Raw genomic sequence first — 144,179 nt, 5'->3', positions numbered from 1 at the left:
CTTGAATTTATACACATCCTCATTGTGCAGTTTTCTGTCTGACTTACTTTGGGCAAATTTGTACTTCACACTTTTTGTTTTTCCTATTATTCTTGCCTCACCGGAAAAAACTAAACAAAAAAATGACCTTGTTACTTACTATTAGTCATTTCATATCCAAAGTAAAGCAATCGGACACTGCTGAAGTAAAAATACAAAATCCTTTATTCGTTAGCGCTTTCGGGATAAACCCTTCCTCAGACAAGGTACATAATGATGAAACTCACATTTAAAATACTAACAACCAATCATTTACTTAGAAAAACCCGCCTTTTTTCCAAGGTGGGTTTTATTGGTAATACATCATTTAGTCCAGGTTCTCTGTGTGCCATTAGATTAACTATCCATTTGGATTCTGCTAAAGCTATCTGATGTCTGATATCACCCCCCCTGCTGTTATGTTTTATATTGACAATGCATCTGAATGTAAAAGTGTGTGTGGGGTTTATATTAATATGTCTATACAATGCATTGCTTAAATCTTTATTCCTGATATTACCCAAATGCTGCAGAATCCTTACTTTGAACATATTGCTGGTCATTCCAACATAAAAAGATGGACAGCAGACACATTCTGCCAAATAGACCAAGTTCTGCATCCTGCATGTTGCTCTACCTTGGAAATGGAATATTTTCTGTGTGTTAGGATGCCTAAAAGATATCTCAGTGTTAATAAATGCACATGCCTTACATTTACCACATGCATGTGTACCTAAGCCCATGTTTGGTGCCCTTTCACTAGCCTGATATGTTTCTTTGCAAAAAAGATCTTTCAAATTTTTGTTCCTTCTGTATGTAAAAAAAGAGCGTGTTCCTACAATATCTTTTAAATTCAAATCACTTGTCAATATGTTCCAATTATTATGTATTATTCCACTTATATCATTCACATTGCTGCCATAGGTTAATAACAGTCTCGGTTTATCCCCCAAATTTCTATCATCCTTATGGTTGCACCCCTGATTATATGTGGTTCTTAACCATGGTTGATATTTGTTCCTATGGTTAATGTTGTTACCTGTAATATTCTTAACCAGGGCCTTATCATAACCTCTTTCCATAAAGCAGTGATCTAACTTATGCATCTCAATAGCATATTGTGTATCCTCTGAACAAATTCTAGAAACTCTGCTCATCTGTCCTTTTATAATGTTGGGAAAGATATGCCGCGGGTGCATACTGTCAAAGGACAGTAATGTGTTCTGCCAGCAATCCTTTTTGTATAAACTGGAAGTGTAACCTATACTGGTTTGTTCTATATATACGTCAAGGAATTCCAGCTTGGTATAAGAGGTCTTGGCACTAAATTCTAAAAAATTGGTAGTAGAATGTAAATATTCCACAAAATGATTAAAAGAGGCCTCATCTCCGTTCCACAAAATAAAAATGTCATCTACAAATCTGACATACATTAAAACAAATTCCTTCCATCTATTATTATTCAAAATCTCCTTGGTCTCCCACTGTGATAAAACCAGATTTGCATAGGTGTTTGCACAGGGGGTGCCCATGGCTACCCCCCGTGCTTGCCTATACAACGAAGTACCTCCCATAAAGACATTGTTATCTAAAATCAGAAACAACATCTCTTCTACTAACTGTTTCATATGTAGTGTAGCTCCTAAGCTCTCAATGAGTGCACCAACAACTGTTATCCCATAATCATTCTCTATAACAGTAAATAGACTTTTTATGTCCAAAGTGGCCATCAATACATTTTGTCCTTCAATAGGCTTGTTCACGTCAGCTAATAACCCCAAAAAATGTCCTGTATCTATCAATATATTTTTAATCTTATCCATATATGGTTTAAGTGTCACCTGTAACCATATTGAGATGTTTTCCGTAACCCATTTTCTGCCAGAAACAATGGGTCTTACCGGTGGATCTATTAGAGATTTGTGAATTTTGGGTAGTGCTTTGAAAATGGGAATCACTGGTTTATTGATCCACAAAAATTCAAAAGTTTCATGTGTTATTTGCATTTCTTCTAGCATCATCTGTAATTTTTTGTGCACTTTATCAATAATCATTTTCACTTTCAGGGGATTAATTTCTTCATATGCACTGTCAGTTGTTAGCATGTTGTTCACTTTATCATTATACCATGCTTTATTCAAAACTACAACTGCTCCCCCTTTATCTGCACTCTTAATCAAAATGTCTTTATTATCTATCAAACCCTGTAATGCTTGCTTCTGTATAGTGGTTAGGTTATAGTATTTACTAAAATTACCTTCATTAAAATACCTATATAAATCATTCTCACATGCATTCAAAAAAAGGTTAATGGTTGGAGTAAAGCATGGTGTAAAACTGCTTGGTTTTCTGGGTTCTGGGCAAACTGCCTCTGTGTTATCAAACACTAACTTTAACATAATATTCCTACAAAATAACATTAAATCAAAAATTACTTCACTGTATGCACAGGTCCGACTTGGTACAAAGGTGAAACCTTTGTTAAGGACTTGCAGTTCCACATTATTCAGCACATATTCAGATAAATTATATACAATACCATAACAACTGGAAACAGTCACTGAAATGTCCTCCTTCTCTTGTCTACCAGTCTGTCTTCGCTGGAAGATCTCTTCCATGCCCCTTTCTTTGCCGGAGCTGGAAGTTTCAATGAACAAGCCTATTGAAGGACAAAATGTATTGATGGCCACTTTGGACATAAAAAGTCTATTTACTGTTATAGAGAATGATTATGGGATAACAGCTGTTGGTGCACTCATTGAGAGCTTAGGAGCTACACTACATATGAAACAGTTAGTAGAAGAGATGTTGTTTCTGGTTTTAGATAACAATGTCTTTATGGGAGGTACTTCGTTGTATAGGCAAGCACGGGGGGTAGCCATGGGCACCCCCTGTGAAAACACCTATGCAAATCTGGTTTTATCACAGTGGGAGACCAAGGAGATTTTGAATAATAATAGATGGAAGGAATTTGTTTTAATGTATGTCAGATTTGTAGATGACATTTTTATTCTGTGGAACGGAGATGAGGCCTCTTTTAATCATTTTGTGGAATATTTACATTCTACTACCAATTTTTTAGAATTTAGTGCCAAGACCTCTTATACCAAGCTGGAATTCCTTGACGTATATATAGAACAAACCAGTATAGGTTACACTTCCAGTTTATACAAAAAGGATTGCTGGCAGAACACATTACTGCCCTTTGACAGTATGCACCCGCGGCATATCTTTCCCAACATTATAAAAGGGCAGATGAGCAGAGTTTCTAGAATTTGTTCAGAGGATACACAATATGCTATTGAGATGCATAAGTTAGAGAGATGAGGCCTCTTTTAATCATTTTGTGGAATATTTACATTCTACTACCAATTTTTTAGAATTTAGTGCCAAGACCTCTTATACCAAGCTGGAATTCCTTGACGTATATATAGAACAAACCAGTATAGGTTACACTTCCAGTTTATACAAAAAGGATTGCTGGCAGAACACATTACTGTCCTTTGACAGTATGCACCCGCGGCATATCTTTCCCAACATTATAAAAGGGCAGATGAGCAGAGTTTCTAGAATTTGTTCAGAGGATACACAATATGCTATTGAGATGCATAAGTTAGATCACTGCTTTATGGAAAGAGGTTATGATAAGGCCCTGGTTAAGAATATTACAGGTAACAACATTAACCATAGGAACAAATATCAACCATGGTTAAGAACCACATATAATCAGGGGTGCAACCATAAGGATGATAGAAATTTGGGGGATAAACCGAGACTGTTATTAACCTATGGCAGCAATGTGAATGATATAAGTGGAATAATACATAATAATTGGAACATATTGACAAGTGATTTGAATTTAAAAGATATTGTAGGAACACGCCCTTTTTTTACATACAGAAGGAACAAAAATTTGAAAGATCTTTTTTGCAAAGAAACATATCAGGCTAGTGAAAGGGCACCAAACATGGGCTTAGGTACACATGCATGTGGTAAATGTAAGGCATGTGCATTTATTAACACTGGGATATCTTTTAGGCATCCTAACACACAGAAAATATTCCATTTCCAAGGTAGAGCAACATGCAGGACGCAGAACTTGGTCTATTTGGCAGAATGTGTCTGCTGTCCATCTTTTTATGTTGGAATGACCAGCAATATGTTCAAAGTAAGGATTCTGCAGCATTTGGGTAATATCAGGAATAAAGATTTAAGCAATGCATTGTATAGACATATTAATATAAACCCCACGCACACTTTTACATTCAGATGCATTGTCAATATAAAACATAACAGCAGGGGGGGTGATATCAGACATCAGATAGCTTTAGCAGAATCCAAATGGATAGTTAATCTAATGGCACACAGAGAACCTGGACTAAATGATGTATTACCAATAAAACCCACCTTGGAAAAAAGGCGGGTTTTTCTAAGTAAATGATTGGTTGTTAGTATTTTAAATGTGAGTTTCATCATTATATACCTTGTCTGAGGAAGGGTTTATCCCGAAAGCGCTAACGAATAAAGGATTTTGTATTTTTACTTCAGCAGTGTCCGATTGCTTTACTTTGGATTTGCCTTTTATTTGAGCACATTTGGACTTTGGCATAGCTTACTTTTTGTTTTTGGTTTATTAGTCATTTCATGTTAGTTCTTTTAATATTATTTTGCTTGTAAGCATTAGCTATCTTATGGATTGTTTCTCCTCTAAGCATTGACTATGTTATTCACTGTTATTTTTTTAATGTTGGAGCTTTTCTCCTCAGGCCTTCAGTTAACAAATGTTAAATACATAAATAAATAAATGAATAAAATAAAGTAATGCCTGCTTTTTCATGGCCAGTTTTAAAGAGATGCTAACATTTATCCCTGGTGGTTTATCAACTTGTAGGCAAGCAGTCCATTTCATTTCTGCAGCTTCAGTCCTGTTAACCAAATTGCCAGCTTTTATATCATCAAAAACAAGCTGCATAATCATAAAAACAAACAAATCATCTCTATTGAGAGAAATATGTTTAGACAATGCATTAAGCATATTACCTTTCCTTATATCCCCAAGATGTTGCAAAACACTCTGTTTTAATATTTATTTATTTATTTTACATTTGTTTACCGGGTAGGTCCGCCTGGACAGAACTGTTTGTTTTCAGTGGAGGCCCAGGGAGAAAAGCATGAGAACAATTGCTAGCATACTATACATAACATATCTACATGAGCACTGTGGTTTACACATTCAGTTATAAAAATATAGCCGATAATAACATGTTATTGCATAAGATATTTAGATAAGCATAGTGGTTTCGACATACAATTAAAAGTATAGCAGGTATAAAATATTTGATTGTTGTTCCTACAGTATGTTTAGTAGAGATAATCTTGAAGATGTACTGAAGATAAGACAAAAGGAAAAACTAAAAAAGGAGAACATAGACAAGTTCATATGAAGTGCGTTGACATTTTAAGGGAAAGCTTTTCAACTTAGTCTAGGGGAAGAGTTAGTGTGTATAGATGGGTCAGTGGGGAGTAGGCAACAGTGAGTTGATAAGTAATGTGTAAAAATATATAGTGCATCTGTGGGAGTTTTAAAGAGGAGATTGGATAGTGGGTGGGGGAAAGGAGTTAGAATATGTCAGCCAGGTGCTAGGCAGTTACAAGTAACGTGTGATAATATATAGTGCATCTGTGGGAGTTTTAAAGAGGAGGTTGGATAGTGGGTAGGGGAAAGGAGTTAGAATATGTCAGCCATTTGCTAGGCTGTTACAAGTAATGTGTGGTAATATATAGTGCATCTGTGGGAGTTTTAAAGAGGAGGTTGGATAGTGGGTAGGGGAAAGGAGTTAAAATATGTCAGCCAGGTGCTAGGCAGTTACAAGTAACGTGTGATAATATATAGTGCATCTGTGGGAGTTTTAAGGAGGAGGTTGGATAGTGGGTAGGGGAAAGGAGTTAGAATATGTCAGCCAGGTGCTAGGCTATTACAAATAATGTGTGGTAATATATAGTGCATCTGTGGGAGTTTTAAAGAGGAGGTTGGATAGTGGGTAGGGGAAAGGAGTTAGAAAATGTCAGCCAGGTGCTAGGCAGTTACAAGTAACGTGTGATAATATATAGTGCATCTGTGGGAGTTTTAAAGAGGAGGTTGGATAGTGGGTAGGGGAAAGGAGTTAAAATATGTCAGCCAGGTGCTAGGCAGTTACACGTAATGTGTGATAATATATAGTGCATCTGTGGGAGTTTAAAGAGGAGGTTGGATAGTGGGTAGTTGAAAGGAGTTAGAATATGTCAGCCAGGTGCTAGGCAGTTACAAGTAATGTGTGATAATATATAGTACATCTCTGGGAGTTTAAAGAGGATGGATAGTGGGTAGGGGAAAGGAGTTAGAATATGTCAGTCAGGTGCTTGGCAGTTACAAGTAACGTGTGGTAATATATAGTGCATCTGTGGGAGTTTTAAAGAGGTTGGATAGTGGGTAGGGGAAAGGAGTTAGAATATGTCAGCCAGGTGCTGGGCAGTTACAAGTAACATGTGATAATATATAGTGCATCTGTGGGAGTTTTAAAGAGGTTGGATAGTGGGTAGGGGAAAGGAGTTAGAATATGTCAGCCAGGTGTTAGGCAGTTACAAGTAACATGTGATAATATATAGTGCATCTGTGGAAGTTTTAAAGAGGAGGTTGGATAGTGGGTAGGGGAAAGGAGTTAGAACATGTCAGCTAGTGCTAGGCAGTTACAAGTAACGTGATAATATATAGTGCATCTGTGGAAGTTTTAAAGAGGAGGTTGGATAGTGGTTAGGGGAAAGGAGTTAGAATATGTCAGCCAGGTGCTAGGCAGTTACAAGTAATGTGTGATAATATATAGTGCATCTGTGGAAGTTTTAAATAGGAGGTTGGATACTGGGTAAGGGAAAGGAGTTAGAATATGTCAGCCAGGTGCTAGGCAGCTGCATGTCCAGGAGTTGTTTAGGTGGGAAATAAGCTGATTTTTGAAGATGGTTTTATTAGGTTGCACCCTGATTTGTAGTAGTAGGGAGTTCCAAGTCTTGGCAATGTTGCTAGAATACAGGGAGTCACCAGAGCTGTAATGACTTTTGGCGATTGTGATTAGTGCCTTGTTAGTGGATCTAAGATCTCAGTTATTGGAGTAAAATGAAATATTTTATTTGTTTTACCTACATAAAATGTACTGCAGAGTTTATAATGTGCCAGCTATACTAAACTTTTTGTCTTACAGTCCACATAAAAATTAAAATTAAATATGCAACCTGTCACAGGATGTATGAATGTATTACTGCAGGACATTACATAACCAACTTTGCATGTCCTGCATGGATAAGTACCAAGTCTAGAAAATTTATTTTCCAATTTTTTTATGGGGATCATAACAAAGCTGTCTCTTAAGTGAAAGGTTGTTCTTGAAATCAAATTTCGGTTTTTCACCTATAATACCTCTTATTTTGTCATCAGAAAGGAGGATTGGCCAGTTCCTACTGATAATCCTACAAACTTTACTAATATCAAGGCTGTATGTGAGGGGTATCCGACACGTATTGGTAATGCATGCCATAATGATATCTTCAGTAGCTATACCTCTACAAAAATAGGGTTTAATTTTAGCAGATTGCAAATTATGCACCTCTAATGTTTGCAACTTAATTTCATGTTGTCTATACCCCTTTTTAAAAAATCTTCAGTTAGCTTCCCATTTGCCTTGAAATAGGCATAATCATAGGCATAATCGTTAGTATGCAGCCTGTAGCCATGGTGGTATGGCAGTAGCGTTGTTACCTCAGCAAGAAGTTCTCCTGTTCGATTCTTGGCGTGGCTTGGGAGTGCATTCTGTGTGGTTTCTGCATGTCCTCCCCGCAGTTGGGTAGCATTCGAAAGACATGCGTGTGTAAATGGGTGTGCCTTCTTTAAAGGTTGGGTGTCGAGCTGGCACCTCGGCGTTTCATAAAAAAATCTACTGTCAATCATTAGCATACCGGAGTTCCGCTATGGCGACCCCTTACTGGGAAAAAGCCGAAAAGAAAAGTAGATTAGTATGCAGCCGAGGCATCCTCAAGAACTGGCTTTTAATTTACAAAGTTATTATTTTCTAGAGTAAATAAAGATCATACTCAGTTTTTAAATATACCATTTAGGTGCCTTCGGTATGGCAAAACTAATCATTAATCTGAAAGGGTGCATTTTAATGCAAAACAACTTCCCTAAATTCTTAATGCCTATTGTTAACTGAAAGATGTCATGAGTGTTACCTTTACTACTTATGTGGCCCATATAAGTTTTCAAGGAATATATCCCTGGCTATAGTTCTATAGGCTCCACTTTGCCATTGAAAAATTGTTGTTAGCCTGCATAATTTTTTTTTTTTATTCTACCTTTGCTTTCTGTTCAATAACAACGGCATTCCTGTAAGTCAATATCCTGTGTTGTACAGCTTTCTTTTAGCTAACCTATTACAGTACTGAATGTACATTGCATTATGATTTTACAACAATGAACATATATGTCCACTGATTAGCCTTCAGTGGACTAATTATTATTTCTATATACCTGACATTACAGCTCTTGACATTCTTTCTTATAGTATAAATGTTAACATCTACTAGCTAAGGTGGATGTGGCACATTCTGATTCACAGAGTTGTCGGCTGTATCATCACATTGACTAACAATCCCAGGAAACGCTTAGCATCCAGTACAGGTGGAAGTTACACTGATATAGCTTATGTGACAGGTTTAAATTCAGCAAGTTTGTTTTCAAATTAAAAATATCCATTACAGTCATACCTACCTTTCAGCATAAACCAGGTACCATACCTTTTATTACAATTGGAGGTCAGCATTACCTTTACTTTTCAAAGTACACTGTGTCCTTTTCCTTATTAAACAAAAATATTCTCACCGAGAGACTTAGGAAAACTAAACACTGACAGATGGAGTAAAATCTATCAGTATTTATTTAAAGAGTCAAAAGTAGACTTTGCTATGAAATTTCCACCTTAGATAATAAGACCTGCTTAACATTAATTACCTTAACTGGTTATCATTGCTATTCCTTGGTTGTGAATTGTTTAAATTACAATGTCTGTATTCCTTTCTCTTTCTTGCTTTAATCATTGCATACTGACTTTGTATTAGGCTTACAATATCTGAAAAACAAAACAAAAAGAAGATCCTCAGGCATACAGTACCTTAAAAAAGTAGGTTCCTAGTTTTTGGTCGTCTCGATCACCTAAGCTGTAACTTCCTCTCATCATAGTTCATAGCTATTTCATCTGGTGTAGTCTTCTCTTCGGCGTTACTGGATCCATTTTTCACTGTCTATTCCTGTTTTCTTTAATGTTGAATCATTCAGGTTGCCGTATCCACTCCAGTTGAGCTTAAATCACGTGTTACAGAAGATCAAGACAGTGATGCAAGGTTATATGTTAAAGTTCTTGGGTCAAAGCACAATTTCCTGGTTCGAGTGGCTTAGAACATTATAATGCAGTGGGGTCTGTGTGGAGGCCCTCTCAAAGGTAAATACTAGTTATTATAGCTTCATTTTGCTAATTTAGTAGATTTTAAATAAAATATTGCATATTTGGAAGGGATTACTGAATGGCGACTTGTATGTACTTACTTTAGTTTATTTTTTGGTTTCTTTTGCTGGAATCTCATTGAATGCCTTCCAAAAAACAGATTTAGCTTCTTCCACACTAGACGCATAATATGTAACCCCCTTGCATTGGACGTTTAGAGAAGCAGGATATTTCTGTTGGAACTTGATTTTTATTTGATTAGGTATGCATAAAAGGGGGATTGTCTGATAGGGAGGGGCAGGTCTTGTGCTATTGTTATTTTATTTCCTTTCCATGTTATTTGTTTCTTGTTTTTTTGCAGCTTGCAGGATTGAGTTAGCATGTGAGGCATTTGTAACTCTTACATAAACCTGTCTTGCAGCATCTAGGATTTAGGATTTTCTTAATGCTTGATGGAACCTTTCAATTGTGATAGGTTGGGCCAGAGCATTGTTGTCTAGGAGTATTTCAAATATTTCCTTGATTATAGTGCTTAGTTGTGCTTGATCATATCTTTCTGGAATACCTCTAATTAGTACATTATTTCTTCTGGATCTTGATTCTAAGTCAATCAGTTTCTATTGGATTTCGATCATTGTTTTTTCTGCACAGGTAGCTTTTTTCTGGATCTCTTCTATTTTGAATTTGTTTCCCTCAGCCTCACCTTCATTTCTTTCCAGTCTGGTTAATATTTGCTCAAGATTGTTGCCAAAGGTCATTAGTTTTGAAGATAAAGTCTGAATCTCAGCTTGCAGGGGGGATAAGGCTGCCTTGAGTTCTTCCATAAGGAGGGGTTGTTTCACTTTCGGTTTCAAGGTTTGTTTTTGTGGGTCTGCTTGCTGTTTTAAAGTTTTCTGTCTTTTAGTGTAGACTTATTTCTCCAGTGTAGTTACTTGAGAAAGTCTTGCTTTTTGTCGTTTGAGCTTCCATTTGAACCATTTGTTGGAAATTCATGAAGCTTGCACCAGGTGCAGAAAAAGAGTCGGCGATCTAACACAAATATGGCCACTGAGCGATTCAGGTACGAGCTGTTTCCACGTGCAATACCTGCATACGCTACGCCCGCACAGCTCCCGGCATCTGTATGCTAATCACCCCATGTGCAGCAGTGTAACATGCAAATGAAGGTATACAGTGATTCAGGAAGTGGTGCAGGCGTAGTGTAAGCATGCAGAAATGTAAACCGAAAAAGATGGTTTACATTTTGCAAACATAAAATCGAATCCATGACAGTGGACCAAACACATGTATTATACTGTTAATATATGCCAATGGCTAAATATATACCTATGGCATAAAACAACATGCACAAAATATGAAAAAGAAAATTTAATATTATGCCCACACTAACGCGAAGTTAAAGCGCAGGGCATTGGTGCAAAAAGGGGATCACAATGCAAATAAAATTATATGGAATAAAACTACAATGCAACACTTTTCATGATTTCCCCATAATAGTCAGTGGCACGCATGCTACACCACAACATGGCGCAAGGGTTGCTAAAGGGCTGTGACAATGTTCTGCACAGTAACTAGCAATTAGTAGGCAATGCCATGCAAATGAGAGGAGTAACAGTCAATCACAAATTCCCCGCCGGTGTAAGGATGTGCTTCACAGCATAGCGTTACAACACCGAGGTGCCCCGGAGATAAAGATGACATCAAGAGAGGGGTGTGCCACCTTTGCTGTAAGCACATTGGAGCATTGCTAACCCGGTTTGCCTGTTGCTAAGCAAAGCTGCAGGATAGGGGTGTGTTGAAGTAGCCATAGCTTTGCTTAGCTGAAAGCACACAAGGTAATCTAATGTGCATTTGAACGTGGATGAAAATGCACTGTAAACCCGGTAAATGTCTGTGCACAGTACACACCAGAGCGGAAAAAGAAAGGATACGGGAAAAAGATAAGCAAACACTGCAGCATGGAAATTGGAGTACAAATGAATAATTAACACCTAGGAACCCACAGTGGGCCATTGACAACAGCTAACAAGGCTGCTAGCAACTACCTGCAGAACAGGAAAGGGGAGGTGCTGTACTGCAAAGTAAACAGCACTGTCACAGCAGCACAAAGCAAAATTGCAGTAGATCAGCTACATAACACATTTCGCAACACATTCCTGGGTAGGGAAAGTACAAAACAAAAAAGCCAGCAGCTGGATGCATGCCTGTCAATGGGAGGGGATTCGGGTTGAAAAGTGAATTAAAGGGCAACAGATAAATCATGGCAGGCAAGCATAATTCAACACCAAGGGCCCCACAATTGCAATACTCACTGTAAAACCCATAGTTAAGATACCCTGCAGCTGGAATTGCACATACACACCCAATGACATCAGCAGCATCCATAGCACAATAGTATAAAGTGTGAAAGCACCTCACACACACTTTTGTATTCCCATACACTCTGCACCATCAATGTATACAGACAGGGAACTTTTAATATGTACATGTTAGGGGCTGCCATAGCTTTGATTCACCAGCATGTGTTGGAGACTGAAGGTGGTGTGGAGGATGATGCTAACAACCACCTCAGGCACCGGGAGGAGGAGAAGAGTGTTCAGACCCAGGGTAACCTACCAGGGGCTAAATGATCTGGAGATAGTAGAGCATTACAGGGTGGACAGGGATACCATACAACAACTTGTTGAGTTGTACTGGCCATGCCTCAGAGCCAGAAATAGCAGAGGGGAACCCATCCCAGTGGACATGAAGATAGGTGTAAGCTTGAGAATACTAGCCGCAGGTACCTTTCAAAGGCCAACTGGGGATATCCTGGGGGGTTTCACAGGTATCAGCATCCAAGGTACTCCACCAGTTCCTGGATGCCATGTTACCACATGTCAATGAGCACATATACTTCCCAGGAACGCAGGAGGAGTTGGCCAGTAATATGCATCTCTTCCACCATGTGGCAGAATACACAGAGGTACTGGGTGCAATAGACTGCACTCACATACACATCAAGTCACCACCCGGTGAGCAGGGTTGGCAATACATAAACCGCAAGGGATACCCCTCCATCAACTACCACGTCATGTGCAATGCCCAGGGCAATATCATGGATGTGTGTGCTGGCAACCCTGGAAGGTATCACGACTCCCACATCTGGCATGCCTCACAACTGTATCAGGTATTTGCCAAGGGGGACATCCCATATGGCCACCTGGTGGGGGATTCTGGCTATACACTGGAACCGTGGATGATGACTCCCATCAGAAATGCACACACACCCATGCAAGACCGCCATAATGAGGCACACGCACAAACCAGCATCATCATATTGCATGTGTTTGGGATGCTGAAATCATGGTTCCATTGCTTGGACATATCTGCTGGAGTCTTGCCGTACTCTCCAGGCACGTGTGCCCACATCTTCATAGCATGTGCCATGCTACACAATATGATCCTGCGGAAATAGCTGCAGCAGGAACAGAATGGTAAAGCCGTCACAGCCCACCACCATTGTCAAGGGTCCCACAGGCACAGAGGGACCATGAACACCCTGAGCCAGCCCCAGTAGGCAGACAGAGGCATGCCCAGTATGTCCATGCCTTGGCAAAGAGGGAACGTATAGCACACACACTGACAGTGTAGGCACCTATGGACTGACACCCTTCTCCACCTGCACACACAGTAAACATGGATGGCACACACACAAGACCACCTGTAAATTGTCATGTAAAGGCGGTCTACTGTGTGCATCCTACATAGGCAGCCCTCAACTATTGCACACACAACCGCTATTGGCACAAGGTAAGTCAACACCTGAACAGTAAATTAAGCTATCAGCGTGTGCTGATACTGTATGTATAGGTTCATAGGTACATAGGTAGGTACTTTGCTAACTGCCCAAGGCCATTCATAAGCCTAGCCAAAATGTGTCAGCTCTCGCCACCACATTGATTAACTAATTGTCCCTCTGTTGAACAGAGCCAGTTGTGGGATCCCTGGGGTGTATCCACTGTTCTCCATCCACTCTGCAAGGTTTCCCTGGAGTGTTAGTGAGGGGTTCTGTATAATGTAATCAGGGATGTAGTTCCAAAGCATGGGGAGTACCTGTGACTGGAATCTGTCACTCCAGCATCTTCCAGTTATGGTTGTGGCAAGGTGTAGCTCATTACAGTGTGTGGCTCACTGTGACATGGATTCCCATAGGTGGAGCATATCCATTAAGCCTGACTTGGACATGACTTTGTTGGCCAGCAAAGATCATCTCTGAGTAAACAAGATGCCACTGAGTAATGCAAGAGTTCATTCAGTCTGGCAGCATAGGACACATGTCTGAGGCCAGTAATCCTCCTGGCGAGGTATGTTCGCAGACCCTCCAGCTGTTGGATGTGTCTTCTGAGGTACATCCCAAATGGGTTATCATACTCGATGATGGGATTGATGAGTGATGAGTAAAGGGGTACAATAACTTCAGTTTGTCTAGATGCGAACCCTTAAGTAATCAGATGGCCTACATAGAAGGATGTCATAATTACTTTGGAGATATGATTGTCAAAGGAGAGCTCACTATCTAATGTAGTCCCCACATACCCATTACCTTGTCTGTATTAAAGTGGCTGCCACTCATGTGTTAATATGTGGGTGTTTAGTTTTCCCAACATGGAATGACCATGCAGTTTGTGGCCTTTAGCTGGAGGTCATGACTTTGACACCCTGTGTTGGTCTATGTGAGGCCCCTTGAAGGATGTCTGTGACAGCTGGACTGTCAATTATGGCTCCCAGTTTGTAGTAATCACCAAACACGGTCTGCTGTAGTTCACCTGTGTTTACCTGTACCTCTGAGAAGTATATGGCAAACAGTAGGGGTCCCAAGACTGAGTCCTGTGGGACACCAGTTGTGACTGGTTTAGAGTTGGACCTGGAGGCTGCTAGGCTTACCATGTGGGTTCTGTGTGTAAGCCTGTTGGCAACCCAACCTGTGATGTATGGGTGTATGTACTGGCTGGTGAGTTTATAAATATTACCTGAGTGGGGAATGGTGTCCTAATCCTTGGCGAAGTCCAGGTAGTATGTGTGAACTACCACACCCCACACCTAATGTCTAGGTGACTGTAAGACGTCAAACAGGTTCAGTAGGCATGATCTGCACTCAGTCAAACTGACCTGGATTGGGTCTAGTGTCTGGAGGTTCCCAATGTCTCTGTTAATGAGTTCCATGATGATGCGCTCCATAGTCTTGCAGACCAGGCTAGTCAGGCTTATAGGGCAATAGTACCTGGAGTCTGTTGTGGCGCCACCTTTGTGGAGTGGGATAACTGTTGCTGTGTGCCACTCTGTGGGTATGTAGCCTGTAGAGATGCTGGGTTTGAACAGTGTGTTTAGGTGAGGGGTTAGTTCATTTGGAGCTCTTGTAAGACCCAGCCTGGGACACTGTCTGATCCCATTGAGGCTGTGTTTGTGGTTTTGGATAGGGCTGCTTTAACCTGTGTGTCGGTGATTGCCGGAGCTGTACATTCTTCTGGTACGGTTATGGGCTATTTAGGGGTTGAGAGGGGTGTGAAGTTTGCACTGAACCTGTCTGCCAAAATGTTGGCAATATCAGTTGGTTCAGTGTATTTTGTGCCAGTCTGCACCATCTCAGAGCAGATCTGAGAGTTCCCACTTAGGTTCTTGACATAGCTATGGAATGCTTTGTGGTTATCTGTAGGGTCCTTGGGAAATTGTCTTTTGAAGCTAGCCTTGGATGATTTCATGGGGGATCGTGGTTTCTTGCTGATACTGATCAGGGATGTCTGTCCTTCTAGGGATTTCACTCTTATTTGTACTAGTTTTCTCCTTCTATTGTAGAGCCTGTTTATGGCAGGGGTCCACCAGACCGGTTTCCTTTTCTTGGAGGAGTGAGTCTAGGTTTGACTTGGGATAGCACGATCCATGCACTCCTGCAGATAATCATAGATTGCCTTTGTATGGGTTTCAGCATCTTGGACAGCATTGTCCATTGGCATGGGGGCTGTGAATCTTTCCACCTCGGGCATAAGCAATGTGAAGTCTGCTTTGGAAAAGATTTTCACAGTGGTTTCCTTGTTTGGGGTTGTGGGCGGAATGTGAATATCCAGAGTGATTAGTCTATGGTCTGGTCTAACAAGCGAGGGGTTGACATCGAGTGTGGAACTCTGGTCGCCCATGTTGTTGATGACCAGGTCCAATATGTTGCTCCCTCTGGTGGGGGTATAGACCAGTTGTTCCAGGGTATTCGAGTTTAGAAATTCTAGGAAGCGCTGGGCAAGGGAGTTAGTACTTGAGTAGTTCTCCCAATTAATGTTTGGGTAGTTGAAATCACCCAATATTAGTGTGTTTGGTAGGACCTGCATATTTTTCATTGTCTCCAGAAATGCAGAATGTCGGTCCTAGGTCATGGTGGGTGATATGTAGCAAGCTACAATTTGGATTGCAGTTTTGCCCAATGTCAGTTGAACTTGGATGATCTCTGATGCATCGTGCTACACCACTAACCTGAAAGTGTGAGTATCCTTGATGAATATGGCTACACCCCTGCCTTTTGTGTTCCGGTCTGGGTTCTGTGGCTGAAAGGTGTGGTATGAGTTATAGCCTGGTAGTGCTGGGGTGCTCTCTGAAGCCTTAAACCATGTGTCTGTTACTGCACAGATATCAATGTTCTCCATACTGAGGAGTGCCTCGAGTATGTGCATTTTGAGGTTTAGACTTCTGGCATTGAGTAGCAATACCCTCAGTTTCTGGTTACTTGTGCTATTTACGGTGGTGGGTTTGTCTTATGAGCCCTGCCTAAAAGTCCACCTTGCCTAATATCCACCTCTCTACTATTGTTTGCAAGTAATGACAGCTATGCATGTGTACATGTTCTGCAAATGTGTACTGACCCTTGTTACAGGGTTGTGCCAAATGGCTATGTGCACACCTACATAGAGTAGATATTGACAGTAGAGACACCCTGATTGAACATTTAGATTTGTGTATCCTCACCTCTCATTGCCAGACTAACAGCTGCTTGGAAATATGTTGACAGTACTGGTAATGAAACAGGGTGCCTATCATCTTTAACTCCAGTGTGACATCTGCAGTAGGAGTGTAAGATGTAGGAAACCACCGCCCATGTGTAATAGCTGCTTCATAGGTGATGGCGTACACTATCTGATTATATCCTGATCATGTTGATAGTGGCAGCAGAGTCTATTGATATTTGACTTTGTGTGGGTAGTGGATGTCTGTGCCCAACAGAGCTCATGTTTCTGCTGGGTATGTGAGCATATACCCAGACAAGGATACAACCCTGTTCACACTTGCATCATCTGTAATCAACTATCAGGATGTGATGTGGCCCTCAGAGGGGGATTGCTACTAAAGGTGGCTACCATGTTCCTGTAATAGCTAGTGTTGCCATGCCCATAATACAAATATTTACATGTGAGCATCATTGTCTAAAACATCTTCATAAGCAGTACATATACTAACTACAGTACATGGTACTTGTAGTACTGAATGCTCATACAGTCATTCCCACTAATCAGCTACTGTTGTTTACTAATGTCAGCTTTGTGTATGTGGCCATCCTGGGGGAATGCAATCTCTATGCCATGTATACTGCCAAACCTGCCTAACACCACACCCCACACATTGTCTGAGATGCAGCTACAGGGGTGAGCTTGGAGGCAGTCCATTCTACACCCATGACTGGACTAGACAGTCAAGAGGTGTAGGTTAACACATGCATCTCATCACCACAACCAACACATACTCTTACCAGAATGCAGTAAGGACACACACACACACACACACACACACACACACACACACACACACACACACACACACACACACACACATTCCACTAGATATGACACACAGAGGCCTCTAAGTAGCTGGCCAAGCAAGAGGCCTCCCAAGTTGGAATAGACAGACAACAGAATGCAAAGACTGTACAACATAGTTTGCATAATTGTGTCACACCTCAGAACATGTGGCTGGAAACATGACCAACAGTACTCATTTGTAAATGCAAACCCTAGCACTATGTTACACACCAAGCAATATGAGGGCAAACATACTGACAACTGGCTGTCTGCCATGATTAGCCACATACCCATACACTCAGACCACCTTTAGAACTATACACATATCTCTGGCATATTCTATGTTGTTGTGCAGGACCTGTGATGCAGTAGCCTGGACTGCATGGAAACACATGTAGGAACTGTCAGGTCTTGTAGCCCATGCAGGTATGTCCCAAGTCCTGGGTAGCATTCTGCCATTGGCCAGAATGATGCAGCAGTACAGGGACACGGATTGTATTACACAATCGTGAAATGTACTGGTGTAATTCAAAGAGTATCCAGCATCTCTCTGCCTGGGATAACATGGTTGACAGACCATGATGCTTTGCCAGACAGGGCCTGCATCTGTCACCCATGAGAATCTGGATACTAGCAATGGCCCATGCTTCTCCTATAGTGCCCTCATAATGCCAGGTTCAAGTGAAAGTCCACTGGTGCAACAGGGACAGCCAAGTAATAAACTGTGGGTCTTGCTACTCAATGATACAAATCAGGTACTCAATATGGACTCACTCATGGCTATCTGAAACATGGAGAACATATCTGTGCAGTGATTGAGATATGGTTCAACACTTTGGAGAGCATCCCTGCATGACCATGTTATAACCCATAACTCACCTCTTGGCCAACATCCTTTATTGGAACACATTGGCCACAGGTGTGTCCAACTTTCTGAGGGATATGTACAACCCCACGCAAGTTGCACTTGCACAACGTATGATGCGTTATGCTGAGCAACTACCTTTGTGCCAATGTGTAATCCAAATTGCACCTTGTGACAGATCATCCACCATGCCTCAGAATTCCCAACTGTCATTGTGCTGTAATGGGGAATACCAGTTTTGAGACAAGAAACCATAATCATGGCCACTTATCTATCCTATTATGAACTGGGAAGACTCATCATGTACCAACACATGTGCTCAATGCATGTTGGATTTCATCAACACCAATGACCTGGATCACCATAGTCACACCAACAGGTCTAACAGTATACCACAAATGCTGAGTCTTCAAAGCCAATGTTATAATCCTTAAGAGCAAAGTGGTGACTGTCATGGCACCCATGCAGATGTACAATGCATGTGCAAATGCAGGGTCCTACACAAATGCACTTTAGGCACTCACATATGTGCAGTGATCATGCCATTAAAACAGAAACAGGATAAAAAAAAAACACAAACATGAAGGCAAACCGGTGGTACCCTGCCTCAAACTGTACCACAGAAGGTAGTAACTGTTGCAAGAGTCAACACACATGAGTGGAAGTTGATCCATGGTCAGCCTCAGTAAGATGCAGATACACCATATAATGCCACGCAAAGCTACTGTGAAACTAATCATCCACATATTGTGAGGCCAAACACAGAGGTTTCCATAGCTGTGTCATGAAACATAATGGCAACAACAAGACCTGCTGTGCTTCATAGCACTATGGCATGAGAAGTACTACACCTACGGAAATAGCACCTGTTCAATCAGATAGGGTCTTGGATACCATAAACACACTGTTCCCCCAACAGGTACACATTCATATATCTATGTACACTACAGAGCCCCTGTAATAACAACTATGCAGATAGAAGCTGCACTCTCTAATGCCATACATACAGGTTGCATGGGACCTGTCCACATCCCAGGTTGTATCCTACACAAATGTCAAAACAATCTTCTCCCCACATAAACATCTTGCACAATCATAGCTTCATGTCAGGTTGTCTGCACACTGAATGGTGAACAGCATCAGTCATCTGTTAATGCTGTCAATATACAAGGGACCCTGGTATGTGTACAGCTGACCTGGTTACAAACAGTGGTATCATTGCATTGCATAACACATAATGCAACTGTGTCAGTACATGGGTACTCTGCACAGTTGTTGTAGGGCTAGGTACAGTCCACCAGTCAAAGGTTACTTGGTGTTGTACCATTACATGTCATACCATATGTATGGATGTGTGTTGGTGGTCTGAGGGCATGGTGGTGTCTGAGGATTACATCTTAGAATGAAGATTTTGACACTGTGACCTGCACCTGGCTCATCTGTGATGACTTATATTGAAGTACTAGTCTGTACATGTGAGTAGCCATTATGAATGTTGGACACCACCACCAAGAAAGGTCAGTACCATTGTTATGGCCCACGTCTGGTTCAGAGTTATATGGTGGTAGTGCTATTGTGCATTACAGAGCCTTCAGCCAGGTGTTTCTCACTGCACAGATGTCAGTATTCCCCATTGTAGGTTCAACAGTGAGCAGCTGTGATTATGACAGCAACACATCTAGCACTGGTTAGCATAAGCATACAATGCAATTATCTTCTAGGTATCAGGGTGTCATACTGTGTTTAGGACATTTGCCTTGGAATGGCACTATATGGGCGAATGCAACCTAGGTATTATCACCACTCCCTTGAATCATGGATGCATGTGATCTGTGACAAAGGCTTGTATTCTGTCAGTCCTGTCATCCCAGAATGACAGACACTGGACAACCTCATAATTACAGCAGGACATTGGCTTATTGTGTTGGTCAAGCAGCTGTCATTCCTAGCATGACATCACTGCGAGTGGTAGTATTGTGCTTGGTATAGACTGATACATCTAAGGTGACAGACAGCAGCAGATGTTGTGTAAATGACCAATGTCAGATATATCTAGTGCAGCGTTCCTGCTAACAATGACAACTACTAACACCGGAATCCATTACAACATGTCGTGTACGTCTAACTGTATGAGCATGGCCACTGTGGCCTTCCTTGTTTAGAATCAGAGTGCATCCCAAACAGCCCTGTGCTACTAAGTGTATGAGCATGCCCAGTATAACCTTGTGTAGTCGGAATCATAGTGCATTCCAAACAGCCCTGTGCTACTGTGTGAGCATGCCCACTGACACCTTGTGTAAGTTATGTGCTTCTATGTGTATGACCATGGCTATTGTAACCCTGTATAGTGATAGTAGTCATCCATTCCACAGATGGGCATACTCCTGTTCAGGTTGGACTCCTACGTTAAACACACAGGTTCACAGCTATGTACATCTGAACTGGCAGCATCCCTGTTGATGTCCGCAATCCTAGAAAGTCATGATGACTGCCTGGGAATGTGTAATCTCTGTGGCGCAATTTGTAACTGTGTAATATTATGATAGTGCTCTGCAGATAGGCAGGTGTTCGAATTTCACCACTGGCGTGTGTGTCCATCTGCCTGAGGACAAAGCAATGCTTTTTAGAGTACTCACACCCCGTACAATTCATATACTCAACTTTGGCAAGGCTGATGATGTCGCTCGCCTAGGAATACATCTCTGGGAATACGATGATCTAGTAATCTCGGTAGTGTGTTCTGTAACTGTGTAATGCTGTAGTGTAATAAAGTAGTTAGGTCGGTGTTCTAATCCCAGACATGCCAAGTGTGTGTACATCTGCCTGAGAACAGAACAATGCTCTTGAGAGTACTCACACCCCATACAATTCCTATACTTAACTTTGGCAAGGCTGATGATGTCACCCACATAGGAATACACCTCTGGGATTGCTATGACCTAGTAATCTCAGTAATGCATTCTGTAACTGCATAATGCGGTAGTGTGATAAAGTAGTTAGGTAGGTATTCTAATCCCAGACATGCCAATTGTGTGTGTGTCCATCTGCCTGAGGACAGAACAATGCTTTTTAGAGTATTTTTGGCAAAACCGATGATGTCACTAACCTGGGAATACACCTCTGGAATTGCTGTAACCCAGTAATCTCGGTAGCACATTCTGTAACTGCGTAATGCTGTAATATGATAATGTAGTTAGGTTGGTGTTCTAATCCCAGACATGCCAAGTGTGTGTGTATCTATCTGCCTGAGGACAGAGCAATGCTTTTTAGAGTACTCACACCCCGTACAATTCCTATACTCAAATTTGGCAAGGCTGATGATGTCACCCATCTAGGAGTACACCTCTGGGAGTGCTGTGATCTAGTAATCTCAGTAGTGCATTCTGTAACTGCATAATACTGTAGTATAATAAAGTAGTTAGATCGGTGTTCTAATCCTAGACATGCCAAGTGTGTGTGTGTGTTTGTGTGTGTGTGTGTGTGTGTGTGTGTGTGTCCATCTGCCTGAGGACAATTCCTGTACTCAACTTTGGCAATGCTGATGATGTCACTAACTTAAGAATACACCTCTGGGATTGCTATGACCCAGTAATCTTGATAGAACATTCTGTAACTGTGTAATGCTGTAGTGTGTTAAAGTAGTTAGGTCAGTGTTCTCATCCCAGACATAGCAAGTGTGTGTGTGTCCATCTGCCTGAGAACAAAACAATGCTTTTTTAGAGTACTCACACCCCATACAATTCCTGTACTCAACTTTGGCAAGGCTGATGCATTTACCCACCTAAGAATACACCTCTGGGAGTGCTGTGACCTAGTAATCTCAGTAGCGTGTTCTGTAACTGCGTAATGCTGTAGTGTGATAAAGTAGTTAGATCAGTGTTATAATCCCAGACATGCCAAGTGTGTGTCCATCTGCCTAAGGGCAGAACATTGCTTTTTAGAGTACTCACACTCCGTACAATTCCAATGCTCAACATTGGCAAGTCTGATGATTTCACCAACCTAGGAATACACCTCTGGGATTGCTCTGACCCAGGAATTTCAGCAGTGCATTCTGTAACTGCGTAATGCTGTAGTGTGATAAAGTAGTTAGATTAGTGTTCTAATCCCAGACATGCGAAGTGTATGTGTGTCCATCTGCCTGAGGACAGAACAATTCTTTTTAGAGTACTCACACTCCATACAATACCTATACTCAACTTTGGTAAGGCTGATAATGTCACCCATCTAGGAGTATACCTCTGGGATTGCTGTGACCCAGTAATCTCAGTAGTGCATTCTGTAACTGCGTAAAGCTGTAGTGTGTTAAAGTAATCAGGTAGGTGTTCTATTCCAAGGCATAGTAGGTGTGTGTTTGTCAGTCATACTCTATGTGTTGGAGGCTGTGAGTGTCTAACCACTGGATGTGTTGAGGAGCATGTTTTATAGTGTCTCTACATAGTGGCCATATATGTCACAATCAGCCAAGAAACTCGGTTGGCAAGACATACCCATACATTTGGCAATAAGCCTGGTGAGTAAAGTCAGCAACCCTAATATTACCCAGAATACAGTCTGAGCCCATGTGTTGGACAGAAACACACTTGCCTTGGGATTTACACCAATAAATAATACAGGAGTTGCAGGTGTTTTCCTTTTCATTCTTTTCTAATGCTTTGGTGTCACGAGGTTTGTTCTTGGGATATATAATCTATGTCTATGTATGTATGTATCTGTATATATATATATATATATATATATATATATCTATATATATATATATATATATATATATATATATATATATATATATATATATGTATATCTATATATATATATATATATATATATATATATATATATATATATATATATATATATATATATATATATATATATATGTGTATATATATATATATAGAGAGAGAGAGGCATTAACACACATACATCTATGTAATGGAATACATGTATTATACTGTTGAATGACTGTGCTGGATGATATGTTCATGGTAGCATCCAATGTCTCTATATCTGCCATGGCTTAGTGGTAAAGCACATTGGCTGTTGTGTGCAAGGTCCTGGTTTCAAGCCTTGCAAAGGCCAGTTATCTTGTTGCTGGGCAGAACAAGGGCCGTTGGATACGGAGTGAGTAAGGCAATTTTAAGCAGTTGTGAGCGGGTGTGTGCAGATTTGCACGACGGTAAGCAGTGGTTAGTTTAGGGGAGGCTCAGTATGGAACATGTAACTATGCATTAGCAGGCAATCCTATGCAAAAGAGGTGAAGGATAGTGAATCCCAGTTTTCCCTAGGGTATGAGGCAGGTCCCAAGAGTGTAAGAGCATAGATAGCCGGGTGCAAGACATGGATATAGGTGACATCATGGGGTGTGTGTCAGGCTTACTGTAAGTGGATTGGAGCCCTGTGGCTTGGGATTGGTCCCAGCTTAGCACGGCTAAGCTAGGGGTGTGTCTAAACCTGCCTAGGGCAATTGCAAGGGTAAACAGCAGTAGGAAAGTAATCAAGGAGAACTAGCTGAGCTGACAGGTGAAATGTATCAGGATCAGCCAATTACAGAGGCAGCAGAGCAGCCCAGCCCAGAACACTACTGTAAACTAAGATAACACCTTAATGAGGCACACGCACAGGCCAGACATATAATAGAGTGTGTGTTTGGGATGCTCAGGACACAGTTCTGGTGTCTGGACACATCCGATGGAGTCTTGCAGTATTCACCAGCTACATGCACTCAAATTGTTATGGTATGTGCTATGCTACACAATATGATCCTGTGGAAACAGCTGAAGCAGGAACAGCATGGGGCAGGGCCACACAGCCCCCCACCAATGCCAAGGCCTGTACAGGCACAGAGTGACTCAGATGGGGAACAGCCTGAGCCTGACCCAGTAGGCAGAAGAGGGCATGCCCAGTATGACCTGGCCTTGGCAAAGAGGCGGCGCATAGCATATGCACTGACACAGTAAGGACCCAGGGAATGACACCCTCTCTGACTCGCACAGACAGGAAAAGGGATGCCAGACATGACACTATCTGTGCTCAACCATGTATAGGGAGTGTACTATGTGCATCCAACATAGGCAGCCCTCCAGCACCATCCTCAAGTCTGGCACACCCTCAAGGTAAGTCAGTCAACCTACCAATTGCCAAATGGAGTAGAATGTGATGTTACCTGTAGCTATGGTATGGATGTGAGCATGCAAGGGAATTGGGTGGCCGAATGTTAAGGCAGCAAACAGTAGACACCCATAGTGGCACCATGACATCTGTAACACATACTGGAGTCACCATTGTAGTCAGTACAACACAGGGTGACAAAATTCAGTACAGGTAATGGGCTGAGCGACGTGTGCCCTTAAGACCCACACAAGTCTCAGCCAGCAGGACAGGTGTAGACAGACACAAACAAATACTGTACTATGGCCTCTGACTGTGCCCTATGGGTTACCCTCCCCCAGACCCACACAGACAGACTACAGCAGGGCATGCAGTTGGATGTATGTTGTGAAGGCTAGGAAGTCAGAACTAATATGTTGGTAATTAAAGCTAAGATCTGTAGTACACTGGTATGCCTTTAGCCAGCTCAGTAGGTAAGACTACACACTGAAATGGAATACCTGACATACCAGTACAGTCCTAGCAAATGTGCACAGGTGTCAGGTGTGCCCCCCCCATCCAATGTACACTTATAGCAACAGTCAGTTGTGCCCCCCCCCCGCTCCTGTGTAGGAATGTAGATACATATATGGAGATTAACACACATACATCTACGTAATTGAATACATGTGCTATAATGTTGAATGGGTACATTTCCGTTATCAGGGCAACACTATGAATGCAATAATTCAGGTGTAATGCAGCTCATTAACATGCCTGTTGAGCACATGTCGGTATAAAATGCTTGTGTTAATAATTAAATGTTTAACCAAGTAACTAGTCTAATTTTACACACGTCTGCCTGACAGACGTGTTAAGGTACTGCATTACAGGGGAGCGATCGCTTTAAAGTGTTCTCCCGGTAAGTCACACAGACAGGAAATCAGTAATAAGGAAGTACTTGCAAACAACATGACATTCCTTTCTTCTGTTAATTAGCCATGACATGGTGATATGTAAGCCTAACATGAAGTAACTGCCTGTGCTTACAGTTTACAAAGATGTAGTCATGCTGACCATTTGTAATCACACAGTTTTCAGTCCCCTGTGAGGCATGTGAAATGATGATTAAAAGACAGTGAAATTGCTATGTATATTTTTGCCATGAACGGCTTACAAGACACAAGTTGTTCGGATTAGGCTTCAACTTGGAATAATTATGTAAAAGCCTTGTACAATAGTGCACATAGTACACTCCCTATACATGATTGAGCACAGATAGTGTCATGTCTGGCATCCCTTTTACTGTCTGTGCGAGTCAGAGAGGGTGTCATTCCTTGGGTCCCTACTGTGTCAGTGCATATGCTATGCATCGCCTCTTTGCCATAGCGCCTTTTTCAGGCAAGGCTCAAATTCTAAACCTACCACCCTAGAAAACAAAAATGGGAAGAAACTAAGGGTAATGCTGCTCAATGCCAGAAGTCTAAATCTCAAAATGCACGCACTCGAGGCCCTTTTCAGTATGGAGAACATTGATGTCTGTGCTGTGACTGAAATCTGGTTCAAGGCTCCTGAGAGCACCCCGGCACTATCAGGTTTTACCTTATATCATGCGTTCCGGCCCCGAAACCTGGACCACACCACAAAAGGAGGGGGTGTATCCATATTCATCAAGGATACCCACACCTCCAGGTTGGTGGCAACGCACGAAGCATCGGAAACCATCCAGGTGCAATTAACCATAGGCAAAACTGCTCTACAATTTGTAGCATGCTACAGGCCACCCTCTCAAACTCAGGAACCCCACACAGCCTTCCTGAAGACACTGGAGGGTATAAAAGTATCTCCAAACACCATTATATTGGGTGACTTCAACTACCCGAATATAGACTGGGAACATTACTCAAGCCCAAACTTTCTAGCCCAAACGTTCCTGGAGTTCATAAATTCAAATGCCATGGAACAACTAGTCACCGTTCCCACAAGAGGAGAAAATATACTAGATCTCATCATCACAAACATGGGGACAAAATGCTCCACACCGGAAGTATATTCCTCATTGGTGAGATCAGATCATAAACTAATCTCAATGGATATCCACATCCTGCCCCCATCCCAAACAAAAAAGACCACAGTGAAGAATTTCTCTAAAGCAAACTTCACACTACTCAAGACTGGTGTGGTATCCTTCAAGGCCCCCGAGCCAGTGGAAACCACAACCCAAGCTGTGGAAGCCCTTACAAATGCCTTCTACGAACACCTCCAGGACTGCATGGATCAGGCAATCCCTAATAAAACCAAGACTCTTTCCACGAAGGGCAAACGTCCAGTCTGGTGGACCCCAGCCATAAACAAACTTTACAATAAGAGGAGAAAGCTGTTACATGATAGAGCAAAATCCATAAAAGAGAAGACACCTTTGATCATTATTAGTAAAAAAATATGAGCACTCATAAAATCATCAAAGGCCAACTTTGAGAGAAACATTGCCATAGATTCAAAAGACAATCATAAGGCCTTCTTCAGCTATGTTAGAAACCTGGGTGGAAACTCCCAGATATGCTCAGAATTGGTCCAAAATGATGCAAAAATCACTACACCCACAGACATTGCCAACATACTGGCAGACAGGTTCAGTGCAAACTTCACCCCCTCCCCCCCAAAAGGAGAGATAACTATCCCAGCGGAGTGCAGCCTCCCAGACATCTCCAATGTGCAGGGGAAAGCTGCTCTCTCTAAAGCTAAAAACACAGCATCAATGGGACTGGATGGTGTCCCAGGCTGTGTGCTACACGAACTCAACCTCAACTCGAACTAAACCCGCACATAAGGCAGCTGTTTAATCTTAGCCTTACCACAGGATACGTGCCCAAGGAGTGGCGTACGGCAACTGTGGTCCCACTCCACAAAGGTGGTGCCTCTATGGACCCTGGTAATTGCCGCCCCATAAGCTTAACAAGCCTGGTCTGCAAAGCTATGGAGAGGATCATAATGGAACTCATAAACAAAGACATAGGGGACTTACAGACATTGGACCCGACCCAGTTTGGCTTTGTCAAGGGCAGATCACGCCTTTTGAACTTGGTCGACTTCTTCAAAACAGTCACCAAGGCCATTGATGAGGGAAAGGCAGTCCATACAGCCTACCTTGACCTTGCAAAGCTTTACACAATACCCCACTCGGGTATTATAGAGAAACTTACCAGCTTAAATGTAAACCCATATGTCACAAGATGGGTTGCAAGCTGGCTAAAGGACAGAACCCACAGGGTTAGAGTAGCTGGCGCCATGTCAGACTCCAAGCCGGTCACAAGTGGTGTCTCACAGGGCTCAGTCCTTGGCCCCCTGTTGTTCGGCATCTACTTCTCAGAAGTACAGGCTAACATAGGAGGACTATGGCTGAAAAAGTTTGCAGATGACTGCAAACTGGGAGCCATAGTGGAAAGTACATCGGACACAGATATCCTTCAGAGGGGTCTCACGGAAACTGATAGCTGGTGCCAGAGCCATGGCCTGAAGTTAAATGCCAAAAATGTATAGTCATACCCTTCGGGAAAACAAGGTAACCCCAAGCTACCATATAGGTGGCAATCCACTAAGCACAGAAGAGGTTATCAGGGACCTGGGGACCCAGGTTGACAGTGGGCTGTCTGTTGACACTCACATTGCTAAAGTGGTTAGAAAAACCTTCTACATTGCCCACCTGATCATGAAGGGATTCACATCCAGATCAAGTGAGGTCATTGTTCCCCTGTACTCTTCACTTATCAGACCAATGATCGAGTACAATGCCCCATTCGGGATGTATCTCACCCGACACCTGCAGCAATTGGAGAGACCCCAAACGTTCCTCACCAAAAGGATAAAGGGACTCCAAAATCTGTCATATGCTGCCAGACTGAAGAAACTCCAGCTCTATTCAGTCACATACCATCTGCTCAGAGGTGACCTGTGCCTGACATACAAGGCCATGTCCAACCTGGAATTAATGGACATGCTCCACCTCAAAAAATCCAAATCTACCAGATCCACTAGAGCAAGCGACTTACACCTTAGCACGGATATAAATAGGACATGCTGGAGGGATGTGAGGCAGAGCACCTCGCTGGCTCTGTTCAAGAGAAATCTTGACCGGTGGATGGGAGATCGTAGGTTTACCCCGGGAATCATCTCTGTGTCACTGCTGGACATAGGCACAACAAACTAATGGGCACAGTATTTTTTAACATAAGGGGTGGCGTAAGCCACAAAAACTCTTGGCTAGGCTTATAAATGCCTTAGGGCAGATAGCCTAGTATAAACCTATGAACCTATGAATAGCAACAGATGTATACATCGTAAACACAGTTATTTCTGGGCTCAGTGATGCCTTCCTAAATCCATGCCTGACACTCTTAACAAACAAACGATCACTGTTTACTGATTGTAATCGCATCCTCGCAGCTTAAAGATGGCGAGTTAGTATAATTAGAGATGCTGAGGACGGGTATTTGACAATGAAAACATTTTCTACAATGCCTGCTTTCCCTATAATGGATAGACTGCTGTAATAGTAGGCCTTTGTCTTTGTTTTTGCACTATTTTGCTTTCGGGCAAACACTTTAATGCGGGTGCTCAGCTCTGACTCCAACCTCAAGCCATGTTGTTTGGATGTTAATGTTAACAGTTGTGTGTAAATCAGTTAAATGGATAAAATGTAAAAACAAAATGAGAACAACTGTAACTTCTACATTCTACACATACATGTTAAGACTAACACAAATACACAGTTGACACTGGATTTGGAGATCAGCAACTGCATTAAAAGTGTTGCCCCATTAATGGAAGATGCAAACGCACTTAAACATGCTTACTGGTGTTTAGATATGTTTACTACTGCATATTTGTGCTTACACCTGCTTAATAGTAACTTATTCATTATGTCACTAACACTGAGATTGAATGACATTAATTAAGCATTTCATGCAGTACTCCAGTTTACATGTACATGTTCTTATGTAGGTTGTACAGCAATACGATATATAAATATGTTTATATACACATTCCACATGGAAAATGATATTGGCTAGTGTGGGATTCGGACTGTGAATGCCAGTTTGTTAGGCAAATGCTCTGACCAATACACTATTGCTGTGCTGCTTCAGTTGCATATATACCCATATACCCATGTCTCCTAGTTCCCCAAACACCCACCCCAACACTTCACTAACACTGCAGTCATCCATTCTCCAGTTGGATTCATGGTGTATCCTCACCAGTACACATTGGCCACTTCCTAACCCTGTAGATCCATCCCATCGGTTGACTCACTACACGCATCCTCAGGAATCCCTAACGTTTAGTCCACAAACATTGGTGACATGAGTGACCAATAGGACACTAATCGCAATTTTTGCATTATCCCACATGGGACACACTTGTCTTTATGTCAAGATTAGACTCTTACTTCCTTACATACTTACTCTTGTTAACATGATACTACAATGAATTAATTAATCTGACTATATGGTAATGTACACATTGCACATGAGAACTAATTATGTACGTGTTCGGAGTGAATCTTTTACAAATAGACCGGTTTAGTATTTGGCGTTGCCATTGCAGGCAGATCACAGTGAAAATTCCCTGTGTGAGACAGTCCTCATATTTCATTTATTCAGCACAGCACTGACTTCGGACATTGTACACACTTCTGAGTTTTAGCAATTTCGACCCCTTCCCTCTTATGCACTACCTATTATTCTATCTGCTGTTGAGGTTTGTAAGGGCACATTCATGTGTTTATGTCTGCAAATGGAATGGATATGTTACATATAGATGTATGCATGTGTGTATGCATACATACTTATAACTAACTTGTTTGCCTCCACGAGGCGGTCCAATTAGAACTAGGCCATCCAACCATGACACGCTTGGATCCATAATCCCATACCCATGGTTCCTCGACCCCACCCAAGTTTAACATACACGCAATCCAGCCATTATCCAGTTTCTTTCATGGCCATGACACACCTCCACAGATGGACCTCCCCCCAGCATTAGGGGCCTTACACCATGCTCTCCCACCATTTAGTCCTTGAACATACCTGCCCTTGCTTGTGTAATGGATGGAGATCCAAATATGCTGTCAATTTTTGGTAGTCCCACTGGGGACTACCCTCTGATTGTTTGTAAAGTAGACTTAGCAGATCAACAATGTTACTCCCACTGGTAAAACCCTGCCTGTGGCGTAAGTAGAAATGCTTTGCTTACTCCTGGCCAGCTGGATATGACATACACTGACAGCACTAAATAATACTATAGCTGCTGTTGATTCCCTTCTCATTCCTTTTCTATGCTTTATTGTTATGACGTTCATTCTTCATATATATGCAGTCAAACCGGCAATGTCTGCTCACTAGGTGGATGCTCTAACCACTACATTATTGCTGTGCTGCTTAATTTGCATCTATACCCATCATTCATAGTTACCCGAACAAACGCTGCAACACTTCACTAACACAGCAGTCATCCATTCTCCAGCTGGAAAAACACCAAACCACTACACATGCACCACACCCTACTGCTCTAGACACATCCAGTATGCTGGATCACTCCAAGTATATTCAGATGTCCCACGTTTATAGTCCTGGAACATACATTTATATAATGGTCAGGGTGTTCAAATAGTCTGACAGGAGACTGGGACTGTCCTGTACCTGTTTGAAAGTCAGACTTAGCACGTGGGCAAAGATAGTCCCACTGTTAGCATCCTACCTGTGGTTGGAGACGCAGGAGGTTTGCTCAACTTTGGCCTGCTTGATATGACAGCCCTAAATAATATGGGGGCTCCACTGCTGTTTTCCTTCTCATTTGTTATGGATGCTTTATTGTGACCATGTTCATTTTTCATGGATATAATATAAATATATATATATATATATATATATATATATATATATATATATATATATATATATGTCTGTACATACACATGCATCTGTACCTACATGCTTATTTACATTTCCCATACTGTTGAATGACCACCACTTACCGCCACACATACCCACTTACATCTGCTTGAAAGTGCCTTAATCACCCTATATCCGACAGCCATTATTCTGGGCATCATATAAAATTAGCAGCCCTTGCATGGTTTGGACCCAGGAACAGAAACACCACAGTCACTGGTTTGACCACTTAACCATCCGTGATACAGTGTGCATGGATGGTAGTTAGGATATATGAATTTACTACAGGCATTCCACACTACTGGCAACAAATGTGACAGTCGGTTGGTGTACATATGTATAGTACATGTTAATGTTCATATGTTTGTGAGAGACATATCTATACATTGGCAAGTATACATATTTATGAATAGGACATATACTTGACAACTACTTATATGCATGTATGTGTGATGTGTAGCTATGCGAATATAAGTATGTACATTTATAGATATATGACTACATATCTGGGATTATACATGGCCATGTATATGAACACCCGCATCTGGGAGGGACCTTTACCATTTGTATACAGGGGTTGTATGCATCATTACGATGTGGAACCTGGACAGGGTATGCAATTTGTGGACGTGTACTATTTGGAAGATGGCTATGGGGAAGCTTCTTGGGAACATGTGAAAGGAATATATTCCTGATAATGCACATGGGGAGACGTGCATCACAGTCAGGTGTTTAATCCTGGTTTGTAGGTTCTGCAGGACCAGGTGGAGGCTGAGCAGGGTTGTGGACAAGTACTGCTAATCCGACTTGTGCCCGGATGTCAACGGGGGTGGAAATCATGTTGTGCCACCAAGTCTAATCTTGAGAACAGACACATCCCATGAGAGATGTCCAAAAATTGTGGATGCTGATGAACCCCATTTGTTTGGCTATATGAAAATGAGGGAGGGTTATACATGCCTGGGATACCTAGTTTGCAGGCCTGAGACTGCTTAGGGTAAGACTGCCTACTAGATGTGAGTAGGGGACACTATACACAGATATGGCTGGCCCAAGCTAGCAGCCTGAGTATGGGTGGTTTTGGTGGACATTCAGCAAGAAGGGGGGGTGTGCTGTGGAGGGGATGATGGGTATTCAATTATGTATCCAGGTGTGTATGGGTTGGATGGCTCATTTCAGGCCAAACCATTATGTGGTGTGAGCTGGTACCGTGTCTGTACATGTGTATCTTACATTTTAATGTTCATATGTTTGTGGGATTGTGTTCTGCAATATGACCTGACAGGGTGTATTGGGGATGTGAATGTATGTTCTTTAGTTTCCTTTTGGATTCTCATGGCACAGACAGCAGTACACATTGCCTACTCTACATATCTCTGGTACCATTATGGTTTTGAGGCCAACCCTAGCATGTTTGGTCTTCCACATGCTGTACTTCACGCACATAGGTACACGCAAATACTTATTTTTCCTGACATGGTAGGTTGACCAATCTTATACCCGTTCATTTTTGGGCCATCCAGACAAAGATGACTCAGACCGCAAATGGGCAGATATTAAGCAAATGCTCTAACCATTGGGCTAGGTTTAGCAAAGGGCAGTGGCGCGCAAATGCGCTGCGTTTCGCTTCCACTTGGTATAAAAATCAACACTACAATGAAATACGGACATGGGGTTTTAAATGTAATACTTCTAGGGATGGGGGCACAAAACTCAGCTATGTGCTTGTGTGTTTACTCCTGTGATTTTATTTTGGTGTTCGCGGAACTCTCTTGTATGCTTTGCATACATTTCAGTATCCACGGACACTGACAGGAGTGATTACTATTAGATGCAGGCTGTACTAGTCAGCATATTAGGTTGCACAACTGTAGCAGACATGTTCACACCTCCGTGCAGCACTTAAACATGCCCCCTGCACCTGGGCATGTTTCCTGTGCATGTGGACGGTGCGGAAGTGCACCTTCATTAATATGCATATGGTGCTGCTGCACCATCTCTATGCCACATGCTTGGTGCAAGACTAACACCGTCCTTGCGCCGAGCTCCATGAATCCTGGGGACCGAAAATTCTTAATTGCCTTTGTAGTTTTCTGTGTACTCCCTGGCAATCCCTGCAGCTTCTGTCTGAACCACAAATCAGCACACCGGTTGAAGAACTAAGTAATCAATCTTTTTTTTAATATATATACTTCTAGAAAAGTTTAGTAGTTGTTTACTGAATTAGATTTTAGTTATTTGATGGTTTTGATGGAGTGTTGACCCTCTGTTTAAGATTATAGATTTTGTCAGGAGCTGACTGGGGGATGTGCTCTCTAGCTGGTGACCATCTTGGATCTCTAGACAACTTCTGAAATAATCTAACAATTTTGGGAGTTTTTGGACCCATCAAGCTCCCTTAGGATTTTACCACTCTTAGAATACTTCACTCAGCCACATAAAATAATGTAGAAATATCCTATCTCATGACCTAATTGGTTTGAATTATTCCCTTTTTACCCAAACTAAAGGTAGTTGACCAGGTAGAGTGTACTCTTGCCTTTAGGATGATTCTTGGAATTTAAAAAAAATAGTTGTAATATAGTTGTGTTTGTGGAGTTTTTAAACCCACTAGCATCATCGACATAACTATGTTAAATGCTTTATTGCTCTTTGTGTCTCTTTCAGAGGGGCATAATAAGTGGTTAGGCACAGTGGGATTTCTGGTAGAGCATGATGTCACCTTAACACATCAGATACTGTATTATAGCCAGTATGAAATACCAAACAACCTATTATGGCACACAAAAGTAACTTACACATACAGCATATTCACCAAGTTAATATATAAACATGCTTAGTGTAGACTCATGGAATATAAATGGCCTGCAAAACACAGGAAAGAACAATCTAATTATTCACCTAATCTATAAGTCAAAGTCAGAAGTAGCATTTCTCCAGGAATGCACATGATTAAAGAACAATGGGATAATGATAAAGATAAAAATAAAAATATGGATACTCCAAATTATAGCAGCAGGGGGGAGCACAGCATCTCAAGGGACTGCCATAATAATTTAAAAAAATTGTTTAAAGGGAATATACTAAATTATAACACAGACTCTAATGGCAGACGGTGTCTCTTTTTATGTAATTATTCACCATACAAGAAACCGCTATTATTTTGTAATATATATGGCCCTTGCAATTATCAGCACAACTTTCTGATTGAGGTATATAACTTACTTTTGAAGTACCGGGACCATTTATATATAATCAGAGGGGACTGGAATATGATAATAAATCCCACAAGAGACAGAACAAATATTAACAACAGACAATCACCTGAAGTCACTACCCTGTTATCTGAATTAATAGAAGATTTTAACCTGGTAGATCCCTATGAACTAAGCAATCCTGACAACTCAGGAAGCACATTTACATATTACTCTCCATATCATAAGTCATGTTCCAGAATAGACCTATTCTTAATCTCTTGTACCATAACTTTTAATGAAGTCTATTATAACTCGGAACCTAGATCAATATCAGATCATTCAAAAATCACCATAAAAATAATGCAAGGAAAATCTAAAAATTTCAACCAAATATGAGAAACTAGACCCTTAACCCAAACCTAATTACAGACAAAGAAGTACAACTAGAAATCTCTAATTCCCCTCTCTCAGCTAAATAGGAACTTTTTTACTATAAATATCCCCTTAGACATTCAATGGGCTGCCTATAAAGCTACTATTACAGATATTTTAATTCAAAAAGTGTCATTGTATAAAAAATTCAACAAAGAAAAAATAAATAACCTAGATGACAAACTAATAGTAACTGAGCTAAAACTACAAAAAAAACACTCTCCTGATCTTGAGAAACAAATGCCAAATCTGCAAAAACAACTATACGAAACTTAGTCACAACATAATACGATCATGGAACTAAAACTAGTATATAGATATGAAGAGTGGGCTCAAACTCCTTTTAAAATGTTAGTGAGAATCATAAATGTTAAAAACATCCCAAGAAACATAAAGGTAATAAAGTATAATGATAAAATTCTAGACTCTAATAATGGAATCATTTAAGGCTTTGAATAATTATTCTAGACCATATACAGCACACATGATCAAATTCAAGAATGTCTGTTTCATGAATGTGTTGGTGATCTAAAATTCCCACTTATTAATGACATACAATCCAGCAATCTCAAGGCCCCACTAACAGAAGAAGAAATTAAAGTAGCTATTGAGTAGTTAAAACAAAACTGGCAATGCTCCTGGGCCTGATGGATATGTGGCAGAATTCTATAGGAACTTCAAAAAACAAATTTTGCCTATACTTCTAAAAATTTATAATTATATATTTGAATTTTGGATAACTGACCTTTATATAAATAACTCTAACACCATATTAATTCTGAAACTAAACACTGATAACACCAACCCAAACAATTATAGACCTTGATATCAAAATTCTTTCAATAATTTTAGCCACTAGAATTAAAAAAAATTCTACCATACATAATATCACCATAGCAACTAGATTTTATGAGCCAGAGGCAGGTTTGGGATAACACGCTTACAATTGATTCCCTAACCAACCTATGTGCTAAAGATAAATCTCCTAAATATGCCATATCGGTAGATGCAGCAAAAACCTTTGATAGACTTAATTTAAACTTTCTTTCCAATTACTTCTTCAATTTAAAATACCACAGGAATACATAAAAAATTATTAAAACTCTATATAATAATGCAACCACAACACTTTATATTAACAAAAAATTATCAAAACCAATCCAAATTGTAAACGGAACAAGACAAGGCTGTCCACTCTCTCCATACCTGTTTAATATATAAATTGAAGCACTCCTATTACTAATCAGTCAAAGAACATATCATCACTTTATCCAAGTATCAAAAACCCAACTAAAATATATGGCATTTGCTGACAACCTAAATATTAATTTGAATTTCCCAACAATGATCTGGCAAAAATCCAAGACTCAGTGGAAACATTTTCCAAAATATCTAAGAATGCAATAAACCCAAATAAGTCAATCATTTACCCACTCAATCCCTTAGGTGACAAAGAGTTCTACTTTCTGGAGACTATAATTAAAGTAGAATACACCTTAAAGTATTTAGGAATTCATTTCAGCCACTTACAGTCAGACATGATTAACAACAACCTACATAAAACATGATCTAATATAACATATGATATAGAAAGATGGGTGAAACTTAAGCTCTCTCCCCTTTCCAAAGCTGCAATTGAAAAATGAATATACTCCCAAAAATCTTATATCAACTGAATGCTACATTTACTAAAATTCCATTAAGTTTTTTCAACGGATTAAAATACGCCTTGCAAAATTCATATAGTGTCCAAAAAGCATTAGAATTAGTTAACACAAACTAATGCTTCCTAAAGAAAAAGAGGCATTGGGCCTCCCTGACTTCAACTATACTATGAAATCATTAGTGCTAGCCATATTATTCAAATCGTAAATTATGACCCAATGGAAAAGGAGTGGCAGCCACTGTGGATAAAACTATTGTATTGAAACACAAGCATGACTAAAGTAAATCCCAAAAACATATCCTTCTTAGACTAGAAAACTCTCAAGTTACTTAAAATCCACCCAATTATTATTGATAAGAGTGGAATTTTTAGGAAGTTACTAATAGAACTACAACTCAAAGATACAATCACACTCTTACAGCCAATACATTGTAATCCCAACATAAAACTAGCTAACTCCATGATAAATTTAGAAAACTATCCTAAAATAAAAGTGCACAGTGTGGGACTTTTACCAACTAAAAGATCTCTCGATGGATAGCTTCAGGAACATGTTAAAGGTGAACAAAAAATACAACATAATAATTAAGCAAATTCTATACTTGGTAAATTTTCTAACCACAAAACTTAAAACAAATGAGCAAGGTTTAAAACCATTACAACAGATTCAAAAATGTTAATTTATAAGAAAAAAATGCTATCCAACGTGTACAAATTAATAACACAATTAAATTCCAAAACACATTTCTATTCTCCAAATTCTGGGACAAAAAGAACAATAATATAACACCAAATCAAAAAACAACAGCTATAGGAAACACCATGAAATTAACTAATATACACTCAAATAATGATCTGTAACAATGCTTATCATACACCTGCTCTGTGAAACAAAATCAACCCATCAAATTCTTCAAATTGCCCCTTCTGTCCCACCATAGTGGCTGATACCCAACATATCTTCTGGAGCTGTAAAAAGGTCTATAAATTGTGGTGCTCTCTAAGATACTTATTAGAAAAAATAGGTTATTCAAAGACAACACTGTCATGGGAAATAGTTGTACTTCATATTATCACTGACAACAGTAATCAACTTGAAAAACATAATATAATAACACTTTGTGCACTACTGAAATTTTACATAGCAAAAAAGTGGCTAGATAGATCCAAAATTACATGGGATTAATTTAAAAAGCTAGCCAAGAAACATATATTAGCTAAAAAAATCTATACAAAAAGTCAAAAGAGACTACCTTACTATCGGAATTACTGTAAAAATTCTAATTGACACCCTATCATAAAAGGTAAAGTAAAATAAACAATTAAGCAAGGCCACTGACTCTACTTATGTGAGCACTTCACAAAAAAAAAAAAAAAAAAAAAAAAAAGAGGAGGAAAAGGTGATACTTATACATTGATCCCTGGTGACATCACTTTTATATAGTATATTATACTAGGTTAGTTTAGAGGATTTAGTTGTGCAGAGTTTTTTTTTTTTTTTTTTTTTTTTTTGTGGGTCATAATCCATGAATACAAATTCACGAGTATATAACATGTTTGCTGTTTATAGCTTAGAATACTAGATTTAAGAAAGTTTCCATATGGAATCAGTCCAATTGTATAACCTTTGGAATTGTATAAATATTCTAATATTAGCAATTGGTTTTAAAATGTTTATAAACTATACCAACTACTCTATGACCTGTTAATTGCTAGCATATATATGTAAAAACAATAAAACGTTACTTGGAAAAAAAGAATTGGCTTTTAAGTATATTCTTGTATACGTAATTAGGGTGCATACTTCAATTGTGCAAGAGACTGTTCCTCCTGCTATCCTTTCTATAAAGTGGTGTTTCAATAGAGCCATTCCTAATAATTAGATTAACATCAAGAAAGTCTAATGTTTGATCAGAAAAACATAAAGAAAACTTAAAATATGTACTATGACTCTCTAAAAAGTTGACAGTTTTTTCAAAGATTCACTAGCCCCATTCCATAAAATAAAAATATCATCAACGAAGCACTTGTAATATAATAAATGATAACTAAAATTACTGAACCGAATGATATTGCCAACATCCTGGCAGATAGGTTCAGTGTTAACTTTACACCCCTCTCACCCCCTAAAGGGCCCATATCTATACAGGAATAATGCAGAGTCCCTGTAATCACAACTATGCAGGTAAAAGCTGCACTCTCTAAAGCCAAAAACACAGTATCCATGGGGCCGGACAACATCCCAGGATGCATTTTACATGAACTTCAGAACAAACTGGCTCCCCACCTAAGCACCATGTTCAATAATAGCCTCGCATCAGGCTTTGTGCCACTGAATGATGCACAGCAACAGTTATCCCACTGTACAAAGGGGGAGCCACCACTGATCCCGGATCTATCACCCTATTAGCCTGATGAGCCTGGTCTACAAGGCCATGGAATGTATCATCATGGAACTCATAAACAAAGACATTGGTAAACTTCAAACTCTGGATCCCACCCAGTTTGGTTTGTGAAAGGCAGATCATTCCTCCTGAACCTGATCAACTTCTTTGTGGCAGTCACCAAAGCTGTGGGTGAGGGTAAGGTGGTTCACACAGCCTATCTTGACCTCGCTAAGTCTTTCAACATCATCCCCCATTCTGGAATTATAGCAAAACTCACTAAAGTTGGTATAAATCCCTACGTCACAAGATGGGTTGCCAACTGGCTCACTGACAGAGCCCACACTGTAAAAGTTGCAGACTCCAAATCTGACCTCAAACCAGTGACAAGTGGAGTACCACAGGGTTCAGTCCTAGGACCTCTCCTGTTTGGTATCTACTTCTCTATAGTACAGGCTAACACAGAAGGCCTCTGGCTAATGAAGTTCACAGATGACTGCAAACTAGGAGCCATAGTCAAGTCCCCAAATGATGTGGACATCGTACAGAAAGGCCTCGCTGAGACAGATGTCTGGTGTCAGAACCATGGCCTCAAGCTCAATGCCAAAAAGTGCAGTGTTGTCCCCTTTGGTAAAAACTCTGTACCCATGACCTACCACATAGGCAGAAATCTACTTAACACCAAATGTGTGATAAGAGACCTTGGGACCCAGGTGGACATTAGTCTCTCCTTTGATAGTCACATTGCCACAGTAGTCAGGAAGTCCTTCTACATGGCACATCTCATCATAAAAGGGTTCTCATCCAGGAAAAAACAGGTCATTGTTCCACTCTACTCAGCACTCATTAGACCCATTATAGAGTATAATGCCCCTTTTGGAATGTACCTCACAAGACATCTTCAGCAACTGGGAAAGGCCACAGAAGTACCTCATAAAGAGGATTACTGGCCTCAAACAAATGCCCTACACTGACTGTCTCAAAAAACTCCAGCTTTAATCCATAGCATATCACTTACTCAGAGGTGATCTCTGCCTTACACATAAAGCTATGTTAAACCCAGAGCTGTTGGACATGCTACATCTAAAGAAATCCCAATCCCTCCGAGCTACACGCTCTAGGGACCTAAACCTTGTCACCACAATAAACAAGATATGCTGGAGGGATAGATTCCTGTCCTAGAGACTTCCCATATGTGAATGCATAATGAATAACAGCCTTGGCTGTGTACTGCATTGCATATAACTGGATGATAATAGGTCAGTATACTTACACAACTGTGGGGTGTCAGCAGTTTTGAACTCATGCTGCCATCAGCTTAGGATGTCATTCTTGTGCCATTTCAGATCACTATAGTGGTAATGACAATTCTCCCCAGTGTGAGATGCCAGCTCTACTGGAGCAACTTTGGCTATGCTGTTCCAAGCCTTTATCTTATACTGAGACCCAGTATAATGCCCATGCAGTAGCCTATGGCTGTAGCACTTCACCAGAAGTGCCACAAAAATTTTGGACTCCTTAACACCCCACCTTTGAGCCAAACTCCAATCTTGCACTTAACAGCCAGTGCGCTAAGATGCACAACCATGCCAACTGCATTTGAACGATGAAAAACGAAGAGATCCATTGCCAGACAATAAGTCAGGGATTTTAACAAACAGCAATAAGGGTGTGAAATATGGCATTTAGACTTGCCATGTGTGATGCTCACCCTATTCATATTTTTCCAGTGGTCAACATTGACATGCTTAATGCCTTGGCTTCTAAGCATTGGTATTTAAAAGGTTAAATATAATGACCTGGGACATAATTAGCTGGGACTTGAACACAGTGTAACGTTAGCTGTACAAGGTGGAAATCAAACCTGTGGAATAAGGAATGCATGCATTTCAAGCCAAGTGAATATTTTTCATTGCTACTGGAGAACTACTTTTCAGCCATTTTCATTACAGGTATAATGCATCCAGTATAAATAAAGATGCATTTCAGATAGGCCTGCATGTGTGTGACTTTAAGAAGTCCTGGGAACTCCATTCCCATGTAAGAATCAGTATTACTGTTTGTAAATATAGTTAAAATGGATAGACTTTCATGAGCTGCGTAATTCAGGTTGGGGTATGGTACATACATACTTCACAACACATACCATCATATCCAAGGTTCCAGTGCATAACCTGCATCACCCAGTAGATGGCTTTGTGGAACATCATCCCTAGCAAACCTTGTGTAAACTTGAGAGACATGGTTGTGATCTAAACCTGTATTTCGATTTTTTTTTTAATGAATATGCTTATTGCTTCAAAGCTTGTTCAAATATAATTGCTGTTCCATTTTCTGATTATACCTATAAATATTGTATATAGCTGTTTCCTCTATATATGTGATACTTAATACTATTTAAATATGCAGGTTATTTTGCCTTTTGTAATTCCTCATTCAAACCACCCTTCTCCTCACACAAACATCCTAGTTACTTGAAGTTGTTAACCCCTTCCACTATTTTTTCCTTCTGTTCCAATTTTCAGCTTCTTCTTATTTCCCACATTTCCTGTCATGAAGACTATCCTGACTGGACTTAGCTTCATCACATGCCCTTCAGTTTTGCATTCCAATCCCCCATTATCATTTGTAGTAGTTCCTGTTCAGAACCTACTTATAGTGACATGTTATCTGCATAGAGTAGCTTTATTGATCTGTCACCTCTGAACTGTCTACTAATATACCCCATCACCAGTATGAACAGGAGTAGGCTCAGAACTAAACAATGATGCACATGAACTCTCCCTGGGAATCCCACTGTGATGCCAAACACTGCACATATTCTGTCATTAGGTCCTTGAGCATAGCCTCCAATAATTCTACTGTTCCAAGACTTTAAACCTACATGGGACTCCACAAATCAGCTTTCTTTGGAACTTGATACATTTTTCTCTAAGTTTAGGGATACCATGTTGGGCTCTTTCCTCGTTTTTAACTTCTACTGCACTATCTGTCCCACTGCAAACATTCAGTCATTTGTATTGCAACTTGGTCTGAACCTGAAATTCTCATTTCCCATCTTACTTTCGCCTACTAAAATGAGTATTCATTTATCAGTCACCACCTCCAGTACTTTCTTGTAGAGCGACAGGAGTCTGAGAATGTCTGTATTTTTCCTCTTCACCGGATACTCTACAGTATCCAGGATATGCCTTTCTCTCCCAATCACCATGAGTGCCTTCAGGAGCCATTTGTACCATAATGACACACAACATCTTGACCATATCTGCCGTGACTTCATACTGAGCCTGCAGCTTTCCCATGACTTCATTTTCCTCAGTGCTGTTTTTACTTATTCAAGGGAGGATTCTGCTTTCTCTTTCATCGTATGCTGAACAATGGACGGTATAGTGTCTGTGAGTCTTTTTGCATTCATAAGCTTCTTGGAGTACTGCTTTCATCTGCACTTGATAGCCTCTGGTGTGGTGAGAGATTATTACTGGCATCTTTTATGATCAGTGTCTTGTGACTCACTTCTTTATCTTTGTATATCCTGGGATATACAAGATCATTTATTGTTATTTATTAGTTCAACTATAATATTTTCCATAGCCTTGCAAACAATACTAATGAAACTATTAGGTTTGTAATTCTCAGGATGTAACCAGTGGAGATACTTAGGATGACGAGTTAATAGAGAGGCTTTGCTGGGTGGCCTTAGTGTTTCAGGCAGACATCCAGGGATATTATCAGAACTCATGTAATTGTCATCTTTAATTTTGAAGAGTATCAAAATAAAAAAAATAATTGTTAAATAATTATTTCTGAGAAGTATAAGGAGGAATTTGAAGGCAGAGATGAGGATGTAATTGGTAAAGTTGGAATTCTGTTTGCCAGCAAAAAAAGTAAGAATGCACTTTGGGGTGGGTCAATGAAAGAGGTACCATTAGTCATTGTTTCAGTATAGCACTCTTGGTTACTTCTAAGATTCCTACAATGGCTGAAAAAGGCCTTATAGTTGGCTGCAACCATAAGTTCACAGCTAGTTTTCCTTTTCCTAAGCATAAACTGAGGGACTAACCTACCAATTTTAAATCCCTTTTTATAATGCTAATATGGACACCTTTTCTAGATGACCAAGAGCTTTTTTTAAGAGAGCTGATCAATGTGGAAGTTGCATGATATGTGTTTATGCTTACACCAGATGGAAACAAGAGCCTCAATACATGTATTGATGATAGTGTAAAATTCAGAAGCATAAGCTGTGGTCTCAGATTCAAGGTTTGTTAGAGAGCTATGCAATTTTGTGATTTTCATAGGATCACAGAAGGTTACTAAGCTATCGACCTTGCGGTCATTTCAAGCCTAGCTGTTTCATTCCAATGTAATACCACAGATAGTCTAGCCAATACGCAGTATTGTATTTAGTAATGACTGCCCAGGTCTAGGAGGGTTGTGAGTGCTATCCCCCATAAGAATTTAAGGTGCCCCATCCACTCGTCCAGGTTCCTTTTGAACAGTGTCATAGAGGTGCTCTGCTTCACATGGATTGTCAGCCTATTACAAAAACACAGCAGTCACAGGGAGACAAATCTGTCCCCCCAGCATGTCTTATTCAAGTTGTAGGCCATATTTAGGTCTCTGGAATGGGGAACTCTAGTCCTGTTTGATTTACCGAGGTGCAGCAAATTCATTAGGTTTGGGACAGAAATTACTTTGTAAGCCAGACATAACTCCCCTTAAGAAGTCTATACAATACTGATTATAGTGAAAGGGACTTTAGTTGGTCTGTGTAAGGCACATGCTGGAGTGCCTTGATCTTATTAGTTAAACACCTCTGAGGTCTCTCCAATTGCTGCAACTATTTTGTATGGTACATGCCCATGTGTTATACTCCATTATAGGCCTGATTACTGATGAATATAGAGAGATTATAATCTCCTTTGTTCTAGAGGTGATGCCTTTGAAAATCAAGTGTGCTACATAGAAAGCCTTTGTTACTACAGTAGACACATGGTAGTCAAAGTTAAGGTTGCAGTCTACTTGTGATTTCAGATCTCTTACCACTTTGTAGGTACATAGGGTATTACTGTTAATATGATAGGGTGAAGGGACATTGTTTTTACTGAAGGGAATGATGATGCATTTCTTTGCATTCAGTTTGAGACTATGACCTTTTTTAGGCAAGGCTCAAAAGACAAACCCACCTCCATAGGTATCACAAGGGATAAGAAACTAAGAGTAATGCTACTCAACGCCAGAAGTCTAAACCTCAAGATGCACGCACTCGAAACTCCCCTTAGCATGGAGAACATCGATATCTGTGCAGTAACAGAAACCTAGCTCAAGGCTCCCAAGAGCACCCCAGCACTACCAGGTTATACCACATACCATGCTTTTCGGCCCCAAAACTTGGACTGAACCACAAAAGGAGGGGGAGTATCAATATTCGTCAAAGATACCCACACCTCCAGGTTGGTGGCACAGCACGAAGCATCAGAGACGATCCATGTGCAACTAACAGTGGGTAAAACTGCCTTCCAGTTTATAGCCTGTTACAGACCACCCTCCTAAACCCAGGAACCCCACTCGGCCTTCCTGAGAACACTGGAATATATGAAGGTCTCTCCAAACACCATTATACTGGGCGACTTCAACTACCCAAACATAGACTGGGAGCATTACTCTAGCTCCAACAGCCTAGCCCAAAGGTTCCTAGAATTTATAAATTCAAATGCTATGGAACAACTTGTTACCACTCCCACAAGAGGGGAAAAAATACTGGACCTGATCATCACCAACATGGGGACTCTATGCTCCAGGCCAGAAGTGTATCCCTCACTGGTAAGATCAGACCATAAATTAATCTCACTGGATATTCACATCCCGACCCCACCTCCTGCCCAGAAAACCACAGTGAAAAACTTCTCTAAAGCAAATTTCATACTCCTCAAAACTGAGGTGGAATCCTTCAAAGCCCCTGGGCCTGTGGAAAATACGGCCCAGACCGCAGAATCCTTTATAAATGCATTCTATGAACACCTTCAGGAATGCATGGATCATGCAATCCCAAATAAAACCAAGACCCAATCCTCCAAAGGCAGACATCCTGTCTGGTGGACCCCAGCCATAAACAAGCTATACAATAGAAGGAGGAAGCTACTAAATGATAGAGCAAAATCCCAAAAAGGGAAGGCATCTCTGATCAGTATTAGCAAAAAAATACGGGCACTCATAAAATTGTCTAAGGCCAGCTTCGAGAGAAAAATTGCACAGGACACTAAGGATAATCACAAGGCTTTCTTTAGTTATGTTAGGAACCTGGGTGGGAATTCCCAGATATGCTCAGAATTAATCCAAAATGACAAAAAATACACCGAACCCACAGACATTGCCAACATCCTAGCTGACAGGTTCAGCGCAAACTTCTCCCCCCCCCCCCACCAAAAGGGCAAATACCTATCCCAGCAGATTGCTGCCCCCCTGACATCTCAGATGCTCAGGTAAGAGCCGCCCTCTCCAAAGCAAAAAACACAGCATCAATGGGACCAGAGGGTATCCTGGGCTGTGTCCTACATGAACTCAAAGAAGAGCTAAACCCAAACATAAAACTACTGTTCAATCTCAGCCTTACTACAGGATATGTACCCAAAGAGTGGCATACAGCGACAGTGGTCCCTCTCCACAAAGGTGGTGCCTCAACGGATCCTGGAAACTATCGCACCATAAGCCTGGCTAGCTTGGTCTGTAAAGCTATGGAAAGGATCATCATGGACCTCATAAATAAAGATATTGGGGACCTACGGTCACTGGATCCTACCCAGTTCGACTTTGTTAAGGGCAGATCCTGCCTCTTAAACCTGGTTGATTTCTTTGAAACAGTCACCAAGGCCATTGATGAGGGGAAGGTGGTCCACACAGCCTACCTGGACCTCGCAAAAGCCTTCGATACAATACTCCACTTGGGCATTATAGATAAGCTCACCGGGCTTAAATATAAACCCCTATGTCACTAGATGGGTTGCAAACTGGCTCAAGGACAGAACCCACATGGTTAGAATTGCTGGAGCCATGTCAGACTCCAAACCAGTTACAAGTGGCATCCCACAAGGCTCAGTCCTGGGACCTCTCTTGTTCGGTATATATTTCTCGGAGGTACAGGCCAACATGGAAGGACTGTGATGATCAAGTTCGCAGATGACTGCAAACTGGGTACCATAATTGACTCTCCAGCCGACACAAGCATCCTCCAAAAGGGCCTCATATAAACAGACAACTGGTGCCAGAGCCATGGCCTCAAGCTAAATGCCCAAAAGTGTATAGTCATCCCCTTTGGCAAAAACAAACTGCCCACAAATTACCACATAGGTGGTAATCCATTAAGTACAGAAGAAGTAATTAGGGACCTGGGGACCCAAGTTGATGGCAGTCTTTCATTTGACAACCACGTGGCCAAAGTGATTAGAAAAACATTTTATATAGCCCACCTAATCATGAAGGGATTCACATCTAGATCAGGGGAGGTCATCGTGCCTCTTTACTCATCCCTCATCAGGCCCATAATTGAGTACAATGCCCCTTTTGGGATGTACCTTACCAGACACCTGCAGCAACTGGAAAGACCCCAAAAGTACCTCACCAAGAAGATCAAAGGGCTCAAACAGATGCCATATGCTGCCCGGTTAAAGAAACTCCAGCTCTACTCAGTGGCATACCGCCTGTCCAGGGGCGATCTGTGCCTGACGTATAAAGCCATGTCCAACCCGGAATTAATGGACATGCTGCACCTCAGAAAATCCAAATCCCATCGAGCTACGCGCTCGAGAGACTTGAACCTCAGCACTGAAATAAATAGGACATGCTGGAGGGACAGATTCATAACCCAGAGGCTCCCTTCACTCTGGAATAAAATCCCAGTCCAGGTTAGGCAGAGTCCCTCGTTGACTCTCTTCAAGAGGAATCTTGATGAGTGGATGGGAGATCGTAGGTTTAACCCATGTATCACTTCTGTGTCACTGTTAGACAGAGGCACAGTATACTAACCTCAAAAAAGGGCATAGCAAAATTAATTTAAAATGGGTGGCGAAAGCCAAACACATTCTGGCTAGGCTTATAAATGCCCTAGGGCAGATAGCCTAGTATGAACCTATGAACCTATGAACCTATGAACTTAGACACCAGGCATTGGTCTGTGTAAGACCCTCCTGAAGTATACTGACATCATTTTGAGATTCAGTAATTGCACCCAGTTTACATATGTCTGCAAACTTCGTTACCCAGAGCCTCTTAGTTTTGGCCTGAACTATTGAGAAGTATACACCAAACAGTAGGGGGGCCCAGCACTGACCCTTGTGGAACCCTGCTAGTGGCAGGTCTGCTGGTTAATGTGGAGTCATACATTTTGATAATGTGTTACTGGTTTGTGAGCCAGTTGGCAACCCACCTTACAACAAAGGTGTTTACATTCAGTTTGCTAAGTTTATGAGTATTGCCTGAATGTGTGATTGTGTCAAAGATTTTGCTAAGTTGAGGTATGCTGTGTGCACAGATTTGCCCTCGTAAATGGTCTTGGTCACATTTTAAAAGAAATCCACCAAGTTTAATGGGCAGGATATGCCTTTGACTAAGCTGGGCCAGATCCAGGGTTTTGAGGACACCTATCCCTTTATTTATGAGGTCCATGATGATACATTCCATTAGTTTACAGATGAGGCTGGTCAGACTTATGCATTCATAATTCCCTGGTCTGTTGCTAAGCCACCTTTGTGAAGTGGGAATAACTGCTGCTGTTCTCCATTCCATGAGAGCAAAGCTAGTGATTAGGCTGTGATTGAATGGGGTACTTAATGATGATGCTAGTTCATGTATTACTTTGTTTAGAAGACAGACTGGGATGCTGTCTGGTCCCACAAAGGCTATGTCCTTTGCCTTAGACAAGGCTTAATGACCTGCTCTTTGAATATTTAGGGTGAGGGGGAGATTGGGGCAAGGTTTGTGATGTTCAGAAGGGATAAGGGAGTAAAATGTTTGCTGAATTCATCCATTAGCAGGTTTGCTATCTTTGAGGGATCAGTATGTGTGATACCATTAGTCACTAGTTCAGCACATGTATGGGTTCTACCTTTAAGCAATGTGCATAACTGTAAAAGGTCTTATGATTATCCTTGGCTATGATTGCTAAGTTTTTCTCAAAGTTATCCTTAGATGATTTGACATGTAGTCTTATTTGCCTGTTGAGGATGAGGAAGGTGCTTTTCCATTACTGAGGCCTCACCTTAGTTTTCTTAGACAGCAACATTTTACATTTGTTGCAAAGTTTGTTGATGCTGGATGTCCGCAGGGTGACTCTTTTTTTACTTGGGGTTCTGGTGTTGATTCTATCTGGAACAGCCAAGTCTATAAACTTATACAAGTGATTGTGCAGGGCTTTAGTGTAAGCTTTGGTGTAGGTACCACTTCCAGCTGGGGGTAGGGCTTGGAATGCATTTATACCATCCACTAGGAGGGTATAATTTGTTTTGGTGAAGATTTTAGTCTGACTTGGCCCTTTGTGAGTTCTGGTGTTACTGCCAGTTCAAAGGTGACTGATTTGTGTTCAGATTTAACTAATGAGGGTCTGACAGTTGCAGAGGTGCATCTGTTTGTAATGTTAGTGAGGACAGATTTAGAATATTTGTTCCTCTTGTTGTGATTTGAACAATTTATTCCAGGCATTTGAGTTAACAAAGTCAAGGAACTTTTGCACTAGTGAGCTAGGCCTAGAGTAGGTTTCCAAGTTGATGGTGGGGTAATTGAAATTGCCCATGACCAGAATGTTTGGCAATATTTGGATTAACTCCAGTTTGGTCAAGTAGGCCTCATACACATCATGATCCATGGAGGGGGATCTATAATTAGCTATGACTTGACTGGGGGTCTTACCACAGTAATCTGATCAGGGAGTAACTCCATGGAATTGTCCAGTCTGACTAGCTGGGAGGTAAATTTATCTCTAATATAGATAGAAACACCACCTCCTTTGGTTCGCACATGTTCATTTTGTGATCTGAAGGTATGGAAGGCATTGTAAGGCAGGATCATTTCACTGGAGTATTCTTTATTTAACATGGATTCACAGGAGGTTGTCATGTTCAACCAACTTAATTAGCTTTAACTTGAATATCATGAATGCAGTAGAATGTGGTTTAGTTGTATACTTTATTTATTTAGACTTTGCAAAGGCATTTTGAGAGTCATATGAAGAGTTAATAAAAATGTCCCCTTTGAACATTAATAACTATATAGCAAGATGTGTTGCTAATTAGTTAGATGGCATAAGTAGTAAATTAAGAACAAGAAACTTCCTCCCTATTGTGAAAGAAGTGATGTGGGTATTCTCTAGTGATTGCTGCTAGGTCCTTAACGATTTGGCTTATTAATTTCTGAGCTTGCTATTCGGCAAAGTATCTGGGCTGGCAAATTTTCCAATGACACCAAAACAGGAACAAAAGGAACTAAAACCTGCAAGCACATAGAACTATATAAGTTTCTGGATAGATTACATGAGTGGTCAGTGTTTGAAGAAATAACATGTAATATCAAAAAATGTATGTCATTACCTTTGTAGATAACTCTTTTTATTTTATGAGGGATATTCTGTGATGTATATCTAGTAAGGCTGAAAGAGTTTTCATTCCACTGTACAACCCAGTTGTCAGACCAAACATAAAATGTTGTACTTTATTCTGTTTGCATAATTTCTCCACAGAGATAATGAAGTTAGAAAGGATAGAGAATATTTATCAAACAGGTTTTAAAAGTTAGAAAGTATCCAGAAAGTGTTTTAAACAGGTCTTAACATTTAGACATCTTAAGTATAAGAATAGACTTAAACAGCTGTCATTGTTTCTCTATGAGTTACAGACAAGTCAGTGTTGAACCAATTTTGATTTTTAAATGACAAAAATATCTTGGCTTCAACCTTAGCAGCAGAAGCTATACAGCATTATTTTGCTACAAAGAACAACAGCATCCTTATTTATAGCATTCTTTTAGAATACTTTTTTTTCCATTATAGCGACAGTAAATTGTGGAAAACTTTGCTGTAGAAAGACTGGCACTATTTAAAATGCTTTTGTATGAATGGCTTGAGAAAAGACTGGTTGTTCCAAATGTAAATAGTTAAAGATTCTTAAATGGTCTATAATAAGCACCATAGTTAGATTGTTTTCCCATATTAACTCATTCAGTCCAGTATGTATCTTTTGAGTGCGTACGTTCTACCCCCCAGCGGGTGTGGCTTGAGCCTTTAAAAAAAATAAAGTTATCACCTTACAGTTGAAACAAATATTCATATCTCAGGAACCACAAATGTTAGAAAACTATAAATGACAAGCAACTCATAATAAATTAATATTTACATTCGTGGCATTCATTCAGTTTGATGCTTTAAACTGGATAATAATAATAATGTAGCTAAAGAGATATTGAATATTATTTGCACCCTGTTTATTTGTATTATAATGATTTTCATATTTCTCTAACTATCTCAACATTTAGGTAACACAGAGAGAACTGCATAGCCTCACATAAAAGCTAACAGCTGTATGAAGAAAATCCTGTTAGTAGTACGTGTCTTGAGTGAATGGTTACCGAGATATCATAAGCTGTTTATACATTACACAATTACTACTTATTGCCTTTATTTTGGCTTATAAAATCAAGTTTAAAGCATCAAACTGAATGAATGCTACTAATGTAAATATGAATTTATTTTGAATAGATTGGAGATAAATATTTGTTAAACCCATCTTTAAATGAATAGGGAAAAGGACAAACACAGAGCCATACACACAAAACACTGATCAATAAATTAGGACAACTAAGCATTAATGTAATCTTGATAAGATGTCTAGCTGTTTTCAGAAACTCCAACTCCATATGGTCAAGACCATATCATCGAGTTTTTGAAAACTTGAAGCTTTTGAATGCAGATCTCAGTATAGTGAGGATTGGGAAATTTACCCTTTCCTCACTGTAGTGCAGTCTTGGAGTTGGTATATATAATTTTCAGGTGATGACCCCCACATAGGGGGTGCAGGGGTCTTGCTCCCCCTGCAAAAATATAAAAAAGGTAGATTTTTTTGTCGGGGTTGTTTTTTTTTTTTCTTTGATGTTTGAGTTTCAGAAACTTGATCTTATGATCGCTTCAATATTTTTTTGAGTTTCCAAAAAGTCAGTCATCTGACATATACCCCAAGTATCACATAATAATTGGACCAATGAAATTCTAGGTTAAAGTTAGGGTGTCCTGCAGAGCTTTGTCCTAGACCCATACTTGTTTAGGCTTTATCTTTAGTATCTACCTTTTTCATTTGAGGTGTTCCATAGTCTTTATATTGATGATTTGAAAATGAGTGCAAGTCTGCAAAAGAACTTGACTAAATTGACCATATGAGCACAGGAGAATAACTAGGCTGGTAAATACATCAAAAGTTAAGTGGATGAAATTTGGGATAGAAACTGCAGGGTGCATATTTAATACAGTATGCAGAGATTGAAACTGCAGATTCATTTAAGGATCTGGGTGTACGATTAGATCCAGCTCTGATCATATCAAATAATTGGTTAATGATAGTTATAAAACTATAGGCTGTATGAAAAGATTTACAAAGTCTAGAAGATCAGAAATGATGAAATCATTGATTGTAAGTTCCATCTGACCCAAATTAGCTAATGGAATAATAAGATGGAAACTTCATAAGAAAATGAGAATGAGTAAATTTGAAATATTATAATAATATAACAATTATTTAGGAGAACACTGTAGGTATGTGGGGCATTTAGAGGCAACTACCTCTGCGAATGTTAGAGTTTATCAAAGAGTAGTAAAGAATCATCAAACAGCCCATGTAGGAGATTATTCTGGAATGAGAGATGTACTAATGGGTTCCCTGAGAGAGTAGATGATGCATGGAAGAGACTATCAAATTGTATTAAAGCCAGCACTAGTTTAGATATTTTTAAGAACAACTTGGATGCTTATTATGGGAATGATTGTTTTGGTATATTGACAGGCTATTGCCCACGCCTCTAATATTTATCTGTATGTATGTATGCATGTAGGTATGTACGTAAGGGGCATTTCAATACCATAGTAGAACATTATATGGATAGGATATTATATGGATAGGTGACCTATGGAAGAAAATAGAATGCTTTAAGTCTCAAACTTAATAGAAGCAGGAATACAAGAAACTACAGGAGTTTGCCGAGTTAATCTTCTTCTTCTTCCTTCAGCTGCTCCCGTTAGGGGTCACAGCAGCAGATCATCTGTTTCCATTTCTTCCTGTCCTCTGCATCTTGCTCTGTCACACCAACCACCTGCATGTCCTCTCTCACCACATCCATAACCTTATCTTAGGCCTTCCTCTTTTCCTGTTACCTGGCAGCTTCATCCTTAGCATCTTTTTCCCAATATTCTCTGCATCCCTCATCAGCACATGTCCAAACCAACGTAATATTGCCTCTCTGGCTTTGTCCCCAAACCTTCCAACCTGGGCTGACCCTCTAATATACTTATTCCTAATCCTGTCCACCCTTGTCACACCCAGTGCAAATCTTAACATCTTTAACTCTGACACGTCCAGCTTTGACTCCTGCCTTTTTGTCAGTGCCACTGTCTCCAACCCATATAACATAGCTGGTCTCACTACCCTCTTGTAGATCTTCCTTTTCACTCTTACTGGTACTCGTTTGTCACAAATCACTCCTGACACTCTTCTCCACCCACTCCATCCTGCCTATACTCTCTTCTTCATCTCTGTTCCACACTCACCATTACTCTGAACTGTTGATCCCAAGTATTTAAACTCATCTACCTTTGCCACCTCTACTCCCTGCATCCTCACCATTCCTCTATCTCCCCTCTCATTCACACACATATATTTTGTCTTAGTCCTGCTGACCTTCATTTCTCTTCTCTCTAGAACATATCTCCACCTCTCCAGGGTCTCCTCCACCTGTTCCCTACTCTCACTGCAGATCACATTGTCATCTGCAAACATTATAGTCCACGAGGACTCCTGTCTGATCTCGTATGTCAACCTGTCCATCACCATTGCAAATAAGAAAGGGCTCAGAGCTGATCCTTGATATAATCCCACCTCCACCTTAAACGCATCCATCACTCCCACCGCAGACCTCACAATTGTCACACTACCCTCGTGCATATCCTGTGCCACTCTTACATACTTCTCTGACACTCTGACTTGCTCATACAATAGCCCAACTCCTCTCTAGGCACCCTGTCATATGCTTTCTCTAAGTCTACAAAGAAACAATGCAGTTTGCCAAGTTAATCAAAAATACATATATGATAGAAGTATCACTGACTGCACAGATCTTGTTTAATTCTAGCCTTGTTATGACCCTACCTAACCCATTACACCTCTTTATCCCCCCCCCCCCCAGCCAGGAATAAACTCCACTTAGCTAGGTAATTACAATGACATAGACGTATCTCATACCTAGCTCTATGTTAACATTTTTGTTTTTGAGGTATGTTTCATTTCCATTTTCACCTGTCTGCTAGAAGAAAAATCACATTGCTTATATTAGAACCATTATCTTTCTATGATTTGTATTTTTATCGTGTTCACTCTGTACATTTCAATTACCTGTAATTACATTACTACTGCTATTTCAATTGTGTTTTGATTAATTGTTAACTATGTTAAAATTTGTTCTTTGTGTCTGTAAAATCTCTGGAGTTTTTTTCTTTGGGTCTCCACTGAAAATGGGCTACTGGCTTAGTTGGACCAACCCGGTTAACAAATGTCAAATAAATAAAATAAATAAATAAATGGTTCTTTATACTGAAGACATCTGGGGTCTGGATGGAGAGATGATAAAAAACAGCAAGCAAATGAGAATAACATTGTTGTTTTGGTGAGCACCTTCACAAGCTGGACCCTCTTTTTACAAACGCTCACTAAGATGAGACTGATATATAAACTGTATTTTTATAGCTTATAAGATGGACAGAAGTAGGCTAAAAAAAGACAGCTGGATGCAGAAGTCCCTCGATAAACTAATCTTGAAAGGTGCACTGATAGCAGGACTGGAAAAAGAAGACAGTATAGAATCCTCAAGACATGGAAATATTCTTACAATTGGATTAAGCCAGGCTTAGAGTGATGGCCCCTCATTATAAAAGGAAGTAGTAGTCCACAAAAACAAAAAACTGAGAGGCCAAAAAGATCCATAAAGATGATAGAGTAGACTAATGAGGATAAGTAAGAAACTATGTATTGTTATTATTATTACGCAAGAAGCCCACAATTTCTGGATAGATGATATTGAAAAAGATTAAAAGAGAAACTAGAGAAAAGAAAAATACTTACAGAAGAAAAATTGTCAAAAGCTTCAAATGCAAAGTCGTGTTTATTAATACAATAGACTCACGAAAACATTACATAGACCAAGAAACCTTGAGACATTGGAAAAAAGAAGTGACAGAGGAACTGCAAAAATATAAACAACATAACCTAAAGATTTTTGAAAGGTATAAAAAGAAAAATGGACATGATAAAGAAATAGATATCTGACATGGTGTAATATTTAAAGATATTTGAAGAGAAATGCGGGCAAAAGCACTCATATATGGAACATTTCACAATACAAAAATAAGATCACAAAGGGGAATGTAGAGCACATGATTAGTAAAGTGGAATTTAAATAAATAGAAGCTGGAGTTGTGGAATACGTGCAAAGTGAAGGATTTAGTGTAGAAGGCTAACATAAGGTATATCACAACATGATGAAACAATGAGTCCACAGAGCAAGAGAATCAGGTGTAGAGGGAGACATCTGAAGGAGAAATATGAACATGGGAAAGAAAAAAAAAAGAGAGTCAATATGGTGTAATATTTATGTAAAGGTGAAGGCAAAACTAATCAACACAAAAAAGGCAGTACCAAAAAAAATGAAAAGAAATACAGGCAAAGGCATCTGGATAAGGAACAATTTACAATACAAAATATTAGAAAACAAAGGGGGGAAGTTCAAAACAGAATTAATAATGGAGAAGTTAAAGAAATAGAAACTGAAGATAAAGATTACTTGCAAAGTGAAGGATTTATTGTAGAAAATCCAACTGTGGTAATGTCACAGCAAGAAGGAACAGTGAGTCCCCAAATTAAGGAGAAACAGGTGGAATGGGGAGCATGTGGTCAGTTGCCAGATGAAGATACTCTTGATCCTTCAGTAGGAAACCAGTACAAAATGTCATATGGGGTTGTACAGCAAGAAAAGAAACAGCAAATGGTGGCAACTCTGATGCAGTTAGTATTGTAGAGTGGTAGGCCAGTGAGTTCCCATAAGAAAGATCAATTGATGATGCAGCTGAAGACAATATTCTACTGGAAGATGTTCTGAGACTTTACTCTGTTAAATGCCTACAGGAAACAGACAACAGAGAATGTGCCCTCAGTTTAGAAGAAAATAATCTGAATGAAGGGTTGCTTGATTTAATAGAGTTGGATAGACATATTAAGATTGATGAAAGAAATAGATCACAGAAAGTCAATGAGACCCAACATGTTAGAAGTCTGCTAAAACAAATGAACTAAGTAACTGAGACTGTTAACAGAAATTAATGTCATATAACAGAAGTAAAATAAATGAAGTAAAATCACTGTATTGCAGCCAGGACTCACCACAACTCTCTACAAGTAACAACTGTTTTATTAGAACATAAAACAGTTGTAACTTGTGAAGAGTTGTGGTGAGTCCTGGCTGCAATACAGTGATTTTACTTCATTTATTTTGTTTTGGCAGTCACTGGGGTCCTTGTTTAAACAGTTTTGGTGTATATAATGTAATAGGATATATTACTAGGCTTCTAAATTAATAACAGTTAAAGTCTTACAACAAAAATACAAGGCAGTAAGGGAAAGGAAGTGAAGACATCAAATGCTACCATGGAAGTATCAACTTGAGTAAAATATAAAGCAATAAAGCAATTAAGACAAGAAGTGTCACTATTAGAAGAGTATAAGAAGAGGAAACAGATCAACAAAACTACTTAGAAACATTATTGTGATGAAAACAATGTGCAGTATTAGACAGACCAGGATCTGTTATACACTATTGTGAATAATAAACTAATGATATCAGCACAAACAGAACAATTTAGAAGATATGCAGATAAATGTAGGGAAAATGCACAATAAGCAATTCACTGATGACCCAAAAAGTTTTATAAAGAATTGGGAAACAAAGTAAAAGGAACAGAAACACCACCAAAAAAAAAAGAAATAGACACATTTTGGAGAAATATTTTTGAAGCTCCTATGGAACATAATAAAGATGCTGAATGGATGGATAGAAGAAGTAAAATAAAAAAACAAAGAGAAGTTCAAATGTTAGGGATATAGCATGGGAAGAAGTAACGGCCAGAGAAATTGAAACAAAATTAAGAGAAGCTCCTAACCAAAAAATCCCAGCCCCAGATACAGTAACTATCTTCTGGCCAAAAGTATTAATAGGTTTACATGAATATTTAGCCCTGAGTACTTATATGTATGCTCCAAACCGTCACCAACCTGGTTAACAGCAGGAAAAACAACACTCCTCCTTAAGGTTTACCTGAAAGGTATCCTAAAACTATACCCAAATAGCTTGCCTTCTGATGATGTATAAACTATACACTGTAATTGATGCTAACAGAGTTTATAGTCATTTAGAAGAGACTCAGTCATGGTAATAGAACTAAGGGGTAACAAAAGATTAAAAAAGGGTAATAAAAGAAAGTCATATGGAACAAAAGATCATATGTTGTTACATAAAGCCATTATACTACATTGCAAAAAGGGGAAGAATCTATGTATGGCATGGACAGATTACAAAAATGCATTTGACAGCATCCTACATTCATGGATAAAGGACTGCTTACAGATGTATAAAATATACCCTACACTGATCAATTATATTACAGTGACCACAAAACAGTGACAAATCACTTTGTAGCTAAGCCATGATAAAGGAGAAATTATTATCCTAGGGATAAAAATTCAAAGGGGGATTCCAAGGTGGCTTTTTATCACTGTTGCTCTTTTGTCTTGCCCTTAACCCATTAAGCTGTCTACTTAAAATATTAGGTCATGGTTACAATTTGGCTCCCTGAAAACAGCAAAGTGTAAAGAACTCTTATTTTCTTTTTGTGGATGATTTAAAACTGCATAGTTCATCAGATGAGGTGCTGAAAACACAACTGAAAATGGTCAAAACTTTCTTAGATGATATAATAATGTCATTGGCTCTTGACAAATGTGCAAAACTGACATTTAAAGCAGGAAAGCTGCAGCACAAAGAAAATAATAGTCATGTAGAGCAAATGTGATATAGACGAACATGAGCAGGAGGAAGTCTATAAACATTTGGGAATTGATGAAGGACTGACAATAAAACATGAACAAATACAAAGAAAACTCAATAAGGAATATTTTAGGCAACTAAAATTAATAATGAAAACAACCCTGACATTTAGGAATAAAGTCCAGGATATAAATCAATTTGGTCTTCCTGTTCACAGTTTTGTGGTGATTGACTGGTCCCAAAAGGTATTGGATCATTTGGACAAAAAAACAAGAAAAATGCTTCACATCTGTCAAATGACATAAAAATCAGTGTGCATACCGATGTTGTATATTCCTCATTCTGAAGAAGGTATGGGCCTCTTCAAAACTGATTATATGTATATATATATATATATTTACAATCATAGGACTGTATACATATCTGCTGACATCACCAAATCCAAACATAGTGAAAGTTTTGAAACATGAAGAGAAAAAGTCTAAGATGACTTTCCTACTTAGCTTAGTAGAAGCATATCATTGTCAAGTGGGAAGCAGACAAAAGTTGGCAGCCATTAAATGTTCCAAATAACAAAAGAAAATATATAAGGAGAAGGATCAGATGAGAAGGGAAGAAGTGTAGAAATGGCATAAATATAGTTGCGAGTACAGAAAACTCCAGGAACAACCTCATGTTAATCGGGATCAGATGCAGGAATGGTTAAGAAGAGGTGAACTGTAACAAAAAGATGAAAGGTTAATATTAGCCTCCCAGGATAGTGGACTACATACAAATTGGTTTACAAAGTCCATTGAATATGTGAGAGAAACAGACAAATGCAGATTCTGTAAAACAAAACTGGAAACAGTCACATATCTTGTTGCTGGGTGTGATACACTAATGGTAGAAGGCCTGTATAATGAAAGGCATAATAATGGCAAGACTGTTGCATTGGGGGTTGTGCAAACACTACAATATTGAAGTAGATGAGAAACATTAGAAACATGAGCCACAAAGCATTATAGAAAATGATGAAGCTTAAGCTTAAAGCATATGTGAGATAAACAAATACAGTAATCCATAAAAAAAAGACAAAAGTAGTGTTGATCATTAAAATTGCTACACCCTCTTGTTACAGTATCCTACATACAGAGAGAAACACAAAGTCAAAAAATACCAAGATTTGCAGGCAGAAATGAGGGCAATGTGGAAGAAAGATAATCAGACAGTTTCAATATTAGTGGGAGCAAAGGGCCTCATAAAAAATAATTTATAGTCTTATTTACATATGTTAACAATACATGTAACTCCATATGAATTGCAGGAGTCAATTATGGGCACATTGTGTTTACTGAAAAGAGCACCTTTGACTAACATCAAATATTGATTTCACAAACTGTAATTATACTTTGACTTAGAAATGGGGTCAATTCCAGTAATGATCTTAGAAACCCAAATGACTTGGAGAAATAAAACAGGCAAGACATCTCAATTGTTCCATCTGTATAATCACTACAACTGGAGCTTGACAATGAAACAATTAACTCACTTTATAAGACATAGAGTGGAAAATGTAATCGCTTGTTAATCACAAAAAATTAGGCTTATCAATAAATCAGACAATTAATACAAGAATACTGGAAAGAGTATGCTAGTTTATTGGAGTTACTTTAAAATTACAAACAGGGAAGCAGTGAAATCTCCCCTAAAATTAATGGTGGAAATGAATATCAGTTACATAAAAATATACAAAAATAGTTATTATAATGTCTGACATTGAGAAGAAGTACAAGAAAGGAAACTATAATGACACAACATTATGTAAAAAAACTGTATTGCTATAGAATGCATATTGTGTCCCTCACAAAAATGTAAAATGGAAAAGATTAAAAACCTTTTGCTGAAATAAGGATATGACCTTATACACATATGTTGGTAAAAGGTTACAAGAAAAGCTAATGGAAACATCCATTGTAAGCATTCAGGATAGCTATGGAACCTTAATAAGAGACCCCAACGGATGCTAAAAGAATAATTGTGGAAGAATCTAGCAGCAATTTTATATATCTAAAGAAACATACACAACATGATAAATATATATTGGGTCAACCAACTGCTGTCATAGAAATTTATAAAAACATCTCAAGGAAATTAATCAAAAATAAATGGCACTACTTCCAGCTTTTATAAATAATACAATACATATTTTAGCTAACACTAGTAAGGATTTTATCAGGAAGTCAAACATATGGACCAGTTTCTCAAAAAAATTCTGTCTTGGAAAATGTCTGGTGTTTTCTGTGTCTAACAAAAACAGAGTATTATCACATAGTACCTAGCCAATTTCATTATTTGAATAAAAATTCAAAACACTGGTTAAGAAATCATCAAACCATTTGGTAAACAGATTACCAAATGTTATAACAAGAAAACAGCAGAGCTTTGTAAAAATATTGTAGGGGGAGTGATTTGGAGACTATGGTTGAACATATAGAAGATGAAACAATTGAGCTCTGCTAACACAATGACTGTTTTAACCAGGTTTCATAAATCTTTCAATTCAGTAGTATGGGAATATATGTGGGTTATTACGGAAGCATTGTATGTTCTCCAAAAATTTGCCTAGAAATGTAAAATTATCTATAATTCACTCATATCCGAATTTAACATTAGTGGAATTCTATGTCTACCCATTACATTTACTAAAGAAATGGGGTAGGCATGTCCTTTGTCCTTTGTTTTCAGAGTTATTGTACATGTCTTTCGTAGTCAAATTGAAATCCAGTTTACCATGTTGTATTGTATACACTAGTTCAGATCAATTATTATTTACCAGATTGTATTATATACATGACTAGTTCAGATCAGTTATTATATACCACACTGTACTATATACATGACTAGTTCAGATCAATTATTTACCACATTGTGCTATATCCATGAATCAGATCAATATTATTTACCATATTCTACTATATCCATGACTAGTTAAGATCAATTATTTACCACATTGTATTATATCCATGACTAGTTCAGATCAATTATTTACCACATTATACTATATCCACAACAAGTTCAAATCAATGATTATTTGCAGCATTGTGCAGTATCCACAACTAGTTCAAATCAGATATAATCTACCACATTTTACATTTCCGCAACTAGTTCAGATCAATTATTTACCACATTGTACTATATCCACAACCACTTCAGATCAGTTATTTACAATAACTCGGCCTTCCTGAGAGCACTGGAAAATATGAAGGTCTCTCCAAACACCATTATATTGGGCGACTTCAACTACCCAAACATAGACTGGGAGCATTACTCTAGCTCCAACACCCTAGCCCAAAGGTTCCTAGAATTTATAAACTCAAATGCTATGGAACAAATTGTTACCACTCCCACAAGAGGGGAAAACATACTGGACCTGATCATCACCAACATGGGGACTCCATGCTCCAGATGAGAAGTGTATCCCTCACTGGAAATATCAGACCATAAACTAATCTCACTGGATAGTCACATCCCGACCCCACCCCCTGTCCAGAAAACCACAGTGAAAAACCTCTAAAGCAAATTTCACAGTCCTCAAAACCAAGGTGGAATCCTTCAAAGCCCCCGGGCCTGTGGAAAATACGGCCCAGACCGCAGAATCCTTTATAAACGCATTCTATGAACACCTTCAGGAATGCATGGATCATGCAATCCCAAATAAAACCAAGACCCAATCCTCTAAAGGCAGACATCCTGTCTGGTGGACCCCAGCCATAAACAAACTATACAATAGAAGGAGGAAGCTACTACATGACAGAGCAAAATCCCAAAAAGGGAAGGCATCTCTGATCAGTATTAGCAAAAAACTACGGGCACTCATAAAATCGTCTAAGGCCAGCTTCGAGAGAAAAATTGCACAGGACACTAAGGATAATCACAAGGCTTTCTTTAGTTATGTTAGGAACCTGGGTGGGAATTCCCAAATATGCTCAGAATTAGTCCAAAATGACAAAAAATACACCAAACCCACAGACATTGCCAACATCCTAGCTGACAGGTTCAGTGCAAACATCTCCCCCCCAGCAAAAGGGCAAATAACTATCCCAGCAGAGTGCTGCCCCCCTGACATCTCAGATGCTCAGGTAAGAGCCGCCTTCTCCAAAGCAAAAAAACACAGCATCAATGGGACCAGACGGTGCCCCGGGCTGTGTCCTACATGAACTCCAAGAAGAGCTAAACGCAAACATAAAACTACTTTTCAATCTCAGCCTTACTACAGGATATGTACCCAAAGAGTGGCGTACAGCAACAGTGGTCCCTCTCCACAAAGGTGGTGCCTCAATGGATCCTGGAAACTATCGCCCCATAAGCCTGACTAGCTTGGTCTGCAAAGCTATGGAAAGGATCATCATGGACCTCATAAATAAAGATATTGGGGACCTACAGACACTGTATCCTACCCAGTTCGGCTTTGTTAAGGGTAGATCCTGCCTATTAAACCTGGTTGATTTCTTTGAAACAGTCACCAAAGCCATTGACAAGGGGAAGGTGGTCCACACAGCCTACCTGGACCTTGCAAAAGCCTTTGATACAATACCCAACTCGGGCATTATAGATAAGCTCACTAGCTTAAATATAAACCCCTATGTCACTAGATGGGTTGCAAACTGGCTCAAGGACAGAACCCACATGGTTAGAATTGCTGTAGCCATGTCAGACTCCAAACCAGTTACAAGTGGCATCCCACAAGGCTCAGTCCTGGGACCTCTCTTGTTCAGTATATATTTCTTGGAGATACAGGCCAACACGGAAGGACTGTGACTGACCAAGTTCACAGATGACTGCAAACTGGGCGCCATAATCGACTCTCCAGCTGACACAAGCATCCTCCAAAAGGGCCTCATAGAAACAGACAACTGGTGCCAGAGCCATGGCCTCAAGCTAAACACCAAAAAGTGTATAGTCATCCCCTTTGGCAAAAACAAAGTGCCCACAAATTACCACATAGGTGGTAATCCATTAAGTACAGAAGAAGTAATTAGGGACCTGGGGACCCAAGATGATAGCAATCTCTCATTTGACAACCACGTGGCCAAAGTGGTTAGAAAAACATTTTATATAGCCCACCTAATCATAAAGGGATTCACATCTAGATCAGGGAAGTCATCGTGCCTCTTTACTCATCCCTCATCAGGCCCATAATTGAGTACAATGCCCCTTTTGGGATGTACCTTACCAGACACCTGCAGCAACTGGAAAGACCCCAAAAGTACCTCACCAAGAGGATCAAAGGGCTCAAACAGATGCCATATGCTGCCCGGTTAAAGAAACTCCAGCTCTACTCAGTGGCATACCGCCTGCTCAGAGGCGATCTGTGCCTGACGTATAAAGCCATGTCCAACCCGGAATTAATGGACATGCTGCACCTCAGAAAATCCAAATCCTATCAAGCTACGCACTCGAGAGACTTGAACATCAGCACTGAAATAAATAAGACATGCTGGAGGGACAGATTCATAACCCAGAGGCTCCCTTCACTCTGGAATAAAATCCCAGTCCAGGTTAGGCAGAGTCCCTCATTGACTCTCTTCAAGAGGAATCTTGATGAGTGGATGGGAGATCATAGGTTTACCCCGAGTATCACTTCTGTGTCACTGTTAGACAGAGGCACAGTATACTAACCTCGAAAAAGGGCATAGCAAAATTAATTTAAAATGGGTGGCAAAAGCCAAACACACTCTGGCTATGCTTATAAATGCCCTAGGGCAGATAGCCTCATATGAACCTATGAACCTATGAACAACATAGTACTAGATCTGTGACTAGTTGAGATCAATTATTATCACATTATAATATATTCACAACTAGTTGAGATCAATTATTATTTAGCACCCTCTACTATATCCATGACTATTTCAGGCCAATTATTATTTATCACATTGACTGAATCAACAACTAGCTTAGGTCAATTATTGTTTGCCATTTTGTACTATATCCACAGCTGGTTTAAATAAATTATTATTTACTACATTGTCCTATATCCACAACTAGTTGAGATCAATTATTATTTACCACATTGTGCTATATCAATTCTTATTTACCACATTCCACTTTATCCACAATTCTTTCAGATCAATTCTTATTTACCACATTGTACTATATGTGCAACTCATTAAGGTCAGTTATTATTTACCACATTGTACTATATCCACAACTAGTTCGGATAATTTACCACATTGTAATATATCCACAACTAGTTCAGATAAATTATTTACCACATTGAACTAGATCCACAACTAAATCAAATCAACTAGTATTTACCAGATTGTACTATATCCATGACTTGTTCAGATCAATCATTATTTACCACATTTACTATATCCACTAGTTATGATCAATTATTACTTACCACAGTATATTATATCTATGACTATTTCAGATCAATTATTATTTTCTACATAGTATTATATCCACAACTAGTTCAGATCAAATGTTATTTACCACATTGTAGTAGATACACTACTAGGTCAGATCAATTAGTATTTACTTCATTGTACTATATTCACAACTAGTTCAGATCAATTATTATCTACTACATTGTACTATATCCACGACTGGTTCAGATCACTTAATTTTTATCACACTGTACTATATCCATGACTAGTTCAGGTCAATTATTTACCACATGGTAGTATATCCACAACTAATTTACATCAATTATTATTTACCACATAGTACTATATCGACAACTAATTCAGATCAATTGTTATTTACCACATTGTACTATATCAATGGCTGGTTCAGATCAATTCTTATTTACTACATTGTATTATATCAACAACTGGTACAGATCAATTATTATTTACTGTATTGTATTATATCCACAACTAGTTCAAATGCAATATTATTTAACGCATTGCACTATATCTACAACTAGTTCAGATCAATTATTGTTTACCACATTGCATTATATCCACAATTAGTTAAAATCAGTTATTACTTACCACATTGTACTATAGCCACAACTAGTTCAGATCAATTGTCATGTTGCACTATATCTTAGACTAGTTGATATCAATTATGTACCACATTGTATTACATCAATGACTAGTTCAGATCAATTACTTACCACAATGTACTGTATCTACAACTAATTTAGATCAATTATTATTTGCCACATTGTGCTATATCCACTACTAGTTTGGATCAGATATTTACCACATTGTACTATTTTCATGATTAGATGGATCAATTTTTTTATCACATTGAACTATCTCCACAACTGGTCAGATCAGTTATAATTTATCATGATGTAATATATCCACAACTAGTTCACATGAATTATTAATTACCACATTGTTCAATATCAATTAGTAGTTCAGATCAATTGTTACTTGTCGCATTGTACTATACCCACAACTAGTTCATATCAGTTGTCTACCACATTGTACCATATCCATGACTAGTTCAGATAAATTATTTATGACATTGTACTATTTACACAACTAGATCAGATCAATTATTTACCATATTGCAGGATATCCACAACTAATTCAGATCAATTATTATTTACCACATAGTACTATATTCATGACTAGTTCAAATCAACTATTTCCCACACAGTATTATATCCACAACTAGTTCAGATCAATTATTTACCACATTGTACTATATCAATGGCTGCTTCAGATCAATTATTATTTCCCACATTGTACAATAACGACTGGTTCAGATCAATTATTATTTACCACATAGCACTATATTCAGGACTGGTGCAGCTCAATTACTGTTTTATACTTTAGCCATGGCTAGTTCAGATCAATTATTATTTGCCACGTTGTACTATATCCTGACTTTGATTTGACGGAAATGCACTAGTCAGTGAGCAACTTGACTCTACTTTTTCAACAACTATCACAGAAGGTGGATTTATTACAACTGTTGGTAAGTTCATTTAACTCTCAGGAGAGCACTGTTGGAAGTGTCCCCTGTTTTTATTTCTTGAAGACCAAGGACCATTCAAGAGCCAGTGTAGAATGTGAGTTCTGCCAACAATAACGGTAGCACTTTGTAATTTATGAATCAAATAACCAAACTGTTCCTAAACTCAATCAATGGTTACAAAAAAATTAAGATTTTTTTCTAATAATACTGCACTTGCAATGTCTTACATGGTACATGAATGCTTTGATGAGTTTGAATATAAATTATTAAACATTCCTAAGCTGCACCTTGAGAATGCCTACCTTATAGGATACATGAAGGTTAACAGGGTCCCTAAAGGACTTAGGGTTTGGAAATACCTGACTGGTTTAGTAACCAATTCCCCCTACACAATGACTTATTGCAGTTGTTTTATAAGCACAGTTGTTAATTGATAAAACTCTTGTTAAAACATAATACTAGAATAATTGATGGACTTGAATAAAAAATTAGGCATTAGTATATGACAACACAGACTTAAGGAATAACTTTTCTAAGTGGCTGTTGGTCATCTATAGGAAGAGCATTAATATGAGAAATATGCTTGAATCATCATTTAAAAGATACAAGGATGGTATGAAGAAAGGTATGTTTAAGTGTGGTTCATGCAAGTTTTGTAAAGACAACTTGTGTGTGTAACCTGCAATAAAAATTGAAACATAGTATATTAATGGTAGACACAACTGTCTTTCTAAAAGGGCTGTTTATGTTGCCCTATGTCAGAAATTTTCATTCTTCTATGTAGGAAAGCCTGAATGCATGTTGATAGAAAGAATGTGCAAGCATTTGCATGCCATCAGAACAAAAAATGACAATAATGCCCTGTTAAAGCATTTACGTGAATGCCTGGAACATTGTTTTAAATTTGTGTTTTTAGATCAGCTTGAAGTTAACCAAAGGGGAGGGAGTCCTGGGAGTTAGTTTTAGAGAAAAAGAGTTGTTATGGCATTTGCATCTTAATGCACATAACCCCCTAGACTTAATGAGACTCCACCGATCATTTGCTTACTAAAATTAAAAGCTTACCAACATTAGATGTTTTTAAAATATTTTTTTAAATAAATTATTATATATTTATCTGCAATATTTTCAAAATGATTTTAATGTTTGGTATTGGTATACAATTGCTGAGTTTTTTAATATACATTTTTATTTTTAATATTAATGCCATTATTGCCTTTAGTTAAATTGTTGTTTTAAAATTGTTCATGCAAAAGTGTCATGTGATTTCAAAATATTTAAATAGCAGTGTTATTACTTCCTTTCTATTATCTGAAAAAGTCTAAGAGTTACAGAAAAAAACACATATCTGCTTGTTCTTAATAAATGTAGTGTGGTTTGCAGTGATTGCAGAACAGTTGTGCTTTTTGTTCTCATTAACCAAATTGTACTATATCAATAACTTGTTCAAATCAATTTTTATTGATCACATTGTACTTTATACATGACTAGTTCAGATAAATTACTTACCACATTGTACTATATGCATGACAAGTTGAGACCATTTATTCAACACATTGTACTATATCCACAACTAGTTCAGACCAGTTATTATTCACCACATTGTACTATATTCACAACTAGTTCAGATTAATTTTTATTTACAACATTGTACTGTATCCATGACTAGATCAGTTCAACTACTATTTACCACATTGTGCTATAGGCACGGCTAGTTCATATGAATTATTATTTCCCACATTGTACTATATCCATAACTAGTTCAGATCAATTATTATTTACCACATTGTACTATATCTGCAACTAGTTCAAATCAATTATTTACTACATTGTGCTATAGCCACAACTAGTTCAGATCAATTACTTACCACACTGTACTATATCCACAACTAGTTCAGAGCAATTATTATTAACTACATAAGACTATTTTCACAACTAGTTCTGATTAATTATTTACTCAAAAAGAAAAAAAAATGGCCAGCACAAGCAGCAGTGTGAAAATCCTTTTATTTAAAGAGAACGTTGCAAGGCAAACAAAAAATCCAGCATACTGGTTTTGGCAAAGCTTTCTCCAGTGCTGGTTTCACAAATGTACACATTCCTTCATCTATATATAAATCCCTTCCAACAAAATGATTAGCACATGTCATTGAGGCCAGGAGAAAACAATTTCCCAAGTTTAATTTCCCAATTACTTTCTTTTTTTATCTAACAAACTATGCCACCCCATTTTATTACAACCACTAACACTTATTGGGTCAATTATTGTAAATCTATATTTAGCTGTGGAATGTACAATCACATGTTTAAATAAATCGTTAGATGTATGTTTATTTCGCACATCACTCAAATGTTTATATATCTGAGATTTAAATTGTCTAGAAGTTTGTCCCACATAAAATGCTTTACAAGAACATTCTACCAAATATATTACTAATTCTGAAACACAATTAGCAAAACACCGTATATCAAAAACACAAGGGGTGTTAGCAGATGAAAATTCTTTGGTTTTAACCACAAATTTGCATGCTGAGCAATTTCCACAAGGGAAACACCCAATCACTGGCTTACCTTCCAGTGACAATTGCTTGCTACCACCCTTATAAGTATTCCTTTTAAAATGATTCAAATAACTTCCTATGCACGACTATCCACGACTAGTTCAGATAAATTATTTTTTACCACATTGTACTACATCCACGACTAGTTCAGATCAATTATTGTCACTTTGTACTATATCTAAGACTAGTTGAGATGAAATTATGTACCACATTGTACTACATCCATGACTAGTTCAGATCAGTTATTACTTACCACAATCTATTGTATTTTCAACTAATGCAGACCTATTATTATTTAACAAATTGTCTTATATTCCCTAATAGTTCAGATCAATTATTTAGCACACTGTACTATATCCATGACTAGTTCAGATCAATTATTATTAACCTCATTGTACTATATCCAGAACTAGTTCAGATCAATTATTTACCACCTTGTACTATATTAACAACTAGCTGAGATCAGTTATTGCTTACCACATTGTAATATATAAACAACTAGTCCAGATCAATTATTATCTAACATATTCTATTATATCCATGACTAGTTCAGATGAGTAGTTATTTACCACACTTTTTATCACCATGTACTATATCAACGGTAGGTTCAGACTAAATATGATTTTCCATATTTTCCTATCTCCATGACTGGTTCAAATCAATTATTATTTAACACACTGTACTATATCGTGAACTAGTTCAGATGATTTTTTTATTTACCACATTCTGCTATATTCACCTCTAGTTCAGATCAATTTTTACGTACTCCATAGTATTATATTCATGACTAATTCAGATAATTTACAACATTATTTACCATATTATATAATATCCACATCCGATTCAGATCAGCTATTCTAGTTGACTAGTTCAGATCAATTATTATTTACCACATTGTACTATATCCCCCACTAGTTCAGATCAGTTATTATTTATAACTTGTACTATATAACCAACTAGTTCAGATCAATTATCTACCATTTTACTATCTCCACGACAAGTTCAGATCAATTAGTATTTATCACATTGTACTATATCAATGACTAGTTCAGATAAATTATTTAGCACATTGTACTATATCCATGACTACTTCAGATCAATTATTTATGACATTTTACTCTGTCCATGACTAGCTCAGATCAATTATTTACCACCTTGTACTATATTCTTAACTAGTTCAAATCAATTATTTGTCACTTTGTATTATATCTAAGACTAGTTGAGATCAATTGTTATGTACCACATTATATTACATCCATGACTTGTTCAGATTAATTACTTACCAAACTGTACTGTATCTACAACTAATTCAGATCAGCTATTTGCCACATTGTACTATATCCACAACTATTTCGGATCAATTATTTATGACATTGTACTATTTCCACAACTAGTTCAGATCAATTATTTACCATATTGCACAATATCCACAACTACTTGAGAAAATTTATCACATTATACTATATCCATGACTAGTTCAGATCAGTTGCCTACCACATTGCACTATATCCACGACAAGTTCAGATCAATTATTATCTGCAACATTGTATTATATCCATGACTAGTTCAGATGAGTCATTATTTACCACATTATTTATCATAATGTACTATATCAAGGGCAGGTTCAGATGAAGTATGATTTTCCACGTTTTCCTATGCCCACGCCTGATTGACATCAATTATTTACCCACATGGTACAATATCAATGACTAGTTCAGATCAATTATTATTTCCTAGATTGTACTATATTGATGACTAGTTCAGATCAACTGTTATCACTTCATACTATATACACGACTCATTCAGATGAATTAATATTTATCATATTTTACTATATCCATGACAAGCACAGATCAATTAGTATTTACCACATTTTATTATATTCATGACTAGTTCAGATCAATTATTATTTACCACATTCTACTATATCCTCAACTAATTCAGATCAATTATTTACTACATTGTATTATCTACATCTAGTTCAGATCAATTATTATTTACCATATTGTACTATAGCCATGTCTAGTTCAGACCAATTACTAAATACCACAATCTGCTATATCCATGACTGGTTTAGAACAATTATTACTTACAAAGTTATACTATATCCACAACTAGTTCAGATCAATTATTATTCACCACATTATACTATATCAACAACTAGCCAGATGAAGTATTATTTACCACATTGCATGACTAGTTCAGATCAATTATTTATCACATTGTGCTATATGCACAACTAGTTCAGATCAGTTATGATTTACATCATTGTACTGTATCCATGACTAGTTCAGATCAATTATTTTTTATCACACTGCACTATATCCATGGCTAGTTCAGATGAATTATGAGTTGCATTATTGTACTTTATCCATGATTGCTGTGATCAATTATTTATGACATTGTACTGTATCCACAACTAGTTCAGATCAATTATTAACCACATTGTACTATATCCACAACTAGTTTAGATTAATTATTATGTATCACATTGTAGAATATTCATGATTAGTTCAGATCAATTATTTACACACTGTACCATATCTGTGACTAATTCAAATCAATTATTATTTACCACATTGTACTATATCCACAACTAGTTCAGATTAATTATTTATCATATTTCACTATATCCTTGACTATTTCAGATCAATTATGCATGTCTGTTTCTGAGCAGTTATTATTTATCACACTGTACTATATCCATCCAGAGTGGTGGAGCGGTAGCGTTGTTGCCTCACAGCAAGAGGTTCCCCCGTTCGATTCTCGGCTGGAGTGCAGGGAGTGCCTTCTGTGTGGAGTCTGCATGTCCTCCCCGCGGTTAGGTGGGCATTCAAAAGACATGCACAAAATGGGCATGCCTTTGTTGAAGGTTGGACGTTGAGCTGGCACCTCGGCATTTGTAAAAATCTACTGCCAATCATTAGTGGACCGGAGCTCCACTGTGGCGACGACTAACCGGGAAAAGCCGAAAGACAAACAACAACAACATTGTACCATATCCATGAGTAGTTTAGATGAATTAATATTTACCACATTGCATGACTACTTCATATTAATGATTATTTACCACATTGTACTATAGACAGGACTAGTTCAGATCAATTATTTTTCACCACATCTTACTATGTCCACAACTAGTTTAGATCAATTATTATTTACCACATTGCACGATTAGTTCAGATCAATTTTTATTTACCATATTGTACTACATCTATTACCAGGTCAGATGAATTATTGTTTACCATATTGCACGATTAGTTCAGATCAATTATTATTTACCACAGTGTACTCTATCCACGACTAGTTCACACCAATTATTTACCATGTTATATTATATCTACAACTACAACAGAACAATTATAATTTACCAAATTGTACTATATCTGTGAAAAGTTCAGACCAATTATTATTTATCACATTGTAGTATATCCATGGCTAGTTCAGATCAACTATTATTGACCCACTGTACTATATCTACAACTAATTCAGAGCAAGTATTATTTACCACATTGTACAATATTCATAAATACTTCAGCTCAATTATTACTTGTCACATAGTAGTATATCTCTGACTAGTTCAAATGAATTATTTATCACACTGTACAACTAGTTCAGGTCAATTATTGAACACATTGTACTATATGCATGACTAATTCAGATCAATTTTAATGTATCACATTGTACTAAATTTGCAACTAGTTCAGATGAATTATTTTTATTACATTGGAGTATATATGTACAACTAGTTAAGATAAATTATTATTTACCCCGTGTATTATATCTGTGACTAGTTGTGATCAATTACCATTTAGCACCTTGCACTATATCCATGGCTAGATCAGATGAATTATTATTAACCAGATTGTACACGATACATGACTAGTTTAGGTCAATTATTATTTACCACATTATACTGTATGCACGACTAGTTCAGATCAATTATTTACCACATTGTACAATATCCACGACTACTTCAGATTAATTATTATTTACTACAATGTGTATCCATACCTATTTTAGATCAATTATTATTTACCACATTGTACTGTATGTATGACTAGTTTTGATCACTTATAATTCACTACATTGTACTATATCTATAACTAGTTCATTTCAAATAAATGTTAGTCCTTTGTAGTATATCCACAACTAGTTCACATGAATTATTTACCCAATGTACTATATCTATGACTCGTTCATATCCATTATTATGTACCACATTATACTGTATCCACTACTAGTTTAGATCAATAATTATTTCCCACACTGTTCTATATCCAGGACTATCTCAGATTAATTATTTTTTGCCACATTGTACTATATACATGAGTAGTTTAGATCAATTATTATTTATCACATTGTACTATATGCACAACGTCTTCAGTGAAATTATCATTTACCAAATTCTGCTGTAGTGTGATTATTTCTGATCAATTATTATTTACCACACTGTGCTATATCCACAACAACTTCATATCAATTATTATTTTCAACATTATACTATAGACAGGACTAGTTCAGATCAATTATTTTTCACTACATTATACTATGTCCACAACTAGTTCAGATGAATTATTATTTACCACATTGCACAATTAATTCAGATCAATCATTTATCAAATTCTACTATATCTATGACTAGGCCAGATGAATTATTGTTTACCATATTGCACGATTAGTTCAGATCAACTATTATTTACCACATTATATTCTATCCAGAACTAGTTCTCAGCAATTATTTACCATATTGTATTTACAACTACAGCAGATGAATTATAATTTTCCAAATGTTACTATATATGTGAAGAGTTCAGACAAATTATTATTTATCACATTGTAGTATATCCACGACTAGTTAAGATCAACTATTAATTACTCAATGTACTATAACTACAACTAGTTCAGAGCAAGTATTATTTACCACATTGTACAATATTCATGAATACTTCAGCTCAATTATTACTTGTCACATAGTAGTACATCTCTGACTAGTTCAAATGAATTATTATTTACCACATTGTGCAACTAGTTCAGGTCAATTATTGTACTATATGCATGACTAATTCAGATCAATTATAATTTACCACACTGTACTAAATTTACAACTAGTTCAGATTAATTATTTTTATTACATCAGAGTATATCTACAACTAGATAAGATCAATAATTATTTGCCCACTGTACTATATCTATGACTAGTTGTGATCAATTACTATTTAGTACATTGCACTATATCCAAGACTAGTTCAGATGAATTATTATTAAACACATTGTATACTATACATGAATAGTTCAGGTCAATTATTATTTACCACTTTATACTGTATGCATGACTAGTTCAGATCAATTATTATTTACCACATTGTACAATATCCATGACTAGTACAGATCAATTATTATTTACCAGATTGTGTGTTCACAACTAGCTTAGATCAATTATTTATCACATTGTACTGTATGCATGACTAGTTTTGATAAATTATAAATTTACCACATTGCACTATATCTATGACTAGTTCAATTCAAATACTTATTATTCCTGTGTAGTATATCCATGACTGGATCACATTAATTATTTACCCACTGTGCTATATCTATGACTAGTTCAGAACAATTATAATTTACCACATTATACTGTATCCACGACTAGATCAGATCAATAATTATTTACCACAATGTTCTGTATCCAGGACTATGTCAGATGAATTATTTGCCACATTGTACTATATACATGAGTAGTTCAGATCAATTATTTACCACATTGTACTATATGCACAACTTCTTCATTGCAATTATCATTTACCCAATTATACTGTGGTGTGATTAGTTCTGATCAATTATTATTTACCACACTGTGCTATATCCACAACTTCAGATCAATTATTATTCTCAACATTATATTATCTCCACAACTACTTCAGATCAATTATTTATCTCATTGTAATATATCCTTGACTAGTTGAGATGAATTAATTATCACATTGCATGACAAGTTCAGATCAATTATTATTTATTACATTGTGCTATATGTGCAACTAGTTCAGATCAATTATTTACATTATTGTACTATATCCATGATTTGTTTAGATCAATTATTTTTATCACATTGTAATATATCCATGTCTAGTTCAGATGAATTATTAGTTGCATTAATTTACTTTATCCATGACTTACTACATTGTAGGTATCAACAACTAGTTCAGATCAATTATTATTTACCACCTTGTACTATATGCACGACTAGCTCAGCTCAATTATTATTTATCACTTTGTAGTATATTCACAGCTAGTTCAGATCAATTATTATTTACCCATTCTACTATATCTATGGCTAGTTCAGAGCAATTATTGTTTACCACATTGTACTATATTCATCAGTAGTTCAGATCAGTTATTACTTAGCACATTGCACTGTATCAACCACTAGTTCAGATCAATTATTATCTACCACATTTTACTATAGTCATGCCTAGTTCAGGTTAATTAGTAAATTTCACATTTTACAAAATCCATGGCCAATTTAAATCAATTATTATTAAGCACATATCCATGAATACGTCTGATAAATGATTATTTACCAAATTGTACTATGTCCACAACTACTTCAGATCAGTTATTTTTTATGACATTTTACTATGTCCATGACTAGTTCAGACAAATTATTTACCACATTGTATTATATCCTCAATAGCTCAGATCAATTATTTGTCACTTTGTATTATATCTAAGACTAGTTGAGATCAATTATGTATCACATTATACTAATTCCATGACTAGTTTAGATCAATTACTTACAACACTGTACTGTTTCCACAACTAACTCAGATTGATTGTTATTTACCACATTCTCCTATATCCCTTAATAGATCAAATCAATTATTTACGAGATTGTACTATATCCACGACTAGTTCAGATCAATTATTATTGACCTCATAGTACTACATCCATGACTAGTTCAGATGAATTATAATTTACCACATTGTACTATATCTAGGAATCGTTCAAATCAGGCATTATCTAGCATGTGGCACTGTTTCCAAGACTAGTTTGGATCAGTTATTATGTAAAAAATTTTAAAATCTCCATGTCTGGTTCAAATCAGTTATAATTTAGCATATTGTACTATATCCAAAACTCGTTCAGATCAATTATTACTTATACATTGTGCAATACCAATGAAAAGTTCAGATCAATTATTACTGGCCACATTGTACTTTATCCACAACTAGTTCTGATCATCCATTTGCCACATTGTACTATATCCAGAACTAGTTCAGATCAATTATTTATGACATTGCACTATTTTCCACAACTAGTTCAGATCAATTATTTACCATATTGCACAATATCCGCAACTACTTGAGAAAATGTATCACATTATACTATATCCATGACTAGTTCAGATCAGTTACTTATCACATTGCACTATATCCATAACTAGTTCACATCAAGTATTATCTACCACATTGTATTATATCCATGACTAGTTCAGATGAGTCATTATTTACCACATTATGTATCACAATGTACTATATCAAGGGTAATTTCAGATGAAATATGGTTTTCCACATTTTCCTATGTCCATGACTGGTTCAGATAAATTATTTACCCACATGGTACAATATCAATAACTAGTTCAGATCACTTATTTCCTACATTGTACTATACTGATGACTAGTTCGGATCAAATGTTATTTATCGATTCATACTATATACACGATTCATTCAGATGAATTAATAGTTATCACATTTTACTATATCCATGACTAGCTCAGATCAGTTAGTATTCACCACATTTTATTATATACATGACTAGTTCAGATCAATTATTATTTACCACATTCTACTATATCCTCAACTACTTCAAATCAATTATTATTTGCTAAATTGTATTATCTACATCTAGTTCAGATCAATTACTATTTACCGCAATCTGCTATATCCATGACTGGTTCAGATCAATTGTTACTTAGAATGTTGTACTATATCCACAACTAGTTTAGATGAATTATTATTCACCACATTGTACTATATCATTTAGTGCAGATGAATTATTATTTACCACATTGCACCACTAGTTTAGATAAATTATTTATCACATTGTGCTATATGCACGACTCGTTCAGATCAGTTATACTGAATCCATGACTAGTTCAGATAAATTATTTTTTATCAGACTGCACTATATCCATGGCTAGTTCAGATGAATTATGAGTTGGATTATTGTGCTTTATCCATGATTGCACTGATCAATTATTTACGACATTATACTGTATCCACAACTAGTTCAGATTAATTATCACATTGTATAATATTCATAATTAGTTCAGATCAATTATTATTTATACACTGTACTATATCTGCGACTAGTTCAAATCAATTATTATTTATCACATTGTACTATATCCATGACTTGTTCAGATGAATTAATATTTACCACATTGCATGACTGCTTCATATCAATTATTATTTACCACATTATACTATAGACAGGACTAGTTCAGATCAATTATTTTTCGTCACATTTTACTATGTCCACAACTAGTTCAGATCAATTATTATTTACCACATTGCACGATTAGTTCAGATCAATTATTATTTGCCATATTGTACTATATCTATGACTAGGTCAGATGAATTACTGTTTACCATATTGCACGATTAGTTCAGATCAATTATTGTTTACCACAGCATACTCTATCCACGACTAGTTCACACCAATTATTTACCGTATTATATTATATCTACAACTACAGCAGATAAATTATAATTTACCAAATTGTACTATATCTGTGAAGAGTTCAGACCAATTATTATTTATCACATTGTAGTATATCCATGACTAGTTCAGATCAACTATTATATACACACTGTACTATATCTGCAACTAGTTCAGAGCAAGTATTATTTACCACATTGTACAATATTCTTCAATACTTCAGCTCAATTATTTCTTGTCATATAGTATATCTCTGACTAGTTCAAATGAATTATTATTTACCACACTGTACAACTAGTTCAGGTCAATTATTTAACACATTGTACTATATGCATGACTAATTCAGATCAGTTATAATTTACCACATTGTACTAAATTTACAACTAGTTCAGATGAATTATTTTTATTAGATCAGAGTATATGTACAATTAAGATCAATTATTATTTATGCAGTGTACTATATCTATGACTAGTTGTGATCAATTACCATTAAGCACATTGCACTATATCCATGACTAGATCAGATGAATTATTATTAACCAGATTGTACACTATACATGACTAGTTCAGGTCAATTATTATTTACCACATTATACTGTATGCAAGACTAGTTCAAATCAATTATTATTTACCACATTGCACAATATCCACGACTAGTTCAGATTAATTATTTACCACAATGTGTCCACAACTATTTTAGATCAATTATTATTTGCCACATTGTACTGTATGCATGACTAGTTTCGATCACTTATAATTTGCCACATTGTACTATATCTATAACTAGTTCAGTTCAAATAATTTTTATTCCATTGTAGTATATCCACAACTAGTTCACAATAATTATTTACCCACTGTACTATATCTATGACTAGTTCAGATCAATTATTATTAACCACAAAATATTGTATCCAGGACTAGTTCAGATCAATAATTATTTACCACAATGTTCTAAATCCAGGACTATCTCAGATTAATTATTATTTGCCACATTGTACTATATACATGAGTAGGCTAGATCAGTTATTATTTACCACATTGTACTATATGCACATCTTTATCAGTGCAATTATCATTTACCCAATTGTACTGTAGTGTGATTAGTTCTGATCAATTATTATTTACCACACTGTGCTACATCCACAACAATTTCATATCAATTATTATTTTCAACATTATACTATAGACAGGACTAGTTCAGATCAATTATTTTTCACCACATTGTACTATGTCCACAACTAGTTCAGATGAATTATTATTTACCACATTGCACAATTAATTCAGTTGAATTATTATTTACCACATTGTACTATATGTATGACTAGGTCAGTTGAATTATTGTTTACTGTATTGCACTATTAGTTCAGATCAATTATTATTTACCACATTGTACTCTACCCACGACTAGTTCACAGCAATTATTATTTACCACATTGTATTATATCTACACCTACAGCAGATTAATTAGAATTTACCAAATTGTACTATATATGTGAAGAGTTCAAACCAATTATTATTTATCACATTGTAGTATATCCACGACTAGTTAAGATCAACTATTATTTACACACTGTACTATAACTACAACTAGTTCAGTGCAAGTATTAATTGCCACATTGTACAATATTCATGAATACTTCACCTCAATTATTACTTGTCACATAGTAGTACATCTCTGACTAATTTAAACGAATTATTGTTTATCACATTGTACAACTAGTTCAGGTCAATTGTTTAACACATTGTACTATATGCATGACTAATTCAGATCAATTATAATTTATTACATTGTACTAAATTTACAACTAGTTCAGATTAATTATTTTTATTACATCAGAGTATATCTACAACTAGATAAGATCAATTATTATTTACACACTGTACTATATCTATGACTAGTTGTGATCAATTATTGTTTAACACATTGCACTATATCCATGACTAGTTCAGATGAATTATTATTAAACACATTGTACACTATACATGAGTAGTTCAGGTCAATTATTATTTACCACATTATACTGTATGCACGACTAGTTCAGATCAATTATTATTTACCACATTGTACAATATCCATGACTAGTTCAGATCACTTATTTACCAGATTGTGTGCCCACAACTAGCTTAGATCAATTATTTACCACATTGTACTGTATGCATGACTAGTTTTGCTCAATTATAATTTCAACATTGTACTATGTCTATGACTAGTTCAGTTCAAATAATTATTATTCCATTGTAGTATATCTACAACTAGTTCACATGAATTGTTTACCCACTGTACTATATCTATGACTAGTTCAGATCAATTATTATTTACCACATTATATCTACGGCTAGTTCAGATCAATAATTATTTACCACAATGTTCTATATCCAGGACTATCTCAGATTAATTATTTGCCACATTGTATTATGTACATGAGTAGTTCAGATCATTTATTATTTACCACATTGTACTATATGCATAACTTCTTTAGTGCAATTATCATTTACCCAATTATACTGTGGTGTGATTAATTCTGATGTATTATTTACCATACTGTGCTATATCCACAACAACTTCAGATCAATTATTATTTTCAACATTATATTATATCCAGAACTACTTCAGAGCAATTATTATTTATCACATTGTACTATATCCATGACTAGGTGAGATGAATTATTTACCACATTGCACGACAAGTTCAGATCAATTATTATTTATCACATTGTGCTATATGCACAACTAGTTCAGATCAATTATTTGCATTATTGTACTACATCCATGATTAGTTTAGATCAATTATTTTTTATCATTGTACTATATCCATAGCTAGTTCAGATGAATTATTAGTTGCATTAATGTACTTTATCCATGATTTGCTCAGATCAATTATTTACTACATTGTACTGTATCCACATCTAGTTTAGATCAATTATTATTTACCACATTGTACTATATCCATGACTAGTTCAGGTCAGTTATTATTTATCACTTTGTAGTATATTCACAACTATTTCAGATAAATTATTATTTACCCACACTACTATCTCTATGATTAGTTCAGAGCAATTATTATTTACCACATTGTACTATATCCATAACTAGTTCAGATCAGTTATTACTTACCGCACTGTACTATATCAACAACTAATTCAGATCAATTATCTACCACATTTTACTATATCCATACCTAGTTCAGGTTAATTATTATTTTTCACATTTTACTAAATCCATGATCAGTTTATATCAATTATTATTAAGCACATATCCATGAATACTTCTGATAAATGATTATTTACCACATTGTACTATATCCACGACTAGTTCAGATAAATTATTTAGCACATTGTACTATAGCCACAACTACTTCAGCTCAGTTATTCTTTATGACTTTTTACTATATCCATGACTAGTTCAAAACAAATTATTTACCACATTGTTTTATCTCCTCAAATAGCTCAGATCAATTATTTGTCACTTTGTATTATACCTAAGACTAGTTGAGATCAATTATTATGTATCACATTATACTAATTCCATGACTAGTTTAGATTAATTACTTGCCACACTGTACTGTTTCCACAACTAATTCAGATCAATTATTATTTACCACATTCTCCTATATCCCCTAATAGGTCAAATTGATTATTATTTACCAGATTGTAGTATATCCACAACTAGTACAGATCAATTATTATTAACCTTATAGTACTGTATCCATGACTAGTTCTGATCAATTATTATTTATCAATTTGTACTACATCCATTACTAGTTCATAGGTTCATAGTTAGGTACTAGGCTATTGGCCTGAACACCTATGTAAGCCTAGACAACAAGGTTCCCTGGCTTACACCACCCATGAAGTTATTTTCCTGTGCCACTGTCGAGCCGAGACACAGAAGTGATCCCCGTAGTGTATTTCCTATTTCCCATCCACTTATCAACATTTTTCTTGAAGAGTGCTAATGAAGAACTTTGCTTGATGGGTAGCCTGTTCCAGAGTATGAGAAGTCTCTGGGACAGGAATCTATCCCTCCAGCATGTCCTTATTGTGGTGACAATGTTTAGGTCCCTAGAACGTGTAGCTCAGAGGGATTGGGATTTATTTAGGTGTAGCATGTCCAACAGCTCTGGGTTTTACATAGCTTTATATGTTAGGCAGAGATCACCTCGGAGTAGGCAATATGCTATGGAGTAAAGCTGGAGTTTTTTGAGATGGTCAATGTAGGGCATCTGTTTGAGGCCAGTAATCCTCTTTGTGAGGTACTTTTGTGGGCCTTTCCAGCTGCTGCAGATGTCTTGTGAGGTACATTCCAAAAGAGGCATTGTACTCTATAATGGGTCTAATGAGTGTCGAGTAGAGGGGAACAATTACCTCTTTTTTTCCTGGATGAGAACCCTTTTATGATGAGGTGTGCCACAAAGAAAAACTTCCTGACTACTGTGGTGATGTGACTATCAAAAAACAGACTACTATCCACCTGGGCCCTAAGGTCTTATCAAACATTCGGATCATTAGGTTCAGATTAATTAAAATTTATCACACTGTACTATATCTAGGAATTGTTCCAATCAGTCATTATTTAGCATGTGACACTTTTTGCAAGACTAGTTTGGATCAGTTATTATGTACCAAATTTTAATAACTCCATGACTGGTTCAGATCAGTTATAATTTAGCATATTGTACTATATCCATGACTTGTTCAGATCAATTATTACTTACCACATTGTGCAATAACAATGAGAAGTTTATTACTGGACACATTGTACTATATCCACAGCTAGTTCAGATCATCCATTTGCCACATTGTACTATATCCACAACTAGTTCAGATCAATTATTGTTTATGACATTGTACTATTTCCACAACTAGTTCAGATCAATTATTTACCATATTGCACAATATCCACAGTTTCTTGAGAAAATAAATCACATCATACTATATCCATGACTAGTTCAGATCAGTTATTACTTAGCACATTGCACTACTTCCACGACTAGTTCCGATCAATTATTATCTACCACATTGTATTATATCCATGACTAGTTCAGATGAGGCATTATTTACCACATTATTTATCACAATGTACTATATCAAGGGCAAGTTCAGATGAAATATGGATTTCCACATTTTCCTATGTCCATGACTGGTTCAGATCAATTATTATTTACCCACATGGTACAATATCAATAACTAGTTCAGATCACTTATTTCCTACATTGTACTATATTGATGACTAGTTCAGATCAAATGTTATTTATCACTTCATACTACATACGCGATTCATTCAGATGAATTAGTATTTATCACATTTTACTATATCCATGACTAGCTCTGATCAATTAGTATTTACCACATTTTATTATATACATGACTAATTCAGATCAATTATTATTTACCATATTCTACTATATCCTCAACTACTTCAGATCAATTATTATTTGCTACATTGTATTATCTACATCTAGTTCAGATCAATTACTATTTACCGCAATCTGCTATATCCATGACTGGTTCAGATCAATTGTTACTTACAATGTTGTACTATATCCACAACTAGGTCAGATCAGTTATTATTTACCACATTGTACTATATCCATAACTAGTGCAGATGAATTATTTACCACATTGCTCAACTAGTTCAGATCAATTATTAATCACATTGTGCTATATGCACAACTAGTTCAGATCAGTTATGATTTACATTATTGTACTTTATCCATGACTAGTTCAGATCAATTATTTTTCATCACATTGCATTATATCTATGGCTAGTTCATATGAATTATAAGCTGCATCATTGTACTTTATCCTGACTTGCTCAGATCAATTATTTATGACATTGTACTGTATCCACGACTAGTTCAGATCAATTATTATTTACCTCATTGTACTATATCCATGACTAGTTCAGATTAATTATTATTTACCCACATTGTACTATATCTGTGACTATTTCAGATAATTTATGCATAGCTGTTTCTGATTATTTATCATATTGTACTATATCCACAAGTAGTTCAGATGAATTAATATTTACCACATTGCATGACTATTTCATATCAATTATAATTTACCATATTGTCCTATATCTATGACTAGGTCTGATGACTTATTGTTTACTGTATTGCATGATTAGTTCAGATAAATTAATATTTACCACATTGTACTCTATCCATGACTAGTTCACAGCAATTATTATTTACCGTTTTGTATTATATCTGCAACTACATCAGATAAATTATAATTATATAATTATATAAAATATAATTATTATAATTTGCCACATTGTACTATATCTGAGAAGAGTTCAGACCGATTGTTATTGATCACATTGTAGTATATCCGTGACAGGTTCAGATCAACTATTATTTATCTACTGTACAATATCTATGACTAGTTCAGAGCAAGTATTATTATCAATTATTACTTGTCACATAATACATCCATGACTAGTTCAAATGAATTATTATTTACCACATTGTACAACAAGTTCACTTCAGTTATTTAACACATTGTACTATATGCATGACTAATTCAGATCAATTATAATTTATCACATTGCACTAAATTTACAACTAGTTCAGATGAATTATTTTTATTACATCAGAGTATATCTACAACTAGTTAAGATCAATTATTGTTTACCCACTGTACTATATCTACGACTAGTTGTGATCAGTTATTATTTAGCACATTGAACTATATCCATGACCAATTCAGATGAATTATTATTAAATATATTGTACACTATACATGACTAGTTCAGGTCAATTATTATTTATCACATTATACTGTATGCATGACTAGTTCAGATCAATTAATATTTGCCACATTGTATAATATCCACAACTAGTTCAGATCAATTATTATTACCACATTGTGTGCCCTCAGCTAGTTTCGATCAATTATAATTTATCACATTGTACTGTATGCATGACTTGTTCAGTTCAAATCATTTTTATGACATTGTAGTATATCCACAACTAGTTCCCATATATTATTTATCTACTGTACAATATCTGCAACTACTTCAGATCAATTATTTACCACATTATACTGTACCCACGACTAGTTCAGATCAATAATTATTTATCACAATGTAGTATATCCACGACTATCTCAGACGATTTTTTTGCCACATTGTACTATATACAGGAGTAGTTCAGATCAATTATTGTTTACCAAATTGTACTATATGCACAACTTCTTCAGTGCAATTATCATTTACTGAATTGTACTGTGGTGTGATTAGTTCTGATCAATTATTTATCACATTGTGCTATATCCACAACTTCAGATCAATTATTTTCCACATTATATATATCCACAACTAGTTCAGATCAGTTAATATTTACATGATTGTACTATATCCATGATTAGTTCATGTCAATAATTTTTTATCAAATTGTACTATATCCATGGCTAGTTCGGATGAATTATTAGTTGCATTATTGTACTTTATCTATGACATGCTCAAATCAATTATTTACGACATTAAACTGTATCCACAACTACTTCAGATCAATTATTATTTACCATATTCTACTATATCCATGACTAGTTCAGATCAATTATTATTTCCACATTGTACTCTATCCACGACTAGTTCCCAGCAATTATTATTTACCATATTGTATTATAGCTACAACTACATCAGATAAATTATAATTTAACATATTGTACTATATCTGTGAAGAGTTCAGACCAATTATTAATCACATTGTAGTATATCCACAACTAGTTCAGATCAACTATTATTTACCCACTGTACTATATCTACCCTAGTTCAGAGCCAGTATTATTTAGCACATTGTACAATATTCGTGAATACTTCAGCTCAATTATTAGTTCTCACATAGTAATGCATCCATGATTAGTTCAAATTAATTATTATTTACCACATTGCACATCTAGTTCAGGTCAATTATTTAACAAATTGTATTAGATGCATGACTAATTCAGATAAACTATAATTTACCACATTGCAAAAAATTTACAACTAGTTCAGATGAATTATTTTTATTACATCAGAGTATATCTACAACTAGTTAAGATCAATTATTATTTACCCAGTGTACTATATCTATAACTAGTTGTGATCAATTGTTATTTAGTGCATTGCACTAAATCCATGACTAGTTCAGATGAATTTTTATTAACCATATTGTACACTATACATGACTTACTAAGCCAATTATTATTTACCACATTAAACTGTATGTATGACTAGTTCAGATCAATTATTGTTTACCACATTGTACAATATCCATGACTGGTTCAGATCAATTACAATTTACCATACTGCAGTAAATTTACATCAAGTTCAGATGAATTATTTTTATTATATTGCAGTATATCTATGACTAGTTAACATCAATTATTATTTAACCACTGTACTATATCTATGACTAGTTGTGATCAATTATTATTTAGCACATTGCACTATATTCATGACTAGTTCAGGTGAATTATTATTGACCACATTGTACACTATACATCACTATTTCAGTTCAATTATTATTTGCCACATTATACTGTATGCATGACTAGTTTAGATCAATTATTATTTACCACATTATGCTGTATGCATGACTAGTACAGAACAATTATTTACCACATTGTACAATATCCACAACTAGTTCAGCTCAATTATCTACCACATTGTACTGTATGCATGACTAGTTTTGACCAATTATAATTTACCGCATTGTACTAGATCTATGACTAGTTCAGTTCAAATAATTTTTATTACATTGTAGTATATCCATAACTAATTCACATGAATTATTTATCCACTGTACTATATCTACAACTAGTTCAGATCAATTATTATTTATCACATTACACTGTATCCGCGACTAGTTCAGATCAATAATTATTTACCACAATGTACTGTATCAAGGACTATCTCAGATGAATTATTATTTGCCACATAGTATTATATGCACAACTTCTTCAGGGCAGTTTTCATTTACCTGAAGATACTGTGGTGTGAGTAGTTCATTATTATTTACCATATTGTGCTGTATCCACGATAACTTCAGATCAATTATTTTCCATATTATACTATATCCACAACTAGTTCAGATCAATTATTATTTATCACATTGTAATATATCCGTGACTAGTTATGATGAATTATTATTTACCACATTGCACAATTACTTCAGATCAATTATTTATCACATTGTGCTATATGCACGACTAGTTCAGATCAATTATAATTCATATTATTGTACTATATCCATGATTAGTTCAGATCAATTATTTTTGATCACATTGTACTATATCCATGGCTAGTTCAGATTAATTATTGTTGCATTATTGTAATTTATCCCTGACTTGCTCAGATCAATTACTTACATTATACTATATCCACAACTAGTTCAAATCAATTATTATTTACCACATTGTGTATCCACAACTAGTTCAGATCAATTTTATTTACCACACTGTACTATACCCATGACTAGTTCAGATCAATTATTATTTGCCACATTGTGTATCCACAACTAGTTCAGATCAATTATTTACCACATTGTTCTATATGCATGACTAATGTAACGCAGATCAATTATAATTTGCCACATTGTACAATATCTACAACTATTTCAGATCAATTGTTTTTTATTACATTGTAGTATATCCACATCTAATCCAAATCAATTATTATTTACCCACTGTACTATTTTACAACTATTTCAGATCAATTATGATTTACCACATTGTGCTATATCCACAACTAGTCCAGTTCACTTATTATTTGCCACAACATGCTATATCCATGACTGGTTCAGATTAATTATTACATGCTACATTACAAAACTAGTTCAGATCAATTATTATTTACTACATTGTACTGTATCCATGACTAATTCAGAACAATTATTTATTACATTGTACTACATCCATGACTAGTTCATAGCAATTATAATTTACCACACTGTGCTAAATTTACAACTAGTTCAGATTAATTATTTTTATCACATTACAGTATATCTATGACTAGTTCAGATCAATTATTTGCCCACTGTATAATATCTACGACTAGTTCTGATCAATTATTATTTACCACATTGCTGTATTTCCATGACTAGTTGAGATTAATTATTATTTACCATATTGTATGGTATACAGGACTAGTTCAGTTCAATTATTATTTACTACAGTGTCTAATATCCACTACTAGTTCAGATGAATTGTTACTACTATATTACATAACTAGTTCAGATCAATTATTATTTACCAGATTGTACTGTATCCACAACTAATTCAGAAGAATCATTATTTGCTTCATTGTATGGTATACAGGACTAGTTTAGATCAAATATTATTAACCACATTGTACTCTACACAAGACTAGTTCAGGTCACTTAATATTTACCGCATTATACTGTATGCACGACTAGTTCAGATCAATTATTATTTACCACATTGTACCATATCTATGATTAGTTCAGATCAATTATTATTCACCACATTATGTGTCCACAACTAGTTCAGATCAATTAGTATTTGCCACATTGTACTGTATGAATGACTAGTTTAGATCAATTATAATTTATCACATTGTACTATACCTATGACTAGTTCAGGTCAAATATTTATTACATTGTACTATATCCACAACTAGTTCAGATCAATTGTTATTTAAGCACTGTACTATATCTATGACTTTTTCAGCTCAATTATTATTTACCACATTGTGCTATATCCACAACTAGTTCAAATCAGCTACTGTTTACCTCCATTGTACTATAGGCACACCTATTTCTGATCCATTATTATTTACCACATTGTGCTTTATCCACAACTACTTCAGATCAGTTTTTATACTATATACACGACTAGTTCAGATCAATTATTTACCATAATGTACTATATCCAGAACTACTCCAGATGAATTATTATTTACCACATTGTACTATATCCATGACTAGTTCAGATTAATTATTGTTTACCACATGGCATGTCTAGTTCAGATCAATTATTATTTACCACATTGTATTTTATCATTGATTGGTTCAGATCAATTATTATTTACCACATTCTACTATATCCATGACTATTTCAGATCAATTATTATTTATCACCTTGTACTATATCCACAAGTAGTTCCGATGAATTATTAGTTACCACATTGCACAACTTGAGAGCAATTATTTACCACATTGTACTGTATACAAGACTAGATTTGATCAATTATTATTTACCACATTGTGCTACATATATGTACGACTAGTTTACATCAGTTATTATTTATCCCATTGTACTATACGTATGACTAGTGCTGATCAATTATTTGTTGTCACATTGTACTATATCATCTACTAGTTTAGGTCAATTATGTTTTACTATGTTTTATTTTATACATGACTAATTCAGATTAATTTTTATTTATCACATTGTACTGTATACATAACTAGTTCAGAGCAATTTTTATCCACTTCATAGGCACATTGGTGTGCCCTTTGGTTCTCCCCAATACTTAGGTATCTGCCAATTTATTAAGATGAGTGAATATTTGAATAAACTATGTTTTATCTAAATAAAATTAAAAACAATAATTTTCATTCCATTGACGCTTTTAAAATTATATAAAGAAAAGAACTACATTTTACTGTTAGCACTCAGTGAATATTCCTGATATTACCTTATCTATTAAAATAGGGATTGTCACAGAATTCAATGTATAGGACATTTTAAAAGAAGCAATTAATATTTGGTCAGTAGAAAACCTTTTTTTAGGAAAGATACAAAACCATTTAAGATGAGTTCCTTCTAAAAGTTTTGCTCTGTTTGAGATACCTTCTGCATGTAGCATTTCCAAACTACATAAAATGTTTGTGCAAGTCATATCTACTTTCCACGGGGATTGAATGCATACCACAATAAGTAGAAGGAAGCTTTAAAAAGGAGGTTAGGTCTAGTCAATATTCTTTATTATGCAGTAGCTTAAGGTGGCTACATTTCACACTATATCTATTTGTCTGTACCCCAGAATTGAAGTTATCTTTTAAAATCTGAGTCATAATAAGATTTCTGAATCACATGGTGTATGGGACCCTGGAGATCTTGAAGAATGCACAGATATTACTGGGCTAGGGACCAAAATGAATTAAGGGTGTTGTACCCTCTGTTTGGAGTTGGCAATGGGATTCATCTCAGGAAAGTGATTCATTACACTGAAAACAATGGATAAGCAAAGATTTAATTGTTGCAGTTAATCTATATTATCTCTCACATAACATGTTACAATTTAAGGAATTCCTGTGTTTAAAAAATGTATCCTATGCTGGAAATATTTGCAGATGGGATCAGTTAGAGTTAAACAAATAAAAGAGAGAACTAATGATAAATGTCTAACCAATATCTATAATTTCAAGCTACTAAAGTATAAAGAAAGTTATTTATTCAGTTAAAACAATTGTGTTAATATTTATTAACAATTAGCTTGAGATAAAGAGTAAGAGGAAAGACATATTAGACAAAATACTTACAGTGGGGATTTGGTCATGATTATGCATACATGATGTATAAATAAAAATTTGCCTTCTATCACATCATTTACATAAATGAAACTGATTTAGCATTAGTTATTGTCCTGGCTACAAAATTCATAGATCTGTGGAAGAAGATGCATTTCATATAGCTCTATTGCGTTGCCATACTACATTCACATAAACTGACACTATCTCAAAGAACACAGTGGACTAATATCATCACAGGTATTATTGGGGCAGAGACAGCAATAACTGATTAAACCCAAAATCAAATAATGTGACAGATATCAGGAAACAGATTAAATACTGGAATATTTTTATGTCCTGACTAAACATCCTTTTAACTTCTGCATTTTCATAGTAGTATTTCATGTGTAATTTTTCTGGTTTTCTTATTGTTATTTGATTACCTTATTCTGCTGTTCTCATTGTTTTAAGCAACATCTTTTGGGTTTAAAATTTCAGGAAATTAGAATAGATGGCTGCAAAACAAGTAACACAATTACTGCTATACAATATGTCAAAAATTTTAAAAATAAAGATGGCAAAAGTTATTAATTTCTAAATGCATCTACAGGCTGCTCATCTGTAAGTCCATCAATAGGTAAAATAGATCATTTAGCTTTGTCCAGAATACAGGGAGGAGACAAAGTGGCAGATAGTCACAGAAATCAAAGCAATAAATGAGTTTTGGGACAAACCAATTTGTCCAGGACTGTCTTTCGGGGGGTGAAGTTGTATACAGGGAATGTGTAGAGGTGTGTGTGTATACTGTTTAGTTAGGTTAGCTGGGTTTGGGATGTTAAGGGCTTAATTGGTTTGTGGAGTTAGGCAATGTGAGGTAGGTTGGGGGAGGAGCTTAGTTTGTATATTATTTAATCAGGGAAAGTGGTGTCACATTTAGGCATGAGTTGGTGACCCTCCCTCACTCCCATTTTTTTCCTTTTGTGTTACTTTACTTACTGACATTTAAGTGGAGGGGCTATTAGGGGTAGAAGAGGGACAGGATTGTCCTCTTCTGTTCTCCCTCTAAGTGATGGTGTTCATGGCATTGAATTTAGGGATCTAGTGAGTTAATGGGTGCTGCTTGATAATAAGTGAGCTTATATGGACGCTACTTATTTAGAAAGGGTAAGCAGGTACACTGCCCTTTTAAGGTCTTGGTCAGGGTGAGTAGGTATACTGCCTTGATGGATGATTTAGTCAGGGTGAGTTGGTATGCTGCCCTGATGGATGATTTAGACAGGGAGAGTGGGTATGCTGCCCTGATGGATGTCTCGGATAGGGTGAATGAGTTCGCTGCCCTGATGTTGCTGGCAAGAATATGAAGACTTCAGTTAATTGTTATTTTATGTAAATAAAGTTAATAATTGGTTGCATTAATAAAGGTCGTCAACTGTCTTTTGGTGTTAGTGTGAGTCATTTAAAAGGGAGGCCTGGGACAAATCATGCTGAAAAATGCTATTAGACACTTAAAAGTAGCTACAAATAATGACACTGCACAAAATCATTCTATGTATAATGGTACTTTAGGAAATCAAAACAGACCTCCATCCTGTAGTAGGAACCAAGATTTACGATGTGAAAACTGAATAGGAATACAATGCTCATCAAACACTGTGAAACAGTATTACAAACATTATATAAAATACAGAATGGGAAAAATACCTTAAAGGGTTTGAAAACAATATGCATTGAGGCCTAATCTTGTGAACAGACCCATGTGATGTAGTGGATTATACTATAATGCTAGTTAGCATATATTTATAAAGACCAGATTGAGTTGGTAAATCAGTGGAGGTGCAAGAAATCAGGTTAGGTATATCCAAGCAATTCAGCACTGCACAATGTGTGTGTTTCTTGCAGGAACATAAGAGATAGATAAGCAACTCTGTGTCAGCAACTCTGGATCTTTAGCATTCATACTGCACACTAATAGGTAGGAAATCAGATCATGTGGCACTAAAACTTGGTACTGTCATACTTATTAAGGTAATATACATTTACCAAACAGTCCTATATGCTACAGCCCCATTGTTTTCACAAACAAATACTGTAAAGGTAATATACATTTACCAAAACAGTACTATTACAGCCCCATAGTTTTCACAAACAAATACTGTAAAGGTAATATACATTTGCCAAAACAGTACTATATGATACAGCCCTATGGTTTTCACAAACAAATATAGTACGCTGAAGTATACCATGCAGTAATATGGTTATCTTTCATTGTATATATTACACTGAACCTATAACATAAATAGGCATGTATCATTTTCAGTTTTCAGTGATGAAATAAGTCAAATGTCTTTTAATATTTGAAGCAATATTAAGCACATTGTATGGCATATTTCAGTTTATGAACTGTCATTGTATTGAGCTGGTGCTCTCAACAATACTCAGTATCTTAACACCTTAGTGAGGGTCCACAAATAGAACAACAATATTCACAACATGAATTGCACCAAGATATAACAATAAAAAATATGTTTTATTAAGATTAAAAACTTTGGTCTGTATGCAAGACGTATCAGACATCATCAGATTCTAGGGCTTGCCCCCTGCAAAAAACAATGTTTTTTTTTATTTGTTTAGGTTAAGTTTTGTATGTGTCAAAATTATCATTTGGCACGTGCAACATAGTGTCTTGATGTCTTCAACACTGGCGTTTTATGTCGTCTTTGTAAACATCAAATATTGGGTGTTTCATTGAATTGCAGAACAACCGATATGTAAATATGTCTGCCTATCTAATGTCCAAAAACATTGTGCCTTGACATAGGGGAATTACAATTCTTGAGTTTCAAAAGGTATGCTATCTAAACTTCTAAATTATAGAGAATGACACATTTATACTACCTTAAATCAGAAAAAAATACAATGAATGTTTGTATAATTAAAGTACATATATTATGCTGTGTACCCATTCACAAAGCCATACATAAAACAAATGCATAATTATTTGTTAAGAAAACAGTATAGAATCAAGGAAGAAGTGCTGTGGCAAGTCAATGGTCATAAAAGCAAGACAATGCAGAAACAGAATGAAAATGGCCAAATGTATATAAGAAAAAAGGCTGTATAAATGCTATGTGAGGATGGTGGGAAAAGTATGAAAGTGTGGGTGACTTATCAGTGGAATTAATATTTATTGTAAACTGAGACAGAGAGAGAGAGCGAGAGAGAGAGACAGGGAGGGATAGCATAATTGTGTCATTTTTGCAAAGAAGATGTGTGCAAGTATGGGAAATATGAGGGACATGGATTCCTAAGGTAAATAATACAACAGATAGGACACAGTAGACAAACTCAAAATGCTGATAGCACAACAGATACTTTGGAGAGGAGGCATGTAATATTCATATATTCTGGTGCTGTAACAAGTTACTAACTTATGAGACAAGACAATAAAGGAATGGGAAGGATTAAATGGGCAGACCTTAGGGGGCAGTTGGTAGATTCATCTAGAGCAGACAGGGAAGGAAAGGGTTTATTATAGCAATAACCCACTTCTGGGTGTGGGTAATGCTAAATTTACCCACGGTTGGCGTGGTTTGGTCCCGGGAGCCCGGGACCAAACAAAGCCAACCGTGGGTAAATTTAGCATTACCCACACCCAGAAGTGGGTTATTGCTATTATACCATGACATTATTTAAGAAAAGAAACTATTACTTTTCTTAAATAATGGCATAGTATAATGCCTGTTTACTGCCCTTCCACAGATGTCTGGCATCCGTGGCAGTTCTGATGTACTGCGCGTCTGCGCAGTACATCAGAGCTGTGGGCAAAAGCAACGGAGAAAGCATGATCTCCGTTGCTTTTTTTTAGTCTTTCGCTATGTTAAATGAGTTTAACATAGCGAGACAGTTTAAAAATAAGCAACGGAGATGTCCGTTGCTTATTTTAAAACTGTCTCGCTATGTTAAACTCATTTAACATAGCGAAACATTAAAAAAAAGCAACGGAGATCTTGCTTTCTCCGTTGCTTTTTTTAAAACACTGTCTCGCTATGTTAAATGGGTTTAACATAGCGAGACAGCTTTAAAATAAGCAACGGAGATCTCCGTTGCTTATTTTAAAGCTGTCTCGCTATGTTAAACTCATTTAACATAGCTATAAAAAAGCAACGGAGATCTTGCTTTCTCCGTTGCTTTTTAAAACTAATCTCGCTATGTTAAATGGGTTTAACATAGCGAGACAGCTTTAAAATAAGCAACGGAGATCTCCGTTGCTTATTTTAAAGCTGTCTCGCTATGTTAAACCCATTTAACATAGCGAGACAGTGTTTTAAAAAAACGAGTTATACTAATGGAAAAAAGTCCGGGTGACTGGACCTTTTTCCATTAGTATAACTCGATTTACAACGGGCACGCTGGCCAATCAGCGTGCACGTTTGGGGGGGGTCATGGTATAATAGTAGATAGTGGGGTGGAGTCAAAGCTGATGGTTATGCTGTTTAAAATTCAAATGGATGTGAACTGGAAGTAGTTGGGATCCTGGCCGAGTATGAAGCAAGACATCAGGATGTGAATGTAGGCACTGAAAGTGGCAGGGAGTAAAGTGAGAGGTAAAGGAATGTGCAGGTAAGTCAGTCAAGGAACTGATGGTTGATCCAGTTTAAACAATCAGGGTAGGGTTAGGGGGTAGGTGATGAATTACAACCAAACATTGTCTAATTCTGAATGGTTGAAGAAGGGAAAGATAATGCTTGGTAAAGGAGACAATTAAAGGGGTTAACAATGAAGAGATTAACAGTGAGGAGACAGGTGACATAGTCATCATGGAAATAGGCTGGCAATTACCTCACAAACCATTCCCATGGGATGAAACACTCTGCCCCAGAGTTATATCAATGAGAAAGAAACACACTGTGTTATATATTCTAGTCTGGGAGGGAAGTCCTGTTACAACAATTATGAGTCAAAAAAATGAGGTGGAAACCTAAAGGTGGAAAGAAAGAGGATAATTCTTGATGAAAGTGGTATATCTGGGATAGTGATAACAGGAGGGCATAGGTGTTGTTGTGGCACATGGGCTAACTAACCAGGAGGGGATGATGGCTGGCAGATAGTGGGAACAAACAGATAAAACAACAATCATAATTTGGGATATTAGGATTTTACTGTAGCATTTCAGGCCATAAGATATCAGTAACTTAATATCCATACTCCTACTGAAGATAACTATGAGGGACGACAGAACTGGGTAAAGGGAGACAACATTATACTGACTGTCTTCTTATGATGTGCCTTATAAACTGGGGGAAATCAAGAGGTATATCTATATTAATGATATGTTTAACCACACTGACTAAGGTTTTGTGCAAAATGTATACTTTGACTGTATATATTAAATTAAAAATAAGGGTCAGGTAGAAGCATTATATTTAGCTGGTAATGTCTAATGCACCCAGATGAGATTTCATATGTATGTACATTTTGTTATTGTTGCCTGTTCTTTCATATAAAACCAGATCATTAATTCTCCAGTTGCCTGTTTAGTCCAATTCAGAGTTTCTGGGGTACTAGAAGCTAGCTTGGCAGAAAGTGGGCACAATTTATAGAAGCGATCAGAGATGGTGGTAGTCTATCAGAGGATACACACAAAAGTTAGGGTCTTAGAGAGAGTTTAAAGCTGGCAAAGGTGAGGAAGTGAGGAACTACCAGTTCTGTCTGTTATTGTGTTTGTTAAATGGGGACTCTGGTAATGAAAGGCTCAGATTCCAGTGGAATCAGGTTGCTGCAGTGCACTGCTAGTAGTCCCTGGAAGACTGAGTGCAGGGGCTTCGTCATTCAGCAATTTCAAAGGTCTCACAGATTGGTGGGCCTAAGCCATATAGGGCTGAATAAATAAATAAGTAAACCAGCACAAAAAATAAACACAACAGGTATTTTTTCAGCAGCTAGTGCTGGCACTACACTAATGGAGTAATATGTTGGTGTTTAGAGACTCTAGTTTGTACATAAGCAGGCTGTGTGGTTGTTATAAGCCAACAAGTTCTATGCCTGGGAGCCCCAGATAGATGGTAATAATTCAGCCAGGAAGAGACAAGTGCAAGCAGCATCGATGGGAGGGCAAAAGGTGGAGTAATTGGTTTGATCAGGAAGACATTTTATTTTTCTTTATGTAGTGACTGGTAATTGGGTAGGTGAAATGGTCCAGAGACCTTTTTTAGATGTGACCCCATATTCCTGAGATAGAAACATAAACTGCAACATGAACAAAACCATATAAATAACTAAATAATGATTTGCCACTGGCCAAAATTTGGTCCTTTAACATAACCTTGTCATCAAAGATCACTCCTAAATCACAATCCTTAGACACAAAGCATACTTAGCTCTATTGGACAAGATATCAGCAGACAAGACTTGCAGAGCAGATCCCCCAAGTGTGTCAAAGGCACTCACTGCTGTCATCCTAATGGTGTTTTGGTTAAGCTGATTATTGTTCATCCAGTCATGGACACATTCCAAGTCAGCAGTAAAATGGATTAGAGAACACTTTCCTGTAGTAGTGACAGGTATTGTATAGCGTTATCAGTATAGCAATGACACTGCAATCCTCTCAAACACATAATTTCTCCCAGTGCTAATATGGCTGCTAAAAAAAGCCAACCAAAATGGCAATTCATAAGTAGGAGGAAGATGAATAAACCAAACACCATCCTCTGGGAGCACTTAGACAGATAAGAAGTAAACGCGTCTTTCAGAACTCTGGAAATGCCACAGTAGTTCTCCAAATGGTTTAGATGAATGCAATGATTCACTGACCAAATGTCACGGAGAGATTGTGGAGGACCAGGATACAATACCAATAACAATGTCAATTTCTCAAAACAAGGAAATCATTAATGACTGTAATGATTCTAATGGGTACCACACAGAGTATGACTGGCCTATGCACAGCATGTGGCTTCACCCCATTAAAGGATCCAGAATAAACAAGTGAGGGCTGAAAATCAGAGACTTTAAAGCTCCAACTTCTAGCAGAAGTGAAATTATCTCTGTGTCATTTAGAAATAGACATAAGGTGAAAAGATAATTGTATCGAAATCCTGCCTCTGCTTTTCTCCAGATTAAATAACTTCAATACTTAGCACCACCATTTGAATTTTTCAGATCATAAAATTCAACATGTTGAAACTAAGAACTGACAACTGCTTGCAAGAGCAGATGTTTAGGAAGTGCTAACATTCTGTCTTCTGTTGTCAGGTTATATGTCTTTTTCACAGGCAGTAATTTTTCTAAGTATACAGAGAATCACCACTCTACAGTTTACCCTTTGCCTTGAGTAATGTAGCTATAAACTATTCCTACTCTGTCATGAATATACAACACTGTTCACACCACCCTATCTACATAAGTTGTTCCTCTTTAGCAAGCCTGAGGCTAACATTTCCCTTTCTCAAGAAAACCAAAGTGTGTATGATATTATAAATACACTTCAAACAAGAAAAACATCAGAAATTCCATAATCTAAATGACCTTCCCCCTAAAACCCTGCTGCAGGCCTTCAGGGTAAATGTCACTGTCTCTAATGTCTGTAGTAATTTTCCATGTATTTACCTGACAGACAATACAAAATGATGCATACTGTTAACTCTCATATTTTATGCAGTTTATTATAGCAAAAATATTTTTGTTATAATAGTAAAAATGTTTTATATAACACTGCAGTGAGGAGAAATTAGAATTGCTTTTGTGGATTTAATATTCTGAACAGAATATCAGTACCATATTCATAAAACATACATGGTTTCCACAAAAAGTAATTCCCTATGTTAGTATCAAACAAACTATGATAGTGCACAAACATGTGCATATGGGCTGTTGAGTTTATTACTTGTTTACTGGGAAAGTCTGACTTGGAGCAAAGCCAATTTTCAGTGGAGGCCTGGGGAGAAATGCTCCAGACACATGTCTTTGAAACATTGGACCCAGAGGAAACCCACACAAATGCTAGGAAGACATGCAGACTCTACACACAAGGCACTGCAGCCAAGAATCAAACTAGAAAACCTCTTGCTGTGAGGCAACAATACTACCACTGCACCTCTGCGTCATCCCTATACTTTGAATATACTTTGATATCCTGCTTTGTCATCCAAGTCTGTTCTGAAATGTAGAAGTCCCTGATTTTAATAACACAGTTCTAGTTCATTTATGCTCTCTAAAGCAATAGGCAATTGCATACTTGTCATTATCCAAGCATGCAGATGAATTTCCTTTCAGTAGGCTTACAGTTAAATTTGTTTGTTTGGCTTGTTAACTGAAACTTTTTGGCATAAATCAGATTTGCACCTGCACAGCTGATTGAGAAATGTAACGTGAGAAATGAAAATAACAAATGTAACACTGAATCTAACAGACTTGACTTTGCAGCTAAACTCATAGAAGATTGACAAAGTGAGAGTTACTTTCTCCTGTCATTCTCTCTCTTCTCTGAGTTTGAGAAATCTTGGAGTTGATATATACAGATATAGTGTGTATGTGTGTGTGTGTGTATATATACAAACATACATATACACACATGGTTACTATCAAAATGTTGATGGTAGGTTTGGCGAACATGGAAATAGTGAACGGCAGTTGGCCGATTTCCGTGTTGCCGAATGTTATGAGAGCGAGAGTACATATCAGTGAATGCAACTGTGCATTCACTGATATGTACTCGATGTTATGCGTAGAGATCATAGTACAGTGTGGATTGGGAAATGTATCCCTTTCCTCACTGTCGTGTGATCTTGGAGTTGCAATATATAGTTTGCAGGGGGTGTGTGCAGGCATTCGAAGTTTCTCTTTGATATTCCGACGTAACTACCTGTAAGTGTATATATATATATATATATATAAATAGATCGATATATAGATATGGGTGGTGAAGGGGAGCCCACCTGCTAAAACGTGAATGCCAGTGTATGAGTTTAACTTACCTTTGCACGTACACTGATGTTATGTTCGATATTCTACATAAATGTTGAAGCTGCTGAATTCATTCAACAGATTCAAGGTTTATGCCTATTACTATGCAGTCATTCGAAGTTTCTTTTCGATGTTCAGTAGTTTTTTTTTTTTTACTTCGGTATTTTGATAGTAAACCTACACACACACACATATATAACTATTTATCTGTGTGTGCGTATATATATATATATATATATATATATATATATATACTTCCTTCACATAACAGTGCAACTAGTTCTAATATAAACAATGCCATGAGTTCTAATGGACAGTTTGGATGGATCTAGTAACCATAGCAACCCAGCAACTACCTTAGGAAGTGAAGTGGACACTCCCCCATCATTGCGAATGTACTAAATGTAAACAGCAGCAGTGATAATTCTACTTTTTTGTCTCCAGCTCATTCGAATGCCGCCATTCCTATAGATGTAGTTCAATCCCCATGGAAAGTTTCGTACAAGGGGAAAGTGAGAGGGAGAGGAAGGAGCCTTTCAAGAAACGGAGGTCCACGGAAGTTTCAGAACCCTGGAGAAAGGATAGTTACCAGAAGTTTTCATCGGATTTAGGAACTACATCTTTCTTTTATTATAGCAATGCACAACATGATTCCCGACATACTTTGGACACTGTTGTCAGGTTCTCTGATAATTTGATGCACAATATAAATGATGCTAATTTACATGATGATAGGCATGCTTTTGTTAATACTAATGTATATGATCTAAACGCTAATGTAACGCTCCCTAAGAGTATTTCTATGAAAGGAAGTGATAGTAGCATATGCGTTAGTATGCCTGCTGCAGTTAACACCATTTTACATGATACGAATGCTGTTGTCAGGCTCTCTGCGAGTATTTCTGAGGGGATATGACAGCAGCTTACAAGATAGTATGCCTACTGCAGTTAATAGTAACTTACAGGATTTTGACTCGGTGTTACAACAAATGTGTTTTGCTGTATTCAACCTCACTAATAGGACATTTTCAAAAGATCAGTATTCTGTTTTACATAAAGGTCTGAATTTCATTCCTTCTCAAAGAACACAGTTGTCAAATCTACTGCGAGACCTACGCCTTTATGCTAGGAAATTAAATCTGAAATTTTTACATAATGTAAAATCTACTTCTAACACTGATGTTTCTTATGACTCTGATGATTCAGATATTTCTACATCTCATGTCCCAACACTTAGACCAAAAAGTCTTTACAAACCCAGACTAGATAACTCAATACAAATGTTCATGAAAGTATGTGAGAGGGATTTCAGAAAGTTATGTTTTTCCAATTCATGTAACAAATGGCATAATAGTTCTATACCTGAAAGAAAAGCACTATCTGATTTAACTCATGACAAAAGCTTATGTATAATGCATGCTGATAAGGGGACAGGTATAGTGTTCATAGGTTCATAGGTATGTACTAGGCTAATAGCCCTAGGGCCTATATAAGACTAGCCAGAAAGGTACCCTGGCTTTCACCACCCAAGAAAATTATTTTCCTGTGTCCCTGTCGAGCAGAGCCACAGAAGTGATCTCTGGGGTGAATTTCCTATTTCCCATCCAGTCATCAAGATTTTTCTTGAAGAGTGCTAATGAGGAGCTCTGTTTGACACAAATAGGTAGTCTGTTCCAGAGTATGGGAAGTCTCTGGGACAGGAATCCATCCCTCCAGCATGTTCTGTTTATTGTGATGACAAGGTTTAGGTCCCTGGAGCATGTAGCTCGGAGGGATTGGGATTTCTTTAAGTGGAGCATGTCCAACAGCTCTGGGTTTGACATAGCTTTGTATGTTAGGCAGAGATCGCCTCTGAGTAGGTGATATGCGACGGAGTAAAGCTGGAGTTTTTTGAGACGGTCTGCGTAGGGCATCTGTTTGAGGCCAGCAATCCTCTTTGTAAGGTATTTCTGTGGCCTTTCCAGTTGTTGTAGATGTCTTGTGAGGTACATACCAAAAGGGTGTTGTACTCTATAATGGGTCTAATGAGTGATGAGTAGAGGGGAACAATAACCTCTTTTTTTCTGGATGAGAAACATTTTGTGATGAGGTGAGCCATGTAGAAGGATTTCCTGACCACTGTGTCGATGTGATTATCAAAGGAGAGACTACTGTCAACCTGTGTCCCAAGGTCTCTTATCACACTTTCAGCATTAAGTTGACTACCACGTATGTGGTAGTTCATGGGTACCGAGTTTTTAACAAAGGGGATGACAATACAGTTTTTGGCATTGAGCTTCAGGCCATGGCTTTGAGACCAGGCATCTGTCTCAGTGAGGCCCTTTTGTAGTATGTCCACATCGTTAGGAGTTTTGATTATGGCTACTAGTTTGCAGTTAATGAAACAAAATGTGTACATAGATAAGATAGGAAACAAACTGGAAGATAATGTTTTACCAACTAGTTGATGTTAATACAGTCAATAAGCATTTTAATGCTATTGATAAATCTCTCAAACAGTTAGAGGCTGATAATGCTATTTCTATGCATGAATATTTATGTCTGTTACTTTACCAAGCTTGGGTAGACGTTTTGGAATTCCCAAAATTCATAAAGATCAAAGTAACCCTCTATTCAGACACATCATCTCTAATAAGAAGACAAAAACTGAAAAAATAGCAGAATATCTAGATGCAGTGTTCAACCCACTTGAACAGTCCACAGCTTTTTATCTAAAAGATTTTTGGACCTTCTTGGATGAGTTATATAAGAAGAATGAAATGTTATCTAATTGTATTTTTGTCACTATGGATGTGGAAACATTGTATACAAACATTCTCCATAAAGAAGGTTTAATGTATTTGAAGTTATTTCTTAACAAATACACCAGCTTTTCTACCATTAAAGTTAATATTTTGTGCACACTTATGGAGATTGTACTTAACAACAACTTTTTCTTTTTTAATGAAAAAAATCTATAAGCATATAAGGGGATTGGCAATGGGATTTAAGGTGGCTCCTGCATTTGCTAACCTTGTCCTCAGTACTTGGGAACTGGTCTGGAACACTTATCAACTTTGAACAGTTTCAAACATGTTATTGTGTATAAACTATACATAGATTATCCCCAGGATTGATGAAGCCCAGTGCAAGGACGGCGATAGGCTTGTGCCGACAGTGCGGCATGAAGATGGTGCAGTAGCGCCAAATGCATATTAATGAAGGCACGCTGCTGCCACAGCCACATGCATAGGAAAGGAGCGTGAGTGCATAGGGCATGTCGAAGTGCTGCACGGAGGTGTGGAAATGGCAGCTGTTGACATACAACCTAAAATGCTTGCATATAACAAGTTGCAAGATAGTAATCACATCTGTCAGTGTCCGTGGATACTGAAACGTATGCAAAGCATGCAAGAACGTTCCTGTGAACACAAAGTGAAGAAGCAAACACAAATGCATGGTAGGGAATAATGGGTCCCTATCCCGCGAACAAATGACATGGAAGACCGTGTGGCCATAGTCCAATGCAGTGTAGATAGCTATACCAAGTGGAAGTGAAATGCATCATATGTTAGCGAGCCACCAGTAGGTACATCCAGCCCAATGGTGAGGGTCACCAGCTGACCCATAATGTGAGGGAGGGTACACAGCTGGGCAGATCTGTCCATAACAAAATACATGATAAATGTAGATATCTAGTGTCCGTATGTCCAAATCATATCCCACAAGGCATGTAATAGTCACATACAAAAGGTATGTCCATATTTCACATACCAAATGTGATAGGAAATAGAATGAGCATGTAAACGAAACAGAAGGGGCATATAAACAGCTACATCAATAAGGAAACATGTAGGCTGAAAGGAACAGTATTATCTGTACCATCGACTGTGGGGACGTGTTGTCCAGTACAGTCAGATATGTGTACGGAATATATCCCATCCTGGCATAGGAAAAGGTGGCATCCTACCAATGAGTAGAACAGGCTGCCAAATTCTGGAAATCAGCAGTACAAGCCAAACTTGTCAGGATGTGTCACAGTTGAATGGATAGTACCTGGGTATACCAACCATGTAATGAAAGTTAAGTATGGGCATATACCTATGTGCATGAGGTATAGCATGTGGAAAGCAAACACAGCAGGGTAGTCCACACAACCATACAGGTACCTGACACATGTAGGGTATTCAATGTGTTACTCTGGCTGTGTCATGGGCCAACAACCAAAGCAGTGATGTATGGGGTGTGAGGAATCTGTGTGTGTGTGTGTGTGTGTGTGGGGGGGGTAATGGTACAATCCTCCAAGGCGATACTGTGTCGTATGCAGAATAGGTGAACTGGAGGTGTATGAGGGAGCAGCGGGGGAAGCTGAAAGAAACACAAACACATGCATAAACAGCTGCAATACAAGCAGACTGGCCATACTGTAGAACACAATCCCACAAACATATGAATATTGAAATGTGCGAGACAAATGTATAGACATGTCACCGGCACATACCCACAGATTGGTCCTGATGGAACTGGCCATAACAAATGCAACACACCTGGATGCATAATGGACTACCCAGCATCCCCACCACATCACACAATCCACTCCCGTACCTGAACGCCCACCAAATCCAGCCATACCTGGCCTACTGGTTTGGTGCAGACACAGCTACACATAGTGACCAGTACGCATATGTAGTAGGTAGTGTCACCCTAGGCAGCTGCAGGATTGCACACTGTGTATCCCTTGCATGTAAACCCCCCAGCACATTTTCGTAACGCCAAAAAGATGTTCGTTATTTCTCTTGTTGTGGATCAGTCCAATTTTTGGATATCCCTAATGGGATACATAACCTGTGTAAACATTAGAATGGAAGACACGAAGTCCAGTCCAGTAGATATCTGGACACAAGTTGGAATGTGCATTAGAGGTGCATGACACTGTCCAGCCCTAAGTGGTCATGCATACCCTACTACCCAGGATCAAACACCTGCCCGTGATGCACGTATCCCGAAACGAATAAGTGGGAGAATATATTGCACACATTCGCAGCATAGTGGCACATGGATGGTATAAGGGTGATAAATGCACTGACATAAACAGGATACCCCTGATCCACTGTGTGAGGGACAATTAATGTGTGTGTAGGTGTGACCTGACCAACAATGGTACAATGCCAAATGTCTTGTGACCGTAGGGAATAACTATGCACCATACTGCATGTAACAGTTGGCTAAAGCGGTCACGTCAGGATAGAATAAATGTAATTTGTACAAGAAACAGGCAAACAACAAAAGTGCCAAAGGTATAAGGCTTACAGCTAGGAAACAAATGACTGTTCTAAACCTGCAGTGACCGTGGCTATGTGTTGGCCCAAACAATCTGGTGTCCACAGTAGGGTTGTCATCTGTCCCACTTTGCGAGTGATAGTCCATCGTTGGACAGCTGTGTCCTGACAAAAGACATTTCAAATGGCAAATGTCCTGGGATTGTAGGACATAAGTATGTCCCATATGTTATGTAATAGTAGCAGAAAATAATTATTGCAGTATCTACAATACCTAAATGTTACAAAAAACAGAATAAGCAAATAAACCGCTACAACAATAGGCTTTTATGTAGGCAAATAAGTAAAGTTCTATCCTTTGTACTGACCGTGGGTATGTGTCAGCTTGTAAAACCTGGTGTGTTCTGAAAATGTCCCATCTTGGCCATGTGAAAAGGTGCCAACCCTAGTAACCGGAATACAGCACAACCCATACATATGACAATGTCAACGATACCAATGGTCAGAGCATTCGCACAATAACTGGCCAGACCCTTAAAAACTCACAAAGCCAGTGCCCTTTGTGGGAAAGGTGTTAAATGAGAATGACTACTCACAACAATGAAGAGTACTAGGCACATTTAACCACAGACAATTAGTAATATTACGAATCTGTCAACATGTTCCAAGTTAATAGTACTAATATGGTAGAAGTGTCCGTGATTGTCCCTGAGTTGTCCTAGCCTTGTCCCTGTCACTGTAGACATGAGTCCCTGAGTATCAGAGAGGTCCATACACAGAAGTACACCAACCAACTGTCCCAGCTGTTGACTAGACTATTGCATACCTGTGGTGACTTCATAACAGATGTCCAGAATAATATTCATTGTATGTATAAATGAATGAAATAGTCAAATGGGAAGGGAAACCACCCCCCCAACCTGCATTATGTAGTGGAACCACTCCTCGCTCTAAATTGTGTAGCGCCAACCCAGTAATGTGGTCAGAGGTGCCCAAACACCTGCGTCTGTAAACACAGGTAGAATGTAAAACTCTGGACTAACTCTGTCCATGTGCTACATCTGATCTTTGAACACCACCAGGGCAGTACTAGTCACCATTCAACTGAGCCTAAACCCGGACCAGCACATGAAAACCCTGACAATCAAACACGCGTATGTGCGAGGACTATAAGCGTATGGGTTATGAATATCTTTGGAGAGAGTAGATTCACAGCACGGGTCCAGAGCAGTAGGAAACAGGGAATGTCCTAATTGTAGTACTGCGGTTTTCCCAGCAGGAGAATGGATGACTGCTGTGTAAGGGAAGTGGTGAGGCATATGTCAGAGTAGCTATGAACCATGGGTATACATATAAATGAGCCAGAACACCAATAGTGTACTGGTTATAGCATCCACCCAACGTAAAGGCATTCCCGGTGCAAGTACGACTATAGCACATATTAATTGTGTAATGAATGCCTCTGTGCCGTAAAGCCAACAGTTATACATGTAAAGGTGACCGCGTTCGCATGGGTCCGTTAACCGGATTCCATCAAAGTGGTACTGTCATAAGGAATAAGGCACATGTAATCCTAAAGACGTGCCTGTAAACATATGTAACTCAGAATAAGTAGATGCAAGTGGGCCTGCGAGGGTGTATGCAGCTATTAGCAAAGCAAATGTATGTTGTCTTCTACAGCTGTAACTTTCATATATATATATATATATATATATATATATATATACCAGAACACAAAACCAGTCCTGCTGTTTAGATGAAAAAACGATACCCACAGATGAAGGTATGATGATATAATTCAAAAATCCAATTGGGTAATCCAATGCAGAAAAGTCCAAATAAACAATCACGTTGGTAATAGCAAAAAAGACAAAAGTTTAATCAACGTGGGTATCGCTTTTTCATATATATATATATATATCTATATATATATATATATATATATATATATATATATATATATATATATAGTTAGATAGATGTGTGTATAGAGAAATATCCACAGACATAACTGAAATATGCAATTATATAGCTACATATCTATCTATATGTATATATATGTTAGGAATGCTGAAAGAAGAAAGCAAACCTAAGGGTTGTGAAGGGAATCCAGAGCAAGTTAGGAATTATGAAGTGCTCGCAGCGTATGTCACATAAAGCTGCACAAGTGTGGGTAGAGCACCGCTCTCCACACCAGAGGCAGGGCTATACCAGTGGCCATAACATTGTTGAAGTGCTACATCAACGTTGTAAACAGATGGAATGTAGGACATGTTGTGACCACCTACACTTGTAACCTGCAAATTGTTCATAATCCATAACACCAGGAAAGGCACGTATGTGCAAATATGAATGGATGGTGAGCCTGTGAATACACGAGGCGGTACAAAATGTGTGTAGGGCCCCAACGCTCATGAGAGGGCAATGTGTAAAGGTGTGTCATGGCTGTGATATCAGGTGTATAATGTCTGTTATGCGGGGAAACTCAACACGGGTGTGCAGGAGAAACCATGGCTATGCGAGTATGGACACAGGAGTGATAGGGTATGTTGCGCCGGGTGCAATGGAGCAGCCCGTGGAGGTCAGCTAGTACTAGGGTTACCACCTTTTCAAATGCTCAAAGTGGGACATTTTCTGTAGAAATGTCAGATTAGCAGGACAAAACATACCCATGACCAGTACAAATGATAGAACTTCACCTTTCTACCAAAATAAAAGCTTATTCGTGTAGCATTTGAGTTGCTTATGCCATTTCATATAACATTTAGGTGTTTCAGAGAAAAAATAACTGTTTTATGAAACTATGAAAGAAAACTTAGGAAATATTTTCATACAATAATCTCAGGACATCTGCCATTTTTTCATTTTTTTTTCGCAGGACACAACTGCCCAAAGAGGGACTGTCCCTCACAAAGTAGGATAGGTGGTAACCCTAGCTAGTACGTAGTTGCGATTCCCAGATAGAGTGTTGTTTTCGTGGAGTCATGCATGAATGGGCATATCATTGTCAGACATTGTGCATCAGGTCTGGCAGTACAGCATATAAACCCTATATGCCACCAATGAGCGGAACGGAGTTCTGCTGTGACAACCCCAAACCAGGAAAAGCAGAAAGACACAACTACATGAAGACAACAATTTGTCGACGTACAGTCACAGTAACACAAACACATATCCTAGCAACAGTAATAATATGAATGTGCAGAGAAACAAACACAGTAGCAGGAATAATAGGTTGCGCATACGAGGAATAGGTCGAATGACACTATTACAACCCAGCTAGCAGTGGCACCCCAGACATGAAAAACCTGCGACATCTGTCTGCTGCATAACGTGCAATATACTGAGCACAAGTTCACCGGAGTGAAGTGTCGGTGTCAAAATGACTAAGGCAATAGTATGCTGTTGAAGCAGGGATAAAACCAATATGCATGTGTAAGTGTCCATGTCCGGGAAATGTATAGGTTAATGGACACACAGATGTATATATATATATAGATAAAAACGTATATATACACATAGCTATAATAATTTACATACACATATATATCCATACGGACATATATATATATATATATATATATATATATATATATATATATATATATATATATATATAGACATATATATATATATATATATATATATATATATATATATATATATGTATACACGCACACAAGGATATACTACGGAGATATATATATAGATAGATATATATACACAAACAACAGGTAGTGATATATACACATACACACAAAACAAACTATATGTCAGTGTAGATATACACATTCACATAAATAGGTTACTTCACAGCAATTAGGGGTAACATATTTACAGCCCGTGCATTTATGACTGGGAGGTCCAATAAAGAAACGTTGTACCCCCCACATCACCCAGCTAGGCTGGACAGACATATAGACAGGCAATACAGATCAATACACTGCCGCTGTCCAAAACACCAGTAGGAAAGGACCAGTGGGAGAGGTCTGCAAGGTTTACACTTTAAACATGGATAACGGTGTACCTTGCGGGACCCCAAAAGGTCAGGTATGAAAGAATCTGCCGACACTAATACGAGCAGGATGTAGGTGTACATGGAACAGTAGGTTGTGCCAGTGTGATAATACATGGGTTGACAAAACATATGACGTGTCCCAAGATGGGGAGAGTGGGCAATGTGTAGGGGTGTGCTCATACCCCAGCTGCGCTCGCAGTAAGTATTTGTCATAACTGCTGTAGAGGGGTGCCAGGTAGGTGGACCATGGGTATGCATTAATGGGCTTAAGTGTGCAGGTGCTGGTTGGCAGAGATGTAGTAGGCCCGCCCAGTGGAAGTCATTAATATTCCTATGTGGGCATAGCATATGGCTACACCTCCCAATCCTGAAGAGCACATCTACCGGATAGTTTGTAAACCATCGGGGAATACATAGAGACCTACACAGTGCCGTGTACCCGAGTAGCATGGACATCCATAGTTATGTATCAGAATGTAACAAAGTCCAAAGAAACACTGCCAGAACTACTGACATTAGGTGAACAGGTGGCAGAATGCAGGTAATGACAGATGACAACATGTATGAGTCATAAGCAGCATGTACCTCGACAAACGTGAATTAATTCATATGTTCCATGACTGTGAATGTGTCTGGTTAATAGAACCAATCATCTAAATGTGTCACGCAGGGTGTTCTGCATTGTTCCTGATATGGTGTTCAGTCACACCCATTGGTATGTGAGTTCTGCTACTGACGGAAAGTGCATAAGTTGCTGACCACTTCAAGTAGATGATAGCATAATAGAAGAGGTTAAACACCCGTACGCCTGCGAGGGACACACCCGTTTGGGCAGTTGTGTCTTGCAAAACAACAGTTATGCCACATGGCCTGTGCATACCTCTAAACTGTCCCTGATTTCCATGGACGTCCCTGATTTCGACCCAAATTTTAACTCTGTCCCTCTTAATCCCTCCTAAAACTATTGACTTTTGGAGGAAAGGTGGTGAATTACACTTAATGAATAATGACAATAATTAAAAGTTACAAACTTCTTTTACTTCAGAAAATGTGTATTAATTCATATGCTCTGATTCTGTCAATGTATCAAGTTAATAGCACTAATATTTTAAAAGTGTCCCTGATTGTCCCTGTTTTTCCTGACTTGTCCCTGATTCTGTTGAAATTTGTCCCCAATTGGTTGAGAGGTCTGGGCCTGTAAGTTCGGGAATGGAGGCTATATAGTGTGTGTAGTGGTGTCAGACATCAATTTGTTGTATCAGTAACAGCTACATGTAATAGGAAACAGTATTATCAATTATAATGCTACATGAATAACCATAACGTATGCAAACCGTGGAGGTCGTCCGTGTACTACTGGCTGTGGCTCAGACCTCTCAACCAATTGGGGACAAATTTCAACAGAATCATAGATAAGTCAAGAAAACACAGGGACAATCAGGGACACATTTAAAATATTAGAGCTATTAACTGGAAACATTGACAGAATCAGAGCATATGAATGAATACACATTTTCTGAGGTTAAAGAAGTTTGTAACTCTTACTTATTGTCATTATTCATTAAGTCTAATTCACCACCTTTCCTCCAAATGTCACTAGTTTAGGAGGGATTAAGAGGGACAGAGTTAAAATATGATCCAAAATCAGGGACAGTTGAGAGGTATGCTGTGGGTACATATAGTGTCTATAGGGCCGCCATCAGTCTGAACGGCCAAAGTGGAAACTAGTCTGTAGAACTGTCAGATGTACCAGGGCAGAACATACTTACAGCCATGCATAGTACAGAAATATACATATCGGAGCAAATCAAAGCATAGTCTAGCAGCAGTATAGTTGCTTATGCTACTACATATGACATATCGACGTGTCAGGTATACAAGACCTGTAACAAGCAACCGGTACAGACACCTACAACATGAGAAGGTCCCCTAATCAGGACAGTTGTAATGGCTAGAGTATTGTCCATACCACTCAACTGTCCCTGAATGTCAGGTACATCCCTGAGTTTGACTGAAAGTCTAACTGTTTCCCTCTTAATCCCTCCTAAATGTAGTGGCTGTTGAAGGAAAGGTAGTGAATTACACTTACTGACTAATGACAATAAGTAAGAGTTATATACAACTGTTACATCAGAATATGTGTATTATGTCATATGCTCTGATTCTGTCAATGTGTCAAGTTAATAGCACTAATTTTGTATATGTGTCCCTGTTTTTCATGACCTGTCCCTGATTCTGCAGAAATGTGTCCCCGATTGGTGGAGAGTTCTGGTATTGTCACATGTGATGTGTGATGAGGGACTGTCCCATGCAAAGTGGGAAAGGTGTCACTCCTACAGTCTCCCGTTGTGCAATCTGAAAGGTGCTCAACGTGCAGTTGGTATGGAGTAGCATGACTCGGCAGACAGCTGCGTTAACAAACTCAAGTCACATGTCAGCATTGCAGAGTATCGGTTCCCATGTTTCAGGCAGATGGGAGCAGATCATATGAGGAACACGCATATAATATGATTACATCACTGGACAGGCCGCCAAGTCCGTACAGTCGAACGGCTGCCGTCTCAAAATGGTTACCCATACCCGATACTGTAGTCATGTAGTCCGATGTAATACGCATCACAAGGGATCGCACACACCCAGCGTGAGTGACAAATGTAAGTGGAAATGTCGGAGAGCAAGTGGCTGTAAGAGTGTTTGTCTACCAGTATGCCAGTAGTGCCCTGTCAAAGAAATGTGGAATATAAACATGTATAAGGTGCTGTGACCAGAGGTCAGCAGTGCTTAACACTGTACAAACCCACGCACAACAGCTCCCACCTGCTGGACTGTGCCTTACCTGGTTTGTATCCAAAGGCGTCGGCCTGTCCACAAACAAAGAACTGCCCTATACACGTGATGGTAGATGTACCCTGTGCACATAGCTCATGTGAATGGACAATAGACCATGGCATATGTACAGACAATAGACCGCAAACACCATACAGCACAGACATCCAACAGTATAGCAATGTACTGGCAGATATGTCCAGACCATTGGTGTGTGCATGCCTGGCCATCCTGTGTTTCAGTGTGTGAGCATGCCCAGTATGACTGTTGCGCATGTTGTAGACTGACAATACCGTCATGTGTGTGAGCATGCAAAGTATGGTCAACTGTATTGCATGTGTCACATGTCCAGATAGTACTGTGTTGCTGACCCCTCCATTCTACACAGACAGGTGACATGCTGTGTCTGCAGGGTAGCTAATGGTCATGTGGCATTGACAGTTGCTACATGTCTGTATAGCGTGGGGGGACATGCAACCACAGTCCTACACAGCACTGTAAGTGGTGCACATGGCTCTCACATGTGTAGGTGTGATGGGGGGCACAGACAACAGTTGTACACATCTGCCGCTACTGTACTGGTCTGCTGGGTACTCCATGTCAGTGTGTGGACCTACCTAAATTGCTGGTTGGAGGGATACCAGGGTACGTCAGTTCCCAGCATTAATTACCAGCAGAGTGGTGTTGGATGTCCTATTACACATCCTACATCAAACAGCCTGGCCTGCTGTCATCTGTGTGTGTCATACGGGGTTGGGGTCAGTCATTGGGCATATCCATAGGCCATCGTATATCATTTGTCTGTATTGGTCCACATCTGTCCAGATGCATGGAATGTGTGTGGGCTGTACGGACACACATGATGGTCAGCCAATAATCTGCAGTGGGTAGGACACTCTGTGTACTACAGGCTACCATTGTGACCCCAGTATGTGCTACAGAGGTCATGGTGCCACTATGTATGTGCACTGTCTGCCACCACAGTCACTTGTATGCTCACATACATACCAGAGCAATGGGTAAGTACACATTCTAATACAACCGCCACTTGTTAGGTCAATAGACATACCCTGGTTGTGTTACGGACTTGAGGACAGTGCTGGAGTGCTGCCTATGTCGGATGCACACAGTGCACCTCCCATACATGGCTGAGCACAGGTACTGTCATGTTTGGCATCCATTATACTGTGTGCAGGTCAGTGAGGGGAAATCCGTGGGTACCTACTGTGTCAGTGCATATGCCATGTGTTGCCTCTTTGCCAAGGGCAGGTCATACTGTGCATGTGCTGTCGCCGACTGTGCCCTACACAGGTAGTTCCTTCACCAAGTCACACTGTGCCTGTACAGGCCTTGGCAGTAGTGTTGGGCTGTGTGGCCCTGCCCCATGCTGTTTCTGCTGCAACTGTTACTGCAGGCTAACATTGTGTAGCATAGCAAATAACATAACAACATGTATGCATGTAGCTTGTGAATATTGCAGAGCCTCTACAGATGTGTCCGGATACCAGAACTGTGAACCGAGCATACCAAACACATGCACATGTATATGTCTTGCCTGTGCATCCGCCTCAGTATGGTGTGAGTGTTCAGGTGTGTGTGCATTGCTGATGGGTGTTATAAGCCACTACACCAGTGTTTACCTAGCATCCCCCACTGTGAGACTGTAGGGGATGTCCACATAGGCATTGGTGTGCTACAGCTGTGTCAGACACCATATATTGGACACATCACAGCTTCCAGGGCAGACAGCACACACATTCAATCTCATGCCCTGGCCATCGCATAGGGCCTAGCTGTTGGTGGGTATGTCCCTGCACTAACTGTAGGCCCTACCCTGCTCCCTGGGTGCTGCTACATGTGCAGACTATAGCACCCAGTACCCCAGGGTACTCATCCATGTGGTGGAACATATTCATATTGCTGGTCCACTAATCACGTATGTGGAGGACCTGTACGTGCTCACTAGCATGTGTTGACATGGCATCTGTGAAGTGGTGCAATACTCTGGATGCAGATGCCTGTGAGATACCCATGATATCCCCAGTTGTGCTGTGTGAGGTACCTGTGGCTAGTACACCTAGGACAACACATCCCATGGTATCCACTGTGATGCTTTCCCCTCGGCCTGTGTGATGTGTTAGGCACAGGTCAACAAGCTGCTGTAGGAGGTCTCTGTCCACCACATAGTGGTCCAACATCCCCAGCCCATGTAGACCCTGGTAATTCACCCTCGGTCAATAAAGTCTTATGTCACCCCAGTAAGGGTTGTTTGGCAGCATACACATCCGCAATGCCCCAGCCCCCCTGCACACATTGGTATATGTTGCCTGCTGCAGCCCATGTCATTTGGTTGGACTGTGTCATGAAATGTCCCTGCAGGTATACAACGGTGGTGTAGAGTGTGGATGAAATGTGTGTATGCTGCTTGCTCGCATTAGTGTACTGTTCATGTGCGGGCTGGACATGTCATCAGCTGATTGTGCTGATCAACACCTGTTTGTGCAGCCTGGACACTCTGACTACCCTACCACTGCTGTCATCCCTCCCAACATCACCAGGCAGGTATAGACACACCCCTAGCTTAGGTTTGCTAAGGCAGGAGCACTCCCGAGGCAAAGTTCTGCAATGTACGTACAGTATGCCTGACCCCCCTCCCATGCTATCAACTATATGCGAGACCTGCACCTGGCTGGCTAGACACATACACTCCAGGGACCAGCAGCACACACTGGTGATAAATGTGATACACCATAGTCAACCTCATCTGCATAGTATAGTCTTCTAATGAATAGTTATATGACCCATACCGAACCTCCAACATATTAACCACTGCTCAGTGTCACTCAGATCCACACACAACTGGCAACAGATGCCTTACCATCACCATATTCGATGTCCCATGGTCTTCCCAGCAACAAAATAACCAGTGTCTACACGACAACAACCTGTGGCCCTGCACACCACAGACAATGTGCATTAACACCACGCCATGGCAGATATACATAGATCCGAGTTTATCATGTACAGATCATCCGGCAAAAATAGTCAATAGTGCTGAAGTCCCCAGACATATGTTCACATCTATGCCCACCTCTACATCTACATATATCACATATATTATTTGTAGACATATATACATGGACATATATATATGTATATATACATACACACATATACATGTACACATATGTAGATATGGCATTTATGTCACAACAGTGAACCACATGACAGCAATGCATTAGACAGGAATGGAAAGGAAACTACATGTGCCATCTGCATCATGTAGTGCTGTTAATATTAAGGCATGTGTGTTATGTTGCGTCACACGGGTCAGACCATAGCAAGGATAAGAGTAGGGCTACTGACAGTTACTCACCAGACCTATTGATGACTGTATGTGTTAACAACCCAGAGTCTTGGCAGAATATGTGGACTGTGGACATTAGATAGGTCAGCAACAAAAAAAACTGGATACATCCTGCAGCTAGCCACCCACAGATATCAACACATACGGTATAACTGCCAAACACACACCTGCCATGCCCTGGAATCGAGCATCTACCTGTTTAGTCTAGCACACTACAGCATTATGCAGTAACAGAATGCGCTACCGAGATTATTGAACGCAGAACTCCCAGAGGCATACGTCTAGGTGGGTGACGTCATCCGCAAAGGCAAAGACGGCGATAGGGAATGTATGTGGTGTGAGCCATCTAAACGCATTACTCTGTCCCCAGGCAGCTGGAAACACACACACAGGCACACACCTGGCAGGGCTGGGAGTCGAACATACACCTAATTACCTTATCACACTACAGCATTACACAGTTACAGAACACGCTACCGAGATTACTGAACACAGCACTCCCAGAGGCATATTTCTAGGTGGGTGACATCCGCAAAGGCAGAGACGCCGATAGGGAATGTATGTGGTGTGAGCCATCTAAAAGCATTACTCTGTCCCCAGGCAGCTGGAAACACACACACACACACACACACACACACACACACACACACACACACACACACACACACACACACACACACACACACCTGGCAGGGCTGAGAGTCGAACATACACCTAACTACCTTATCACAATACAGCATTACGCAGTTACAGAACGCGCTACTGAGATTACTGAACACAGCACTCCCTGAGGCATACTTCTAGGTGGGTGACATCATCCGCAAAGGCAAAGACGCCGATAGGGAATGTATGTGGTGTGAGCCATCTAAAAGCATTACTCTGTCCCCAGGCAGCCGGAAACACACACACACATACACACCTGGCAGGGCTGGGAGCCAAACATACACCTAACTACCTTATCACAATACAGCAATACGCAGTTACAGAATGCGCTGCCGAGATTACTGAACACAGCACTCCCAGAAGCATACTTCTAGGTGGGTGACATCATCCGCAAAGGCAAAGACGCCGATAGGGAATGTATGTGGTGTGAGCCATCTAAAAGCATTACTCTGTCCCCAGGCAGCTAGAAACACACACGCACACATGCACACGCACACACACACACACACACACACACACACACACACACACACACACACACACACACACACACACACACATACACACTCAGGCACACACCTGGCAGGGCTGGGAGTAGAACATACATCTACGGAGCACTACAACAACACTACATGGATATGGGATGCACCACAGACAGTACACCCTTCAAGACAGTCAACCAGTGTGTTCAATGTATCGTGACGTTGTAAACGGGCATCTGTTGCCTGGATGACCACCATCACTATACAGGATGTCAGTGGCCATGCCCATACACAGAGGCACATCACTGACACAAGGTGCCACTGGGCATGCCCTCACGCTTAGTATCACACGTCTGTTTGGAATGTACTGTGTGTCCATCTACACAACGGCGTACTGGGCATGCTCACACACTTAGCAGTTGCAAAGGGCCGACTTGCATGCACATGGATTCTAAACACAGAAGGGCTCAGTTTGGAATGTACTGTGTGTCCATCTACACAACAGTGTACTGGGCATGCTCACACACTTAGTAGTTGCAAAGGGTCGTCTTGCGTGCACATGGATTATAAACACAGAAGGGCACAGTATGGTGTTACTGTTCCCACGTACATAAAGGCCACTCACATGTACTGACCAGTACACACTCAGGAGCCATCACAGATGTCTCAGGTGCAGATCACAGAGGTACACACCACAGTCTACAATGTAGCCCTCAGACATCATCATGTCGTTGGACCAGCAATACACAGCCATATATTACCACAACACTGTGTGACTCATGACCAGTGGACTGTACATAGGTCTACAGCAACTGTGCAGACTACACATGTACCGGCAGGGTTCCATCATGTGTTATTGCAATGATACCACTGTAATAACCAGGTCGGCTCTACATATACCAGGGGCCCTGGGTCTTGCACAGCTGTGACAGATGACTGTTGCTGTACACCCAAGAACACACATGTTTGGATATGATATATCATCATGAAAGGATTCACATCTAGATCAAGAGAGGTAATCGTGCCCCTTTATTCATCCCTCATCAGGCCCATCATAGAATACAATGCCCCTTTTGGGATGTACCTTACCCGACACCTGCAGCAATTAGAAAGAACCCAAAAGTACCTCACCAAGAGGATCAAGGGACTCAAACAGATGCCATATGCTGCTCGGTTAAAAAAACTCCAGCTCTACTCAGTTGCATAACGCCTACTTCGAGGCAATCTATGCCTGACATAGAAAGCTATGTCCAATCCAGAATTAATGGACATGCTCCACCTCAGTAAATCTAAATCCCTTAGAGCCACACACTCGAGGGACGTGAACCTCAGCACTGAAATAAATAGAACTTGCTGGAGGGACAGATTCATAACCCAGAGGCTCCCTTCGCTCTGGAACAGAATTCCAATTCATGTTAGGCAGAGCACCTCACTGAATCTCTTCAAGAAGAATCTTGATGAGTGGATGGGGGATCGTAGGTTTGTCCCGGGGATTACTTCCGTGTCACTATTAGACAGAGGCACAGCAAACTAAACCTTAAAAAGGGCACAGTATACTCAAATCAATGGGTGGCGTAAACCAAACAAAATCGGGTGAGGCTTATAATTGCCCCAGGGCAGATAGCCTAGTATGAACCTATGAACCTATGTAATCGCATTGGATATGTGCACGGACCACACACACAACACATATGTACATAGCATAGCTTTTGCTGTCCTCCTTGCAGACAAGTGGCTACAGCAATCACATGTACGCAAATGGAAGGTGGGTCCATGGCTGTTGAATGCTAACAGTACATGAGGTAGCAATGTTAACCGAGGACACACTCCCTCTGTCCTAGTTACTCATGACACACATCATATCATACAACAGTCCATGTGTTATGTATGTCATCACACATGTCCACCAATTGCAATGCATACAAACATGGCTACATGTATGCAAGTAGACCATTACATTGTTTGGGTGCACAGTACTGTGAGGGTGATGACCACATAGGCAGGGGTCCTCACCTCAACACTATGGGTTATGCGTTATAGTGTTGTTGACCCCGTGAGTGTGGGCATGTTCCTGTAATGTGACAGGGTAATACTGCTACACAGTGAGGCCTCATGCTATCAAGAGGCCTCTAACGTTATCATCGGCCAGACCACTGTGTACAACCCGCTGCACCATGTCAACATACCTGTAATGTGATCTGGTATGGTATGGATGTCACGTCTCTAGACACTGTAGCCTATTAAACTGTCCACATGCTTCTGGATCAGTATATGTGTGGACATCTGTGGTATGTTTGCCTTTCCAACAGTCAGGTTGAGGCTACGTATAGCATGCTGATATTGCCATACGTGCCTGTGAGTACTCCACAGTTACACATGGGAGACTGCAAACACTGCTACCTGTAGGCACATGCAAGTAGACCATAAGGAGGGAACCAGGGCATCATTACCAACATGCTGTTACTGTTGTTACCGAGACACATACTGTGAACATATAACAATGCCTGTTAAACCTGTACTACATGGTATCTCTGGTGCGTGTTAACAGTACACTTCTCTCACTATTCTGTTCACCCTGTGCATCAGAACATTTGAGCATGTCCCTGCACCGATGGTGTGGATGACAGGGATGTGGCACAGGCTTCATCATATGCACAGGGTGATAATGTTTGCCAGGGGCATAGGCTGCACCAATGGATGACATCATGTGCGTGGGTAAGGGACGGTGATATAATTGGACATGTCAGTTCAGTATGCATGTGGGTGTTGTGGTGCCCTACAGATGTGTTTGCTGTGTGCATGTATGTGTGCACACAGTTCTGCCTTTTGTGAGGCCTACACAGGGGTATTATTGACAGTTCCAGATTGTACAGACCAGTTTGTACAGCTCACTGTGTCTGGCCACGGCCATGCTACCTGTGCCTGCCAGGGGTTGCACAGGCACTACCAGGCGGAGGTACAGATTGGCTACTGTCCGATGACACATGTCCACTGGAACTGTGTCCCCACTGGGAATGTCCAGGGCCATGTCCATGTGGCCTGCTGTGTCCAGGTGTGGACAGCGCAGCACCAGCTGCACTGCTACTGCTACCGGCACTATGGGAGCGGGCATGTCAGGTGGCACGCTCACGTTGACCTGCAATGGGTGGTGTAGCTGGCATACGTCCACGTGGCCTACGCCTCACTCATACCAGATGTTCCAGCACAGACAGCTCACGCTCGCGGATTGCCATGCCACGGTCAAGGATTCTGACCATGTCACCTGATCGCCTGTCCAGAACATCAGCAATCTGCTGTTGAGCATTTGCCAATGTCTGGATGTTGTCATTTAGGGTACAGATAGCAGCCCTCTGCAGCCTCTGCCCTTCTCTGTTCTGCCATTCAGCACATGCCTGTGCCGCCATTACAGTCTGGAACATGCGTTTGGTGATACCAGCTGCTGTGCTCTGTCCTGCAGGTGCGTGTCTGCCAGAGGTCCTCCTACGAGCAGCACCGGCCACATGCCTGTGTGGCACATCTTCAGTCATTACACTGATACCATGGTGTGGAGACACACCTTATGTAGCCACACCTTCCTGTTCCAGGCTAACAGACGCTGACTGTCCTTCCTCTATGGCCACTGGTGATGCGGTATGTGTTGGCAGCAGAACTGCGTGCGGGGAAGAGGGGGACATAGCTGGGATGGCAACAATTGGCAAAGATTCTGCCCCTGACAACCCTGCCTGTATCTCATGCATATGTTCATCACTGCTAGTATCTGTGGGGACACTAACATCAGATGGACCGCAGGAGGGTAACGCACCTACATCACCTGTGAATGCAAAGAAATCCTCTAAATTACAATAGACACACACACACACACACACACACACACACACACACACACACAGACACACACACAGACACATGCACACACAGACACACACACAGACACACACACACCATGCATGTGATTTGACAGACGGCATGCAGCATGCCTGTGATACAGCAGACGGCATGCAGCTCAGATATTAATACTGTTAGTTAGCATACCTCCCTGGGGTGTACACTACAGCAAGCAGGTGTCATATCATTAGCCATGCAGTTCACACAATCATGGTAGTATGCATGCATCCCCATGATACACCATGCGGACCAGAACAGGATAACAGTACACATGGCTGACATGACCTTGACATGTAATCTGCTGATGTGTGCATTAACATGCATACATGTCTGACACAATGGTGTCCTGACACATGTACAGCATCGTAATGGGCATCACATTGCGGTGTTGTCTGTATGTCCTACAGATAGAATGCTAGTTTAGCAAATGTGCATGAGCATGGAAGGGTAGTGTGAGCCATCTACATTGCTATACAGTGTGAGGTACAGACACTGTGCCATTGCATGGCATCATGAGGTGTCTATATTGCTATACAGTGCATAATATGTACACATTGCATAGCCATAACTACATGCATAGCCATGACATAACTGTGGATGGTGACCCACGATGCTGAGGTGTATACACAACAAACCATGGTGTGTCATGTGACAGGTCACTGGAGGACCTACAGATGACACCCCTGCACAACTACTACAGAGTCTTAGCTGCCTGACAACCATGTCCACACATAGCAGACTTGTCAATTCACCATGTCCCACATGACATTGATCTACCACACACACGATGTGCACAGCTAATGGTGATGTCCTACAGCAGCAAGGGAAATGTACAGTATCTGTGGCCTGATGTGGTGTCAATGTCTGTGGAAGCTGTAGAGGTGACTACTGTCATGCTATGACACAGTCGTGATGTTCAACACATCTTATATAATAGACTTAAGTGACACCTCCGCTAGCTGTGCACAGGCTTTTAGGATGTCCAGTGTACCACATCAACTGTATAATCAGTCAGCTAAGGCTATAATTGGAGCATGTGTGGACAATGTGCAATAGGGTGTATACACATCACATCTACTTTGTGGCTACATGTTTCAGGCCATCCCCCATGGCCATGTGTGCACATGTGTTTGCCAAATGTGCGTGATGGCCATCAATCTCACATGTCTGTGTTGTCCCATATGACATACACCCATAGATGTTGAATATGTCACCATCCACAGGGCTATGCAGACAACGGGTTGTATGTTTGGTATGTGGGGTATGGGTTATGGGATAGTGTGACAATATTGCAGCCAGAACACTATGTGTCTGGGACATGTCAGATGTCACATCACAATGTGTGCACCCATTGCAGGGGCATATAACACAATGGTGACTCCTATGGGCTGCCCAAATCACAGCCCACTGTGTGGTACTGTTTGCGTACCACACGTGTTGTTCCAATGTATAGTACATATGCCTACATTGTACAACACCTCCACCGTTATATGCACAGCTGTCCAGACATGTAGCAATGACGAATACTGTGGTGTCATGCTGGTGTATCATTTCGTTTGTATATATTGCACATGGGTGGCCAGTGTGAATGATGGGTGATGTGACCTGTATATCATGACTGGACTGAACATCATGTGTACAGGTGTTAACTGGCCACATGGCAAATAGATCTATGCTTTAACATGCCTGATACCTGCAACGGACTGATGTCTGTGCGGCATGCCAGAGGTACCTGTATAGGGGTGAAACAGCAGTTTGAACATTATCCATGACTGTATGACAGCCACAGGGTGCACTGTGCATGTTAACACATTTGTCTGTACAATAGCATATAGTATGCACATGTGTGCATACACAGGGTAGCATACTGTAGTATGCAGCATGTGTGTAAACATACCTTGCATATGATGTTACATTACATAATGTACAGTGACACATGCAACTAAATGGGATATAATAGCCATATGTGCAGTAGTGACTTACCAGGCAACTCCAGGCTCATTGGTTGGGAGACACCCACCTCCACGATGGCAGCTAGTGTTTGAGGATGCTATTCTGAGGGTGTCCCCAGACTGGCCAGTAGCTCCTCGGTGTGTATGAGTGGGGGCTGGGTTGGTGGCCCACAACCTGTTCCACCTTGTTCCTTGGTGATTGCAGTGGCACGCTGTTTTGCATGTCGTATTAAGTCCGTGCAGTGTCTGCGCACCTGCTGGTAGGTGTGATTATGGCCACCCACATCATTCACCCTCCTGCGAAGATCCTGCCACATGTCGTCACGCTGCTGGGCATGCTGTGGCACATGGCTGAACAACATCTCGTAGTTCTCGTGGAGGTACGGGATGAGGACATCATCCTCCTGGCGGCTGTACGCTGGCAGGTGTGTATGAGGCATTATCTGTAAGACATAATTATGGTGACAGGTCACAGTATCAGAGATGTACAGAGATACTGCTGCACATACATTTCTAGTAAATCTAGTACATCTGCACAGTTATCTTTGCAAATCACCATGAGACTGACACAACTGACATGTTTGTGTCACACACATGTAACACCCGTTATGCATTGGATATCATCACCATATATGTGTGTCACCTCATTACATTGTTCATACTCCATGTGAATGCTGTCTTGATGTGGGCATGTGTGTTCACCTGCACTGGTGTTCTTACCTATCAGCACATGCCTGGATGTGTCCACGGTAATGCTGTTGACCTTGATGCTGTGTATATGTCACATATCAACACATACACTGCCTTAATGGACTTGAGCAGTGACAATGCACACATACGCATGGAAACCTTTACATGCATGTGTTTTGCCATATACATCTGCACGGCACTGTACAGCTGTTCAATATTCTGCCACGGCTCGCCTGTGTTGCACATGTGATAGACATGGGACAATGGCTAGTTGGACGTCATTCGCAGGGATGGTTATCAACTATAGCATGTGCGGGCAAGGTTTCCTAGCTGTATCCGACAGCCATTTTGCCACCGCGAGGTGCATCAGTCCCACATTACTGATCCAGACAGTTGATACTACATCTACCATGCGGCCATCACACCATGTATGACAGAGATGACATGTGCAGCTTTGATGGACAGGGTTGCATGGTATGGCGGAAGTATGTCACATGTATGGCACAGGGATCTGTCCAGCATGTGGCGATTCTAGTAGTAGGATGGTGGCTGTCCATGACGTATATCTTTCAGATCAGGATATGGACATGTAGCATGTCCAACATTATAGTGTACACATGTCTTTATGCAAGGTAGACAGCCTGCTGCATAGTGGAGGTGAGGATTGTGAAGGCTGGTATTGCCCATCCATGCATGGCCAATACCCCTTAAAGCTGATATGTGATCCAATATTGGTAACCCGAGTGCTGTGTATGCCTGTCCAATCCTCTCCATGCTCATGGATGGCACCATGTCATGACATGGGTACCTTGTATGACTACCTAAGGGGCCTGGAGACGTCACCAACTCAGGGAGGTGAACTGCACAGCACCATCCCTTACACAGTGTCCATAATGTTGGCCGCAGCCTAGGTGGTAGTTAATGGGTACAGGGATATTCACCTAGCAGTGACAATGCTGATATCATCCGTCAGAATGTGCACATATGTCACACAACTCACCCACAAAGCCCATTATGTATGTTGTTTACAACACTGAGACAGCTATTGCTCATGGGTCATGGCCATTCACATCCTTACATACACAGATGACTCACATTTGTCTGTGCGGTATGGGCTACAATGAGGGTGGAGTACAACACATTAACCCTGTTTTACTGTAGCTGGCACTGGTGTGATATGAACATGTCACTCTGGCACCTTTTGTAGTGTTGATTCTGTCAACAGGCCACTGGTAGAACACTCCTGTGACATGTGAAGGTATATGTAGTCAAACATCCGTACTGTCATGTACATCTGTACTGCTAACATCTACATTGATAATGGTTCATGGACTTGCAGACCATACTCGGCAGGGTTATAGTGTGGTGCCACCAATTATGACTGTCGTCACCCCTTGTGGGTTGATATTATCCAACACCCTGTCTGTATTGTATTTCCATGCTCAGCACTTGTGCAGAACTTGTGAGCACTTCATGAGCTACTGATTAATATATCACCCATTCCACACCATTTCTCACAAGTACACTGTCTGTCCTGACATTTCCAGCTTGCTTACAGTACAACAGCTGTTGTACACACGTAACTCACATATCTTGTGAGACATGGTTGTATATACAGGCATGTCCAACTGTCACGTACCAGTGCTATTGCCTGTGTATATGATGAATATGTTGTACATGTGGCAATAGAGCAATTGTCTCATGTACACAGTCAATGCTCACCTCCCAACATACGACACTACAGCCTGTGGGAGATGCACATATGCAGCCCTGCTGGGGGTAATGCTGTCACCAACCCTGACTGCACCTGACAATCATGTAGGGGTGTGTAACATTCGCAACACACCCTACTCATCACATAGTCTCACAAGATCTCCACCACCACAGGCCACACATATGTGTACAACTTGTGCAGTACCTCTCCATACTCTGTGTAGGCACCGAAGGCAGCCCCCATCACCAAACACAATAACTTATAGCCTACAGACTCATGTGTGCCCATCACATACAGCCAATACGGTGTTATAACATACACAACACACCTGTCATAGGTGACTCTGTAGGCGGTCACACTGATGTTCCACTCAGTAGGCTACACAAGGCGATATTCGCTTACATCTTGCTGTCGGGTAACTGGTTCTGCAACATAACCTATGCACCCATGCCACACCTTACTAGGTACAATTTGACTGTCATTCTCCATGTTAGTGTGACTGGCCTGAGATGCAACTTCACAGACTACATGTGCAGGGACATGCAATAGCTCACCGGTCTTGTAGCCCTGATGTATGGGCCAAGCCCTGGGGAGCATTATGCATTCATCCAGACCCGATACCACTGCACAACAACTGACTGTGTCACTTCAACAGTTGCCTATGCTTCTGCTGTCATTCCACAGGCAACTGTCCGCTTTGACTGACATGGTCAGCAAAACACGATGCTTTGGCACAACTGACCTGCATCTGTCAGCCCTGGGAGTAAAGATAACATGTAAGGCTCTTGCTGCTTCTATACTGCCTGTCTTGCACAGTTTCCAATAACATTCACCACCAGAATGGGAACAGGCAAGCAGAACATGGAGTCATGTGACACAATGCTTGACATCTTCGTCTCTGACGCACACAAGCAAGGCACTCCTTATAATGGACCACTTCAATATCTCTGCAGTGACTGGGACCTGCCTCTAGGCTCTGCAGAGCACACCTGCAATGACAGGTTATACACAGACCATACCTTTCAGTCATGTAACCTGGACCGGCACACCCACGGTTGAGGTGTTCCCATATTCCACTATGTTGTACACACATCCTGGCTAGTTACTTAGCACAATGCATCAGAGGTGCTCCACGTGCAACTAACTGTGGCCAGAACTGCTATACACATTGTAACAAGCTATGGATTCAACAACATACCCCACGGTTACCAGACCTCATTTCTTGGTGTACTGGACAGTAGGGCTCAGACAGGTACTACTGATGTGAGACTGACACTACCCCACACTTAACTGGGATAGCCATTCATGTACCGACACATTAGGCCAAAGCTGTCTGGGATTCATAACCTCCACTCGGCTGGATCAACCCATACACACCACCTCCAAGACCAACAAAATCCTTGACATGGACACTACCATCATGTGACTGGTGTTCCACACCTGGGGTTATCCCCTCATTGGTGGATTCCGAACATATGCTAATCACCCTTGTTATCCACATCCCGGCACCACACCCTTCCCGGCATACACAGTACAAGAGTACTACAACGCCTACTACAGACGTCTTATGACAGCAGTAGTTAACATGATGACACCCGTGCAGATGGACAATGCACATACAAATGCTGAAACATACCCCAGTGCACTTCATTAGCACTTACACGACTCCATGGATCATGCTATTCCACACAGAGCCATGATGGTACCCACCAGATAACGGACGCCACTCTGGGGGTCCAGTTCCATGGACATAGTTTACAACAGGTGGAGGTTGTTGCAAAGTGGAGTACAATCCCATGGGTGGGGTAGCTCACTGGTCAGCCTCAGTAGGGCTACAGGATCCCTCATCACATACTCCAAAACTAGCTACGTAAACATTTTACTGCAACACATTCCAGGGTGTACCACAAGGCATTATGGAGGTATGTCAGTAGTCAATGGCAATACCCACATCTTCTCTGACATACAACAGTTACTCAGGAACATTACAGAACCAGGTGATGTTGGCAACATGCTGGCCGATGGGTTCAATGCTAATATTAAACCCTCTCACTCCCTACAGGGCCACAATCCATGCAGGAACATTGTGATGTCCCTGCGGTCACACCTACACAGTACTAACCTGCACTCTATATGGCCTGGAACACTGGCCCCATGTGACCGTCCAACATCCCAGGCTGTGATTTACACAAACCTCTGAACGACATGTCTCCCCACTTGGCCACCATATTCAGTAATAGCCTTGTATCAGACATTGTGGCTCTTGAATGGCACACAGCAACAGTTATCACAATCCACACAGGTGGCACCACAATGCACGAGGGGGACTATTGCCCTACACACCTGACTGGACTGTTCTGCAAGGCTATGAGGCACATCATCATGGAAGTCATTCACAGAGACATTGGTGGGCTCCGGTCCTTTGATGCCACCCAAGTTGGACTTGTTAGGGCCAGAGAATGGCTCCTACACCTGGTGGACTCCTTTCATGCAGTTACCAGGGTAGTTGATGACGGTAAGAGGGTCCACACAGCCTACATTGTCCTCTCATTGCCTTGCAGCACCGTTCTCCATTCTGGTATTGACAACATACACATCCACCTGCACATCAACCCCTATGTCTCAGCATGCTATGCAAAGTGGCTCATGGACAGGACACACACAATGAGGGTAGCATACCATAGTGCCTACTGTATTTCAGTTACACTTGGCGTACCACAGTCCTCAGTCATAGGGCCCCCCTCATGTTCAGTATATGCTTCCCTGAGGTACAGGCTAACACAGAGGGACTTTCTCTGCCTAGCTTTACAGACAACTGCATACAAAGCACCATGATTGATCCACCAGCTGATACTGACCCCCCTCCATAAGGGTGTCACTGTGATGGATACCTGATATCAATATCATGGCCTCAAGCTGCATGACACAAGGTGCATGAACATCCCCTTTGCATTACACCATTCACCGACTGACTATCACATAGGTGGTAGTCCCCTAAATACATGTTTCATGGTACGTGCTCACAGTACACACATATGTCGCAGCCACTCCTTTGGTAACCATATTGCCACTGTAGCGTGGATATCCTTCTACGTGGCCACACTTATCTGTACTGGGTTTGTAGCTGGAACATAGGCACCCATTGTACCTCTGAACTCCAGACGTATACACACATTCAAGGGTACAACACCCCATTTAGGGTGTACCTTACACAACAGCTACGGCTTTACATACCACAACATTAACATGCCATGACGTTTATTGAGATCCGACGGTTGAAGTATGCGGCAGAACTACGGACACCACGTCTGTACACATTTGCATACTACATACTGAGGGGTGACCTCTGCTGAACAGACAGGGCCCATGTCCACAACAATATTCATGGATATACTCCACATACACAACATAAGATAAAGCCACTGTGAGCAACATGCTCATGGATATGTGCACACACGCAATGATGAGTGGGATGTGCTTGTGGGTTACATTCCCAAACCAGACACTCACCATGCTTTGGAAAATGATTCCTATGTACATCACGCAGGAACACTCAGTAGCACTGTTCATGTGATACCTCACTTGGTGGATGGAAGACACATGTCGCCAGGGATCACTGCAGTGGCTGTACTGTGCAGAGGTGCAGGTAACACATGGCTCTGCTGTTCACAGACAGGACACTACCCTAGAGAGGTGCCGCTGGTGTGAACACTGTAGTTGTGCTTACACAGACTAGCCAGACTGCATAGTACCCCACTATGCACCTGTGAAGCTATTACATGTCTTTGTGCATGGTTAATTGAGTAGCCCTTCCATTTAGATTAGCTATCATGCTATTACAGTGTCTCATGACTACAAGCCATATGTATCCTGTTATTGTATATTGTACATGCCAATAGACGATACCTTTGGTATGCATGATATGCCTGTTATGCTGTGTAGAATATCTGACATATCTACCTACAATACTGTACATTACACATATTTTACATGGTATCCCATAATGCAAAGCATACTTGGACAGCAGGACCACCTTCGACATGTCATTGTCATTATATGCCCATACACATGCCTACTGTGACAGTATATCAACATATACTATCCCCTGCTATGGCACGTACTTGTTGGACATACCCTACCACTGACAGTGGGTGGTATGGAATTGTTCTGTTTAAAGCCCTCATGTAGCATCCCTTGTGGTGTCTGTGATGTTTACCTTGTGGCGCACTGCAGGACACACAATTTCTACAAGCGTTACTATGCTCAGCAAGACATCACTACATAATACCTTTTCCCACTTTATGCATTGTGAACACTTTTAATTAATACAAAACAGGCTATACATACACTAACATAATTAATACATAACAGGCTATACACACACTTACATACCGAGTGTTCTACATACCTTGTTATCGTTCCAGACTTTCATAACTATCTCTCTTACACTGTTTAAACAGTTCTATGGTATGAGCATACGGTTTGAATGTCTGGCAAGTGATCCTTATATACATCGATACCTGTAACATGTGCTTTCCTGCCACCAATTGCTGTTCCTGAGTGACTTATTACTTGCACATCAGCTGTGCAGCTACTCCATTCGCCAATTACGCGGCAACAGTGGGGTATAATTGAATTCTCCACTTGGGCATTGCCCATTTGCCCTACCTTCGGGAGACAGCCTGTATTGTGTTTTGTTGTGTATAATTGCAACTGCTATGTGTAGAGACACGTATAGTTTGGATTCATGTCCCCAGTGGATTGTGTGTGATGGCTAGAGTATGTGGTTCTACATGTGAGTGTACCTGTCACACCAACCGTCTGATAAGGGACTATTGCAAACAAAACCAACCCTACATGATGACACCCGCAGATGGACAATGCACATACAAATGCTGAAACATACCCCAGTGCACTTCATTAGCACTTACACGACTCCATGGATCATGCTATTCCACACAGAGCCATGATGGTACCCACCAGATAACGGACGCCACTCTGGGGGTCCAGTTCCATGGACATAGTTTACAACAGGTGGAGGTTGTTGCAAAGTGGAGTACAATCCCATGGGTGGGGTAGCTCACTGGTCAGCCTCAGTAGGGCTACAGGATCCCTCATCACATACTCCAAAACTAGCTACGTAAACATTTTACTGCAACACATTCCAGGGTGTACCACAAGGCATTATGGAGGTATGTCAGTAGTCAATGGCAATACCCACATCTTCTCTGACATACAACAGTTACTCAGGAACATTACAGAACCAGGTGATGTTGGCAACATGCTGGCCGATGGGTTCAATGCTAATATTAAACCCTCTCACTCCCTACAGGGCCACAATCCATGCAGGAACATTGTGATGTCCCTGCGGTCACACCTACACAGTACTAACCTGCACTCTATATGGCCTGGAACACTGGCCCCATGTGACCGTCCAACATCCCAGGCTGTGATTTACACAAACCTCTGAACGACATGTCTCCCCACTTGGCCACCATATTCAGTAATAGCCTTGTATCAGACATTGTGGCTCTTGAATGGCACACAGCAACAGTTATCACAATCCACACAGGTGGCACCACAATGCACGAGGGGGACTATTGCCCTACACACCTGACTGGACTGTTCTGCAAGGCTATGAGGCACATCATCATGGAAGTCATTCACAGAGACATTGGTGGGCTCCGGTCCTTTGATGCCACCCAAGTTGGACTTGTTAGGGCCAGAGAATGGCTCCTACACCTGGTGGACTCCTTTCATGCAGTTACCAGGGTAGTTGATGACGGTAAGAGGGTCCACACAGCCTACATTGTCCTCTCATTGCCTTGCAGCACCGTTCTCCATTCTGGTATTGACAACATACACATCCACCTGCACATCAACCCCTATGTCTCAGCATGCTATGCAAAGTGGCTCATGGACAGGACACACACAATGAGGGTAGCAGCATACCATAGTGCCTACTGTATTTCAGTTACACTTGGCGTACCACAGTCCTCAGTCATAGGGCCCCCCTCATGTTCAGTATATGCTTCCCTGAGGTACAGGCTAACACAGAGGGACTTTCTCTGCCTAGCTTTACAGACAACTGCATACAAAGCACCATGATTGATCCACCAGCTGATACTGACCCCCCTCCATAAGGGTGTCACTGTGATGGATACCTGATATCAATATCATGGCCTCAAGCTGCATGACACAAGGTGCATGAACATCCCCTTTGCATTACACCATTCACCGACTGACTATCACATAGGTGGTAGTCCCCTAAATACATGTTTCATGGTACGTGCTCACAGTACACACATATGTCGCAGCCACTCCTTTGGTAACCATATTGCCACTGTAGCGTGGATATCCTTCTACGTGGCCACACTTATCTGTACTGGGTTTGTAGCTGGAACATAGGCACCCATTGTACCTCTGAACTCCAGACGTATACACACATTCAAGGGTACAACACCCCATTTAGGGTGTACCTTACACAACAGCTACGGCTTTACATACCACAACATTAACATGCCATGACGTTTATTGAGATCCGACGGTTGAAGTATGCGGCAGAACTACGGACACCACGTCTGTACACATTTGCATACTACATACTGAGGGGTGACCTCTGCTGAACAGACAGGGCCCATGTCCACAACAATATTCATGGATATACTCCACATACACAACATAAGATAAAGCCACTGTGAGCAACATGCTCATGGATATGTGCACACACGCAATGATGAGTGGGATGTGCTTGTGGGTTACATTCCCAAACCAGACACTCACCATGCTTTGGAAAATGATTCCTATGTACATCACGCAGGAACACTCAGTAGCACTGTTCATGTGATACCTCACTTGGTGGATGGAAGACACATGTACGCCAGGGATCACTGCAGTGGCTGTACTGTGCAGAGGTGCAGGTAACACATGGCTCTGCTGTTCACAGACAGGACACTACCCTAGAGAGGTGCCGCTGGTGTGAACACTGTAGTTGTGCTTACACAGACTAGCCAGACTGCATAGTACCCCACTATGCACCTGTGAAGCTATTACATGTCTTTGTGCATGGTTAATTGAGTAGCCCTTCCATTTAGATTAGCTATCATGCTATTACAGTGTCTCATGACTACAAGCCATATGTATCCTGTTATTGTATATTGTACATGCCAATAGACGATACCTTTGGTATGCATGATATGCCTGTTATGCTGTGTAGAATATCTGACATATCTACCTACAATACTGTACATTACACATATTTTACATGGTATCCCATAATGCAAAGCATACTTGGACAGCAGGACCACCTTCGACATGTCATTGTCATTATATGCCCATACACATGCCTACTGTGACAGTATATCAACATATACTATCCCCTGCTATGGCACGCATTTGTTGGACATACCCTACCACTGACAGTGGGTGGTATGGAATTGTTCTGTTTAAAGCCCTCATGTAGCATCCCTTGTGGTGTCTGTGATGTTTACCTTGTGGCGCACTGCAGGACACACAATTTCTACAAGCTGCTACTATGCTCAGCAAGACATCACTACATAATACCTTTTCCCACTTTATGCATTGTGAACACTTTTAATTAATACAAAACAGGCTATACATACACTAACATAATTAATACATAACAGGCTATACACACACTTACATACCGAGTGTTCTACATACCTTGTTATCGTTCCAGACTTTCATAACTATCTCTCTTACACTGTTTAAACAGTTCTATGGTATGAGCATACGGTTTGAATGTCTGGCAAGTGATCCTTATATACATCGATACCTGTAACATGTGCTTTCCTGCCACCAATTGCTGTTCCTGAGTGACTTATTACTTGCACATCAGCTGTGCAGCTACTCCATTCGCCAATTACGCGGCAACAGTGGGGTATAATTGAATTCTCCACTTGGGCATTGCCCATTTGCCCTACCTTCGGGGAGACAGCCTGTATTGTGTTTTGTTGTGTATAATTGCAACTGCTATGTGTAGAGACACGTATAGTTTGGATTCATGTCCCCAGTGGATTGTGTGTGATGGCTAGAGTATGTGGTTCTACATGTGAGTGTACCTGTCACACCAACCGTCTGATAAGGGACTATTGCAAACAAAACCTGTAACATCACTGTTTGTTCCATTATACAATGGCTACGATTTCACATGGTGCCTTTAAATGTGTCTCTCACAAGGTATGTTAATGCTTCTGCAGATGTAATTGTCTGACTGGATGTTTGTACTGTAATTACAGTCTGTATTGCTATAGTTTCGTGTGTGGGGGATATAGGTGGGTGTACGTAGCATATACAGGTTTGTGGGGCTTGCATTTCTACATATTCCATATATGTGTGTGGGTCCTTCCCTAGTTAAAGAGCTATCAGTTAGTAGACTTTTGTTACGGGATTATACATTGGGCCGTTGTTAATTGGTTTCTATATAGTATACAGGAGAGGTTAATACGTCCATACCTCCGGAATTACAGTGATATGTAAAGGGATGTTACTAACTGACAGCTGTCCCGTGTATTTCTGTCCCAGATATTTGCAGTCATTGCAGTTGTGTTGGTAACTGAACCTCTTTGGCATGGGTTGCCAACTTTTCAAATGGACGTTGTGGGACACTTGCGGGACACACATCGATGTTTACAGGCCGACACATACCCATGGTCAGTACACAGGATAGCACATACTTTTATCCTCAATACATACTTATTGTTGTAGGACTTTGGCTACTTATCATATTGCATGTAACATTTACGTTTCTTACATACAGGCATAACTATTTAATGCAACTATTACATAATATATGGGACATAATAATGTCCTAGAATCTCAGACAGTTGCCCTTTGTAATGTTTTATGTTAGGACACAACTGCTCAGGGAGGGGCTGTCCCTCCTAATGTGGGACAGGTGGCAACCATATGCCTATGGCTAGCTATAAAAATACCTACCATAATGATCTACCTCCGAGTTGGCAGTAACAGACACATGATGCAGACACACACACACACATTACAGTCACAGGGAAATGCACATGGCACCCTCAACACACACAGACTACGGCAATCACAAACACAGTTGAACACAATACCTACATGGAAAGCAACACCGGCAGTGGTAACTAAATGTCCCTTCTTATTGTGATAATATTACTCATGGTTCTAGTGTTCCAGTACTGTGTTATTTCAGTCTTTAAGCCTCGTGGTTACGCGTGTCGGTATGTGACACATTCCATAGTAGGCGGTGTCCTATTTATTTGTACCTCCAAGGTTTTATGAATGTCGTTGACCTATCTATATGTTTCGGTGAATCCATATATATCAACATATATCTCTCTATCACCCTTTCTATCTGTATTATATCTATGTATATATGTATGTATCTATATATATATACATATATATATATATATATATATATATATATATATATATATATATATATATATATATATATATATATAGTTCCCTATCAGAAGCCTGAAACACTATAAGCCTGAAAATCAATATCCTGAAAACTATAGACTGAAAGTTCAAAATCCTGAAAGACCAAAATCCTGAAACTCAAAATCCTGAAAACACAAATAATGCTAATATGTCACTATAAAGACACCAATATCTACCAACTGACCCTGACCCTAACCCTAACCCGAAGGTCCGTCACTATCGCACACTCACCTGACCCGCACCCTAACCCTAACTCACTTAACCGCCCCTAACCCCAATATTTGTCACTATTGCATACATGCCTAACCTGCACCCTAACCCTAACTCACTTAAACCGCCCCTAACCCTAACATAAAACCAACCGCACACTTACCTGAACCCAACACCACAGGTCTAACAATAGCAAAGCCACAATGACGTCAGTATGTCCATTTTGTGTTTTCAGTATTTTGAGTTTCAGGATTTTGGTCTTTCAGGATTTTGAACTTTCAGTCTATAGTTTTCAGGATTTTGATTTTCAGGCTTATAGTGTTTCAGGCTTCTGATAGGGAACCATATATATATATATATATATATATATATATATATATATATATATATATATATATATCTGACAGGGAAAGTGACAGGCAAACTACACCTTTTATTGTGTACTTGTCCGTGTATACTGTTTCCTGGACTCGACACGTTTGTGTCTGAACCTGTCACATTACACACCTGCCGTAGGTACATCTTGGCTACCATAGTGTTAGGTGATTGTATACACGATTGCGTGTTCTACTACTGGCAGTGGTCGTTTTACCCCTCAGAGCAGGCACTATTAGTACAGGGGTGAATAATGCTGGTTTCACCTGTTCTGGACATCATTGACCGTGATCTGCGCGATATTCAGAGAAGTTTGGCCATGTTTCATGCATATCCATATACTCATATTTAAACACACTGGGCAACGCATATTCCCGCTAACGTGTGCTAAACATGATCTGATTACCTGCATCTGACATGCATTATTCGTGCCTTCGGGATTACGTTACATCTCTTTCAGGACGTGGGACCGGGAACATGCATGACGGTCACTGCATTTACCACTTGGCTATCTGGGATTTGTACACGCATGGCGTTTTGTATGTGAAGTATACTATGGCTGTTACTCCATACTGTACTCACATGGGTAACTCAGTTAGTTTACATATGGATGAGTCCAATTACTGGTATGTCTATGTGATGTTTACTGGATGTGCTCCAGCATTGGGTATGTATATCACAGTGAGCCACACACGATAATGTGCTACACTTTCGAACGAACGTAGGTGGAGTATGCTGGGGTGATGAATACCTGTCATGGGTACACCCCATGCCTTGACACAACATCCATGATTACATTATGTGGAGCCCCTCATTAACGCAGCAGGGAATCCATGCAGAGTGTGTGCAGAACAGTGCTTACACACATGTGATCCCGCGATTGCCTCTGCTCCACTGAGTGACATTTGGTTACTCGATGTTGTGGCGACAGCAAACACTATTTGCCTCGTTTGGTGTATGGCCTCTGACAATCAGGCGTGTACCTACCAATGTACCTAGGAACCTATACACACAGCACCATTGTATATTGTACATGCCAATAGACGATACCTTTGGTATGCATGATATGCCTGTTATGCTGTGTAGAATATCTGACATATCTACCTACAATACTGTACATTACACATATTTTACATAGTATCCCATAATGCAAAACATACTTGCACAGCAGGACCACCTTTGACATGTCATTGTCGTTATATGCCCGTACACATGCCTACTGTGACAGTATATCAACATATACTATCCCCTGCTGTGGCACGTACTTGTTGGACATACCCTACCACTGACGGGCGGTGGTATGGAATTGTTCTGTTTAAAGCCCTCATGTAGCATCCCTTGTGGTGTCTGTGATGTTCACCTTGTGGCCCACTGCAGGACACACAATTTCTACAAGCGTTACTATGCTCAGCAAGACATCACTACATAATACCTTTTCCCACTTTATGCATTGTGAACACTTTTAATTAATACAAAACAGGCTATACATACACTAACATAATTAATACATAACAGGCTATACATACACTTACATATCGAGTGTTCTACATACCTTGTTATCGTTCCGGACTTTTGTAACTTTCTCTCTTACACTGTTTAAACAGTTCTATGGTATGAGCATACGGTTTGAATGTCTGGCAAGTGATCCTTATATACGTCGATACCTGTAACTTGGTTTCCTGCCACCAGTTGCTGTTCCTGAGTGACTTATTACTTGCACATCAGCTGTGCAGCTACTCCATTCGCCAATTACGCGGCAACAGTGGGGTATAATTTAATTCTCCACTTTGGCGTTGCCCATTTGCCCTACCTTCGGGGAGACGGCCTGTATTGTGTTTTGTTCTGTGTAATTGCAACTGCTATGTGTAGAGACACCTATAGTTTGGATTCATGTCCCCCGTGGATTGTGTGTGATGGCTAGAGTATGTGGTTCTACATGTGAGTGTACCTGTCATACCAACCGTTTGATAAGGGACTATTACAAACAAAACCTGTAACATCGCCGTTTGTTCCATTATACAACGGCTACAATTTCACATGGCACCTTTAAATGTGTCTCTCACAAGGTATGTTAACGCTTCTGCAGATGTAATTGACTGACTGGATGTTTGTACTGTAATTACAGTCTGTATTGCTATAGTTTCATGTGTGGGGGATGTAGGTGGGTGTACGTAGCATATACAGGTTTGTGGGGCTTGCATTTCTACATATTCCATATATGTGTGTGGGTCCTTCCCTAATTAAAGAGCTATCAGTTAGTAGACTTGTGTTACGGGATTATACATTGGGCCGTTGTTAATTGGTTTCTATATAGTATACAGGTGAGGTTGATACTTCCATACCTCCAGAATTACAGCGATATGTAAAGGGATGTTACTAACTGACAGCTGTCCTGTGTATTTCTGTCCCAGATATTTGCAGTCATTGCAGCTGTGTTGGTACTTTTGGCATGGGTTGCCACCTTTTCAAATGGACATTGTGGGACACTTGCAGGACACACATCGGTGTTTACAGGCCAACACATACCCATGGTCAGTACACAGGATAGTACATACTTTTATCCTCAATACATACTTATTGTTGTAAGACTTTGGCTGCTTATCATATTGCATGTAACATTTACGTTTCTTACATACAGGCATAACTATTTAATGCAACTATTACATAATATATGGGACATAATAATGTCCTAGAATCTCGGCAGTTGCCCTTTGTAATGTTTTATGTCAGGACACAACTGCCCAGAGAGGGGCTGTCCCTCCTAATGTGGGACAGGTGGCAACCGTATGCCTATGGCTAGCTATAACCACACCTACTGTAATGATCTACCTCAGAGTTGGCACTAACAGACACACGCAGACACACACACACACACACATTACAGTCACATGGAAATGCACACGGCACCCTCAACACACACATACACAGACTACGGCAATCACAAACACAGTTGAACACAGTACCTACGTGGACCGCAACACCAGCAGCGGTAACTAAATGTCCCTTCTTATCGTGATAATATTACTCATGGTTCTAGTGTTCCGGTACTGTGTTATTTCAGTCTGTCAGCCTCGTGGTTACACGTGTCGGTATGTGACACATTCCATAGTAGGCGGTGTCCTATTTATTTGTACCTCCAAGGTTTTATGAATGTCGTTGACCTATCTATATATTTGCAGATATTGGTGAATCTGTATTTATCAACATATATCTCTCTATCACCCTTTCTATCTGTATTATATCTATGTATATATGTATATATATATATATATATATATATATATATATATATATATATATATATATATATAAATCTGACAGGGAAAGTGACAGGCAAACTACACCTTTCATTGTGCATTGTGTACTTGTCAGTGCATACTGTTTCCTGGACTCCACACGTTTGTGTCTGAACCTGTCACATTACACACCTGCTGTAGGTACATCTTGGGTACCATAGTGTTAGGTGATTGTATACATGATTGCGTGTTCTACTACTGGCAGTGGTCGTTTTACCCCTCAGAGCAGGCGCTATTAGTACAGGGGTGAATAATGCTGGTTTCACCTGTTCTGGACATCATTGACCATGATCTGCGCGATATTCAGAGAAGTTTGGCCCTGTTTCACGCATATCCATATACTCATATTTAAACAATGCTTACCAGCACTGGGCAATGCATATTCCCGCTAATGTGTGATAAACATGATCTGATGACCTGCATCTGACATGCATTATTCGTGCCTTCGGGATTACGTTGCATCCCTTTCAGGATGTGGGACCGGGAACATGCACGATGGTCACTGCATATACCACTTGGCCATCTGGGATTTGTACTTGCGTTATGGCATTTTGTATGTGGAGTATACTACAGCTGTTACTCCATACTGCACTCACATGGGTAACTCAGTTAGTTTACATATGGATGAGTCCAATTACTGGTATGTCCATGTGATGTTTACTGGATGTGCTCCAGCATTGGGTATGTATATCACAGTGAGCCACACACGATAATGTGCTACACTTTTGAATGAACGTAGGTGGAGCATGCTGGGGTGACGAATACCTGTCATCGGTACACCCCATGCCTTGACACAACATCCATGATTACATTATGTGGAGCACCTCATTAAAGCAGCAAGGAATCTGTGCAGAGTGTGTGCAGAACAGTGCTTACACACACATGTGATCCCGTGATTGCCTCTGCTCCACTGAGCAACAGTTGGTTACTCGATGTTGTGGCGACAGCAGACACTGTTTGCCTCATTTGTTGTATGGCCTCTGACAATCGGGTGTGTACCTACCGTTGTACCTAGGAACCTATACACACAGCACCAACATCTGCTGATAGGCGCATGTACTGTTCAGGTGTTAACATTCCTTGTTCCAATAGTTGTTGTGTGTACAATGTTTGAGGGCTGCCTATGTAGGATTCACACAGTGGGCCATCTGTACATTACAATTTACAGGTGGTGGTCTGTGTGTGCCATCCATTTTACTCTGTGTGCAGGTGGAGAGGTGTGTCAGTCCATAGGGGCCTACACTGTCAGAGTATGTGCTATACGTTCCCTCTTTGCCAAGGTGTAGGCATATTGGGCACGCCTCCGTCTACCTACTGGGGCTGGCACAGGGTGTTCGTGGTCTGAATCCCTCTGTGCCTTTGATGGCCTTGGCAATTGCGGTGGGCTATGAGGGCCTTCACCATTTTGTCCCTGCTGTAGCTGTTTCCGCAGGATCATGTTATGTAGCATGGCACATACTCTGAGGATGTGGGCACACGTGCCTGGAGAGTACTGCAAGGCTCCACCAGATGTGTCCAAGCAATGGAACTGTGATTTCAGCATCCTGAACACATGCTCTATGATGATTCTGGTTTGTGCGTGTGCCTCATTATGGCGTTCTTGCATGGGTGTGTGTGCATTTCTGATGGGAGTCATCATCCACGGCTCCAGTGCATAGCCAGCAACCCCCACAAGGTGGCCATGTGGGATGTCCCCCCTGACAAATACCTGATACAGCTGTGAGGCATGCCAGATATGGGAGTCATGGTAGCTTCCAGGGCTGCCAGCACACACATCCATGATAATACCCTGGGCATTGCACACAACCTGGCAGTTGATGGAGTGGAATCTCTTGCAGTTTATGTAGCGCCTACCATGCTCATCGAGTGGTAACTTGATATGTATGTGCATGCAGTCTATCGCACCCAGTACCTCTGGGTAGTGTGTCACATGGTGGAAGTGACGCATATTGCTGGCCAACTCCTCATGAGTTTGGGGGAAGTATATATGCTCATTGGCATTGGCATGTGGTAACATGGCATCCAGGAACTGGTGTAGTACCCTGGATGCTGATGCCTATGAGATCCCCATTATATCTCCAGTTGGCCTTTGAAAGGTACCTGTGGCTAGTATTCGCAAGCTTACACATACCTTCGTGTCCACTGGGATGGGTTCCCCTCTGTTGTTTCTGGTTCTTAGGTATGGCCAGCACAGCTCAACTATGTGCTGTAAGATGTCCCTGTCCACCATGTAACACTCTACTATCTCCAGATCATAGCCCCTGGTAGGTTACCCTGGGTCTGAACACTCTTCTCCTCCTCCACAACACCGTCAGTCTCTAACACATGGTGATGAATCACAGCTATGGCAGCTCCCAACATGTACATTTTAAAAGTTCCCCGTGTGTTTACACTTATGGTGCAGTGTTTGGGAATACACAGGTGTGTGTAGGGTGCTTTTATACTTTATACTATTGTGCTGTGAACACCGATGAAGTCATAGATGTGTATGTACGATCATAGCTACAGGGTATCTTATGTGTTTTACTATAGGGACTACTATTGTGGTGCCTTTGGTGTTGAATTACATTTGGCTGACGTGGATTACCTCTTGCCCTTCCCTTTACATTTCTTCACGTTTCACCTACAATTTTCTGGCATGCATCCAGCAGCCTGCTTACATTTGTACTTTCCTAGACCTGGCTTATCTTGCGTAATGTGTTCTATTGCTGGTCTACTGTAGGTTTGCTTTGCTCTGCTATGACAGTTCTTCTTTCTATGCAATCCGATGCCTCCCCTATCCTGTTTTGCAGGTTTCTGCAAACAGACTTGTCAGCTGCCGTCAATTGCCCACTGTGAGTTAATAGGTGTTAATTGCTGAGTTGTACTCCAGTTATCCTACTGCGGCATTTCCTTCTTTTCTTCCCCTGACCTTCCTGTTTGTGCTCTAGTTCACGGTGCATGCATCCGCTTACCGGGTTTCGGGTGCATTTTCATCCCCATACACATGCGCTTTCGGGCACGATGTGTGCTCTCAGCTAAACGATTCTATACCTACCTCCCCACCCCTGTCCTGTAGCTTTGCTTAGCAATGGCCAGGCCAGATTTGCATTGCTCCAATGTGCTTAGAGCTACAGTGGCACACCCCACTGCTGATGTCATGTATAACTCTGAGCCATTCCTCTATGTTATATTGCTGCACCGTATGGTACATCCTTAATCCGGCGGGACGTTTGCGATTCAGTATTACCTGCCTCATTTGCATGGCATTGACTACTAATTCATAGTTACTGCACCGAACACTGTCACAGACCCTTAGCAACCCTTGCAGCTTGGTTGTGGTGTACCATGCATACCATTGCGTATTATGGTAAAATCCTGATTTGTATTACATTGCGATTTTATGACACTTGTATTTATTTTCTTTGTGTTCCAGTTTGTGCTCACATGCCCTGCGGTTGTATTTGCGTTACTGTGGACATGACATTAAATGTTTTTTTTTAGGTGTTGTGCATCTTTTCTTATGCCATTGGCTGTGTATTTAGCCATTGGCATATGTTAACTTTGTAATACATGAGTCTGGTTCACTTCCATAGCTCTGATGTTCTGTTTGGGAAAATGTAAATTGTGTTTTGGTTTACATTTCCATGGGCTTACGCTACACCTGCACCACTTCATGAATCACTATTTACCTTCATTTGCATGGTGTGTCACTGCTCATGGGGTGATTAGCATACCTAAGCCGAGGGCTGTGCAGTTCTGGTGTATGCCGGTATACCGCCTACGCTACGCCTGCACCTGGCGCAAGCTACATGAATCCCGGGGGATATCTTTTTTTGCATGGGAGGGTGATGAACATAGCCTTGATACATTTATATCTGACACGAGAAAAAGCTTGGATTTTCTTAAACTAGCAATATCTAGTCGAGGTCACTCTATTACTTTCCTAGACACCAAAATAGAGCAACTTTCTATTGGTGAATTAAAATCAACAGTTTACAGAAAAGAAACATATAAAAATAACTATTTGGATTTCACAAGTCAACATCCATTTTCTATGAAGAAAAACTTAATAAAGGGACACTTTATCCACATTTCTAGGATCACCAGTCATGATAATGATTTTGAGACACAAGCTACACTATTGAAACATATGTTTTATATGAGACACTATCCACACACTCTTGTTAATAACTTATTTAATGAGGTAGCTATTAAACGATACACCAAACATTTACCTATTTTAAGATTTGATTTTAAACCTTCTGTTAAGACCCCTTCTGACACTGACAGAACTCTAAGTTTTCCATTACCCATATCTAGGGATATGACACAAATTAGACAGATTTTACAGTATAACTGGGATATAATGACAGAAACACAGCAGATTGGATCTTCTCTTGGTACTGCACCCTCATTCACTGTTAAAAGATTCAGGAACATAAAGGCTTGCTTTGAAAACAGGGATAAACAATTTCTTTTAGAAACATCTATTTATGCTCTGTTTATAAGTTTCCACACTGCAACTATACTGTCACTTTTTCTAGACAGTTTAATTGTCACTCATCTTCTGTTGCATATGCTGGTATTTGTTCTTCATGCAGCAGCTTTTATGTAGGGAAAACCTCAAGAAGACTGTCAGACAGAATTAAAGAGTATTTGGGGGCTATTAGGTCTAGGAACATGAACAGTGCTATTGCTAAACATAATATGACGTGCTAATTTTGTTAAGTTTCAGTTTTTGGTGTTGGAACAGGTTGATGTTTTCTTTGGTAATACAGATACCTACTAGGAAGTATGGGAACTTAAGTGGCAGCTACTGTTGAACTCTCAATCTTCCCCTGGTTTAAATGAAAATATAAACATAAAATGTGCTCTGAGATGGTTTAACTGATTAATTTGCATATATTCAGTTTTACAAGTGTTCTTTTGTTCAGTTTGAATGTATATTGCTAGTTCATTGGTTAATGTATATAAGCATTAATAAGATTCTAATGTTCTCTCACATGGTATGTATCTTAGTTTTTATGATATTGTCATTCAAATGTATTACATTCTGAAGAAGTTCTACCACCTGTAAAGAACGAAAGCTTAATTATCTGTTCTTAGTATGCGTATTTTTATTTATTTAAATATTTAAAAGTTTATTGGTTGTTGCAGTTTTATTAATTTTTTTTTATATTTAGAAGTTCAGAAAAAATATATATATATATATATATATATATATACATATATATATATATATATACATATATATATATATATATATATATATATATATACACACACATACACATACACACACAGATAAATATATATATATATATATAGATATAGGTTTACTGATAATGATCGAATGACCCAAACATTGATGTTCGCAATACCGATCAGAAAACATTGACATGTTAGTACACACACACCAAGCAACACCCTTGGCACATGCAAAAATGAAAAATGAAACACAAAAAAACAAACCAAAAAAAAAATCATTGCTTATTCTGAGAAACAAGGCCATAGCACTCCCATATGGTGAGGCTGTGTCCATCCACACCCCATTCTAATTATATATACTGTGTCTGTGATCACAGCCTATTAAGGAAAGGGAGTATTCCCCTACCCCTGAATATTGCGCATCATCACACACCTGTTAACATCTACTTAGTCAACTAAATAGCTGTCAACCAACGTTAGCATTGACAATAAGTGCTCCCACAAATAAATATATATATATATATATATATATATATATATATATAGCCAGATATAGATATAGATACACACACATATATATATATATATATATATATATATATATATATAGCATCTCTTAACTATATCTATCTATTTATCTATCTATCTATCTATCTACCTATTTCTTTATCTACTTAGCTATAGAGATGTATCTGTGTGTGTATGTATTTTAGGGGTGTGGAGGCTTACCCCCAAATTAAGGTGTGTGCTTTGCAATGTTGCAGCCATAGTAGTTTTGCTGATTTGATTAGTGACCTCCCAAGGACTTACATGTTTTGGGTAGGAATAATCAAGTTCTGATTAAATGAGAAGAGATCATTCATTGTAGACACCACAAAAGATACAGACATGCAAATGCTACTGATCTATTAGTTTTTACCTCCCATTTTTGTAATGTTTGGTCTATGCTTGCAAGTTACTTTTTCAGTGACTTGCCTTACAGCTATTGCTCTAAATGCTGCTTCTGATTTCATAACATCATTCATCTTCCTCACTATTATCTCCTTACAATTCAACTTACAGTTGTAATACTTCATGGGTGGTCTACTGCTACAGCCATTCGATGATAGTTCTGACAAATGATGTTTTATTGCCAGTCTGTTATACATGTCACGTGCAAAACAAGTCTAGTGAATGCACGCTTCTATGTTTATCATATAAGTAAGACAATGCAACAGCATTCTGCAAGGTGAAAAGGTGAAAAATAAGGCATTTGTATAAGTAAATAAATAAAAATGTCACAGTCAGTTTGTTAAGTAGAAGGAATGTTAAAATTTATTTTTGGAAATTTGTTTACCAGAAAGTCTGACTGGGATAATCTCCCATTTTCAATGGAGGCCATCATAGAAAAGCTCCGTATTGACATACTGGGGTTACAGTTAAATAAAGCTATTACAAAGCATAATACAGAAGAATGACATATTAACTAATCAAAAATTCAGCTTCAGCTCACACAGTGTGAACCTATACATATATATTGCAAATATATGGACATCTGTAACAAACTGAAAAAGAACATTGTCAGTAAGAGTATTTACACATTGCCGTTCATAGATATGACATTAAACACAGAGTACACTCTTTGGAACAGAGTAGAGACTATAGCCTAGGCAAACATATATTTGATCTTTTTCTAAGAAATAGATTTTAGTAATTCCTGCTCTCTGAATACTGTCAAAGTCTGCTAGTGGTGGAAAGAGGAAAGGGCCTGCTCAGCCTGTGTTCGTGGAGTAGCAGAAACAGTTTTAATTAGGTAGTCTTTTAGTAGTGGTTTGAAGTTGGATAGGTTAGAGGTAGATGTAATTTGCAGAGGGCTAGAACTCCATTTTTAGTGGCAAAGTATGAGTAGAGACTTAGGTCACTGGGTTTGTGGGGTTTATATATGTTGAGAAAATGTTCATTAGACTGAAGTAATCTATTAGGGTGATAGGTGTAGATCATTGTATGTTTGTTGTACCTTTAAAGCCACTGTAGTTCATGGGCACATGCATATAAGTACTGACCATGTGCAAGCAGAGTTCCATTTTGTGTAAGCAGCAGGAGTGAAAGCATATATGTGTCTAGCAGTCATTCAGGTAGTTTATCTAAGCTTTATGTTGCAGTCATCCATCCAGATGTGTTTGTGTGTAATAAACATCTAAAATGAACACCCAAGCCTCAGCATCTTGTTTGAATACAAGAGACGAGCGACATGGTGTCAGAATGGGATCCGAAGTCAAAACTTCGAAAACCATGGGAAGCAAAGTTATAAGTGAAGGAATATACAGCAGTGGCTCAAACAACTCGCAAACGACTTGCAAACAGGTAAGAAAAAATTTCCAGGTACTTAAACTCATTTAAATGATTATTCACTTGACGAATATAAGGTGGACCATTCAAAATGTTCATAACAAGTTACTGAATAAACAAAATGTTTGAAATTGCAACATATTGATAAAGTTACTTGAAATAATTACAAAAATGTTTAAAACTATATACAAATTATATAAAATGTTCGAAAAAGAGAAAAAAAACTACTGTATTTTTTTGCAATGTACTATTTTTTTGCATTATTTAAAGCTATTCATATTGTGCAAAGTGTTGGCAGTGTATGCAGTATTACAGTACAGTCTTTTCAATGAGTACAGTTATTTCAAGGACACTGTTGTGCAGTTGGATATAATTACAAGTACCTGGTGTGTGTCTGAAACTTATTTGGCATGGAAGTGGGATTTCGCAGACTTGGTCCACTTGTGTTTGATAATAATATTGCTAAAAATTGGAGATTGTTGGAGCAAAGCTATGATATTTTCACAAAGGCTGCTTTTTCTATGAAGATGTATGTACAAAAGCATATATTCTGCTAAA

The sequence above is a fragment of the Protopterus annectens genome, chromosome 2.part1 (assembly GCF_019279795.1).
Source record: "Protopterus annectens isolate FY-2018-M chromosome 2.part1, PAN1.0, whole genome shotgun sequence".
NCBI lineage: Eukaryota > Metazoa > Chordata > Ceratodontiformes > Protopteridae > Protopterus > Protopterus annectens.
Note: the sequence above shows the minus strand (reverse complement) of the source record.